The sequence below is a fragment of the Molossus molossus genome, unplaced genomic scaffold (assembly GCF_014108415.1).
Source record: "Molossus molossus isolate mMolMol1 unplaced genomic scaffold, mMolMol1.p scaffold_m16_p_12, whole genome shotgun sequence".
In the NCBI taxonomy this organism is placed as follows: Eukaryota; Metazoa; Chordata; class Mammalia; order Chiroptera; family Molossidae; genus Molossus; species Molossus molossus.
This window is the reverse complement of record NW_023425347.1, coordinates 82,042,200-82,176,322: the sequence shown is the minus strand read 5'-3', so window position 1 is coordinate 82,176,322 and position 134,123 is coordinate 82,042,200. Positions and strand designations below refer to the sequence as shown.

The window sequence follows — 134,123 nt, the reverse complement described above, 5'->3', positions numbered from 1 at the left end:
CCTTAAATGCAAGCAGCTGTGTAGCTGGTGCCCCTCCCCCACCACAGCTGGAAGTCCCTGACTAAGGGCGCCCTCTATGGTGGCCACTTCTGGTTTATTCCTGTCCTCTGGAGCCCCATCCCCTATCACTCCATCCTTTGACTAAATATGTATTGCCCATTACACTGAGCCGGGCTCTATATTTAGTGTTGGAAGCAAAGGATGACTGAGTTCTGTTCATAGGGTCTGGCAAGAATTACACTTAGAATAGTAATTTACATTACTGGAGGACTCATCAATCCATCCAATTCTTTCATTGCTTAAACACTGATGCCTACACTGTGTGAAGTGCCGATTACTAAGAAGAATAAGATTGCCCCGGTCAGTTTTGCCCAGCGGTTAGAGCACTGCCCTGGGACTGAAGAGTCACAGGTTGGATTCCTGACTAAGGGCTTATACCTGGGTTGCAGGTTAGATCCCTGCGCCCCACCCACCCCCCGTGGGTCATGCGGAATGCAACTAGTCCATGTGTCTCACGTCAATGGTTTTCTCTCTCTGCCTCTCTCCCTCCAACTCTGTTTTTTAAAAAGCAATGGAAAAATATCCTCAGGTGAGGATTAAAAACAACAAAATAGTCCTGGCTGGTTTTGTTCAGTGGTTAGAGCATTGGCCCGCAGACCATTGAGTCTTGGGTTCGATTTTGATCAAGATCGCGTACCTCAGTTATGGTTCATCCCCGGCCCTGGTTGGGTTGTGTGGGAGGCAACCAGTCGGTGTATCTCTCTCACATCAATGTTTCTCTCTCCCTCCCTCCCACTCTATCTGAAGATAAATAGAAAAATATCCTTAGGTGAGGATTAAAAAACAACAAAATAATAAGATGGACTCCTGCCTTCAAAGAGCCTTCTGGCCCTGGCCGGTTTGGCTCAGCGGTTAGAGTGTCGGCCTGCGGTCCTGAGAGACCCGGGTTCGGTTCCGCTAAGGGCGCGTACCGGTTGCAGCTTGTCCCCGGCCCTGGTTGGTTGTGCGGGTGGCAGCCACTCGATGTGTTCCTTTCACATCGATGTTTCTCTCTCTCTCTCTGTTCCTCTTGCTCCCTCCCACTCTACCTGAACAAAAAATGGAAAAATGTCCTCGGGTGAGGATAAAAAAAAAAAAAAAAAAAAAATAGCCTTCTGGTCCACTAGGTTCCACTAGCTTGTGTGTGTGCGCCAACACACAAAACCCTTCTTTCAAAAAAAAAAAATCATAGGTGGACCCTCGTAACATAAACATAAAAGTAGAACTACTCTACAAAAGGAATCAGACATAAAAATACAAATTGTAAACTTCCAGACCAGCAGCAGCTGCTGAGATGGAAATTTGTTAGAAATGCAAATTATGCGCTACCCCCCACCTCATACATACTAAATTAGAAACTGGGAGTGGGACTCAGAAGTTTTTTTAACAAATTTTCCAAGTGATTACGACACATGTAAGTTTAAGAACCACTAGAACTTATAAAAAAAAAAAAGGGTTAAATTAATCAGCTTGAATGGCTGGTGGAATACAGTACATTGTTGCTTGATCTGGGTGCTGGTTACGTAAGTGTGTTCCGTTAGGGAGAATTCATCAAGCTGTGTATTTATGATATGTGAATTTTTCTATGTGTGTTATACATTTTCTTAAGGTTAAAAAATGTTTTTTCTTTATTGATTTTAGAGAGAAAGGATGGCAGAGGGAGAGAGTGATACAAACATCGATGAGAAAGAACATCAATTGGCTGCCTCCTGCTTGATCCCCACTGGGGATTGGGCCCACAACCTGGGCATGTGCCCTCACCAGTCAATGCTCAACCAGTGAGCCACACTGGCCAGGCTATTTTTAAGATTTTTAAAATTGATTTTTAGAGAGAGAGGAAAGGAGAGAGAGAGAGAGAAACATCTATGTGAGAGTGTAATATTGATTGGCTGCCTCTTACACGCCCCCTACTGGGGATCAAACCCTGACTAGGAATAGAATTGGCAACCTTTCAGTGCAAGGGACAACACCCAACCAACTAAACCACTCTGGCCAGGAATGTGTGTGTTATATTTCTTTCTCAGTTTTTAAATCCTCACCCGAGGATATTTTTCCCATTGTTTTTTCAGATAGAGTGGAAGGGAGGGAGAAGGAGAGGGAGAGGGAGAGGGAGAGGGAGAGGGAGAGGGAGAGGGAGAGGGAGAGGGAGAGGGAGAGGGAGAGGGAGAGGGAGAGGGAGAGGGAGAGGGAGAGAGATCAATTGGTTGCCTCCCACACGACTTGACTGGGGCAGGGGATCAAACCTGCAATCGAGGTACAAGGTATATGCCCTTGACTGGGACTCGAACCAGTGACTTTTTGGTCCGAGGGCCAGCGCTCTAACTGCTGAGCCAAACTGGCCAGGGCTGTGTGTTATATTTCAATACAAAGGTTACAAAAGGGAACTGCCTGGTTGAAGACCAGGAGAAGCAGGCCTAGGAGCCCATCCACAGCTGTGCCCTTATCCTACATGCAGTCTCTGAGAGATTTTCAAGGGAATCTAAAGCTCCTTAGAGTATAGCTTGAAATTAAAGATCTGTCCCAACAGATTCGGCGACTTGTCCAAGGCCCCACACAGCCAGTGCCAGAATCCAAGTCTTGTGATTCCTGGGCCAGGGCTCTGGACACTTCCTTTGCTGAAGGGCCAGTGCCATGAGTGAGGACAGAGGGCAGCTTGTCAGCCTCCTAATCCTCCCCATTCTCTTACTTGGGTCTTGGGAAGAGGGCCAAGAAGCTGGTGTTGGCGATGCTTTTCTTGTCCTGGAACAACTTCCTTTCTGGGAAACTGGGTGTCTCCTTCTGGGTAAAGACAATAAAATTCATCCTAGGGGCCAAAGGAGCAGGGCTTCTTCTGTCACCAAACGGATGGGCATCACGTGGCTCCAGGGTTAGCAGTCCAGGAAAATCCCAGCCCTTGCACACTCTGCCTCCCACACCCATATACTCACTCACTCACCCTGCCACACTCAGCTCCCTGACCCACCTTGAACATTCACCATTGCACACTCTCTGGCACACTTCTTTCACCCTCAGCTTCTGCCACCTCTCCCTGGGCGATATTGCCAGCCTCTCCCTAATCCTAGAGCTGCAGTCTTGTTCTGTCGCTCACCCCAAACCTACTATGTCCCTGGGGCCACTGAAATTCCAGGCAGTGGGCGAAGAAGATGAGGAAGATGAGGAGGAAGAGAGCCTGGATTCCGTGAAGGCGCTGACGGCTAAGCTGCAGCTGCAAACACGAAGGCCCTCATATCTGGAGTGGAAGGCCCAGGTCCAGAGCCAGGCCTGGCGTAGGGCCCAAGCTGGACCTGGGCCGGGAGAACCTGGGGCCATCTGCGGCTTCGATTCCATGGACTCTGCCCTTCAGTGGCTCCGACGGGAACTGGTGAGTCTGCTGGGGTGGGCATCCTTGTAGAGGGCCTTGGGGACAGTCCTCTAAGACCACAGGTGTGGAGTAGGAATAAGAACGGACCCTACCTCCAGCAACTGCCCATTCCTGTGGCTGTGTCCAGGGGCTGAGGAGCCAGGAATGGATTTGTTCAGTGTTTTATTCAGGAGACTTGCTGAAGGATTCCATTCAGTCTGCTGACCTTGTGCTTCTGTGGCTGAAGGGACATTGCCTACTCTTTGGGCCACCAGTTGTAGACAGGAAGGGCAAGGCCTGCCCTACTCTGGGAATTGCTATGCCCAAAGACATTGTGAAGTGCAGAATGATGCACTCACCACGCTGGAGGCAGAATCTGAGGAGGCGAATGTTAAATAGGTGGCTCTTAACCCAACATGTGTAAATACAAAGAGGTCCAGGCTCCCAATTGGAGAGTCTACTTAGTTATCTGGGATGGGGCCCCAGGCACCTGTATTTCTTTAGCCATGGCTTCTTAGCTTGGATTTAGAACCACGGGTATGGAGCAAGTGCAGAGAGATGGGAAGGGATTAAGCTGGGGTGGAGGACACAGCTTGTGCAAAGAGCCAGGGTGTTAACAGGAAGGGCGAGAGCAGCCCAGGGCGGTGCAGCCGGCTGATGCCCCCTCTTGGCCCCAGCGCGAGATGCAGGCTCAGGACCGGCAGCTGGCAGGGCAGCTGCTTCGCCTGCGGGCCCAGCTGCATCGGCTGAAGGTGGACCAAGCCTGTCATCTGCACCAAGAGCTGCTGGATGAAGCCGAGCTGGAGCTGGAACTGGAGCTGGGGGCTGGCCTGGCCCTGGCCCCGCCGCTGCGGCACCTGGGCCTCACACGCATGAACATCAGCGCCCGACGCTTCACCCTCTGCTGAGGGGAACCTGCATGCCTACTGAGCCCCCCCCCCTGCTACCCTTTTCCCCTGCCCGCCTGGAAAGGGGGAAGCAAGGTGTGCCCCAGAGGCACCAGCACCTGGCAGGAGTGGGGGTTGATGGGTATACTCAGCTCTGGGAGCATAAAGCCCCAGCATCCTGTTCCTGCTGCTGCCCCAGCTGTGTGTGTGACGGGGGCTCACAGACCCCCAGGCTCCTCAATAAATGCCCTCTCTGCTTTCCATCAAGGTGTCTGCAGTCATTTATTTAGTCAAGGTCGCTGAGTGTCTTCTGTTGCTGGGACCAGGGATTCATTTCAGGAGAGAAGGCATGGGTTGGGGTGGACATTAGCTAATGGATCCCCATCTCCCTCACAGCTCTAGCTCTATCTTAGCAAGATCAGAACTGGGAAAGAACTTAAAATCCTAAATGACCTCTATGGAAGGTGACTTGGGTAAATGGGCAGCTGAGAAATGCAGGATCTGATAGATCTGGATTCAAAGCCAGCCCCACCATTTATTTCTATCAGACCTTGAGGAGGTCCCTTAATTTCTGGATCTGTTTCTTTACCTCTAAAATTAAGTGTGCTGATTCTCACTCCACAAGTAGTTAAACATGTCTTAAGTGTGATCATGCACAGTAAGCACTTAATAAATGTGAACCATCCATTGTTAATCATTACTATCACCAGTGTTATTACTATTGGGCTAAGGCCCAGAGACGGCCTGTGAAGGGGAACCGAGGCTGAAGCCCAGACTCTGGGCTATGTGTCACTGTTGGGTGTTTTTGTGTGTGTGTGTTTTTTTTAAACTTTGTATCTCTCAGCCTTTGTTTCTGTGTTACCCTCTTTGTCTGACTTTCCAACTCAGGCTTCCTCTTCCCCCCACCCATTTCCTGTCTCCCCTTCCCTCCGCAGCTGAGGTGCACACAGAATCAGCTTCCACCTCACAAACCCCAACAATGCTCTGTGGGCTCCCCTCCCCCAACCTGCTCAGTCGGTGTAGCTCAGGCTGTGGCGGTGGTGACGCATTTACCTTCCTCTGGGAAGGGTCAAGGCCCTTGGGACTGATGAAGGCCACCTAGCATTTTTCATAACACTGATGACCTGGCTCTCAGCCTATGATGGGTGCCACCCTCAGTGTGGCCCCAGGTTAAAGGGAGATTCTTCACCTGCTTGCTGTTTGAGACAAGGTTCCTGCCTCCTGCCTATAACAGAAAGTGCAGCCAGTGCTGCACCTGAGTGCCCGGGGAAGGGGTGTTTGTTCTGTCTTCACCTATTGCAGGAGATGGTGCCAGGCCCTGCACCTTTAACAGGTTCTATGGCCTTGCCTCTACCTCAATTAGAAGTGTCCAGTACTCTCCAACCATAATTAGTGTTGTCCTGCCTGCTTTCTTAAACAGCTTGTTGTCCAGCCATCTGTCTGTAAGAGGACTGTTAGCTACTCTCTGACTAGAATAAGCTATTGCCCTGTGCCCTGAAATGATATGATTATTATTCTGACTGTAGTAGCCAAGTTAGCCTGACATCGGACTAGAACATGGGTGTTCTGCTCTCAAACTACTGAACAGGGATATTGGGCTCTCCTCTGACCCTGAAGTGATATTACCTTTGCCTCAGACTGTAATAAAAGGGCCGTTCAGCTCTCGGACTGTGAGAACAGTGCTTCTTGCCTCGCACTGACAGCTGAGTGTGTCCCTGCTCACTGGGGTTTAAAGGCTGCCCTTCAGTCTCTTGTCCAGGTGCACTCTGGGGGGAAGGAGGGAGAGTCCATCAAATATCCTTCCTTCTCCTCCAAGTGCCACCCTCAAGGTGAGTAGGGCTGGGGCTGGAGGTGTACAGGATCCTCAGGGACTGAGGCATGGGGGGCTATGGTGACAGGAAGCTTGGGGTGCTGGAGGCTTGTGGTTGGGCTACTGGGGCCCGGTTGGCTGCGGAGCCCTTAGGAGGAGGCAGGAAGTCAGGGTGGGACGTGGGCGCGAAGAGTCAGGTGGTGGCTACAGCAAGTGGAGCTGAAACTGTCTGGGTGCAAGGCCGGGCCAGGAGGACCATGTGAATGGGGCCAGAGGGCTCCTGGGCTGGGCAGGTAAGGAGTACTGGGAACAGGAGTCGAGGGGCTGTGGTGGGGGCCCTGATACAAGGGGGCTGAAGCCAGGCATGGGCCAGGCTGCCTGTATGCAGCAGCTGTGTAGGCTGGGGGACAGAAAAACCTTGCTCGAGGTTAGGGAAGAGGCATGCAGTGCCGCCAGATCACCTCTCTCTTGCGTAGTGGTTGGCTCTTGGTTCTGCCACACTGCCCATCATCGGCCTCCACCTCACTGGGAGGTCTGGCACATGGACTGTCAGGTATTAAAAAGGCCTTCAGAAATCCCCACGTCCAGTGCTCGCTTCGGCAGAACATACAAGCAAAAAAAGAAAAAGACATCCCCAAGTCCAGTCCCTCATCCCATGATGGATGAGCCTCCTGATGCCCAGAGAGGGCCACGTACTCCCTCCCTGCAGTCCCCCAGCGAGGCAGTGGCAGAGCCAGGTCTTGGGAAAAGGGATGGTCTAGGCTGTGACCTCCCATGGAGCAGGGTAATGGGCAGGCTTGAGTCAAGGGACCCGAGCATCTTTCTGGTTGCTGGGGCAGACCCCAGTGACAAGAATCTCCTGCGAGACATCAGAGTCACCCAGAGCATCTGGATGGACATGAGGAAAGTGATCGTAGCTTCAGTGACCAGCATTGCTTGACAGAGGGAGAAGTCTCCCGTTGGGAGTGGATGGATATGGGAGGGCATATTTATCATCTGGGATGGGCCTTCGTCTGACCGGATGCTGGGAAGTTGGCTTGGAGAGAATGAGGAGTGAGAAGGGGGGAGTGGAGGAAGGGCTATTTTTATGCTGGACAGGGGTGCAGTTGGCCCTGAGTCAGGAACGTCTGAACTTCCATCTGAAAAATTGCCATTCCTGCCCCTGCCAAGTGTCACAAGATGTCCCTCCCCCCCCCTCACCTGCCAGCTCCCACTGCAGCCACACACACAGCCACTGCATGTGCAGGACCAATTGATCCTGCGGATTCCTGCTTCAAACCCCAGCAAGTGGGAGGCCCGGGAAGGCATAGTCAGCGAACTGCCCACCCCCTCACCATCTAACTCGCAGCCTTCAGTTTATAGGGGGAGTCCCCACCTGCACCAGACTTTCCAGGTTTCCCCCTGCCATTGGAGTTTTTCTTGACACACAATTTCCATCTAGTCAGCGTGTCCCAACCTTTCTCCCGTCCTTAGCTCCAGGGCCTGCAGACCTTTGTGGGGCTAGTGAACACACTGGTTCTCCCTGCACTTCAGGGGACTCGTCCACACCCTGGACAGACGTAAGCAGTCCCCCTCCCCACCAGTCCAGCCTGTGCTGATAGATGACTCAGGGCTCAGGGTCAGAGGTTCTTCTCAAAGGGAAAAAGGGCCAAGTGATGGGGCCAAGGACGGGCTGAGGGCTCAAAGAATGGGAGAAGCGCCCTGACCGGTTTGGCTGAGCGGTTAGAGCGTCGGCCTGCAGTCCAGAGACCCGGGTTCAGTTCCCGCTAAGGGCACGTACTTCGGTTGGTTTGGCCCTGGCCCTGGTTGGGTCGTGCGGGTGGCAGACACTCAATGTGTCCCTTTCGCATCAATGTTTCTCTCTCTCTCTCTTCCTCTCTCTACCTCCCACTCAATCTGAACAAAAAATGGAAAAAAAATGTCCTTGGGTGAGGATAAAAAGTAAAATAAAAAAAAATTAAAAATGGGAGAAGACGATCCCTTAGGTGATCTGAAAGGCTTGCTGGAAGAATTAAGGCAGTTCTGAGAAGGAACCCATTTTGGAGAGTACCTAAAACATGAAGCCAAGGCCACTCTCCCTGGGTTCTCTTGCTTGGGTACCATGAGACCGCAGAGCAAAACCAAATGCCAGAGAGCTGATGCAAACAAAAAATAATAATAATAAGTTTCAGAAACAGGCAGACCCAGGCACAATTCCGGTTCTGCCATTTTCTTGAATAAGTGGCTTCACCCCTCCGAACTCCAGTTTACTTATCTGTAAAGAGACAATAATGAACCCCTCCTTTACAGAGTGCTTGTGGGTAATCAAAGGGTAAATAACGTCTATGATGTGCCATGGGTAGTACGTGACACGAAGTAGGTGCTCAACGAAGGTTTGGCACTCCCTCTTCTTGTAAGTGTGCACTAAAGGGAGGGCTGTCCACACTCAGAGTGACTCCCACCCAGCACCTTGGCAAACCAGTGAACCACCCATTCCCTCACACTTGTGGTGTGGCTTTGCAAATGAGCTTGTTTCCTGTGTATGGTGGGTGTGAGAATTTTAGATTAAGCTATAGATCTATCATTGGGAAATGTATGTTCAGAAACAGAGGCAGGGACTACACAATCAACACACACTGGACCCTACGAATCCATACACACACCCACAAGCTGAGGGCTTCAAGGCCAAGCATAATTCAGTGAAAGCAGTGCTGAGAGGAACTGGTGTGTGGGTGGCATGGGGACATGCAGACCAAGATACCATCCAGGGAGGTGGCCTCCTCTAACAACCAACTTTAGTGTTGGTTTTAAATTATCTGGAGCTGCATTCCCATCGCTTGTTCTTGACAGCACTAGTTCCATGAGGGGCCTGGATAGAAAAGGGTTGTGGGGCCAAATCAACATGGCCTCAGCTACAAACTGTCTGGTATTAGCTCCACAGTCAATATGAGCTTGTTAAAGCTCTGGAAGTCCCTACAGAGAAGGAGCCAGATTAATTTTGTCAAACCCAGTGTTTCCCAGACTTCCTTGGTCACAGAACCTTTTTTTCCAGTATCATCTCTTTCACACCTATACCTTTTCTTTTTTCTTTATTGATTTTAGAGAGGGAAAGAGAGGAAGGGAGAGAGAGATAGAAACATGGATGAGAGAGAACATCAATTGGCTGCCTCCTGCATGCCCCCCACTGGGGATCAGACCCACAACCTGGGCATGTGCCCTGACCCGGAATCGAACCGGCAACCTCTTGGTATGTGGGTCGATGCTCAACCACTGAGCCACACCGGCTGGGCAACGCCTATATCTTTTGAAACAAGGGAAAGAATGGAAAAGCGGGCTGTAGAGTTGATCCTCCTCAAATGATTGTGTCTCTTAACAGAGTGTCTGCATTGATGGCGGTTTTGTTGTTTTTTTGTTTTTTAAGTACAAAATTAGCACAGGGTTTGAATTTAAAAAATTCAAACAGTATAGAGGCATATAAAGAAATACAAGATCCCTGGCCAGTTTTGCTCAGTGGTTAAAACATCGGCCTGTGGATCAAAGCGCCTTGGGTAGGATTATCCATCAAGGGTACATACCTGAGCCGCGAGTCCAATTCCTGGTCTCAGTCTGATTGCGGGGGGGGGGGGGGGGGGGGAGAGGGGGGCAACCAATCAAGGTGTCTCTCTCACATCCATGTGTGTGTGTGTGTGTCTTTCTCTCCCTCCCTTCCATTCTCTCTAAAAATCAATGGAAAAAATATCCTTAGGTGAGGATTAACGAAAAAAACAAAAGCAGCTCCCTTCAATCTCACTCCTGGGATATGCTGACTGTGGACAATTTGATGTGCATTCTTCTAGAATTTCATGTGTATGGCTACTGAAAAACCTCAAGGTTAAAAGCCTAGTCTCTGGAGGCAAGACAACCCAGGCTCAAATCACCACTCTAATACTTATGTGTTTGTTATGAGGCCTCAGACAAATCACTTTACCCCATTCAGGCCTCAGTTTTTGCATCTATAAAATGAGTATAATAATAGCACTTCATAGATTATTATGAGAATTACATGAAATCATGCAAATAAAGGCTTAACACAGAACCCGGCTTAGAAGAATCCCCTATATATACATATTTAAATGCAAATAGGCGGCTACAGCCATACCACCCTGAACTGGCCCCGATCTCATCTAAATGCAAATAGGCTTATACTGCACATTCTGTTCTGTAACTTCTTACCGTGTTATACCTGGGACATCTTTCCATGTTGATACATGGAGATCTACCCCACCATTTTAAGTTTTAGCTAACTGTCAGTTGTCGTTAACTTGGTAAGTGAGTAATGGTGGTGATTGTGAAATGCTATTTCCTGGCAAGTATTGCTATTTTGTGTAACATTGTTGTTGGGAGTCAAAGACATTACTCATCAGTGAACTGAAGACAGGCCTTTGGGCTTTCTGCGAAAATGAAGTTACCTACCGCCAGAGAGGCACCTACCTCAGTTACAGTGGTCAGGGCCAGGTGGATGGGAACCTGTCTGTTTGCTCACCTCTGTGTCCTCAGCAGTAGATCAGAGCTTGGCACACAAGAAGTGCTTATTAAATATTTGTCAATAGGCTGGTAGATTTAAAAAATTGTGCCTGCCCTACCCGGTATGGGTCAGTTGGATGAGCATCATACTTTGCACCAAAAGGTCACTGGTTCGATTCCTGGTCAGGGCACATGCCCAGGTTGCAGGATTGGTCCCCAATCAGAGTGCTTACAGGAGGTAAGCCGTTAATGTTTCTCTCTCTCACTCTCCCCCTCCCTTTCTTTCTCTCTAAAATCAATAAAAGCATATTTTTTAAAAAGAGATCTAAAAAAAGAAAATTGTGCCACCTCTAACTCACCGACACAAGCTTAAGCTCCAAGCTGTCTCATGGTGCAGCATTTCCAAAAATATGTCCTGTGCCCCATTGATGTGGGTGAGTGATTTTAGGGGGGTAAAGAATGGATGTTTACAAGTGCGAATTAATGTATTATATTATGTGTTCATTTTCATGTACTGATTTCTATTTATGGCTGGTGATACTGGTTTTCCATTTATGGTAGTAAAGTTCACTTTAGATAAATATATTAAAGGAGAAAAAGTGGTCCATGAAAGTACCAAAAATGTCAAAGAAAAATGAAAATGATTCATAATTTTAGTCTGGAAAATGTATAACGCTGGTGTAACGAAATGTTCGTGCTAGCCTCAAATCACTATTATTCTCATTTATTTAGTCCTTACTATGTGCCAAGCACGTTAAACACTTTATTTTATGGCATCATCTATATATCGTATGTAATGCTCATAATAGCCCTAGAAGCAGGTCCTATTTTTATTCTCATTTTGTAGATGAAGTCACTGAGGGAAGCTGGGAAAGATTTAGTAACCTGCCCAAAGACCATCTGTCAGTGAGTGACTGGGAGGCCTTGGGATTGAACTTGGGTCACTATGACATGGACATGGTGAGCTGAGCCTTCAATGACCTCCAGACTCCCAGAAAGTTTAATAAAGCAGCATGGATTGTCAAGCTGTAAGTAAGGCTCCGTCCTGATAAAACCCCATGGTGCAAAATGCACACAGAAGTACTTGAGGGAGGAGATTCACTGCAAGGGATTACTAGGTACATATGAGTTACTAGTTGGAGGGACTCTACCAAAAATATCAGGTTTAGAATAATTGCTCTTTGGCCTTTGTTTATGGTAACATTTAACTAGCAGAATCAGTTCTATGTTCAAGCCACTCCCAGTTTTGAAAATAAACCCACCTTGTTTGGTATTATATCAAAAAGGAACACAAGAGCCCTGGTCAGTTTGATTCAACGGTTAGAGCATCAGCCCACGGTCCAGAGACCTTGGTTCAGTTCCCGCTAAGGGCATGTACCTCGGTTGCAGTTTGTCCCCAGCCCTGGTTGGGGTTGTGTGGGTGTCTCTCTCACGTCGATGTTTCTCTCTCTCTCTCTCTTCCTCCCTCTCCCCTCCCTCTGAAGATAAATACAAAAATGCCCTCAGGTGAAGATAAAAAAAAAAAAAGGAACACATAAAAAAGGAGGCAACTCAGGACACATCCTTGTTGTACCTGGTAGAAAAGATTTACCATGCCTGCCAACCCTGACTACTGTGATGAGGGTTCTGTGTGGGCAGCCATAGGCACGGCTCTTCATTGAACATTTGTAACTTTGTGAATAATTAAATCTTGGCCAAAGAAAAAGAACAAAAAATGTTTGACATTATTCCTGACAGATTTTGCCACAAGGTGGCCCAGCGTGGTCTGCAGTGGAATAACCTGCCTGCTCTTGATGTAAAGGGTTAGCCCTGGAAACCCAGGCAAGAAGCTGGCACACACTTTGGACAAAAAGTTCAATAAATAAATAGGTTTACAATTAAGGGGAGAAAAAGTGTTGCCTTTTTAAGAGGGCAATATACATTCAAGGGCCAGTCAGGCCAGATAATGTCTATGATAATGTCTTAGCAAGAATCAGAACTCATTGTGACATGATTCTTTTTTTTTTTATCCTCACCCGAGGATATTTTTCCTTTTTTTTTGTTTAGATAGAGTGGGAGGGAGAGAGAGGGGAAGAGAGAGAGAGAGAGAAACATCGACATGAAAGGGACACATCGAGTGGCTGCCACCCACACGACCAACCAGAGCCGGGGACAAACTGCAACAGAGGTACGTGCCCTTAGCGGGAACTGAACCCAGGTCTCTCTGGACTGCAGGCCGATGCTCTAAGCACTGAGCCAAACTGGCCAGGGTGTGACATGATTGTTAAGCAAGCCTGGGATCAGAAAATCTAGTCCAGGACTTCCTGGGATTTTTTATCAGTTCTACACAGTGTGAGCAGGGTTACTGTGTGTGGTGGGCACTTCACTGAGAGGCAAGAAGAGGTGGGGACTGAAATCTAGCCCTCACTCCACTCTCCCAATTTTTGTTTGTTGTATTGGAGAGAGAAAGAGGGAGAAACATGGATGTGGGAAATGAGAGAGAAACAAACCAGTTGCCTCTTGTACTCGCCCTTACTGGGGACCAAACCTGCAACTTGGGTATGTGCCCTGACAGGGAATCAAACCCGCCACCTTCTGGTGTACAAGACGACACTCCAACCAACTGAGCCCCATCAGCCAGGGCTTGGTCTCCAAATGTTTTAACCCCGGGGATGATGGCCCTTCTATATCGCACAAAGTGCTCTGTGGATCCTGGGCAGCCTTGAGTTTGACCGAGAACATTCCAGACCCTAATCAGAGGAGGTCTAGAATCTACAAAATTCTTGCTCTTGACCCTGAATTCCTGAGTCGGGAGAAGAGAATGTCCTGTTTCATTCACCCTAGAATCTGCCCTCATTGCTGGTTCTGAGAGCTCTGGGGATTCCTTGGATTTTTTTTTCAGACAATGAGAAATTTATATTAAGCTTTAATTTTGCTTTTCTTTTTACTGACCTCATTTATTAACCTGGTTATATCATGGCTACTCAGCAATCTCTATAAAAACAAAGACCAGAAGAATGGGACCCACATTTTATATAAGTAGATGTGTGCATATAAGATCTCACAATTACACAGGGACAGGCACAAACTATACACACCCTTATTTTGTATATATCCCTCTGCACAAACTGACTCACACACCCCCATGGCTATGCACACGTTAGCACAGTGCTCACTGAATCATATGCCTTCATATGCACAGACTTGCATTCACCAGTCAGGTAAATGTACACTCAGAAACATGCATTCTAGGTAGAGGAAAATAGTCCTGGAGAGATAGGACTTTGTTAACAGCACAATGGTTACATTTTTGACAGAGTGGACCCAATCCTGTCAGACCTGCCTCCCTGACCATTTTTTCCATGACCTCTCAGGATCCCGCACCCTCTTTAGACTCCTTGGGGATAAGGGTAGGGGAGAGGGCCTTGATAAAGGAGGCAGGGGTCTGATTTGAGTTTCGCCTCTGCCAAGAGTCCTCGTGTGCTATTGGAAAATTTTAACTTTTCGGATCCCCTAGCTTCTTCATCTTTTTTTTTTTTTCTATCCTCACCCGAGGACATTTTTCCATTTTTGTTCAGATAGAGTGGGAGAGAGAGAGAGAGAGAGAGAGAGAGAGAGAGAGAGAGAGAGAGAGAGAGAAACATCTATGTGAAAGGAACACATCAAGTGGCTGCCTCTCGCACAACCCCAACCAGGGCAGAGGACAAACTGCAAACTGCAATCGAGGTACGTGCCCTTAACGGGAACCGAACCCAGGTCTCTCTGGACCACGGGCCGACACTCTAACTGCTGAGCCAAACCAGCCAGGGCAACTTCTTCATCTTTAAAATGAGGCTGGTGAATTACGTTAATGTTTCTAAACTCTTCTCTCCCAAGGACTCTTTTGCCCTTCCCCTGTTCTACCTTCTCCCCCACCTCCACACCCATGGATCTTATGATTTGAAGTTTTTGCCATTAAACTACCTCATTTGGGTACTAATTTTCTTGCTTCCTAGTTCAAATTTTAATCAGAAATTAAACTAAATCTGCACTAAAGAAACAATAATACAATTTGTTAAACTAAGAAACAAATCATAACACAATTTCCCTTCAGATTTTTAAAATACTGAAATAACCTGCAGGCCTCCGACATTAACCTGGGACCTCCTAAGACCATGTTGTTCCCAGTGGCTCTAGGCTGGGAGCCACTCACCAAAATAATCTCTGACACTGACAGGTCCAAGGGTCTTCTTACTGCTGCCAGGCCCTACACTCCAAAGCTCACATCTATAGAGAGCAGGATCTGCTACCTGCAGCTGGAGGGCTTCAGACGCACAAAACAAGCCACAGAGGAAACACTAGGGGTCAGATACTGGCAGAGTTACAGAGTTCCCTTCAGCTTAATTTAACACAACTTGACTTTTTCCACTCATGGTCTCAGCCTTTAGGGATGTCAGGTCCTCTCTGGTGGGCCCAGATTCAGTCCAGGATCAGGTCCTGCCAGCATGCTCTCCTGGATCCTAGCCCAAGGCTTTGTGGCTCCTCTTCCCTTCCCAGGGGACCCCAGCCTGGGCCAAGTACCAGCTTCTAGCCCTATGATCTCCAACCTAGATTCCTTCTGCCCTTCTACTAGCCTCTCCTAACTGCGTCACCCCACTTCACCCCAAACCTTTCTCATTTTTCTCTAATCCTTTCCTGAAGCCTCCAAGAATGTCAGGCCTGGAAGAGACCTTACTGATCTCAGCCCACACTCTATCTGATGTTGGCATTCTCACTACAATATAACCAACTTGTGGTTTTCCAAGGCCTGTATCACAAACAACAGGATGCTCACAAACTTACCACGTAGCTTAGCTCATCTTAGGCTGGCTTCAGGTGGTCCCATTAGTCCTTTTCTGGAGGCTTTTGCTACTAACCAGTTCCTGGCCATAATAAAATTAGCAGTCAAAAGCCATTTGCAGCCCTGGCCAGTTTGGCTCAGCGGTTGAGCATCTTTCCACAGACTGAAGGGTCGCAGGTTCAATTTCCTGTCAAGGGCACTTATCTGGGTTGGTTCAATCCCTGGCCCTTGTTGGGGTTGTGCGGGAGGCAACCAATCGATGTGTCTCTCTCACATAGATGTTCCTCTCTCTTTCTTTCTCTTCCCCCCTCCCTTCCACTCTATCTAAAAGTCAAATTTATGCCCTGGCCGGTTTGGCTCAGCGGTTAGAGCGTCGGCCTGCGGTCCTGAGAGACCCGGGTTCGGTTCCCGCTAAGGGCGCATACCTCGGTTGCAGTTTGTCCCCGGCCCTGGTCGGTCGTGCGGGTGGCAGCCACTCGATGTGTTCCTTTCGCATCGATGTTTCTCTCTCTCCGTCTGTTCCTCTCTCTCCCTCCCACTCTACCTGAACAAAAAATGGAAAAATGTCCTCCAGTGAGGATTAAAAAAAAAAAAAATACATAAAAGTCAAATTTAAGCCCTGGTTGGTTTGTCTCAACAGTTAGAGCATTGGCCCATGGACCAGAGAGGCCCAGGTTTGGTTCCTGCTAAGGGCATGTACTTCGGTTGCAGTTTGCCCCTGGCCCCGGTTGTAGTCATGTGGGTGGCAACCACTCGATGTATCTCTCTCACATTGATGTTTCTCTCTCTCTCTTTCTCCCTCTCTCCCTCCTGCTCTATCTGAAGATGAAAGCAAAAATATCCTTGGGTGAGGATTAAAAAATAGATAAATAAATAAATACATTTTAAAAAATTAAACAAAAAGAAGAAGGAAAAGCTATTTGCAGCCACTGAAGGGTGAACTGTGGCTGAGCAGGATTTTTCAAATGTCTACCCCTCACCCTCCAGGACTCCTAACAAGGCAGGAGAAGAGTTAATGTGTTCTCTTTTTCTTGATTTGGCTTAAAGTTCCATATTTAGTTTGCATTTTTCTCTATAATATATCTGGGTTTGTTTAACTATATAAAAGGTCAAGGAAGATGCTCTGGGAAGATGCACACCGGTGACTCTGGTACCCATAGAGGTTATGAGTGTCTCAGATTAAGAAACAGGAACTTAAAGTGAAGAGAATTATTTACCCATACTGTTCTCCCACCCTCCAAAGAATGGGCGCTGTGGAAGTCTTTCTAAGCTCTAAACTAGGCTAACATTTATGTAAGCTTATGAGAAACGGATAATAATCCCCATTTAACAGAAGAGGTAAAGGGAGGCTTAGGAGGAATGATTTCGGCAAAGTCACACTATAAATGTCAGAACCAGAATTTGAACTTAGTTGTCTTTAACTCTAGGGCCTAACCTAGAGTCTTTTTATTTATTTATTTTTAAAATTAAGGTATAGCCCTGGCCTGTGTGGCTCAGTTGGTTGAAGCATCGACCCCTACACCAGAAGGTGGCGAGTTTGATTTCCAGTTAGGGTGCATACCCAGGTTGTGGGCTCGATATCTGGTCAGGGTGTATGCAGGACGCAGCCAATCTGTTTCTCTCACATCAATGTTTCTCTCTCTCTCCCTCTTCCCCTTCCTCTAAGATCAATTTTTTTTTAAACATTTTTTTTCTTTATTGATTGTAGAGAGAGAGGAAGGAGAGGGAGATAGAAATAGAAACATCTGTGAGAGAGAACATTGATTGGCCACCTCCTGCATGCCTCCCACTGGGGATCAAGACCATAGTCTGGGTATGTGTCCTGACCAGGAATCGAACTGGCAACCACTTGGAGCATGGGCTGACGCTCAACCACTGAGCCACATGGGCCAGGCTAAGATCAATTTTTTAAAAATTGATGTACATCCCTGGCCAGCTTTGCTCAGCAGTAGAGTGTCAGCCTGCGGTTCAGAGAGACCCGGGTTCAGTTCCCGCTAAGGGCATGTACCTTAGTTGCAGTTTGTCCTCAGCCTTGGTTGGGTTGTGCGGGTGGCAGCCACTCAATGTGTCCCTTTCATGTCGATGTTTCTCTCTTTCTCTTTCCCTCCCACTCTATCTGAACAAAAAATGGAAAAATGTCCTCAGGTGAGGATAAAAAAATAAATTAAAAAATTGATGTACAATTGCCCTGGCCAGTTTGGCTCAGCGGTTAGAGTGTCAGCCCTTGAACTGAAGGGTCTCGGGTTCAATTCAGGTCAAGGCATATCCCTGAGTTGCAGGTTCAATCCCTGGCCCTGGTCTGGGTCATGCGGGAGGCAACCAATCCATGTGTCTCGCTCATAACAATGTTTCTCTCTCTCTCTTTCCCTCCCTTCCTCTTTTTTACTCTATCTGCATATCAATGGGAAAATATCCTCAAATGAGGATTAATAACAACAACAACAAAAATTTGAGGTATAATTGACATATGTCCTTAAGTCTTTTTTTTTTTTAATTTTTTTTTTTTTTTGCTTTTATTGTCAGAGCAGGAGGGAGAAAGGGAGGAAGAGAGAGAGAAACATCGACGTGAGAGAGACACATCGAGTGGTTGCCAACCACAGGACCCCAACTAGGGCCAGGGACGAACTGCAACCGAGGTACGTGCCCTTAGCAGGAACCAAACCTGGGACTCTCCAGTCCGTGAGCCAACGTTCTAACCGCTGAGCCAAACCAGCCAGGGCGTCCTTAAGTCTTGCTAACTCAAATCTCCACTGCTCCCACTTCCACTTGGGTCCAGCATTAATTAGCAACTCTAGCTTTTTTCTGCCCCAAATAAGTTGTGTGAGTTTATGCATGCCTCTCTAGGCCTTGGTGTGTCCACCTAAAATCAGAGATTAGACTTGGTGGTTACTAAGACCTTTGCAGATGGAAAAAAATCTGCTCATTAAAAAAAATCTTTTAAAAAAGTTTTCATCCAAAGTTTACAGTCAATATTATATTAGTTTCAGGTGTACAGCACAATGGTTAGACATTTATATTACTTACAAAGTGATCTCCCTAATAAGTCTAGTACCTACCTGGTACCATACCTAGTTGTTACAATATTATTAACTATATTCCCTATGTTGTACATTACAACCCAGTAACTTTTATAACTGCCAATCTGAACTTCTTCTTTTTTTTTTTTTTTTTTTTTTTATCCTCACCCGAGGACATTTTTTCTATTTTTTGTTCAGATAGAGTGTGGGAGGGAGAGAGAGAGAGAGAAACATCGACGTGAAAGGGACACGTCGAGTGGTTGCCACCCACACGACCCAACCAGGGCCGGGGACAAACTGCAACCGAGGTACATGCCCTTAGCGGGAACCGAACCCCGGTCTCTCAGGACCGCAAGCCAACGCTTTAACCGCTGAGCCAAACTGGCCAGGGCCAATCTGAACTTCTTAATCCCTTCACCTTTTTCACCCAGTCCGTTCACCCCTCTTTCATCTATACCTATGAGTTTGTTTCTGTTTAATTTTATTTTATTATTTTATTTTAATCCTCACTTGAGAATATTTTTCTATTTATCTTCAGATAGAGTGGAGATAGAGAGACACATCAACATGAGAGGGACACATCGACAGGTTGCCTCCTGCACGATCCTGACCAAGGCCAGGGACAAACCTCAACTGAGGTACGTGCCCTTGACTGACTTCGAACCCGCAACTCATTGGTCCATGAGACAACGCTCTACCGCTGAGCCAAACCGGCCAGGGCTGTTTTTGTTTTATTTATTCTGTTCTTTAGATTCCACACATAAGTGAAATCATATAGTATTTGTCTTTCTCTGTCTGATTTATTTTACTTATCATAATATCCTCCAGGTCTGTCCATGCTGTTACAAATGGTAAGAGTTCATTATTTTTAATGGTAGAGTAATATTCCATTGTATATAATATGTACCACATCTTTATCCAATCGTCTACCAATGGACTTTACGTTGCTTCCAAATTGTGGCTATTGTATGCCCTGGCCGGTTTGGCTCAGCAGTTAGAGCATCAGCCAAAGAGTTGAAGGTTTGATTCCGGTCAAGGGCATGTACCTCGGTTGTGGTTTAGTCCCTGACGCTGGTCAGGGTCATGTGGGAGGCAACCAGTCAATGTTTCTCTCTCTGTCTCTCCCAATCTACCACTCTATCTGAAGATAAATGGAAAAATATCCTCGGGTGAGGATTAAAATCAAATTGTGACTATTGAATATGAAATGTCCTTCTTTGTCTCTTGTTATAGCTTTTGTTTTAAAGTCTGTTTTGTCTGATATAAGCATTGTTACCCCAGCTTTTTTTTTTCCTTTCCATTTGCATGAAATATCTTTTTCCATTCCTTTACTTTCAGTCTGCATATGTCTTTCGATCTGAAATGGGTCTCTTGTTGGCAGCATATGTATGGGTCTTGTTTTCTTATTCATTCAGCCACCCTGTCTTTTTATTAATAAGTTTACATTTAAAGTAATTATTGATAGGTATGTAGTGATTGCCATTTTATTATTCATACATTTTCTTCTTATTATTATTATTTTGCATTTTTATCTTCAGGTAGAGTGGGAGGGAGAGAGGGGGGGAAGAGAGGGAGAAACATCAATGCAAGAGAGACACACCGACCAGCTGCCACCCATACAACCCAAACCAGGGCCGGGGACAAACTGCAACCGAGGCACGCGTACCTAGCGGGAACCGAACCCAGGTCTCTCTGGTCTGCAAACCAACGCTCCAACTGCTGAGCCAAACCGGCCAGGGCTTATTATTATTATTAAAGAAGTCCCTTTAATATTTCTTGTATTATTGGTTTGGTGATGATGAACTTTTCAGCTTTTTCCCATCTGGGAGAGAACCTGTACATTAACCCTCCACATTTGTTGTTAACATTTATTTATTTTTATTTATTTCATTGACTGATTTGAGAGAGAGAGGCAGTGAGAGACAGAGAGAGCAAGAGAGCGAGAGAGAGAAGTTGTTCCACTTACTCATGCATTCATTGGTTGATTCTTTTTTTTTTTTTTTTTTATCCTCACCCGAGGATATTTTTCCATTTTTTGTACGGATAGAGTGGGAGGGAGAGAGAGGAAGAGAGAGAGAGAAAGAGAAAAACTTCATCGCGAAAGGGACACATCGAGTGGCTGCCACCCTCACGACCAACCAGGGCCGGGGACAAACTGCAACCGAAGTACGTGCCCTTAGCGGGAACCGAACCTGGGTCTCTCTGGACCGCAGGCCGACGCTTTAATCTCTGAGCCAAACTGGCCAGGGCCATTGGTTGATTCTTGTATGGACCCTGACCAGGGATCAAACCCTCAACCTTGGTGTATTGAGACGATGCTCTAACCAACTGAGCAACCTGGCCTGGGCCCCAGTCATTTATTAACATCTAGTTCTGGGTGCTGGGGCATTCAAGCAAATAAAGCACAGGTTCTGTTCTTGAGGAATTCCCCCATCTCGTCAAGGGAATGGAACAGGCTGCGGGACTGACACATAAATCAGGCTAATTATGGCACTCAGTGCCTAAATTGATGATTGTGCTCTGAGTAGAATTATAGAAGCAAAGAGCATTGGGAAGTCTCACAGAGTAAATGATATTTGAGCAGAGCCTTGAAGGTTGAGTTCAATAGATGGACAAAAGAGAGCATTCCAAGGCAGGAGAATCACATGTGCAAAGGCATGGAGTAAGAAAATAGTGCCGTGTTTGGGAGAGACGAGAGTAGTTCAAAACAGGTTGTGTGAGTGTGTAGGTGGGGATATTTGTGTGTGTGTGTTTGTAGTAGAGCAAACTGAGGAGGTGGATTTGATGTTGATATTAAAGGGTCTTGAATGCATGCTAAATTAAACTTTATCTGAGGCCTAGTGTTTTCCAAGCAGTTCTGAGGAGCAGCCAAGGGAAGGAGGTGTCTCAGGGACTCCCAGGGGCTTCAGAGAGAGGCCCCACTCTGCTTCAGGCAGAACAGCTGTATTTTTACCTGCTTTATCTATGGGGTTCTGCTTGATTTCATCTGACAAAAAGTTTCCGCTGCTAAAGCAAGCAAACAAATAAAAAAGTTACAACCAATAGGGCCACTGAAGGATTTTCTGCTGGGGAGAAGCAGAAGGAACCCTCTGGAGGAGACTTTGTGTGTGGGAGGGGTGAGGGGGCTGAGGCCTGATGGCTGACTTTTGGGAGCAGGAGTCTTTTACTCAGCTTCCTGGGCTGGAGAGGGGAATTGTACTAGGAGGCGGGGAGCACACACCTCTCAGGTAGGAGCGGATCAAAACTTAGGTCTCCCCCAGTGTCTGGGAGAAGTGTGTAATCTCTAGTGGGTAGTTCCCCAACATGGGGGATGGGCAGAGAGAGAGAAGGTGGGGGAGAGGCAGGAAGCGGGCTTCAGACTAACAAAGTGCCTGTGTCGGTTTGCCCATCCAGGTGGGAAGGCGGGGCCTAGGGCTCAATTGGGGGGTGGAGGGCCTTGTGTGACTTTACTTGTGGCATGGGGGTTCAGAAAGAGCATCATTCTGTAGCTAGGGCCCCATTTCAGCTTTTCTATGGCTGGTGAATAGGGACCTGGGGAGGAGGGCTGACAATTTCAGGTGCTTCTTGGAGTTTTCAGGCCTAGGCCCCAGCATGTCTGATGTTGGGCGAGTAGATCTTGGGGGAGCCCCTTAAGCTCCTCTCCATTCCCCCAGGGACCATGGGCTGTGGCTGCAGCTCAAACCCTGAAGATGACTGGATGGAAAACATCGATGTATGTGAGAACTGCCACTACCCTATAGTCCCACTGGATAGCAAGTCCAAGGTAAGAGGCAAGACACAGGGCTTGGTGAGAGAGCTGGGTGGAGTGCACAACTTCGAAGAACAAAATGGACCGTGCCTGTAGGTTCTTGAAATAACAGAGTAGCCCTCTCCCCTGCAATACAGAAAGAAAAAGAGGCCCAGATAAGGGAAGGGACTCTCCTAAGGTCACACAGCAAGTAGTTGGCACATTCAGGGATAAGACCCAGCTAAGCTGGAGAAGTGAAGGGAGAGCAGGGTGGTGGGGAGGGGAGCCAGGGTCTGACCCAGCCTCCCACTCTCTGACCTCACTCTCATCCCCTACTCCACAGCTTCCCATTCGGAATGGCTCTGAGGTGCGGGATCCCCTGGTCATCTACCAGGACTCCAACCCCCCAGCTTCCCCACTGCAAGGTGACCTCAACCAGCAGGGCCTGGAAAATAAGGCCTGTGAATCTTTGGCTGCTGAACTTCATCTCTTCCCCACCTACTGTCTACTCTGCCCTGCCTCTCTTGCCCTCAGTCTTGTGTTCTACCCTGTAACTCCTGAACTCTGTGCTCCTGGCCTATTTCAGGCTGGTTCTTCCTGATGCCCTCTTGTCTTTATAGACAACCTGGTTATCGCCCTGCACAACTATGAGCCCTCTCACGATGGAGACCTGGGCTTTGAGAAGGGTGAACAGCTCCGTATCCTGGAACAGTGAGTTCCCCCTCTATGCCACCCATCATCTTTGCCCTGTGGTAGTGAGGGAGCAAGAGAGCGGGGATCCCCAGTACCGAAGACCTCCTGCTTGCAGTAGGGGCCCTAGAGACAAAATGAGAGGCTGGAGAGTGAGCTGGAGGGTGGGGTGGCATGTAATAACTGGGGCTTTGGAGGGAGGGTTTCCAGCAGAGTCCAAAGCTGAACAGGCCACGCTGACCACCGCTCTTGCTCAGGAACGGTGAATGGTGGAAGGCGCAGTCCCTGACCACCGGCCAGGAAGGTTTCATCCCCTTCAACTTCGTGGCCAAAGCCAACAGCCTGGAGCCCGAACCGTGAGTAGGGACTCGTGGTGGGGATGGGTGGGAGGAGCAAGCAGGTCTATGGACCCCGGAGTAGAGGAAGGCTGCTAGAGGGATGATAGTGAATGCTTTGAGGGTGATGAAGGAAGAACCTTCCAACCAACGACAGCTTTCGCTTCTGTCTTGCACAGCTGGTTCTTCAAAAACCTGAGCCGCAAGGATGCTGAACGACAGCTCCTGGCTCCCGGGAACACGCACGGCTCCTTCCTGATCCGGGAGAGCGAGAGCACCGCGGGTAAGTGGCTGGGCGGGACCCCGCAGGTGGGGCGGCGGTGGGCGGGGCCGCGGCGGGTGCCTGCGCGCAGCGGTGCGGGCAGGGTGAGCCGGGGGCGGGGGGCGAGGGGGCGAGGGGGCGCGGTGGCGGAGGAGCCACTCGCGGTCGGCCACCCCTCCCCCTCTTTTGCGTTTGTTTACCCATTCTTTTATTCAGGATCGTTTTCCCTGTCGGTTCGGGACTTCGACCAGAACCAGGGAGAGGTGGTGAAACATTACAAGATCCGTAATCTGGACAAAGGAGGCTTCTACATCTCCCCCCGCATCACTTTCCCCGGCCTGCACGAGCTGGTCCGCCATTACACCAGTGAGCGCGGCAGTGTCCCCTCAGACGGGGGCCTGAGGCTCCTTCACCTGTCCCCTCTCAGTGTCTGCCCCTCCCTAGTCCCTCTCGGGATACCCTCTACCCTTCACCAGTTATGCGCCTTCATTCCCAGCAGTGGATGAGGTGCGGTACCCTGTAGCCACCGGTGTCCCACGCCTTCCCTGCCCGGCCATTTCCCCTAGACGGGACTTGGTGAAGTGGGACTGGATGGGCGTACTCGAGTCCCGCCATACTCAACCCCTGTTCCCTCCCTTGTCCTCGCAGAAGCTTCGGACGGGCTATGCACGCGGTTGAGCCGCCCCTGCCAGACCCAGAAGCCCCAGAAGCCATGGTGGGAGGACGAGTGGGAGGTTCCCAGGGAGACGCTGAAGCTGGTGGAGCGGCTGGGGGCTGGCCAGTTCGGGGAGGTGTGGATGGGTGAGTGAGGCCCTCCAAGACCGCGGGGAAGGGGAAGGGGAAAGGGAAGGGGGAGGGGAGGTGTCCGCTGAGGTCGGGAGAGCCCCGCGACAGTCTGGGTGCCCAGCTCTGGGTGCCCGACTCCGAGTGACTTCCTCCCACCCCTACCCACCCAAGGGTACTACAACGGGCACACGAAGGTGGCAGTGAAGAGCCTGAAACAGGGCAGCATGTCCCCCGACGCTTTCCTGGCCGAGGCCAACCTCATGAAGCAGTTGCAACACCAGAGGCTGGTCCGGCTCTACGCGGTGGTCACCCAGGAGCCCATCTACATCATCACGGAATACATGGAGAATGGTGGGTGCCGCCGCCGTACGCGGCCGCTGGGGGGCGCTGCCGTCCTCCGCTGCTCCTGAGGGTGGAGGGAATCTGCATTCTCTTCTGGCTCAGCACTGAAAGTTGCCCCTAAAGACTCACCTCCAGAGGCGAGAAGAGTGTCCTCCGAGCCCATCTGGGAGCCAGCCTAAGGTGGCAGGCTTCACAAGAGCACTCAGCACCGATCTTCCCTGACCTGTAGTCCCGTTTGCCTTCCTCAAAGCCCTACCTTGATCTAAGAATGCTTGTTCTCAGGAAATGAGTGGGTCCCTAGTCCCATTTCTTTCTCTTCTGCCCCTGAACCTTGGGAGGCCAGACCTGCCCCAAAGCCCTCCTTTTCAGTTTTGGGGGAACCCCTCCCCCTCCTTTGATCTGCTATTGGACAGAGTAAGAGCCCTAGGAAGGTAAATAGAAATTTTCAGGCACAGCTTTGCAATTGATTTGCTGTATGACACAGGACAAGTTCCTGACCTGCATCTGGTACTCAGTTTCCCTATGTATAACAGCAGAAACCTAAACGGTTCACCCAGAAATAATATAGAGAAGTCATTAAGGTCTCTAGAGTCTGACTGGTTGGGTTAGAATTCTGGCTTCACAATTGTGTGGCCTTGAGCTGATCACTTCTCTCTGCTATGGTTTCCTCATCTGTAAAATGGCAATTATAATGCAATAGTAACTTTCTTGTAGGTCTTTTTTTTTTTAATCATCCTCACCCGAGGACATTTTTCCATTTTTTGTTCAGGTAGAGTGGGAGGGAGAGAGAGAGGAACAGAGAGAGAGAGAAAGAGAAAAACTTCGTCGCGAAAGGGACACATCGAGTGGTTGCCACCCTCACGACCAACCAGGGCCGGGGACAAACTGCAACTGAGGTATGCGCCCTTAGTGGGAACCGAACCCGGGTCTCTCTGGACTGCAGGCCGTTGCTCCAACCGCTGAGCCAAACCGGCCAGGGCTCTCATAGGTCTTTATGGAGATGAAAGAGTTGGTGCATATAGAGCAGTTAGACAGTGCCTGCCATATATTAACTGCTCAGTAAGTTTGTTGTTATTTGGCTCTGATTCTTTGGGAGTACAAGATCTCTCCCTCTTTCAGGAAGGGAAAAAAGCTGTTGATTGACTAATGGATTCTGGAAATGGCAAATAGGTTTTATCATATTAGCCAACTTTAATTGGTAGTTGCTTGGAGTTCTGTGTTGAGAAGAATTTTGAGGCTCATTGGAAAGTGAGTGCTAGGACTGATTAGCAACATCTGCCATGAATACAATGGAGGAATGACAGTATATGTCACATATTTGCTGTGTCTGGGTGAGGCCTATGGTGACTAATTTAGCACTCATAGTGGGGACACTCAGGTTGCTGTCATCTTCACACAGGGTTTTAATCTCTTGAGAAGAGACAGCAGTGACCAGTTCCAATCCAGCAACTCCCAACCTATCGGGCCCCCAGGCATTTCTTTCCATACTCCTTTTAATGCATTTAGCACACATTTATTGCTGCTTACTTTGGGTTGGGCACTGGGAGCACAGATGGACAAAACAAGGTGCTATTATCAGGGAAATCTCATTTTAGTTATGCACTCTAGGAAAACCTGAGTTTGTGCTGTAAGAAAGTTCCAGCATGCCACAGGGAATATAGATGATGATGTAATTTATTATGTCTGGTAGAAGTTAGAAAGACTTCCTAGAGGAATAGTCTAGTTGGGCCATGAAATAAAAGTAAAATTTTTATCAAGCAGAGATGGGACAAAGAGACTTTGGGGTGAGAACCCAATGTTCTTTGTGAAAAATGTCAAAATTGTCCACTGTGTGTGGAATAAGAGTAGCAGGAGTGAAGGGAAGAGAAGAAACTACAAAGTGGACCATGCAGGGCTTTGGATGCCAGGCTGGGGAGTTTGGGCTCTACCCCACTGGTGACAAAAAGCTTACAGATCCCTTCAAGCATGCCCCATCCTAGTCCTGGGAAAAGACATTCACAAAGCCCAGGAATGCTCACTCTGAATGCACACTCCTCCATTTTCAACCCTTACTCTTCCTTTCCATAGGTCAGACATGGCTTCTAAACCCCCTACACACAGTTAGGGAAGAAGTGTCTGGAAGCTCCCCCTGGGGCAACTTGGATCAGCAACTCTTTTTTTTAATTGATTTTAGAGAGAGATGAAAGGAGAGGGAGAGAGAGATGGGAACATCAATGAGAGAGAACATCGATTGATCACCTCCTGCATGCCCCCTGTTGGGGATTTGGCCCACTACCCGGGCATGTGCCCTGACCAGGAATTGAACTGGCAACTTCTTGGTGCATGGGTTGACACTCAACCACTGAGCCACACCGGCCGGGCTGTCAGCAACTGTTGTTTCTGCCCACAGGGAGCCTGGTGGATTTTCTCAAGACCCCTGCAGGCATCAAGCTCACCATCAACAAACTCTTGGATATGGCAGCTCAAGTAAGGAGTCTTGGGAGGGCTGGGCATGGGCACAGGCCAGTGGGGTATGGATGTCTGGCTCATAATGCTGACCTATAACCGACCTACAGATTGCAGAGGGCATGGCGTTTATTGAAGAGCGCAATTATATCCACCGTGACCTGAGGGCTGCCAACATCCTGGTGTCTGACACCCTGAGCTGCAAGATTGCAGACTTTGGCCTAGCGCGCCTCATTGAGGACAATGAGTACACAGCCAGGGAGGGTAGGTGTGGGATATAAGGGAAGTCTGGGGCCTATAGGGTCTGGCCAAGCAGACCTATATGACATTACTTTGCCTTTCCCCAGGGGCCAAGTTTCCCATTAAGTGGACAGCGCCAGAAGCCATTAACTATGGGACCTTCACTATCAAGTCTGACGTGTGGTCTTTTGGAATCCTGCTGACGGAGATTGTCACCCATGGCCGCATCCCTTACCCAGGTCAGGGCCAAAGGCAGAAACTAAAAAGGGTGATGAGGAAAGGCAGCAAAATTCATGTTTTTCCATTCATTTCTTCCCAGGCTCAATCTGAAGACTTTCTAGCTGCTTCTCCTCCGTCTTCTCAGAGCTGTGACTCTAATATCCCTAGTGAGATACCACACCAACTGTGACTAGCCTCCATCTCTGTCTCTGGATCTCTCTTTCCCTCTTTTCAATAATCCCAGCTCTTCTCTAGTTCTGACACGGCAGCCTAGTATGGGTGAAGAGGATCTGGACGGGGAGACAAGAGGCCTGCCTTTCATTACCAGATCTGCCATGATACTAACTTTCTGTTTGATCAGATTATTCCTTCATTTCTCACCTGTAAAATTTAAGGTTAGAATATTACCTGGCCCATATTAAGTACTTAAGAGTGTTAGGTTTTGTTATTAATCATCACTTTGAGCAAGTAACTTTGGGCAGGTGACTTCACCTCTCTGAGCCTGTTTCCTGATATGAAAAACAAGACTATTTGTGAAAGAGCTTGACTCATAATAGGTGTTCACTAAACACTGACTTCCGTCTGAAGCTTTCTGTCCAAAGAGTGAGACAGATATATAAACAACTAATTCCCACCCTCTCCCACCCCTCCCTTTATCTCCTGGACAAAGTCCTTTACCCCTGAATTCAGCCAAGACAGGGATGGAATTTTTTTGAAAGGAACTTGCTAGGAAACTGGGGAAAGGAAGTGGAACACAAAGACAGGGCACAGAGGTCATGGAGCACAGTGGCCGGATTTGTAGAAGCTTCCCACATCCCGAGAGCAGAGTACACAGAGCTTTGCTCCTAGGAAGGTAAAGGCACCTTAGAATCAGGTGAGACTCTGAAGGACTTCCCTGCCCTGGACTTGCCCCTTTATAGTCCAGGGAGAGTGCTGGTCATCCTGCCAATAACCCTCCACTGTACCCATAGAGGTGAATCCATGGAGAATATCTCTGTTAGAAGAAAAAAAAAAAGACATTTAAAGCATGATGATGTATGGCAACCGATACATGACTATAGGGCCAGGGAGAAAATGGGGAGTAAAAGGGACCTGGGTGAATTTGCATCTGCTCCAGCAGATGGTGGCCGTTAAGACACGGAGGCTCAAAAACCAGATTTTGTTTTTTCAAGAGAAGCCAAAACTGGCAGCTTTAAAAAAAATTGCCCATTCCCAAACATTGGTGATTGATTCAAAATGTTTAAAAACACTACAGAGGCCAGGCCAAAGTATGTCTATAAATTATATTTAGGCTGGATTTAGCCTATGGGTTCACAGCCTTGGCTCTAGACTTGGGTGTTTAGTTCCATGGCCTATGTCCTCCAGTGTACTAATTTTGAAGTGTGTGGGACCCATAGCAGGAGGCCTCCAGGGTCAAGGGTCTGGGGAAGAGGTTGTCTATTGAGCAGGGTCCATTCTCAAGCTTTGCAGGAGCAAAACTTCTTTTTTGCTGGGACCCTATAAGGGTTTAGTCTTTGGGAACTGCCTGTCACAGTTTCCCCTCAGAAAACTGAAGGAGAAGAGGCCTCATGGGAAATTTAGAAACAAACAGCTGTTTCTGCCATGACCATGCAGTTCTCCAGATCAGGTCTTCTCCGGGTCAACATGCTAGGAGCCTGCCAGGTGGGCCAGGACCAGCACAAAGGGAGAGAGAACTGGCCCCAAAATTATTTAATCTGGGTCATGGAGGGCCCTGGTAGATCTCTGCCCCATGCAGAGTTTGCATTGCTGGGGCCCAGAGTCCATCTGGCTTCCTGTTACAGCATCTCCTGTGCCTGGTCCCAGAGCTATAGAAGTCTCAGCACTATTGTGGCTGTGGGCTTCCATCCTGCCCTGGGCCCTGACCACTACATCCTTCCCCACCAAATAATAACAACCACAAGTGTTTTTTTTTTTTTTTTTTTTTTTTTTATTTGGTATGTGCCCCTAGTGGGAACCAAACCCAGGACTTTCTGGTCCACAGGCTGACGCTCCAATCGCTGAGCCAAACTAGTGTTATTTATGCAGTATTTCCTCTCCAGACACTAGGTGCTTTATATGTACTGTTTCATCCAATCCTCATAACAACTCTGTGAGGTAGGAGCTACTATTTGTTCTGTTTTCCAAATTAGAAAACTGAGGCTCTAAGTGTTGAGATGGCTCTCAAGGACTCGCAGCCAACAGGTATGTGTTATTGAGCATCTAAGCCATAGTAGACACTCCAAGGGGCACAACTGACATTTAGCAGGTACCTATAGTGAGGCCTTACCATTGATGACCAAGATCCTTTTGGATTGGTGCTCACACCACAACAGTTAAATATTCTGAACATTGCCCCTGCCTGTGGGCCTCCAAAGCCTAGAATCTTGATGTTCTTTTTCCCATCAACTTCCAGGGATGACCAATCCTGAGGTGATTCAGAACCTGGATCGAGGCTACCGCATGGTGCGACCTGACAACTGTCCAGAGGAGCTGTACCACCTCATGATGCTGTGCTGGAAGGAGCACCCAGAGGACCGGCCCACCTTTGACTACCTGCGCAGTGTGCTGGAGGACTTCTTCACGGCCACAGAGGGCCAGTACCAGCCCCAGCCCTGAGAGCCTGAGCTGGGACCTGGAGCCCTGCAGTCATCTAGTCAACCTGGCTGGGGAGAAGCAGTTCTTGTGCCATACCCACGTGGCCTATGCACATATGGACTCTGCATGCGAATCCTGCCCACGTGGGACACATATACTTCTTGTGTCTTATACACTGGTTCTTTAGTTGTGTGGGCTCTGCACATGTGTCTCGTACATGTGCAGTCTGTGCATATGTGTCTTGGACACTTGTCCAAGCTATCCCTTTCTGGAACCTCCCACTTCCTGAGACCAACTGAGAAAGGAGAGAAGCCTGTGACTGACACCAGCTTTTGCCCACCCCCTTTTCTTTCCCCTGGTCATCAAGAAGCTCCTTGAATGGGGAACCTTATCTAATACCTCTGTATGCTCCTGTTTGGTGCCTGGCACACATCAGGAGTTCAATAAATGTTTGTTTGTTGATGAAGATTGCACATCTCTCTGCTCCTCACTCCCATTTCTTCTTCTTTGGGAGGGGAGAGTGGGGGTTCAGAAGATAATATCCATGAATTGCGATGAAAGATGGGATGAGGTGATGTCTGAACTTTTTCCAGCCCTGCTGATGCTGGGGGCCAAGAGGAGGTCCCTATGCTTTCTTATCAGGGCTCTTTGAACCCCTTTAAAGCTCTGCACCAAAGGATTCAGGGCAATCCCTACCAAGAACCTCCTAGAGAGTAGGTGTGTCCCAGGACCCTCCCCTCCCATTATATAAGGGCAATAGCATTTTTTACATCTATTGATTCAAGGGTTATACTTCTCAGATATATTTTGTTTGTTCTCTTTTTTTTTCTAGATATGTTTTGATTCACCTTCAAGATGTTTTTATTTAAAAAGAAGTGTGTATATATATATATACATACATACATATATATAAAATATATAAAATAATATATTAAAAATATAAAAAAATAATAAAATAAAATAAAAGGGTAAGAGATCTTTCTTTAAAAATACATAAATAAATAAATGTTTTTATTGCCCTGGCTGATTTGGCTTAGTGGTTAGAGCATTGGCCTATGAACTGAAGGGTCTTGGGATCAATTCTCAGTCAAGGACACATACCTGGGTTGCAGGTTCAATCCCTGGCCCCATTTGGGGTCATGGGGAGGCAACCAATCAATGTGTCTCTTTCACATTGATGTTTCTAGCTCTCTCTCTCTCTCTCTCTTCCTCCCTTCTACTCGCTCTAAAAATCAATGGGAAAAATATCCTTAGGTGAGGATTAACAAAAAATAATAATATAAAATTTTAAAAATATATGTTTTTACTAATGTTTTAGAGAAAGAGGAAGGGAGAGAGAGATAAAAACATTGATGTGAGCCCTGGCTGGTTTGGCTCAGCAGTTAAAGCGTCGGCCTGTGGACCAGAGAGTCCTGAGTTCGGTTCCCACTGAGGGCACGTACCTCGGTTGCAGTTTGTACCCTGCCCTGGTTAGGGTTCCATGGGTGCCAACCAGTTGATATGTCTTCTCACATTGATGTTTCTCTCTCTCTCTCTTTCTCCCTCTTCCCTCCTGCTCTATCTGAAGATAAATGCAAAAATGTCCTCAGGTGAGGATAAAAAAACAAACAAACAAAATACATCCATGTGAGAAACATCCGTCGTCGGTTGCCTCCTGCACGCCCCCTACTGGGGATCGAGCCAGGACCTCTCAGTCCACAGGGGCAACGCTTGATCTACTGAGCCACACTGGCCAGGCTCAAGTTGTTCAAATATTGAGCCAGCCCTGGCTGGTTTTGCTCAATGGTTAGAGCACCAGCCCATGGACTGAAGGGTTGTGGGTTTGATTCCTGGTCAAGGGCACTTAGCTGGGTTGTAGGTTCGATCCCTCACCCTAGTTGGTGTTGTGTGGGAGGCAGCCAATTGATGTTTTTCTTTTTCTCTCTCTCCCTCCCTTCCACTCTATCTAAAAATCAATGGAAAAATATCGTTGGGTCAGGATTAACAAAAAAACAAACAGTAAATATTGAACTAATTCACTCACTTAAATATTTATTGAACATCTACTATGTGCCAGGCACAGTTCAGGATTCATACGATACACAGTAGATAAAGTCTCTGCCCTTATGGAGCTTAGTAAGGGAAAACAGAAAATAAACATCATAAAGAAGTAAATGATAGGGTATGCTGCAAGGTGATAAGTGCTAGGGGAAAACAGAGCAAGATAAGGGGATTTAGGGATGTCATATTTGGGGAGCTTAGCTTTTTTGTTGTTGTTGTTGTTAATCATCACCCAAGGATACTTTTCCATTGGTTTTTAAAGATAGAGTGGGAGGAGGGAGGGAGAGAAAGAGAGAGAGAGAAACATCGAAGTGAGAGAGACACATCATCTGGTTGCTTCCTGCCTGACCCTGACTGGGGCTAGGGATTGAACCTGCAACCCAGGTACATGTCCTTGATGGGGAGTCGAACCCACAATCCTTTGGTCTGAGGGCTGATGTTCTGACAGCTGAGACAAACCGGACAGGACGAGCTTGGCATTTTTAAAGAGGGTGGTCTGGGAAGACCTCATTGAGAAGGTGACTGAACAAAGATTTGAAGGAGGCGAGTGAGAGAGCCACTTATGTGGGAGGAGCTGGTTGGGTAGAGGGAACAGCCTGAGGCAGAAGCTTGTCTGGCCAGCTTGGAGACAAATGGCTGCTTGAGGAAAGGGATGGGTCCTCTAGGGCCAGGTGGCTTTTCAGGAGCCACTTTGAGGAGCCTTTACTCAGCCGCGGTTTTCAGCCTGTGGGTCTTGACCCCTTTGGGGGTCGAACGACCCTTTCACAGGGGTCACCTAAGACATAACAGTAGCAAAATTACAGTTATGAAGTAGCAACAAAAATAATTTTATGGTTGGAGGTCACCACAACATGAGGAACTGTATTAAAGGGTTGTGGCACTCGGAAGGTTGCGAACCACTGCTTTACAGGGATTTATGCAGGGCCATCATATGATCTGACTTACATTTTAAAAGGATGGTTCTTATTGCTCTCTTGATAATAGACTGAGTTAACAGTCGATTTATAAAACTGAGGAGATTTTGCCCTGGCCAGGTAGCTCAGTTGGTTAGAGCATAGTCCCAGTACGCCAAAGTTGTAGGTTCGATCTCCAGTCATGGCACATACAAGAAGCAACCAATGCATAACTAAGTGGACCAACAAATCTATATTTCTGTCTCTCTAAAAATAAATAAATAAATAAACAAACAAACAAATAACTAACTAAATAAAGCTGAGGAGAGTTTACATGAAACTCCAGATTTCTGCTTCCCTTAATAAAAAAAAAAAAAGGAAGAATTGGTTCCCTTGGGTTTATCTGTCCTCATGGAGCTCAGTAGTGGCCACCTCTTCAAGTGAGGCATGAGTTCTCCCTTTGCCAGAGTCCCCTCCACTCCCTATTGCTCCCAGACAATAACACTGTTAGTTGCTTTTTGTCATATTTGCACTGTTCTTATAATAAAGAAAAAAACAAAATGTTTTTGCATCCATATTTCCATTAAAAAGTGAGAAAGTTGCCCTGGCCGGTTTGGCTCAGCGGTTGGAGCATCAGCCTGCGGTCCCGAGAGACCCGGGTTCAGTTCCCGCTAAGAGCATGTACCTCGGTTGCAGTTTGTCCCCGGCCCTGGCTGGTCGTGCGGGTGGCAGCCACTCGATGTGTCCCTTTCACATCGATGTTTCTCTCTCTCGCTCTCTTCCTCTCTCTCCCTCCTACTCTACCTGAGCAAAAAAATAGAAAAAGTGTCCTCGAGTGAGGATAAAAAAAAAAAAAAATGAGAAAGTTAAAGACACCTGAAGATGGCAGTGTTTAAAGAAAGATGGGGGAAAGCATTTCTTTAAGAAAGTGAAAAAGAATCAATTTTTAAAATATGCAAACAAAGCACTTGAATCAACTAATATATATAATATAAACCCATTCATTTACATCACCTGCCTGACCTCTGCTGGCATTTGAGTTTGTGATTTCTGGTCTGTATTTTATAAAATGCTGCCACACCCATGGCCTCCTTTGGACACTATGTGCAGCTATAGAGTCAGTGAACTTTGTATTCTTATCCTCTCCATTTTATGAATAGGGAAATGGAGGCTGAGAAAGATTCCTAGGCAAGGAGAAGCAACAACACAGAACTGGTAATAGGGTTTATTCCCTGGCCCTTTGTTGTTTCTATAATAGAACTGCCCAGTCTTAGATCGGTTACCTTTATTTATAATGAATGGCCCAAATGCATTTCCCAAGTGAGAAACAAAAGTGGCCAAGCACCCTTTAAACTGTAAAGAGGCATAAAAATATATCTTATACACTATAGGACCATGAGTGAGAAACTTACTTGGCACATAGTAAGCACCCACTAAATATTAACACTGTTGTTATTTTCGTAGCCCATCACAGTGTTTTATAGTCTTTCAGCTTTCAAGGACCAATTGATCTAGTGCAGCAGTTCTCAAGGGTAGGGTAGGGAGAATTTACATTCCCTCCAGTCCCTTCCCCTCTTCCCTGGACATATGCAATGTCTAAAGACAATTTTGGTTGACAACGGAAGGGGAGTAGAGGCCAAGAATGCTGCTAAACATCCTACAGTGCACAGGACAGCACCTTACCATAAAGAATTATCCAGCCCAGCCCTGGCTAGTGTGGATCAGTTGGTTGGAGCCTGGCCCTGCTCACCAAAAGGTCCTGGGCTTGATCCCAAGTCAGGGCACATACCCAGGCTGAGGTATATCCCTAGTCAGGTACAATAGTACTGGAGGCAACCAATCATTCCGATGTTTCTCTTTCCTCCTCTTCCTTCCTCTCTCTCTAAATCCAATAAAAACATATCCTCAGGTGAGGTTTTAAAAACTCCAAAATGTCAATAGCTTTAATAGCACGAATAACCCTGCACCAGTATAAGGGGACCAGTATAAGTTTCCTCCAGTCTAAAGGCACTCCTCAGTCCTCCTGGGTGACTGCATTAAGAAGGTAGGCATTGGAGTAAGAAAGCCTGGGTTGTGCCACTTTGTTACAGTGTCTCTGGTGCATAGTAGGCATTCAAAATGTATGCATAATTGAAAACTGAATTTAATTACTAATTGTGTAACTCTGAGCAAGTTACTAAGGTCTCAACTTCAATATGTTTATCTGTAAAATGGGAATAAAACACTCTCCTCCAAAACTGTTGTGAGGAATAACTGGAATGATCGAGATAACCTTGGTAAAGGTATTGCACAGTGCTTGGCCTACAGCACTTTCATTTCCTTTGTCAGTTAATTTCTCCCTCCGCTAAACCCGAGTTCTAATCCAGCTAAGTGACCTTGTGCAAGTCACTCCCCCCGCCCGCAGGCCTTGGTGGATTCTCTGTAAAATTACAAAGTTGTCCTCTGATTTCCAAATACGCATCCACCACCGAAATGGGGCTGTGAAGTTTACAGAATGGCTTTCTTCCCCCGAGACTAATGGTACGGTCTCTAAGCAGCTCCCCCACCCCCCTGTCGCGGACCTTGGTACAGGCCCAGGGGGCCCTGGGCTGCCTCTCCGGGCTGCCCTTGCCCCCTACCGAGTTCCGGGCCCGTCCCTGCGCAAGCTGATTGGCTGGAGCAGTGCCCGGGCTGCGCGGCTATAGGTGAGCCTGGGAGGGGCGGGCGGAGCGGGCTGGAGGCCCGCCCCCTCCCCCCTGGGTCGGACGCTGAGCGAAGCCGCGGGCGGGAGGCCTGACGGACCGACGGACGGACGGACGGGAGGGACGGGAGGCGAGCAAGATGGCGCAGACTCAGGGCACCAGGAGGAAAGTCTGTTACTACTACGACGGTGAGCACCGTCCTCGCGGCGGGGGCGGGGCCTGTGCGGGCCGAATCCGGGAGCGGGAGGCTGAGGAGACCTGAGAAGGGAGGCTGGGAGAGGCGAGGCGTTGGGGAAAGGCTGAGGGAGGAGGCTGAGGGGAAAGGAGGTCGCGGCTGAGAGAGGAGGCTGAGAGGAGGGAGGTCGAGGCTGAGGGAGGCGCTGGGAGCTTGGAAGCCTGGGCTGAGGGTGGAGGCTGAGAGGAAGGAGGTCGGGCTGGGGAAGGAGGTCGAGACTTAGGGAAGAGGCTCAAGAGGAAAAGAGACCGAAGCGGAGGGAGGAGGATGGGAGAAGGAGTCGGGCCTGGGGTGGCCGACTCCGAGGATGAAAGGAGGTTGAGCCGAGGGACGAGCCGAGGCTGAGGGGGCGCTTGGGGAAGCCCGAAGCAGTTGGGTGGGAATTCTGAAGTCTAGTGGGAAAGTTTGAGTGGGACCCCTAGAGGGGACGGTGAGCCTGAGGGGGAGGCGGAATACGATGGGGAAGGTTGCAGGGTATGATTTCCTCCTGAGAGTGCAAGGCCTTTCACTGCCCCTTCCTCATCCTTTTTGGGGAGAGCCCTTCAGGAACCACTGTCCCTCCCCCAGTCTCCGAGCAGTCGCCCCTGGGAAATGGAGCCCCTGGGGTTGGAAGGAGAAGGATGCTACTTTTTCATGTAACAAAAATATGTGCAGCAGCTCACTTGGAAATAGGCAGCATTTAGGTGCTGGGGCCATCTCTCATCTCCAGCTCCCTCTGGACAGGGGAGCAGGGGCAGAGGACTGCTCTCCCGTGCTGCCGGGATAAGGGGACCCTGTTCTGGGGGCACCGGGAAGAGGCAGCCAGCCTCAGGACTTAGGGGAGGGGGTGCATCTCGGCCAGGGCCTGAGCAGCAGGAGTTGTTAGCCTGGCACTGGAAGGCACAGATAACAGCACGTTTGGAGAGGAGAGAGCAGACCGCACCTTTGCAAACCAGCAGGCCTGTGTACGGTGTGTCTGAGGCCTAGGTTTGAGGGCAGAGTGTAGAAGGCAGGGGCAGGGAGCAGGGGTAAGGAAAAGGCTGCAAGTGGGGAGGCTGGAGAAGGAGATGGGGACCTGACCATGAAGGGCTGGGCCTACTAACCCAAGGAAGTTCTACTTTATCCCGCGGGCACTTGTGAGTCGTTGACGTTTTATGCAGGTTAGTGGCGTCATCAGATTTATACCTTAGAACCATCACTCTGGGACAGAAATTAAATTCATGAGTGCTAGGGTAAGCACGAAGGCCAGGAGCCCAAGTTTCGGGCTTTGGCAATTTGATGCTGAGTGTTTGGAGGCGATCATGTCAGCTGATGACTTCGGGTGTGTGTGTTTAAGAAATGCTTGTTGAGATGTCTGGGGAACATCCAAGTAGAGGTGTCCAGTAGGCAGCTGGCCATTCTGGTCTGTAGTTTAGAAGGCAGAAAGGAGAAGAGATAGATGTTTGGTAGTCTTCAGCATACAGATGGGAATTTTATTATAGAAGGGGATGCAGTCAGTCACCCAAGAAGTTGTTCAGGGTGAAGAGGAGAGGATCCACAGTGGAGTTCTAAGGAAGTGGACTGAGGGAAAGTCTTGGTGCGTGGGTTGACGCCAACCACTGAGCCACACCACAGGGCAAGAGGGGAAGTCCTGTGTCCCTCATGCTCTGTACTCCCCTGTCGCAGCACTTGTCACTGCGTATTAGAATTGCCCATTTACTTGTTCGTACTTTTTATAGATAGTAAATGCGTATGGAAAAGTGAACACGTCTTACTCCCTCTGACCATGAAGGGCTGGGTGTACTAACCTAAGGAAGTTGTACTTTATCCTGAGGGCACTTGTGAATCATTGACGTTTTATGCAGGTTAGTGGCGTCATCAGATTTATACCTTAGAACTATCACTCTGAGACAGAAATTAAATTCATGAGTGCTAGGGTAAGCACGAAGGCCAGGAGGAGCCTTCTGAATGCTCAACCCTCAAAACAGTGCTAGCTCCTAGTAGGCTCTCAGTAAATACTTGTTGACTAAATGAATAAAGAGAGAGTGAATGGCCCGAGATATAAGTGAACCAGAAAGTGTTGGGTCACAGTAGTAGCCAAAAGAGGGAGGGAGTTGGCAAGAACTGTTTCCTGTGCAGGGTTTGGAACTGAAGAAGTGGGCGAAGAGGAGACATCAGGTTGAACCCTTTTTAACAAAGCTTGTCCAGGGCAGAGTGGAGGGTTGCTGATAAAAGGGAAATATAGCCCTGGCCGGTTTGGCTCAGCGGTTAAAGCATCGGCCTGCGGTCCGGAGAGACCCGGGTTCGGTTCCCGCTAAGGGCATGTACCTCGGTTGCAATTTGTCCCTGGCCCTGGTTGGTCGTGAGGGTGGCAGCCACTCGATGTGTCCCTTTCACATCAATGTTTCTCTCTCTCTCTCTCTCCCTCCTGCTCTATCTGAACAAAGAATGAAAAAGTGTCCTCGGGTGAGGATAAAAAAAAAAAAAAAAAAGGGAAATATAGTGGTTGAGAGTTAAGCATATTTAAATTCTTTTGGAAAATAGCCAGAGAGAAGGAGAGGTTGAAGATACAGGATAGAGTGGCTAGTAATGATGGAGGTTGCTGAGGAGGCCAAAGGTGGGCACCAGAGCACAAGTAAGGACACTAGCCTTCAAGAGGAAGTTCCTTCTTGATGAGGGGGTAAGTGGCAAAAAAAAGTTCAAATGTAGGTAAGTTTGATGGGAGAGTTGAGGCAGTTTTCAAGGTGAATTAGGAGAATATTCCTTTTCCTGAGAGTAGGGGAAGGCAGTTGATAGAGTAGGAATGTTGAAGAGAGGTAGCTGTTATATAGCTGCTGTGAAAGAGGGAGCTAGGAAAATAAATTTGGAAGGATTGTTGGGCAGAGGTGAGAACACATTTGAGGCTGGATCCTATGACTTTGTAGCCATATCAGCTTGCACAGTTTTGTGATCTCCACACTCTTGGTTTAAAAAGAAATAAAGGGCCCTGGCCGGTTTGGCTCAGCGGTTAGAGCGTCGGCCTGCGGTCCTGAGAGACCCGGGTTCGGTTCCCGCTAAGGGCATGTACCTCGGTTGCAGTTTGTCCCCAGCCCTGGTCGGTTGTGCGGGTGGCAGCCACTCGATGTGTTCCTTTCACATCGATGTTTCTCTCCCTCTCTCTTTCTGTTCCTCTCTCTCCCTCCCACTCTACCTGAACAAAAAAATGAAAAAATGTCCTCTGGTGAGGATAAAAATAAATAAATAAATAAATAAATAAATAAAAAGAAATAAAGGGCCCTGGCCAGTTTGGCTCAGCGGTTAGAGCATCGGCCCGCGGACCAGAGAGTCCTGGGTTCTGTTTCTGTTAAGGGCACGTACCTCCATTGCAGTTTGTCCCCAGCCCCTGTTGGGGTCATGTGGGTGGCAACCAGTCGATGTGTATCTCTCACATCGATGTTTCTCTCTCTCTTCCTCCCTCTCTCCCTCCCGCTCTATCTGAAGATAAATGCAAAAATGTCCTGGGTGAGGATTAAAAATAAATAAATAAAACAAGGCCTTTAAAAATCTTTAGAGAAGAGAAACTTCATACTTTTTTTTTTGATCCTCACCCGAGGACAGTTTTACATTAATCTTCAGATAGAGCTGGAGGGAGAGAGAGAGAGAGAGCGAGAAACCTCGACATGAGAGAGACACATTGATTGGTTGCCACTGCACAGCCCCAACCGAGGCCGTGCACGAACTGCAACCAAGGTATGTGCCCTTGGCTGGAATCGAACCCGGGACTCTTCCATCCGCGGCAATGCTTTTACCGCTGAGCCATACCTGCCAGGGCAACTTCATACTTTTTATTTTAATTTAAATTTTTTTAAATTTATTTATTTATTTTTATCCTCACCAGAGGACATTTTTCCATTTTTTGTTCAGGTAGAGTGGGAGGGAGAGAGAGGAACAGAGAGAGAGAGAAACATCGATGTGAAAGGAACACATCGAGTGGCTGCCACCCGCACAACCGACCAGGGCCGGGGACAAACTGCAACCGAGGTACGCGCCCTTAGCGGGAACCGAACCCGGGTCTCTCAGGGCCGCAGGCCGACGCTCTAACCGCTGAACCAAACCGGCCAGGGCTAATTTATTTATTTTTGTTACAGATGTTTCTCCTTTTCCCTCCCACTGATTCCTCACTCCTGGCCCTGTCCCCAGCTTTGTTGTCCATGTCCATTGTTCATGCATACATGCATGTAAGTTCTGTGGTTTATCTCCGCCCCCCCCACTACCCCCTCTTCTGGGGATTGTCAGTCTGTACTCCACTTCCACATCTTTGGGACTACCCCATTCCTCACACTGTTATATAACCATACTTTAAAAAAAAAAATTTTTTTTTCTTTCTACCCCTGGCCAGTTTGGCTCAGTGGTTGGAGTGTCGGCCTGTGGACCAGAGAGTCCACAGGGTTCGGTTCCCGCTAGAGGCACGTACCAAAAAAAAAATTTTTTTTTTCTTTATTGATCTTTAGAGAGAGAAGAAGGGAGCGAGAGAGAGAAAGAAACAGGGAGAGGGGGAGAGAGATAGTGACATTGATGAGAGAGAACATCGATTGGCCACCTCCTGCATGCCCCACACTGGGGATCAGGCCCACAACCTGGGCATGTGCCCTGACCAGGAATTTAACTGGCAACTTCTTGGTGCATGGGTTGATGCTCAACCACTGAGGCACACCACCCGGGCCAACTTCATACTTTTTAAGAAACTGAATTTTTGCATTGAAGTCACTAGCTTGGTATTCAGATTTGGCTCTGCCAGTCAGAAGCTTTGCTGTATTGGGCAAGTCACTTTACCTTTCCAGCCTCAGGTCCCTCTCCTATAAAATTCAAAAACTATCAAAACAGTGAGTAAAGCTTTTTTTTTTTATCCTTACCCAAGGACATTTTTCCATTTTTTGTTCAGGTAGAGTGGGAGGGAGAGAGAGGAACAGAGAGAGAGAGAGAAACATCGACGTGAAAGGGACACATCGAGTGGCTGCCACCCGCACGACCAACCAGGGCCGGGGACAAACTGCAACCAAGGTACGCGCCCTTAGCGGGAACCGAACCTGGGTCTCTTGGGACCACAGGCCAATGCTCTAACTGCTGAGCCAAACCGGCCAGGGCGAGAAAAGCTCTTTTAAAGTTTAAAAGTAGTATCTAAATTTTTAAAAAGTTTTTTTTGTTTTGTTTATCTTCACCCAATGATATTTTTCCATTAAGTTTTAGAGCAGAAGGGAGGGAGAGAGAGATAAACATCATGTGAGACAGACACATCGATTCGTTGCCTCTTGTACAGCACTGACTGTACAAGGGGCTGGAGATTGAACCTGCAATCCAGGTAATGCCCTTGAGCAGGAATTGAATCCATGACCCTTCGGTCCGAGGGCTAATGCTCTAACCGCTGAGCCAAACAGGTCAGGGCCTGGTGTAGCTTTTAGCACACTGAATTCGGAATCAGAAGTGTTGACTTCCAGATCACTCATTGGCTATGGGATCTTATGTAGGCACTTAACTTCTCTGAGTCATAATTCAGTTCTTTGAATCTTTGTTGAGCCCCTGTGATATACATGGCATATTTGTCCTTGCCTTGAAGGAGTACCTAGTCTTGTGGATATAAATAGGTATATCAGTAATTCAGATACAAAACAAAATGAACTAAGTGCTATATATAAATTGCACACAGAGGAAAACACCAGTGTGCTGACCAGGAATATGTCTGGAGCTTGAGTTGGGCTGTGTAGTATAAGGATCATCAGAGAAGGAAGGACATTCCAGGTCAAAGGAACAGTTTGAACTAAGGATATTTGGTGAAGGCACATGTTATGTTTAGGATGCTGATAATCTAGTGTGTTTGTTTGTTTGTTTATTTTTATCCTCACCCGAGGACACTTTTTGATATTTTGTTCAGATAGAGTGGAAGGGGGAGAGAGAGAGAGAGAGAGAGAGAGAAACATCGACGTGAAAGGGACACATCGAGTAGTTGCCACCTGCACATCCCAACCAGGGCCGGGGACAAACTGCAACCGAGGTACCTGCCCTTAGCAGGAACCGAACCCCAGTCTCTCGGGACCGCAGGCCGATGCTCTAACCGCTGAGCCAAACCGGCCAGGGCAATCTAGTGTGTTTAGAGTAGATATTGGCAAACTTTCTGTAAAGGACCTGATAGTGAATATTTTAGGCTTTGCATACCATATAGGTGGGTCTCTGTGGCAATTTTTAACTATTCGACTCTGCTATTATAATGTGAAAACAGCCGTAGGTGATATATAAACTCTTGGGCGTGGCTGTATGCCAATAAAAATTTATTTACATAACACAGCCACTTGTATTTGTCCCGAGGGTTGTAGTAGTTTGCCTACTTCCAGCTAGAGGAGTGAATTGGAGAGAGTTGTGGAGGTGAGTGGTGGTGGTAGGTAACAGGAGATGAAGCTGGAAAGGTATAAAAAAAGTCCTTGAATGCCAGATTACTGAAGTTGTTCTTTATTCTTCATCCTGTAGGAGATGGGGAGCCATTAAGGATTTTTGAGCGGGAGGGTGATGTTACCAAAGATATGTAGTAGGGGAATAACTGGTGACAGTGGGGCAGATAGTTTGAATTGAAGACATAGGGACCAGTTAAAAGGCTATTGCTGTAGATGAAGCAAGAGATGATAAGAGTTTAGTTTTCTATAAAATGGGAATAAAACTCCCTTTCTTAACTATTTTACAGGGTTATTGTGAGGATCCTGTAAGAAAATGACTGAATGTGCTTTGACACCGTAAAGTGTCAATGTGTCAACTGTGGCTTATAATAATTCTGAGTATTGATGGTTATTTTTCTTTTGTGAGAGTGGATTCCTTGGAGATAGACTGTCACCTTCCTGGCTGCTGTTCCCAAGTAGCTTTGGAATGAACCCCTCAAACTCTCTAGTAGTACCTGTGGGTCACAGGGGAAGAAACTGGGCTGGACTGGCATCCATAAGTGCTGACCTCTCCAGGGTCCCTGCTTTCTTTTCTTTTAAATTTTTTTTTATTGATTTTAGAGAAAGAGCAAGGGAGAGGGAGAGAGAGAGAGAAACATCCGTGAGAGAGAACATAGATTGGCTGCCTCCTGTATGACACCCCCCCCCCCCCGGGGATTTGGCCCACAACCTGGGCATGTGCCCTGGCTGGAAATCGAACTGGCAACCTCCTGGTGCATGGGTCAACACTCAGCCACTGAGCCACCCCAGCAGGGCTCTTTTCTTCTCTTATGGAGTTATTCTTCCTTCAGGTGGGTGAGACTCTTAAGAAACTAGAATGAATCAGAAAGAGAGTTTGCCTAGTTTATTGGAAAAATTCCTGGGTTCTCCTGGGAGTGTGTGTCTGTGTCACTGAAACTGTTGCTTTTTCTTCTTCAGGAGATGTTGGAAATTACTATTATGGACAAGGCCACCCAATGAAGCCTCACCGAATCCGCATGACTCACAATTTGCTACTTAACTATGGTCTATACCGAAAAATGGAAATCTATGTGAGTTACCAGGAGCTCTACCCCTCCCTAATCTCATCATTCATTTTCTTATTTTTTTAATTGTTGAAAGTATTATAGAAGTCCCTCTTTTTTCTTCATTGACCCCCTCCTCTTCACTCCCACCCCCCCCTTTTATTTTCTTGAATACCCATTCATCACACATGTGTTGAGTAGCTGTTATGTGTCAGACACCACTGTAAATAATAGAAATTCTGTTTTTAATTTCACTGTAGTGCTGGAGGCTGATATGTACACAAATAAATTGTACTACTGTATATAAATGCAACAATTAAAAAATCTATAAGATGAACCCTGGCTGGTGTGGCTCAGTTGGTTGGACATCGTTCTATGCACTGAGAGGTTGTTGGTTTGATTCCCGGTCAGGGCACATGCCCAGGTTGAGGGCTTGATCTCTAGTAGGGGATATACAGGAGGCAGCTGATCGGTATTATGCTCTCACATTGATGTTTCTCTCTTCTCCCTTCCTCTCTCTCTAAAAAAAATCAATAAACTATTTTTTAAAATGTACAAAATGCAGCTCTAGCTGTTGTTGCTCAGTGGTTAGAGTGTCGGCCTGTGGACCAGAGAGGCCTGGGTTCGGTTCCCGCTAGAGGCACTTACCTTGGTTGCAGTTTATCCCTGGCCCTGTTGAGGTTGTGTGGGTGGCAACCAGTTGATGCGTCTCTCTCACATAGATGTTTCTCTCTCTTCCTCCCCTTCTCCCTCCCAATCTATCTGAAGATAAATGCAAAAATGTCCTTAGGTGAGGATAAAAAAAAAGTACAAAATGCAGAGATAAGGAGGAGAAAGGGAGTCTTGGGATGTTTCCTAGAGGTGATATCTGAGCAGGGTTTTAAATATTGAATAGAATTTAGCCTGGAGTTCAGAAGGGGACTGGCATTCTAGGTCAAGGGAAGAACATATACAAAAAGGCAAGGAGATAAGAACAATATGGTGTGTTTGGAAAAAATGTAAGTAATTCATTGTGCAGGTATTGCTGTATTGTAAAGTTCACAGGTATGAGGGAGGGGGGCTAGAGCTGAAGAGGTCAGCAAGGATTAGATAATGCTGTACTGAAGCAGCTCTGATGGGCCAGGGTAAAAAAATCCAGTGCCTAGAAAGAAAACAGTGATTGGGATTGTTAAACTAGCACTAAGTCTGTAATTACTAGAGAGTATAGACTGTCTAACCTCTTGATTTAGTTCTTGTTAATCTTTGCTCCATCTTCTTTTTTTTAAATTTTTTTATTATTATTATTTTTTAATCCTTACCCAAGGATATTTTGTCATTTATTTTCAGACAGAGTGGGAGGGAGGGAGAGAGAAACATCAGTGTGAGAGAGAGACATCGACTGGCTGCTTCCCGCAGAACCCTCAACCAGGGCCCGGGACAAGCCCTGGCCAGTTTGGCTCAGCGGTTAGAGCGTCAGCCCTTGGACCAAAGAGTCTTGGGTTTGACTCTGGTCAAGGACACGTACCTTAGTTGCGGTTCGGTCCCCAGCCCTGTTCGGGTCATGTGGGAGGCAACCAGTCGATGTGTTTCTCTCTCATGTCTTTGTTTCTCCCTCCCCACTCTATCTGAAGATAAACAGAAAAATATTCTCGAGTGAGGATTTAAAAAATAAAATAAAAAGAAGCTAGAGATCCAGATTATGATGTCAAATCTCCCAACAGAAATCTCCAGCAAAAACTTGTTGGCCCAAGTTATTTTTTTTAACCTGTACAAACAAAAACACATCTGTGGACCAAATTTGGTTCAAAGGTTCCCATTTTGAACCTTTTCTGGAGGCAATGAAGAACAGGTGAAGGATTTTACATGAAAAAGAGAGGAATAGGCATGCATTTTAGAAGCATGGAGGCCAGTTAGGAGGCTGTTGCAAAGGTCCAAATGAGAAAATAAAGAGGATCTGGGGGCCCATGTTGCCTTATGGTTAGAGCATAAGAGTCTGTTGTTAAAGTGTTCGGGCAGCTTCAGTAACCTAGCAACAGCAGTATCCTTCCTCACCATTCCAGAGAATGAAAAGGGATGAGTTTTACTTCCCAGATGGCTGTGTTATGTTTCTAAGAGCCCATAGAGGCAGCTGGGGAAGCCGGAGGGAAGGTAGACAGGAACAGGTCAGACCTTGGGACCAGAGAGGTTTTTTAAGGTGAAAGGCAGCTGGGAATGAAAAATATAAAAGGTAGCAAGGATTTTAGGGACTCTAGAGAGCAGACCAGCATTTAGATAAAGAGGATACCTAAATGTGGAATAGCAAGCACCAAGACCTTCTGGAACTGCCTATACTACACCATACTAATCTGGCCCCAAATTGCCTTCTTTCCTGCCTCTCCCCCCTTAGCCCTCCAAGTCGGCCAGATCAGATTCTGCTTCTTTCCACACCCTAACTGGGAGGATTATTTACTGTGCCTAGTCATTTCTTACTTATCTTCAAGAATCACCTCAAGGCCTCTTTCTTTCGTTCTACATATTTTTTTTGAGTACTATCTTACCCCAGGTTCTACATTAACCTTCATGAGAAATACTGAGAAATTAAAACATGGATTCTAGCCTGGCCGGTTTGGCTCTACAGTTAGAGCGTTGGCCCTCTGACCAAAAAGTCATGGGTTCAATTCTGGCCAAGGGCATGTACCTCAGTTGCGGTTTGGTCCCCGGCCCTGGCCGAGGGTGTGCGAGAGGCAGCCAGTCGATGTGTCTCTCTCATATGGATGCCCCCCCCCCCCCCCACACACACACACATACCACTCTTTCTGAAGACAAATGGAAAAATGTCCTTGGGTGAGGATTGAAAACAAAATGAATTCTATCTTTGAGTAAGAGGAAAACTAAACTAAGATTTATTGATGACTGCTAGGTGCTGAGCCAGGCTACCTGTTTATTTCATGTAATCCTTATAATAATCCTAACTTACAGATCAGAAAACAAGCTAAGAGAGGATAATTAACCTGCCCAAAGTCACATAGCCATTAATGGATGAGCTAAGACTCCAACCCATATCTGATTCCAGTGTCTATATCTGTTCATTTACCCTTTTTTATTTCTTTATTGATTTTAGAGAGAGAGAAACATCAATGAGAGAGAACATTGATTGGCTACCTCTGTCATGCTCCCCATTGGGGACTTGGCCCCTAACCTGGGCATGTGCACTGACTAGGAATTGAACCAGCGACCTCTTGGTGCATGGGTCGACACTCAACCACTGAACCATGTGGGCTGGGCCATTTATCCTTTTTTTCCTTCCTAAACGACCTTTTAACAAGAAGTCTAGAGGTAAAGGATCTCAAGATCTTTTTTGGCTATGTCATCAGCGACCCAGGCTTATTCTATCCTTCTGCTCAGCCATCCTTAGCTTATGTGATTTCATTCTCATGTTTTTGCCTTGAAGTCACATGATGGCTGTCTCCAAGTATCATGTCCTCATATAACAGAATTCAAAGAGGAGCCCGGCTGGTATGGCTCAGTGGTTGAGCATTAACCCATGCACCAGGTGTTTGCCGGTTCAATTCCTGGTCAGGGCACATGCCCAGGTTGTGGGCCAAATCCCCAGTGGGGGGCATGCAGGAGGTGGCCAATCGATGTTCTCCCTCATCGATGTTTCTATTATCTCCCTCTCCCTTCCTCTCTCTAAAATCAATAAGGAAACAAAAATTTTTTTTTAATTAAAAAAAATAAATGTAAAGAGAAAAGGAACAGGAGTAAATGTATCATTGTCCGCTGTCTCCATTCCATACACTTCTTTTTATTAAAGAAGAAAACCCTTTTCAGAAATTTCCCAACAGATTTCCTCTTAGATCTCATTGGATCATTTGCTGTTCTTAGACCATTCACCAGCAATTGGCTTAGACTAATCACATTTGATCCTGGGGTCTGGGCACATTAACATCTAACTAAATTGAGATATATTACCAAGAAAGAAGGGAGAGAATGGCTCTTTGGGAAGCAACTAACTGTGGCTGTCAGAAAATAATAATACTGCCCTGGCCGGTTGGCTCAGCGGTTGGAGCATCGGCCTGCGGACCAGAGTCTCCTAGGTTCGGTTTCCTCTAGGGGCACATACCAAACAAACAAAAAAATAATAATACTTTATTGGAAATTATGTCATATGTGTGTGGTGTTCTTATTTTAAACGTCCTCACTGTTATCTCTCCTTCCGAAACCTCTAGACCTTGTTCTCTTTAATGTGATCTTTTTCTTTCTCTGGCCCTACTTTTCCACTGAGTGTGAATCTTTGGTCCTGTTCCCCCAACATTGTTTCTTTGCATTCATCCTTTCTCTGGGCTGTGATCCTAGCATTCCTTTCCCAAAGCACAGATAGCCAATTTTTATTTATTTATTTATTTTTAATCCTCACCCGAGGACATTTTTCCATTTTTTGTTCAGATAGAGTGGGAGGGAGAGAGAGGAAGAGAGAGAGAGAGAGAAACATTGATGTGAAAGGGACACATCGAGTGGCTGCCACCTGCACGACCAACCAGGGCTGGGGACAAACTGCAACCAAGGTACGCGCCCTTAGTGGGAACCGAACCCGGTGTCTCTGGATCGCAGGCCGACACTCTAACCGCTGAGCCAAACCGGCCAGGGTGGGATAGCCAATTAAAAAAATTTTTTTTTTTTCTGTATTGATATTAGAGAGAGAGAGGAAGGGAGAGGGGGAGAGAGATAGAAATTGATAAGAGAGAACATCAATTGGCCGCCTCCTGCATGCCCCCCACTTGGGATTTGGCCCACAACCTGGGCATGTGCCCTGACCGGGAATCAAACCAGCAACCTGTTGTTGCATGGGTCAGTGCTCAACCACTGACCCACACCAGTTGGGCCCAATTTTTTTTTTAATCCTCCCCTGAGGATATTTTTCTTATTTTATCTTCAGATAGAGTGGGAGAGAGAGAGAGAAACATTGATGTGAGAGAGACACATCTACTGGCTGCCTCCCACAGGACCCCAACCAGGGCCAGGGATAAACTGCACCCGAAATACGTGCCTTTGACCAGAATTGAACCTGCAACTCTTCGGTCCATGGGCTGACGTTCCAAACCAGCTAGGGCACAGATAGCCATTTTAGTATCTATTCTGAAATTGTTGGCTTTTGAGAGTCAGTCCTGCAAGATGCTTCTTATACTTCTTATGGAAGTTGCTGTATTACTTTTGTACTTCTTTCTTTATTTCTGAAGGAAACGTATTGATGTCTTTTTCACACATTTTCACCCTTTTTGGCCCCTTCCCCAATTCTGTCTCCACACATCTAATTAATCTCTCCCAGAATCTACATACCCAAATTTCATCCAGGCACCTTCCTGTTTACATAATCAAAAATCCTGCTCTCTTCCTTGCCTTGGATGCTAATTTTGAATATTCCCAGGCTTCTTATTCATCACCTTCTGTTCTTTTGTTCTTTTTTAAAAAGTGTTTTTATAAAATATAGATATGAAATAACTTTTATAAAATATGTTAGGTATAAAGAATCACATTGCAATTAATACCACCTAGGTTTTTTTTGTTTTTTTGTTTTTTGCATTTATCTTCAGATAGAGCGGGAGGAGAGAGGGAGGAAGAGAGAGAAACATCTATGTGAGAAAGACACATCGAGTGGCTGCCACCCACTCCACCCCAACCGGGGCTGGGCACAAACTGCAACCAAGGTACATGCCCTTAGCGGGAACCAAACCCAGGACTCTCTGGTCTGAGGGCCAGCACTCTAACCACTGAGACAAACTAGCCAGGGCAATACCACCTAGTTTTTAAAAAGGAGCAATATTTTCTTGACTATTAAAGCCCTTGTATTCCCTTTCTTGACTCAGTATTTTTCCCAGAGTTAACCTCTGCCGTGAATTTGGAAGGGTTTATTATTTCCTTGCTTTTCTGTATAGTTTTACCAGTGTGTTCTTAAACAGTACATGTTTTAGTGTTATGTGTTTAAATGTTATGTAAATGAAGCCATATAGTATTTATTATGTGACTTTCCTTTTTTGCTCAACATATTCCTGAGAGTCATATGTTGATGCATGTAGGTGTATTTATTTCACTGTATTTCATTGAAAAAATTTACTACAATTTATCTATCTTATTATTGGTGGGCATTTGGTTTGTTTCTAGTTTGGGGCAATTATTAACAGTGCTGCTGTGAACATTCTTTTTTTTTTTAGTTTTTCTTTTCCATCACCATTTAACCCCCCCGCATATCTTCTTCCACTTACACCCATCTTCCCCAACACAATCACCATACTGTTGTCCGTGTCATTGAGTTCTTGCTCTTTTTTTTCTTTTTGTTTTGCTCAATCCTTCCACTGCTGTAAACATTCTCAAACATGTTTCTATCTTCTTTTTTTTTTAATCCTCACCCGAGGACATTTTTCCATATTTTGTTCAGATAGAATGGGAAAGAGAGAGAAATATCAACATGAAAGGGACATATCGAGTGGCTGCCACCCGCACGACCCAACCAGGGCTGGGGACAAACTGCAACCGAGGTACGTGCCTTTAGAGGGAACCGAACCCGGGTCTCTCTGGACTGCAGGCTGACACTCTAACCGCTGACCCAAACCGGCCAGGGCTCAAACACGTTTCTTGGTGCACATATGTGCGAGTTTCACTAGGGGATTTACCAGGAGTAGAATTGCTGGGTCAGGATGTATGCACATAGTCATTCTTTTTTTTTTTTAATTAATTAATTTTTTAAAATATGTTTTTATTGCCCAGCCGGTGGGCTCAGTGGTTGAGCGTCGACCCATGCACCAAGAGATCGCCAGTTCGATTCCCAGTGAGGACACATGCCCAGGTTGTGGGCCAGATCCCCAGTGGGGGGCTGAAGGATTCAGTTTGAATTTCAGACAGATCACTCTAGCTGTAGGGCTATAGGATTGAGAACGGATTCACAATTCTTAAGGCTGAGATTGGAATTGTGGCCACAATCCAAGCCTAAAAATGTGGTGGCCTGGGGATGGAAGTAGACAGATTTGACAGATACATTGGCAGTAATTTTAAAAGAAGTTGAATGTAGTAGTTGAGGAAAGAGGAATCAAGGGTGATATTTAGGCTTTTGTCTTGAGCAACTGGATGGATGGTGGTTAGAATAGGAAACCTTGGAAAAAGGAGAATAGGAGAAATAAGGTGATAGATGCAGTCAAGATTATAGAGGGATGCCCTGGCCGGTTTGGCCCTGTGGTTAGAGCATCAGCCCCAAGGACTGAGGAGTTGCAGGTTCGATTTCCAGTCAAGGGTATGTATCTCAGTTGCAGCTTCGATCCCTGACCCTGGTTGGGGTCATGCAGGAGGCAACCAGCTGATGTATCTCTCTCACATTGATGTTTCTTTCTCTCTCTTCCTCCCTCCCTTCCTCCCACTCTATCTAAAAGTCAAAAGATTATGGGGGATAATGAAAGGGATTGGCAATGGATTGAAGTGGAAAGCAAGAAAGGATGGAGTTAAATTTGGCACTTAGGTTTTCAACTTGAGTAGATGTTGGCATCATTCACAAAAATATTAAGAGAAGTTCTGGAAGTTAAGTTGTATTTGAAGTGCCTCTAGGATTCATGAGTGGAGCTGGCTGGGAAGTTGTTGGAATTGTGAATCTGAGTGGAGTTTAGAACAGAGATTAAGATGGAGAGTTTAGCCCTGGTCAGTGTGGCTCGGTTGAGTGTCATCCCATGCACCGAAAGGCTGCAGGTTTGATTCCTGGTCAGGGTACATAACCAGGTTGCAGGTTCGATTCTCAGTTGGGGTGTTGGGCAAATGCGGGAGACAACCAATCAATGTTTCTCTTTCACGTCAATATCTCTCTCTCTCTCCCCCCCTTTTTCCTCTCTCACTAAAAATCAATTTTAAAAAAGATGGAGAATTTAGATATTTACCTATCTAGAATGGATAGTCAAAGTGGAATTATTATTTTTTTCAATTATTTTTTTTTTTTTGGTGGTATGTTCCCCTAGCAGGAACCAAACCCAGACTGGTCTGCAGGCCGATGCTCAACCACTGAGCCAAACTGGCCAGGGCCAAAGATTTTTTTATTGATTTTTCAGGGGGAAGAGGAAGAGAAGCATCCATACAAGATTAACATCAATTGTTTGCCTCCCATACCTGCCCCCACCAGGGACCAAACTGACAACCTAGACTTTAGCCCTGATTGGGAATCGAACCTGCACCTTTTGGTGTAAGGGACGATGCTTCAACCAGCCGAGCCACCCTGCCAGGGCCAAATGGACCTTTGATGATATTACCAAGAGACCAAAAAATTTGATACAGTTTTTTTGTTTGTTTTGTTTTATATCCTCACCCAAGGACATTTTTCCATTTTTTGTACAGGTAGAGTGGGAGGGAGAGAGGAAGAGAGAGAGACATCGATGTAAAAGGGACACATCGAGTGGCTGCCACCTGCACGACCAACCAGGGCTGGGGACAAACTGCAACCAAGGTACGCGCCCTTAGTGGGAACCGAATCCGGGTCTCTCTGGACTGCAGGTCGATGCTGCAACCGCTGAGCCGAACTGGCCAGGGCTTGATACAGTTTTTTGATACCGTCTTTTTTTGTTGTTGTTTTTTGTTTTTAAATCGTCTCTGAGAATATTTTTCCGTTTATCTTCAGATAGAGTAGGAGGAAGGAAGGGGAAGGGAAGGAAGTGTAGGAGAGAGAGAGAAACATCGATGTGAGAGAGACACATCGATTGGTTGCCTCCCACATGACCCTGACCTGGGCCGAAACGAACCACAGCTGAGGTATGTGCCCTTGACTGGAATCGAATCCGAGACTCTCTGGTCCGAGGGCCAATGCTCTACCTGCTGAGCCAAACCAGCCAGGGCTTGATACAGTTTTAAAAAACACCACCACCTTAGTGTTTGGAGCCAAGCCTTGCCTCTTTCGTTATGGGTGTTTTTTAATAAAACTATCTGAATATCCATCTTTCAGTATTATATGTCTCATTATATTTTGTGAGAATTAAATGAGAGTCAGGCCCTGGCCGGTTTGGCTCAGCGGTTAGAGCGTCGGCCTGCGGTCCAGAGAGACCCGGGTTCGGTTCCGCTAAGGGCACGTACCTCGGTTGCAGTTTGTCCCCGGCCCTGGTTGGGTCGTGTGGGTGGCAGCCACTCGATGTGTCCCTTTCACGTCGATGTTTCTCTCTCTCTCTCTCCCTCCCACTCTATCTGAACAAAAAATGGAAAAAAATGTCCTCGGGTGAGGATAAAAAATAAATAAATAAAATAAATGAGAGTCAGATTGTACCTGGACCCAGACCTCTAGGTTTCTTAATCCAGTTTACTAGTGTGTGACCTTGGACAAATTTCTTAACCTCTCAGCTGTAGTTTGCGTACTGCAAAGTGAGGATGATAATAGTATGAACTTCAAAAGGTGTTGTAAGGATCATATGAGAAGCATACAAAGTGTTTGAAACAGTGACTGGCACAGAGGAAACACTCAATGTTAGCTGTATATTGAAAATGCTTTATAAACGGTAAGAGTATATTGGTAATTAGAAAAGAAGAGAGTCAACTTTGAAGACCTACCTTGAAGGGATGAGGGGAAGAGAAGAGAGTTTTTAAAAAGAGGGGAGGAGGCCCAGCCAGTGTGGTTCAATGGTTGAGTGTCGACCCATGCACCAAGAGGTTGCCAGTTCGATTCCCGGTCAGGACACATGCCCAGGTTGTGGGCCCAGTCCCCAGTGTGGGGCATGCAGGAAGCAGCCAATCAATGTGCTCTTTCATCAGTGTTACTATCTCTCTCTCCCTCTCCCTGTTTCTTTCTCTCTCTCTCCCTTCCTCTCTCTCTAAAAATCAATAAAGAAAAAAATAAATAAATAAAAGAGGGGAGGTGGAAATCAGAATGTTGGGATAACCAGGAAATTTCCATATCAAGTTTTAATGGGGAGGATGTCATCAGAATTGTTGATGTGATGATGATTTATAAAAGATGTCCTATCTATTTCAATTATTAGTCAGTCACCCCTTCTTCTTGAACTTTTGGAGCCATTTGGCCCCATAATTATATATTGTGTTTTTTTATTTGTTTGTGTTTTTATCCTCACCGAAGGATATTTTTCTATTTATCTTTAGATAGAGTGGGAAGGAGAGAGGGAGAGAAAGGGGGCAGGGGGGAAACATCACTGTAAGAGGGACACATCATCTGGTTGCCTCCCACACAACCCTGACCAGGGCTGGGATGAACCGCAACCTAGGTATGTGCCCTTGGCTGGAATTGAACCCAGGACTCATTGGTCCACGGGCCAACGCTCTACCGCTGAGACAAACTGGCCTGGGCTATATTGTTATACTTTAATATTAAAAGAAGTAATAATTTGTAAAGTGCTTCACAATTTATAAAGAGTTTTAATAAAATCTCATTCAATTTCACAACTTCCCTGTAAGATAGCTGTTGTTATCCCTATATAGTAAATGAAGAAATTCAGGCTCAAGAGGTAGACTTGTTGAAGCAGAGAGGTTGTTGAGTAGCAGTCTGGGTCTTCTGATAAGGAATCTTCTTTGATAATCTTATTTTCCTAATTAGATTGTAAATTTCTTGAGGCCTGAATCTAATCAGTAATTTCTTTTTATCCTTTACAGCATCTAACTCAATGCTGGGCAGATAGAAGTGTTCAAACTGGACTGAGTGAAGACTGGCATGTAGTTAAGAATAACATGCCTTTTCTCCTCTCTGCCCTCTAGCGCCCTCACAAAGCCAATGCTGAGGAGATGACCAAGTATCACAGCGATGACTACATAAAATTCTTGCGCTCTATCCGCCCAGATAACATGTCTGAATACAGCAAGCAGATGCAGAGATGTAAGTCCATTCTGATTGCTCCTACTTTCAAGCCCCCAGTTGGATCTCCCTTTCAATTGGAAGGGCCCACTCTGTTGGTTTTTTTTGTGTTCTTCCCATTCAGTTGACATCTTATTTCCCTTGCCTCCCAACAGTGCCAAAGTGCTTCTTTTTTCTCTTCTGGTTTTCCTTGTTTCTGATTGTAAGGAATAGAGATCGAACCTTGTCCCATTAGGTTCACAACATTTTCCCAAGGAAATTGTAGTTGTAATGGAAAAAAGCACTAATCTGGGAGAGGGGATAGGAGATACAGGTCCCAGCTCTGACTCTTAACTGACTGGGCAAGTCACTTTCCTTCAAATTTTTGTTTTGTAAAATGGACTAGATGTCATCATATACATCTACAACTGCTCCCACTCTGTGAGTATTAATTGAAAATTTAGCAGCCACTTAGGATGTAATCTTTGAGTTGAGGTGATTCTGCCCTTGTCCCTTGGGACTTGAAATTCAGAACAGGTTCCATATCAGAAGGAACACTCAATTTGTAGGAATTATGGGGATTATTTTAGCTGTGGGGGGGAAATATGTTCAAAGTTGGGAAGAACTAGCATACATGAATTTGCCCTTGTGTAATTTTATAAATTCTCTCTTAGCACCTAAGATCTCAGTAAAACAATGTAACAGCATTGTCCAGAAGAGGTTTTGATAGTTTATGACAGTTTATTTTGAAATATCAGGAAATCTGTGGAACTTGTTTGTTGCTACTGGCCACAAGGTAGTCTGAGTCCCAAGGCAGAAAGTTATTTATTCGTTGCAGTAATTGTGCAGGTAATGATTACAGAACCACAGAGACCTTCTTTGAAGCATTAAGTTTCACAGCTCAGGAGCTGTTGCCCCCTCTAGGTGAAGTATTTGCTCTCTGAATTAGCAGGGTCTTATTTCCTTTGGAGGTGAGACAAATTCATTCCTTTGCTCTAGATGGCTTTAGGGATTTCCATTACCTATTTAGACTAGCATTCAGGCTCCACTGTCAGCAGAGAGGGCTCTCATTAGAGAAGCGGCTTGGTGTTGAGGCAAGAAAATGAGCTTTGATGTCTTGGTTTGAATTCTTTAGCTCTGCCACCTAGATATGTGTTCTTGAGTAAGTCGCCTAGCCTCTCTGAGCCTGTTTTTCCTTCTGTAAAAAGAAGACAGTAGTGCCTATCTCCTAGTGGAGGTTGGAGGGCATAGGTGAGGTAATGTAGTCAAAGCACCAACTATCAATGAATAGTAGCTTTTGCTAGCATGACTTTTGTTATTCTCAAATCTGTCAAGGCAGACAAAATATTAGGCCCTCAGGAGTGCACAGGTTGGCTCTGGCTCCCAGGTGCTGTGATTTTTCTGAAACCAGCTCTCTAAACTTGTGCATTCAAAACTTAGGTCTGGGATTTTCTCTCATTGAAGACAAGTAGGAAGGATGAGGCTCTCTAAGGACTTCAAGGAACCTTATTGGCTTGATTCATAGGATTATAGAGAGATGTCAGTACAGTGGTTTATAACCAGGTTTGGCTACAGAGATACCAGGGATATAAGAGCTCTTTTTAAATATTTACCAACACCTAACCTAGGAAGTTATACCTGTAATTCCTGTAATAAGACCAACTAAGTTCTGGTTTCCTTGCTCTTGATTAGAACGCAATAAATGCTTTGTGGTCACTTTGAATCTTTAAAACCTTGATTAGAAGTTAAAATGGGAACATGAATAAATGTAGGTTTCTGGGCAGATGGTTTATCAGAACATGAGGCTCATGGTGAAAATATGACAAAAAGGACTTATGATGGTAAAATTTGGAGCCATTCTTGTCCATTTTATAGATGTACAAACTGAGACCCAGGAAGGTAAAATGTCTTTTCCAGAGTCACACAGCAAGAATGGAAAATGGAATTCTCCAATGGTAGAATGGAGAATGGAATTCTAGTCTCTTGATTCTGGAGTGTTTGTAAATATGTTGCATATAAAATAGTTCAGACACACAAAAGAAGTATAAAAAATATAATGAACATCCATATGCCCACTACCAGCATAAGAATAAAAACATTACCAATACATTTGAGGCCCTGGCCAGTTTTGCTCAGCGGTTAGAGCGTCGGCCTGTGGTCCGGAGAGACCCAGGTTCGGTTCCCACTAAGGGCACATACTTCGGTTGCAGTTTGTCCCCGGCCCTGGTTGGTCGTGCAGGTGGCAGCCACTCGATGTGTCCCTTCACATCGATGTTTCTCTCTCTCTCTCCCTTCCTCTCTCTCCCTCCCATTCTATCTGTACAAAAAATGGAAAAATATCCTCGGGTGAGGATAAAAAAATTTTAAAAAATACATTTGAACCCCCCTGGGAACCTCTCATTGATCATATACCCTTTCTTTGCTGCTCCCATTTGCCCGTTACCACCACCACCAAGGTATAAGCAATGTCCTGAAGTTAGTGTTTAATTCCATGCATCTCTTTTTGCAATATGCTTTTTACTGCTTTTCTACCTACCCCTACTCCCCCATCTCACCAAATATTGCTCACCTTCAATCTAAAGTCAGCCTAATAATGAGAAAAGTATTTATGGTAGGAAGAGGGAAAACCCATAGAAAAGTACTTCCTAGCCTTACAGATTAGTCCAAGTGAAGGTCTGCTTTCCCAACCCCCACCCCCCCCCATACACACACACACTTTCTATCTCTAATCACACAGCTTGGTGAGCTGGGAACACTTGAGCCACATGTTTTGGGGCTTGAAATAAAATATTATTTTGTTGTGTCTAAAATATCCATTTCTGCCCTGGTCAGTTTGGCTCAGTGATTGGAACATTGGCCTGCAGACCAAAGAGTTGTGGGTTCGATTCTGGTCAAGGGCACGTACCTCGGTTACGGTTCAGTCCCCAGCCCTGGTCAGGGTCGTGTAGGAGGCAGCCAGTCGATGTGTCTCTTTCAAATCCATGTTTCTCTCTCTCTCTCCCATTCTGTCTGAAAATAAATGGAAAAATATCTCCAGGTGAGGATTAAGAAAAAAAAAATACCCATTTCCTCTCCTGGAGACTCCACATCCTGAATGGGAATGCAAGCAAAATGTTGGAAACCCAGGCAGGCCAAACCCCACTGCAGGAGGAACCAGCCAGAGGGGGAAATTGGTTGCCAATGGATAAATAGCCTGGCCCCAGGGACCAAAGTTCTTATTGACACAACCTCCCAGTGTTTACCTGGGAAGCTGGGGAGAGAGCCACCCACTGCGCACCCCTTTATGCAGGCCACATTTCCTCTGAGCACTTGTCTTGTCAGGGCATGAGATCAAGGCACCTTTCAAGTTTAGGGCAATGCCAGAGGTGGTAACTCTTGTGATTATTGCAAACCTTGAGTTTCAGCTGTGTCTCAAGAGGATTCTACAATCCAAGCTGTGCTCTCCTGCCCTCCTCATTGGTCTAATTTGGGAACCACTATTGATAACAGTGGATGCATAATGGGAAGGCTAGGGCAAGAGAATAAGGCACTACCCCCACCCCTGCCTCTAACTTCCTGTATATCATTGATGTCTCAGCAGTTTCCTTTTCTGTGAGAGGAGACTTGGAGCCATAAGGTTCCTCTCTCGCTCTGTATGTCTACAACCTTCAGGTGTGCTTTCCTTCCTGTCTTTTTCATTTCATTTACATTATGGTTTGCATGTGTTTCATTATTATGTGTTAGTTTGTACTTTTACCCCTTTAGGCCTGAAATAACTTTACTCCAGTCGTCATTTATGGGTATAGTAGAAAGAGCACTGGACCGTGGGAGTCGAGACATCTGGATTCTGATTCTGGTTCTTGCCATTGCCTGGTTGTATAACCTCGGGCAAGTCACTTAACTTCTCTGTGTCTGTTTTTCCTCTGCTGTGGGGTTGATATCTGTCTTGTCTAGCTCATGGGGTTGTTATGAGGATCAGATGAGATTGTATATGTGAAATTACTAGGGAAAAGCCATAGTATATTTTATAGGCTTTTAGGACAGACAAACTAATACTTGAATATTGCCTCTGCCATGTACTAGTAGTTCACCTGTCTGAGCCTGTGTCCCCATTTATAAAATAGGACCAAATTTTACCTCATATGGTTGTGTGAGGATGAATCATATCAGGTATTGAAAACATTTAGCGCCGTGTCTGGCATGTTTTTAAACGTTCAGCTGGAGTGAAGTCCAGGAACAAACCCAGCCTGGAAGAAGAGGCTAAATTTTTCTCCCTCAAGGAATGAATCAACATTTTCCAAGTAATTTGCTAAATGCTTCCTCATATAAGATTTCTGTGTTAATCTGCTCAACAATGGGATGAGGTGGATATTATTATCACTTGTTATAGATAATGAGCCAAAGCTCAAAGAAGTTAAATGACGTGACCCATTTTACACAGCCAGTAAATAGTAGAGCCTGGACTAGAACTCAGGCCTTATGAATCCAAACTATGTTTTTTTCATCAGCTCATAAATATATAAACAAAACTAAAGGAAATTATGGAAACTAACCTTTCACTTATGTTTTTCAAGTCAACGTTGGTGAAGACTGTCCGGTATTTGATGGCCTGTTTGAGTTCTGTCAGTTATCTACTGGTGGCTCTGTGGGTAAGGAACATACATACCTCCCTCCTTGAGGACTGGGCTGGGTTGTAATAGTGGGGTCTATCTTTTAGGTCACTGTCTCAGTAGGGCTGATCTGTCACTATATGAAGTGGTCCTGTGGGTTTTTCTGTTGTTATTAATCCTCACCCAAGGATATTTTTTCATTGATTTTTAGATAAAGTGGAAGGGAGGGAGGGAGAGAAAGAGAGAGAGAAACATCAGTGTGAGAGAGACACATCGATGGGTTGCTTCCTGCACAACCCTCACCAGGGCTAGGGATTGAACCTGCAACCCACGTATGTGCCCTTACTGAGAATCGAACCCATGACCCCTCAGTCCAAGGGCCTATGCTCTAACCACTGAGCAAAATTGCCAGGGCAAGCCCTGTGGGGTTTCTTTTTTTAATCCTCACCCGAGGACATTTTTGCATTTATATTCAGGTAGAGTGGGAGGGAGAGAGGGAGAAAGAGAGAGAGAAACATCCACACGAGAGAGATAAATTGAGTGGCTGCCACCCACACGACCCCAACGGGGCCAGGGATAAACTGCAACCCAGGTACGTGCTCCCAATGGGAACCGAACCTGGGACTCTCTGGTCTGAGGGCCGACTCTCTAACTGCTGAGCAAAACCGGCCAGGGCAGCCCTGTTGGTTTTTGCCTTAGGTCTTTCAAATGTCCTTCTGGTTCAGTCCCAGCCCAGGTGCAATCTCTGACTTGGTACTGACAAGTGTTCTTGACTGTCCTCTCCCACTAAGAGATCTTATATACAGGAATTCCCTGTTGACTTTATGGGGTTGTTGAGATGCTATACATAAAAGCAATTTGTGAACTGCATAGTGCTATAAAAATGGGAAGTGTCATCATTTGTGTCTTACAGAAGAGCATAGTAATTATCTTTGAGGTCAGAAATATGCCCTAAATATTGCCCACTTCCATTAGTTACTTCTAGATTATCTCTAGAATTACTCTAGACCCTTTTTCTTAACAAATATTTATTTTCTTATACTTGTTGTTTTCTTTCCTCCCCACTCCCTTCCACTATCCAATGTAATCTCAGAAAACAAAGAAGTGCACAGGAAAAAAAAGCCCACAATCACACTGTCCGTGAATAACCATTGTTACCATTTTAAAATTTATACATCCATTTTTTTCCTGTGTGTATATATCTGAACATAACATATACACCTACATTTTACAAAAATGTGTTGCATTATATATATATATATATATATATATATATATATATATATATATTTGTGTCTCTATTTTTTACTTAGTAAATCTTTTAAGTTTCTCTGTCTGTAGTAGATACAGCATGATTTTTAGTGACTACATGATTGATTTTTCCATGTTATGGACCCACTTCAGTTGATATAATTGGTCCCTTCTTGTTGGATCATTTGGATTGTTTCATGTTTTTATTGCTGTTAAAATTATACTTTAACAAATGCACTTGAATACTTGAGTGTGTATTTCTTAACTTCTGGGACCTGTTTGTACTTTGAGCTTCTACCACCTTTGGTATCTTCAAAATTTTTTGACTGTAAGAAATACAATTATATTTATAATCTAGGTTATGCATACACACACATACACACTCAAAAACACTTTCTTACCCTGAAGCCAGTTTTATAGAAGAACAGTTATCTTTACCGTTATACTGATATTTTTATTCTACGCCATTTCATTAAAAATATATATATACTGCCCTGGCCGGTTTGGCTCAGCAGTTAGAGCGTCAGCCTGAGGTCCACAGAGACCCAGGTTCGGTTCCCGCTAAGAGCATGTATCTTGGCTGCAGTTTGTTCCCGGCCCTGGTTGGGTTGTGTGGGTGGTGGCCACTCGATGTGTCCCTTTCACATCGATGTTTCTCTCTCTCTCTCTTCCTCTCACTCCTTCCCGCTCTATCTGAATAAAAAATGGAAAAATGTCCTCGGGTGAGGATAAAAAAATATATATATATTGGTCATGACCCACTAAACCAATTTTAAGGCATACTAAGGGATTACCACCTTCAGTTTAGAAAACAGTTTTTTAAGAGTAATATATTTGTTGCCTGTTGGAATGTGATGGGAGGAAGAAGACTGGCTTATGAATTGTACAATACAGCTGTTGAATAGGCAGGTCCTACCTCTCACTGGGTTCTTTGGGCTTCTTGGGGGGAGGAGGAGAGTGGCCTGGTAATAGGCTTATGTTCTCTCTTCTCACACCCAGCAAGTGCTGTGAAACTTAATAAGCAGCAGACGGACATCGCTGTGAATTGGGCTGGGGGCCTGCACCATGCAAAGAAGTCCGAGGCATCTGGCTTCTGTTACGTCAATGATATCGTCTTGGCCATCCTGGAACTGCTAAAGTATGCCTGCCTGGCCTTGTCTTTTGGAGGAGCACCTTAGGCCAGGTTCCCACTTACCTTTCCCCTGGGCTTGCCTCCCTAGTTTGCTTTTCCTAGCAGTGTGCTGGCTAGGATATGTTCGGTGAGTGTCTCTGGCCATTCTCTCCTTGACGGGGTCTTGATTTGATCTGAGCCCACGGCAAGATCAGGGGCAGGCGCTGCTCAGATCCTGCCTCCAGAGTGTCCCTGTGTGGCCGGAGTTGACCCTGGCTGTAGAGTAGGAAGATCGGACTTGGTCGGCTTGGTCAGGCCTCTGGAGACACCCTGCCGCTCTTCCACCTTCCTTCAGCCAGTTTCCACGTCTCTGGTGCTTAGAGATACCTGAGGGAGGCAGCCAGCTCGGTAAGCTGGGACCTGGCGCCCTTGGCGCGTCCCACTTGGAAAGAGCCCCCAGACCCCTGACCCCTTTTTGATCCTAGGTATCACCAGAGGGTGCTGTATATTGACATTGATATTCACCACGGCGATGGAGTGGAAGAGGCCTTCTATACCACAGACCGGGTCATGACTGTGTCCTTTCATAAATATGGAGAGTACTTCCCAGGAACAGGGGACCTACGGGTGAGAACTTACTTCAGGGGCCAACCAGCTCACCCTCCGCTGCCAGCTCTAACTCTCCTATCTCATGTCACCAAAAACCACTTCCTGCCTGAAGGCAGAAGCTGCCATTCAGAAAACCATTCCAGCCTGGGACACTTGCCCATAGTCTCCTTTCCTCCCTTTTTCTGGAGGAAGGGAATGATGGGACATAAAGGATTGGGAGGGATAGGGATCACCTGACTCATGTAGTTCCCTCTTGGCCACAGCTGAATTGCATTACACTATTCAGATGTCCTATATGCCATGACTTTTAGGCTACAAACGTCAGATTCTTTCCCATGGGCTAGGAATTGTGACCCTTATGAACCATCTCAGGGGTTCTCAACATTTTTAGGTCAATTCCCCTTTGACCATATGACTGAAAGCTATGGACTCTCTTCCCAGAAAAGTACATGAAATTTTGCATCTGATATTGAATAGTTAATAGACATCTCCCCTTAATGAAGTCCAACCATGGACCTCTAGGAATCCTTGGAAGTTAATTTATTGAACTGTTCTGTTATTAGCATGAATATAGTGAAACCAGCCACTTTGTCATGCCAGTAGCCCTTGGGTGAAAAAGTGGCAGTAATAAAATTGTTTGGTATAGTGAGCATTAGAGTGCTCATTTACTATTTTGAAGAACTGTTTTTTCCTTCGTTGCTTCCCTTCCACACCTCCCTAGGGAGGAGAGAAGTGGGTGGGTAGAGGAATGCGCGATAAAGCTCTCTGGAGAGGAAGAGTTGTGGGTAGGTATTCTGTGACCCAGTCACCACTCAGCTCCAACCCAATCCAAAGGTAGAGGGTTTTGTACTGTGGGGTAGGATATTTAATTTCTAGCCCCATAAACAATTCTCAGTTTGGGTACAGGCTTAGGGAGCTAGGTGAGAGCTAGACTTGCCATTGAGGGGAATGGTACTAACCAAGGTGTCCCTGTTCTGTCCCTTAATTTGTCTCTTAGAACCATTGCCTCTTTTTTAGCCTTCCAGCCCCCATCCTTGAACTTCCTCCTCACTTCATTTTTCAGTTTTACTTTAATGTCCCCTTGATTAGGATATTGGGGCTGGCAAAGGCAAGTATTATGCTGTTAACTACCCGCTTCGAGATGGGATTGATGACGAGTCCTATGAGGCCATTTTTAAGCCGGTAAGTTGTTTCTCCACCACCTGGGCTACAAACGGGATGGGTCTGAGGGAGGGGTAGCAGAGCACCCCCACCATATCTCAAGAGTCTTTTCCCACTGAGAGGCTGGTTGGGAGATGTGTTTTAACCCTGGATTGCATGCTGTGTTGTGCTCAGTTCCAGAAACAAAATTCATCCAAATATTTGTTAATACCTTCTGTGAGTCAGGCCCTCTGTTGGACATGAGAATATCTAAGATATGATCGATGGCCTTGAAGACCTCAGTCTAGAGGGTGGGAGGCAGGCATATGCCCAGCAGTGTGTAGTCAGTACTGTTTTTGAGGGATGAGCCAGAGGAGTGAGAGTCAGACTGCTGCCTGGGCTGGGGAGAGTACAGTCAGATGGTTTCACAGAGGTAGTCACATTTGAGCTAGACTTCGAAAAATGATGAGTTACCCATGTGAAGAAGGACATGGGGCTGGATAGGAGGGGTGGCATTCATCAGAAGGAAGAATGGTGCCAATATGTAGCTGTATGTAGGCCAGTGTGATGTGTGGAAGGAGTGTCGAAGGATGTAGGAAATGTATGGTGGGGTCAGTATTTCAGAGGGAGCCTTGAATGTCATGCTGAGGAATTAAATCTTCACTTGTCAGCAGCAGGGAACCATTAATAGAGTAACCTAATAAAGTCAGCACACACTGAATGCCTAATTCGTGCCTTGTATGTAGTAAGGGCAAGAGAAGCCTGAGTTATGGTCTCTGACTTCAGTAACATTAGATTCTAGTTGTGAGAATGAGATACACAAAAGTGAAATGATTCCTCACAATATCAGGCTCAAAGTCTACAGGACCAGAGGAGTAGAGCAGATGTAGCTAAGGCTCAGAAAGACTTCTAGAGGAAGTGGCACTGGAGCTTGAGCAGTGAAAGAAGGGACTCGGAGTTGATAGAGGCCATTCTAGGTTACATGTAAGAGCTAGGAGGCTCTTAGAGATCCTTTCATATTGGAAAACTGAAATCCAAAGTGAGGGGAACCAGAACCTCAGGCTGATACTTCCTTTTATCTACCACCCAGCATGTGGGAGAGTGGAAAGGTTAGAGTGGATGATGACGTTCAGAAGAAAGTGCTACATCCACTCTTTTTAGCCCAGAACATCACATTGCTTTTCTTGAGGCTGGCAATGACCAGGATGTATCCTTTAGGTCATATCCAAAGTAATGGAGATGTTTCAACCCAGTGCGGTCGTCTTACAGTGTGGCTCTGACTCCCTTTCTGGGGATCGGTTAGGTTGCTTCAATCTGACCATCAAAGGTGAGACCAGGTAGTATAAGGCTGGGTGGGCAGGGTCCTGCTGGGTGCTCCTGTAACCCAGTACCACCTTCTTTCACCAAAGGGCACGCCAAGTGTGTAGAATTTGTGAAGAGCTTTAACCTGCCTATGCTGATGCTGGGAGGAGGTGGCTACACCATTCGTAATGTTGCCCGGTGCTGGACATATGAAACAGCTGTGGCCCTGGACACAGAGATTCCCAATGGTAATAGCTCCAGGGCCGGTTTGGGCTGAATGGAGCTCGAGCTCATGTCTCCTCGAGTTCATAACTCCTTTTCCGTTGGCCATATGACCTCTCTTCCTCCAACACTAGTCATTGATTCTCCTGCCTATTCTCTTGTGATTGTCAGACCATAGCCATCAGTTTTCCCTGAGTTCTTTTTGGCCCTGTCCCCTCTCCCTCTTTTGGTCTGAACAAAATTATCAGTGGTTATTTATAGCTTTGGAATTTCTACATAGGGTAATTGCGGTAGTGAGTAAGGGAGTACTCCCAGTGAGCACTGCCTAAATTTTTCTAAACCAGGGGCTTGGCCTTCTCATAGTGAGATACACACACACACACACACACACACACACACACCCCACTGGTGTGGACATTGCAGAATGACATTAAAAAGATTGAAGTACTGCCTGGCCGGTGTGGCTCAGTGGTTGAGCACTGACCCATGCACCAAGAGGTCGCTGGTTCGATTCCCAGTCAGGGGACATGCCCAGGTTGTGGGACCGATCCCCGAGGGGGGCATGCAGGAGGCGGCCAGTCGATGTTCTCTCTCATCGATGTTTCTATCTCTCCCTCTCTCTCTAAAATCAATAAAGAAAAATTATTAAAAAAAAAAAAAGATCGAAGTACTATAGACACCCTTCTTATCCTATCTTAGAGGCATTCTTCTCTTTGATAGTTGAGCTGACAGGTCCAAATAAACGCACAAATGCTTTTCTCAGGATCCCATGGTTTAGCCAGGTCTCATGATTCTTATCTGCTACCCCAATTAGAGCTTCCATACAATGACTACTTTGAATACTTTGGACCAGATTTCAAACTTCACATCAGTCCTTCCAATATGACTAACCAGAACACGAATGAGTACCTAGAGAAGATCAAGTGAGTATATCCCCAGACATCCTTTGATTGAACATTCTAGGCTGTGGTTTGTCCCTAACTAGAGCCCAGCTACCCTCTCTACCATTGGCCATAGACAGCGACTGTTTGAGAACCTGAGAATGCTGCCCCACGCACCTGGGGTCCAAATGCAGGCAATTCCTGAGGATGCCATTCCAGAGGAGAGTGGTGATGAGGACGAAGAAGACCCTGACAAGCGCATCTCGAGTAAGACCCAGACCCAGGGTCCTGTACTTCTCACTGAGTAGGCAGCTCTGACTTCCCTCCACTGTTCCTGGTTCCGCATTTCCCCCCAAGCTACCTATCTGTCGGGAAACCCAAGTTCCAGTGCCTGTAGGAACAAGGAACAAGGAACCCAAGTTCCCTCACCCCTTCTCTTTGTCCTCTTCCCTTGTTGTCTCTTGGAGGACACTCACAGGGAAGCACTGAGCACTCCTCTCAATATTTTCATTGCTTCCCAGTCTGTTCCTCTGACAAACGAATTGCCTGTGAGGAAGAGTTCTCCGACTCTGATGAGGAGGGGGAAGGTGGTCGCAAGAACTCTTCTAACTTCAAAAAAGCCAAGAGAGTCAAAACAGAGGATGAAAAGGAGAAAGATCCAGAAGAGAAGAAAGGTGGGTTTGGTATTTGGGCCAGGACTTAGGTCTTGAGCTCCAGGCCCTGGTGGATGATGAGTCTATGTAGGGCACTGGGAAGAAGGAGCTGACTTGGGCCCTGCCAGCTCCTGTGGGGCTCTTCCTCGGCACCTTGGGCCTTTCAGTGGCTCCCAGAGTGGCAGGGCTTACAAAAGAATGAAACTCAATTCATCATCTCCACTGGCTTATTGAGCCCTGCCAGGCTCCAGAGCCAGGGACATACCTGGGCTCCCTGTGGTCAGGAGTGTGGCCCTCACATACCACCCAAGCCCTTTTCCTGGCACTTCACCCTAGTTTCCCAGGGGGGCTGCCTCCTCCCACCAGGTTCAGGCTCTAGCAGGTTGGGAAACCGGTCAGACCTGTTTGTTCTCAACAGGACTCACTGGTTGGACTTGGGATGGGCTTTTCTCTTTTTTTATGTCTAGTGAGCTATAGTGTAGGGAAGGGGTTTCTGGGCAAGTGGAGATCTCATGGGTCTTTCCAGAGGGGCTGTCCTTGGCCATCCCTGCACTTTTATGTTTCCAGAAGTCACAGAAGAGGAGAAAACCAAGGAGGACAAGCAAGAAGCCAAAGGGTGAGGAAGGAGCTGTCTGTCAGCCATTTCCCTGGCATTGGTGCACCAGCCCCTTTGTCCCACTACACTGAGGGGGAAGGCACGGGGACAGCCAGTCTAGCTTACAAAGGCCTCTTTCAGGGACCAGTCTGTCTCTGCAGCTCTAGGCAGAGCTAGGAAGCCCCAGCTCTCAGCAGTCACCTGGGCAGCTGGGGTCCTGTGAAAGTAAGTCATTGTACCCACACTTCAAGGCCTCTGGGGTGGGTTATCTCATACCAGTCTCTGCTCTCTCCACAGGGTCAAAGAAGAGGTCAAGTTGGCCTGAGCAGACCTCTCCAGTTCTGGCTTCTTGCAAGTGCCCCACCTTTCTCCTGCAACCCCTCAGATTTTATATTTTCTATTTCTGTGTATTTATATAAAAATATAAATATAAATATCCCCAGGGACTAGACAGGAACCAGGGCCCCGAGCCCAGGGCATATGTGCTGGGTGAGCTCTTCTAATAGTTGCCCTGCCACCCCTCCCCAATTCTTAATTTTGAACCATAAAGGGTGCCAGTTCTGAGTGGAAGGAATTCTATTCTCTTAAACATCCATAGGACAAAATTCTGAAATGCCAAATTCCTGCTTAGTAGGTCTGGAAAGGTACCCTTATTGAGCATTCTAGTAGTGGCTGGGTCTTCAGGAACCCGTTCTTTATAGTTTCCTTAAAGTAACACCAGCCATATTTAGACTGATTCTTTTATACCTTCCCACTGACCACAAGTGAGCTAAGAAACTCATGCTGCCCAACCTGTCTCCCCTCCCTCCCCAGTTCTGCAGGTGGAGATTGGTAGTTTCCTTTTTGAGATACTATTTGTGTGTGTGTGTGTGTGTGTGTGTGTGTGTGTGTGAATCTTTGTAATAAAAATGGTACATTTCTATACCCTCCTGAGCGCATCTAGTAGTATCCCTGGGTTGATTTTTTACTCCACTTCCTTGCCCTTCTGGGGTCCATGAGGATCTGAGCAACCCCCAATAAAAGAACCCCACAAACTTACCTGTCTTCATCCCTCCCGCAAGGTTTAAGGTTAACCAGTCTTTTTTAAAATTGATTTTTTTTTTGAGAGAAGGAGAGAGAAACATTGATGGACTACTGCACCCTAACCAGGCATCAAACCCACAACCTTTTGGTGAACGGGACCCAACCAACTGAGCCACACCAGCCAGGGCTGAAGTTGACCAGTCCTCTCACCCTTTCCCCAGAAGACCACTCATTAAGAAGCACCACTAAAGGGACAACATTTATTCCTTTTCCAAATGTTACAGTAAAACCAGGTGAAAGAGAATGGTTTTAAAAGTTAGAAAAAAAAAAAAAGTACAAATCTGGGGTTTGGCCATTAAAAGTTATTTACAACAATGGGAGGGGGAAAAAGACAACAAGAAGTTGTTTTCACATTACAGACCTCCCCCCCACCCAAAGCCTAATACTTGCTTACCAAGTCAAAAAAGAGACACAGTTGATTTCACAAGCTGGAGGTTTGAACTTGAGAGTAAGACATTTATAAAAACCTAGACAGGGGCAGTGTCCTCCCCTAGCCCAGGTGCCACTAGGCACAGCACAAGAGACTAAAAACTCAACAGAGGGAAGGCTGGACACTCAGGGTTTGGGAGTGTAGGCACCCCACATCTGGCTCAGGGATTTGGGGAGTAAACAAAACCTACTTGGAAAAGAATTGGGGGAGAAAACCAGCAATTGCCTTCTGTAGGGATGGGGACAGGGAAAGAGATAGGGCCAGGGGCAGGAGCATTTCACATCACTAACCTAACTTGGGAAACCAAGGGACCATCTTCAACTGGCCTTAAGAGGAAGACCAGGTGGATGATGGGAGAATCCACAGGAGGGTAAGGAGGAGAGGGAACGTTGCTGGGAGGGGCAGCAGCCCCTTCCTTTCTGGGCACAGGAAGGCAGCCAGGGCACCAGGTCCAGGCAGTGACCTCACAAGGACAGCACAGTTTTTGCAGCTTAGAGATCACCCACCTGCCCCAACCCAGCTACTCATTCTGCTCGCTGGCAGGTGTAGGGCCACTTTCCAGCCCCGAGGGAGTGGACAGCTCTGCAGCCTGGGGCCCTGCCTCCTCTTCTGTGTCTCCTCCCTTGGAGGCAGCATTAGCCTCTGCTCCCTTGGCCTGGGGCTCCTGGCTCTCGGGAACGGCAACAGCCTTCCCTTCCTGGGCAGTGCCTTCCTCGCTGCAGGCACCGATCTCCCCCTGCTCCTGCTCTTCCTCTGTGGGTGAGGAGGCAGAGGATTCTCCCCCACCCTCCTTCCGATTTCTCTTGAAGGACAGGCCACTCAATTTGAAAGGCTTCTTGAAAGAGAATTTCTTCTTCTTCTTGGGGGTCTCCTTGGGGGCGACATCCCCCTTGGCCTCAGCTCCCTGGCTAGGGGGTGCTGGCTCAATGGCATCACCAGTGGCCCCGGCTGCCTCCTCTGTGCCGTTCACAGGGGGCGACTCCCCTTCACCTTTGGGGGATAAGTCTCCATTGCTTTTCACGTGGCCATTCTCCTGCGGGGCAGAGGAGACAGCAGTAAGGGTCAGGACTCCACCCCCCACTCCAGTCCACCTCTGACCCCTTCTAGACAACGGGGGCCCGACTCATTCTACTGCAACCCGAGAGTCTGGTTGTAGCCTCACCCTACACCCGGGATCCCGTCAAACATCTCCCTCCTGCCCTTCCAGTCGTGCTGGGGCCAAGAGATGGGGCAGCGGCCGGCAGGAGGCGCTGGGGTCCCGTGGCCCCCCACCCACCTCCCCCGGGGCGCGCGCTCCATTCCGCGCAGACCCGCAGGCGGCCGCGGAGCCCCGGCAGGCGGGCGAGCCGTGCCAGCCGAGATTGGGCGGGAAGCCGCCCCGGGGCGCTGTTCTCTGCACCTGGACGGCCTATTTCCCCGGCTTCCTGCTTTGTGTAAATGATCCCCCACCCAACGTAGGCTCTCCCCTCATCTCGACTACCCCCTGAAAAAAGACGGTGGGCCACTGAGGTCGGGGCTGCGGGTGGAGGGCTCAGAGGGGGAGGGTACCCGCCCCACGGCCCCTGGGCGCCCCCTTGGCGCAGCCCTTTGTTCCCCGCGCGGCACTCGGGGAGGCCCGGGGGCAGCGCTGGGGGCCGGGGCAGCGAACAAAGAAGGCGGCGGGGCCCGACCGGCGCCCCCTCCCCGCCCCTCCCCTCGCTTCGCCCGCGGGGGCTGCGGCGCCGAGAACAAAGGGACCGGGCGGGGGAGGGGGTTGCCGCGTGTCCCGGGCCGGACAAAGCGCGCGGCCCCGGCCCAGGGCCCTAGAGGGGGCGAGGTGAGAGAGGAGGGGGCCGGGGCGGGCCTTGCCCAGCGCACCCACCTGTCCGTTGGCCTTAGCGGGGGAAGCGCCTGCTGCCTCCTCGGCGGTCACGTCGCCCCGGGGAGCCTTGGAGCTCTGGCTACCCATGATGGGGGGATCTGCTGGGGGGCGCCCGGAGCCGCCCCGGGCTCGCGCCGCAGGGGATAATTCGGTGGGGTCGGCCTGGACGGCGAAGGGGTGGGTGGGGCTGGAGCCAGAGGGGGAGGGGTATCGGGGGAAACCAAGCTGCACCCCCTCTCAGCCCAACCCGATAGCTGCACCCGCTGCCGCTCAGCTCCGCGCCAGAATGCCGCCCGCCGCCCGCCGAGCCGCCTATATATATGCGCCCCGAGCTTGGGGCGGGGCCGGGCATTTAAATGAGCGCCCAATCGAGGGGTGGAGGCGGGCTCAGGTCGCGCGCCCCACTTGTGCAGTGGGCGACTGCTGGCGGTCTGGTCCCCGCAGCGCACACGGCAGGTGGGGTCTGGTGTGGGAAGGAGAGAGGCGGATTATTCGGCGAGCTGGGCAGAGGGGCGCTCCTAGAGGAAGGGGGAGCGCAATCATTTTCTCCTCTCACAGCTCACTTCTCAGCGAGACTCCACAGCACTTGGAGTGGCCCCCATTGCCTTGGTCCTGCCCTCGCAGTCCCTGTCAGTCTCCCCTAGAAACCTTCGAAGGGTTCGCATGCCCAGACTCATCCCACGGCTGGTCGGTCCTGAGTTATACTCCAGAGAATGTGGTCATGGAAGCTGCAGGGCCCCTTGCTAGGATCTGCACCTCCTCGGGCCCGGAGACAGGTCAGAGGACCCACCCACTTCCCTGCACGCCTGCCCCAGCCAGCCTGGAGGGTCTGATCCGTCTATGGATCACTCTGGTCAGACCGGTGAGGCCTGTTCCTCATCCCTTCTATCAGTCCTTGGTGGCCAGTCATTGCTGAGCCCCCACAGACAAGCTCACCCTTGGTCCCTCAATCCCTCAGCCTGGATCCCACCTAAATCGGTCCTGTGACCTTGAAGGGCATCTTCATCTCCATTTGAAAGCTGAGGAGCCTGGGGCTCAGAGGCGTTGTCATAATCTGACTTGTCTGGTGCTCTTCCATCCACACCTGCTCCCCTACATCAGGACTCCCCACCAAGAAGGCAGAGGAACCCCAGGAGAGGAATCAAGAAACCTTAAAACACTCCAGTTCCTGAAGAGGAGGGGTGGGATATCACCAAGGCTCCCTCCCAGCCTGGACCGGCCATGGGAACCCCACAGCTCTGGCTAGCCCCAGATGTGTATGTGTCCAGCTGCCTGGGGGGAAGGGGTTGGGTGTGTCTGGCTGTATAGGAGGAAGGGGATGGGGCCCGGAGGAAGCAGTGTTGCAAAAAAGCAAGGCTGTGTCCTGGACAGCTAGCTCAGCATGGTATCCGTCTTCCTTCCAACCTACAATGGGTAAGGCCTCCTGGGAGGACTGAGGCTGTCAGGGGTAGAGATACCCACCTCCACCTGAGAAATCAAGAACTCCCCACAGTTCTAACCGGAGAAGCGGGGTGTGGGGTGGTGGCGAGAGGCAGGCTGAGATGGCTTCTACATTCAGCACTCACACCTGTATCCTCCATTCTCACCCCCACTTGGAGACTACAAAACACTCTCAGCTTCATTAGCTCCCTCCCATTTTACAGACTGGGACACTGAGGTTCAAAAAAGGAAAGTGACATGTCCAAGGGCACACAGCATATACCAGTAGCTGAGGGTGAGAAAGACCCAAGAGATCTGCTAAAATGGGCTAAGGGCTGTAAGGAAACCCCTGGAAGAATTCCGTTGCGATCTGGAGCTGCTTGGTCAGAGCTTTGGGACAGGGGGGCCGCCATGCCCCACTGCAGCTCTGATATGACAGTGGCTTCTCCACCCACTGCCACTAAAGGATGGATGTAGCAACCTGCATCTCCATCTTGGCCACAGTAGGGAACCCACAGTGTTGCCAGGAGCTGCCCGCCCTGGCTAGTAGGGCTTAGATGAAGGGGGTGTGTGAATCCTGGAGAGGCTGAGGTCAGAGGTTAAGAGCAGATCCCAGGGCTCCTGATTTCTAGGCACCGTCCTTCTGGGGTGAGAAGCAAATTGCTTGGATAATCCCAGGAGGAGGGAGGAGCATCAGGGCTAACGGATCCTGAGTCTCCAGAGCCTCAGAAGGAGCTTGGTCCACCCTGCATCCTCCACCAGACATTGCAAGAGGCTGGGGTGGGGGTGGGGGCCTGGGAGCCCAATCCCTCAGCAAATCCAGGTCCCAGCAGAATCTGGCTTCTGGGAAAGGGAAGAGGTTTAGAGGATGCTGCAGGGGTGAAGGGGGGTACAGCAGTCCCCATTGCCTCCTCTGTCCACCCTGCTGCTCCTTCCTCTCCAGCTGCTGCCAGCCCAAACAATGTGCCCATTGTTCTGCATCTCCAGGGGCCTGTGTGCAACTGTGTGTGTCTGTTTCTCTCTGTGTGTGACTGTGTATTGCTCTGTATCTGTCTGTGTGCGAGACTTTGTGACTCTGAATGTGTGTGTGTGACCAGGTGTGTACAGTTATGGTTGTGAGTCTGCACCTTTGTTTGACTATGTGTATTTAGGGTGACTCTTGGTAACTCTGAGACTTTCTGGGTGTGTACTTATTTGTCCTTGAGAATGTGTGTTGCTGACTATTGTCTGACTGTGATTGGGTGTATAACTATGAGTGTGTGTGGCTGTGTGAGAGAATGTCTATGACTGTGTGGACAAAAGAGTGAATACTTTGTGTTTGTGTGTGTGCCCATGGTGGCTGTGTGTGCCTCAGTGGGTCACTGAGGCTGTGGGGGTCGGAACCTTTAGGTGTGAGCTTTGGCCAGGAAGAGTGGCAGGGAAAGGGAAAGACACGGTGACTCGAGGATGGGCAGGAGGAAGGGAGGCTGCAGAGCCTAGAAACCCCAGGTTTTCATCCATCCCCTTCTGTTCCCATCTCCAGTAAGGCTCAGACCCCAGCCCTGGTCTGTGATGCTCCTAGTCCCCATGGACAGAAAGGAATAGCTTTCCCTAGCAGGAAGCCTGGGACCTCAGAGAGACCAGGTGGGGCTGCAGGCGGAGGAGGGCAGCAGAGAACATTGTCACCTAAAGGAGGCTGGAGGGCATTTTGGGATCTTGGAGGGCGGCCCTGTGGTGGGGATCAGATCGGATGCCAGGTGAGGTGTGTGGGCACTGTCTAATCAGAGATGGAGGATAGGCCTTCCTAATGCCAGGAAAGGCCTGGAGATGGGAAAAGACATCAACGAATGGCTAGGTCCCAATGAAGGCCACAGGAATGGTGGCTTGGCGCAGCCCAGTTCCCAGCCCCAGGGTCTCCATCTGCCCATTTCCTTCCGGGAGCATCACCTGCACTCAGAGACCTTAGTTCTAGCCCAGGTCTGCCTCTTCCAGTTCTGTAACTGTGAGCCGGTCCCCTCTCCTCTTGGGCCTCAGTTTGCTCATCTGTACAGTGAGAGGCTGGGCTCTGATGCAGACACACAGACTGGACTTCCGCCTGCTCTCGCGGAGGCCCTGTCAGCTGTGAGTCACACAGGGCCCTGCTCACAGGGGTTTCCCACTGAGGGAAGAGACAGGGGGCACTCCCTAGTGCCTCAAGGGGAGAAGAAAGACCAGACCAGGATTACGGCTGCATGGAGAGGGGCATGTGGGTGGGCCAGAGGACAGAGGAAGAGCTTAGAGCAGGACAGAGTGGGAACAGCAAATGGTTTGTGTGAGGATGTGGATGGAGGGAGAGGCCTAGTCCGGAGTGAAGTCTAGGAGACAGGCTCCCCAGGATTCAGTGACTGGTTGAGTAGTGGGGTTGAATGAGTAGAAGGGAGTGAAGTTGTTGCCCACATTCCTGTGTGGGGTGACAGCTGGCAATGTGGATTGACTGAGACAGGGCATCAGAGGGAAAAACGAATTGGGAGGCGTCTGCTGAATCTATCCGTGTTGAGTGTGAGGTGCCCAGGGAACATTTGGGGAGATGACCAGGAGGCAGCCTGAAGTTTATACACTCAGCTCATAGACATGGGATCACAAAGACCAGGGCCTAGCCTGGCTAGTGATCATACAGGAAGACGAAAGACAGAAGGTTTTAAGTCAGAACTGACCCCACAAAATCTGGGCCTCTGGTCACTGCCTCGAACTGAAGCCACACAGTACATGAAGTCACCCAAGAAGTAGCAGGACAGTGGGGAGCACTGCCAATGGAGGAGCAGACAGCAGGAGGGGACCTCAGGAAGGAGCCTGGGAGGGAGCCACAGAGAGGGGCAGGAAAAACCCCAGAGTACAGAATCATGGAGACCTTGGACTACTGGGGATATATATATTTTTAATTTTTCTTTCCTTTATTGATTTTAGAGAGAAAGGAAGGGAGATGGGGAGAGAGAGACACATTGATGAGAGAGAACATCGACTAGCCACCTCCTGCATGCCCCCCACTGGGGATTTGGCCCACAACCTGGGCATGTGCCCTGACTGGGAATTGAATCAGTGACCTCCTGGTGCATGGGTCGATGCTCAGCCACTGAGCCACACCAGCCAGGCCACTGGGGATATTTTTAACAAGGCAGGGATGACCAACAGTAATAATAATCATAGCTGCTAGCGTTGATTGCATGCTGCTTCCCATACATTATCTCCAATCTGGGAGCCACGTGCCATCTTTGTTCCCATTTACAGGGGGGAAGCCCCGAGGTGGAGAGTTTCTGTGAGCAGAGGAGGAGAAGGTCAGGACTAGCAGAAAGTGGTTTTCAGAAGCTCTATGGAGCATGGCAGTGCTAGGTTCAGTCGGAGGCACCCACAAGGTGTTCTGATGCTTTGGGTTTGGGGGGAGCCATTAGGGATATCAGCAGGGAGAGGCACGGCAATCACAGGGCTGGGGCCCCAGCGACTTGACTCTCTGGCACCCCTGGGTATGTTGGGTTCTGCCAATCACCTGTCTTAGAACCTGGGTCTAAATACTGGGGCCCTTCAGGGGTCCTTCACTGAGACTCACCATTCAACAGTCACCAAATCACAGGGACAAATTCTTTTTTTTTCTTAATTGGATTTATTGGGGTGACATTGGGTAATAGGATCATATAGGTGTCAAGTGTACATTTCTATGGTACAAACTCTTAATATTGCACTGTGTGCCCACCACCCAAAGTCAAACCCTCTTCTGTCATCATATACTAGGTCCCCTCCTTCCCCTACCACCCACCAACCTCTGCTCTCTGGTAACCACCACACTGATGGGCAGGGATTCTGAAAGGAAACTTTCTCTCTGGCCCAGTTTCCCCAACAGCCAGAGCTGTAATCCCAGCTCACCTACATATCTCCCCCAGGCTTGATGAAGTCAAGAGCTGCCCTGAACCTCTCCCTTCCATTTTCCCATCCCTCTTCCCAACTTCCAGTTTCTTTTCAGATCCTGGGTGTCTTTGGGGAAGAGGCAGAATGTGGATTGCTTACAACTTTCCGGCCAAATTTCCCCACTTAGGGGAAGTCCCCTTAAAAGGGAAACTGAAATTCTTTCCTAGTCCAGTCCCTAGTCCCACCCCTTCCTCTCCACATGGCTCATCACCTTTCCATTCAGCCTCCTCCCCCAATGATCTGGACCCCAACTACGGTTACCTTCCAGCTCTGTGACACCAACAAGACTTCCCCTCACCATGCCCACTCTATAAAATGAGGACACTGGGTGCCACTTCGGGTCGTGGCAAGGGTTCAGTGAATTGTTATTGTGTTGAGGCCGTTGTAGTGGTGAAGAGCTGGCTCCATCATGTCCTAGCTGTGTGGCTTTAGGTCCTCTCTGAGCCTCCGTATTCTCATCTGTAAAATGGGAATGATAATAATACCCACTTCTTAGGATTATTGTGAGATAAAGGAGCGAGTGTCAGCCAGTAAGCCCTTAACACCCTGAGGCACGGAGCCCCCGGGGCATTCAACAGTAGGCCTAGGTGCGATTACATGACATGCCCAGCAAAGACCTGACACAAAGGTAGCACCCCACAGTTTGTCCTCTCCCTTTCCTCCCTTCCTTCCTTGCCCTGGAGAGACAGGTGGGAGTCTAGGCCCACCCTGAGATAACCTTCTGGTCCCTCAATCAACATTCTTCTGGGGCAGGTGTAGGAGGGACTGACCAGATGCCGAATTGTTGGAGGAAAATTTATTTGGCTCAATCAATTCTTTAAATGGTAAAGAAATCTGCCTCTCTCCAGAACCCTTAGGATTCTCTCCCTCTTGTCTTGCACCCCAGAGTGGGCCCTGGGACCTTCTTTTAGTGACTTTTCCCAGAAAGACATATTCTGGAGCTCGCACCCCCGCCAGCACACACTTCATCTGTCCCCTCCCAGTCCATCCGCAATTCTCCTTCCCTCCGGTCCGCACAAGGGCCCGACCTTCCAGTGGCCCTCCCCCAGTGCTCCAGGTTATGTTTCCAAGAGACTGAGCTCCTGGTCTCATTTTCCTCCTTTTCTCCTCAATCCACTGAACTTCAGAGTTACTGGATTGTTGAGTTCTTCAGAGTGCTGAGCTTCTCCCACCTCAGGGCCTTTGAACATGCTGTTCTCTCCACCTAGAATGCCCCTCTTCACTTCTCTACTTGCTGAATTTCTACTTTCCTCTTAAAACCCAGATCAAACCACTCCTGAGGACTTTCCAGATTCCCCAGGAGGAAGGAACGGCTCTCCCTCCACATGCTCCCTCCCCTGGGCTTAGTGTTCCCACTCAGCGCTTCCCACACTGCATCTACTCAGTGCTGGGGCACATGAGTGCAGCCTCAGACTTCAAGTTTGAGATGCCGATTAGCATCCCAGCGGAGACATCAGGCTGGCAGCTAATGGATCAGTAAGCCTGGACTTGCCCTGGCCAGTTTTATCAGTGGTTAGAGCGTCAGCCCGTGGACCAAAGAGTCGCGGGTTCGATTCCGGTCAAAGGCACGTATCTCGGTTGTGGTTTGTCCCCGGTCAGGGTCATGCAGGAGGCAACCAGTTGATGTGTCTCTCTCGCCTCAATGTTTCTCTCTCCCTCCCTCCCTCTCACTCTATCTGAAGATAAATAGAAAAATATCCTCGGGTGAGGATTAAGAAAAAATAAAAATAAAAAATAAGCCTGGACTTCAGAGGAGGTTGGGGGGTGTCCCAAATTTGAAGCCAGAGGGCTGGATGGGATCCACTGGAGAGAGGGCGTGGCTCATGAAGACAGCGCTGGGGGCTCGCCAACATTTTGACTCTGGAAGGGGAGCCAGCTGGTGAGTCAGCTGATGGCCGGTAAGAAAGGGGAAAGTCAGGTATCCTGAAGGCTGGGGGAAGAGGTCCAGAAGGAATGAGTGATTCTCCATGTCAAATGCCGCTGAAGGGTGGAGGAAGATAGAGGTAGAGAGGTATGGGAGGTGTTCAGGAGGCAGAAGTGGCAGGATTTAGGAAAGACTGAGGATGTTGGGCGTGAGGAGGAAGAAGGACTGAGGATGGTGCCCAAGGGTCTGGTTTGGGCAAATGGGTGGAAGGAGGTGCCAAGCCACACTCAGAAAGTCTAAACGAGGAGCAATGGGGTACACATGGAAATAGAGAGGTCGGTTTTGGACAGGTTGGGTTGAGATGTCTTTGGAATGGTACTAGGATCACATAATGTTAGCAGGATCAAATGCTGTCTTTGGGTCTGGAGAAAAATCTGTGCTGGAGAGAAAGAGAAAAAAAAAAAGGTATCTCTCCCCCTTCTCTATGTATATGAGAGAATCTATATGCTCGCAACTCTGAAATCACTACCTCCAGCCCAGATCCCTCCAGAACTCCAGCTGCCCTTGGAGGTCACACCGATGTCCCACAGGGACCTACAAGGCACAGACAAACAGGCCCAATTGGACACAGATTAGAGGGGACAGAGTTGGAGGCAAGAAAACCAGGGAAGAGTCAATCAGACTGGTCTAGATAAGGCAATAGTGGCCTGAAGTAGGCAAGGCCTGAGGACAGAAGAGAAGATCAAATCCAGAGACACTCAGAGAGGAGAGAGCATCAGAGAGGGGACTGGGTTCCTTGTGGAGAGAGAGGGAGCTAGAGGAGGAAGGGAGACAGCTCTTGGGGTCCCCTGGGTGTAGGGAGCTGCACAGCTGCCCCAGTTACCTGTTCATGTGTTGGAGACTCCCACAAAGGGTTGGGGATGGGTCATAAATGGGCCTTAGTGGGTGAAGAAGGGGGGTTGCTTTTGGCTGTCAAACGGATGAGTCTGGGTAGCAGTCCGAAGACTCCCTCCTTAGGCAACAGCACCCTCTGCCCGGCGGTTGTAGGGAGGCTTGGGCAGGATCCACTCCTGGCCTCAGTCCTGGGTAGGACCTGGGAGAGTGTGTGTGTGTGTGTGGGGGGGGTAGGACAGGTGGCAGAGGACTTGGACCTAGTTGAGGGCTGGAGACCACTTGTTGCCCACCAGAGTGGATCTGAGACTCCAGGAGGGCTCAAGGCCTAGAGATGCCATGACCGGACCATGTCCCTCCCCTGCTTTAAACCTGTCCATGTCTCCCTACATCCTCCTGGAGAAATGTCAAACTCCCTAGCTTGACCTTCTAAATTCTTTGAAGCTCCAAGCCCAGCTAGTTTCATTATAGATGGAGACGCCCTGGCTACCAGTCTCACCATTCCATTAGTGGGGTGACCATTTCAGCCTGCTAATCATCAAACCTTTCTCCATGATGCCAATTCTGACTGCACTGCTGTGCCATGTGTATGCCTTCCTAGTTCCTGCTCACCCATCAAGATCAGCTCAAGCCCTGGCCGGTTTGGCTCAGTGGTTAGAGCGTCGACACGTGGACCAGAGAGTCCCGGGTTCGGTTCCCACTTAGGGCATGGACCTCGGTTGCAGTTTGTCTCCAGCTCAGGTTGGTGGCGATCAGCCAATGTGTGTCTCTCACATCGATGTTTCTCACTCTCTCTCTCTTCCCCCCTCTCTCCCTCCTACTCTATCTGAAGATAAATGCAAAAATGTCCTCAGGTGAGGATTAAAAAAAAAAGATTCAGCTCAAGGGACTCTTCCTGGAGGCTTTTCTGACCCACCTCACAGAAACAGCGTCACCCCCTGTGGCATTTTACTGAGCTGGAGTATACCTCTGCCTTTCTCTCTTTTTTTTATCCTCACCGGAGGACATTTTTTCCATTTTTTGTTCAGATAGAGTGGGAGGGAGAGAGAGAGAAACATCGACGTGAAAGGGACACATCGAGTGGCTGCCACCTGCACGAGCAACCAGGGCCGGGGACAAACTGCAACCGAGGTACGTGCCCTTAGCGGGAACCGAACACGAGTCTCTCTGGACCGCAGGCCGACGCTCTAACCGCTGAGCCAAACCAACCAGGGCTCTGACTTTCTCTCTTTTTTTTTTTTAATTTGTTTTTTGGTATGTGTCCTTCGCGGGAACCGAACTGGGACTCTCTGGTCCACAGGCCGATGTTCCAACCACTGAGCCAAACTGGCCAGGGCTGACTTTCTCTTTTGATGGCACTGTGAGAGTCTGGAGACCAGGGCCAGGGCCAGTTCATCCAGTCTACCCTAGTGGGGGGGTTTGTGGATGGTAAGGGGTGCAGTGGGAGGATCAGGGATGGCAGCAGGCACCCCCTAGAACTTGTGTGGGAATGGGGAGAACTGAGAGAACCAGAGAGAGGTGAAAGCAGCTTTATTTGGACAATGAAGGGCAGAAACACGGAAAGCCCAGGAGAGAAGTCGTTAGGTCGTCTTCGCCCTCAGGGAGGGGACACAGGATTGTGCAGTGCTCCCAGGCCATCCTTCTGTTCATCCTGGATTGGCACAGGTCAGCCTTGAACCTGAAGTCTGTCTTCCCAAATCTCTGGAAAACAGATATCTGTGACACTCCTTTGGAACCCCAGGGCCTACGGTGTGTAGCTGAGCATGCCAGACTGCCTGGCCTCTTATGCCGCTCTGCCATGAACTAGCTGGTGTCCTGGGGCAAGTCATTTAATGGCTCTGAGCCTCAGTCTCCTCATCTGAGAATAATGGGAATAATGATGGTACGCACCTCGCAGGGTTGTGATGAGCTTAAAAAAGATAGTTGAATGCAAAGTTTAAGCATAGTACCTGGCAGAGAGTCAATGTGCCATAAATATTATTTGTTATGATTATTACTACTTTATCAAGAGAGCTAGGTTCTGGTCCCAGTTCTGCCATGTTTTTTTCTCTGGGCCTGCCTGAGTTTCCCTCTGAAAAATGGGGTGTTGAAGAGTTAAATCAGATAATGGATATGGCAGAGTCTTCTAAGGTGAATGATTCTTTGCCCTTCTGAGGTTCATCTCCCTGGGGCTGCCGGAGAGTTGTCACCCCTACTTTGTCAGATATTTTTTATTTTATATATATTTACTCATTTTTGTTCATCCTCACCTGAGGATATTTTTCCATTGATTTTTTTTTTTTTATCCTCACCCAAGGACATTTTTCCATTTTTTGTTCAGATAGAGTGGGAGGGAGAGAGAGGAAGAGAGAGAGAGAGAAACATCGACATGAAAGGGACACATCGAGTGGGCTGCCACCCGCACGACCAACCAGGGCCGGGGACAAACTGCAACCGAGGTACGTGCCCCTAGCGGGAACTGAACCCAGGTTTCTCTGGACCGCAGGCCGACGCTCTAACCGCTGAGCCAAACCAGCCAGGGCTCCATTGATTTTTAGACTAGAAGGAAGGGAGGGAGAAAGCGAGAGAAGAAAGATATGAGAGAGACACATCCATTGATTGCCTCCCGCACACTCTCCAACTGGGGATTGGTTGCCTCCCACAACCCTGACTGGGGTTTGGGATTGAGCCTGCAACCCAGGTACTGCCTTGACCAGGAATCAAACCAGGGACCCTTTGGTGCATGGGCCAATGCTCTAACCACTGAGTCACACCGGCCAGGGCTGTCAGGGCTTTACTGGGCTCACAGTCCAGGTAGTACCTGCTGCCGAAGGGCTAGCCCATCTCCTTCCCTCTGCCCACAAGGAAGAATGAGAGGAAAGGACTGGCCAGCAGGGATTGTGATTAGACAGGACGAAGGACTTCCTTCCGGGCTGCAGGATACTACCCTGGAAAGGCCAGAGAGGTCTTGGGACTAAGGCTGCTGGGGGGAGGGCTTGCTTTCAGGGAAATGGCCAGGCCAGGTTGATCGGACCAGAATGGACCAGTGGGGTGAATCAGCTCTGCAGTGACCTTACTTCCAGACACCCTGGAGGGTCCGTTTAAACCTGCCCCATGGCTCCCAAGATCCCAAAAACCACAGACAGAAACAAAGACACAACAACAATGGTACTTGAGGACAGGCAGCCAGAGGCAAGACGCCACCCACTAGACACATGCTGTTTCCTCTGCCCAGAACACTCTTTCCAGGGTCTAGAGTGGCTGACCTCCTCATCCTTCACGCCTTGTTTGAGCGTGAACCTCCTCTGCCAGGACTTCCTGACCAACAAATGCATTCATTGAACATTGACCGAGCCCCAGGCATGAGTCAGGCACTCTTCTAGATAGATCTGTGAACAAGACCAAGTGCCTGCCCACTACATATGAAGTAACACCTGGTCCACCTTGTTCTTCTCAAACACAGAACATTTAATCTCTGACCTCCTTTTATTGTCTGTCTCCCCAATCAGAATTTAAGTTCCCTGACAGTAGGAACTTCAATTGCCTGTTTCACTAATGTAAACCCTGTGATTCAGTGTATAAACCTGGCACATACCATGATAATGGGCCCTTGATAAATATTTGTTGAATAAATAAATGGACACAGAGATCAGAGATAGATACACAGAAAGAGAGCCATGCTGAAAGGTAGATGCAGACATTCAGAGGTGCACAAAAATGTAAGCGTGCACAGACAAAGGATGTTCACCAGCAGTGCCTTTCAGGTTGACCCTGAGCCTGCCTTCTCTCCCTTAGGTTATTCAGCTTGGTCACCAGGCCAATAGCTGGAGTCACTCCTGTCCTGGAGCTGACCTAGTTGGTGCCTAGGCAAGTCCTATCCTGGGCAGGACACAAAGTTGATATCATTTGAGGAATCCTGTTTGGTACTCTTATTTTACTTTTTTTTTTTTTTATTAGAGAGAGAAACATCAACGTGAAAGGGACACATCGAATGGCTGCCACCCCCATGACCAACCAGGGCTGGGGACAAACTGCAACCGGGTACGCGCCCCTAGCGGGAACCGAATCTGGGTCTTTCTGGACCGCAGGTCGACTCTCCAACCGCTGAGCCAAACCAGCCAGGGCTTATTTTACTTTTTTAGGTGTCTTCTGATGAACATTTTAATATAGTTAAATGTGCCAATCTTTTTTCCTCTAAAAATGTTTAACCCTAAAAAAAAAACAAATGCCCTGGCCGGTTTGGCTCAGCGGTCAGAGCGTCGGCCTGTGGTACAGAGAAACCCGGGTTCGGTTCCCGCTAAGGGCACGTACCTCGGTTGCAGTTTGTCCCCGGCCCTGGTTGGTCGTGCAGGTGGCAGCCACTCGATGTGTCCCTTTCACGTCGATGTTTCTCTCTCTCTCTCTTCCTCTCTCTCCCTCCCACTCTATCTGAACAAAAAATGGAAAAATGTCCTCGGATGAGGAAAAAACAAAACAAAAACAAAACAAAAATGTTTAACCCTCACCCGAAGACATGCTTAGCGATAGAAAAGAGTGTGTGTGTGTAGCGGGGGGCATCAATTGATTGCCTTCCGCAAGCTTCCTGACTGGGGATCAAACCTAAAACCTAGGTATGGGTCCTTGACCTGGAATCAAACCCGTAACCCTTCAGTCCACGGGCCGGCACTCTAACCACTGAGCAAACCGGTCGGGGCCTAAATATGCCAATCTTTTAAATAACCCGCAGAGACCCCTGTCCAGCCCCTGGAGCTCCTCCTACTTCGGCTCAACTCCTCCAGGTCCTGAAGCTCGCAAGGCTGCAGCTGCCGCACACGACCTCAAGCTCAGGACTTGCTCTTCCCAACCCTCCCCTTACCCCTCCCATAGACCTGCCCCCGTGGTCGCGCCCTATCCGGGCTCCGCCCCTTACCTGTTCTCACGGGCGTAGAGGAACTAGATGTCTCTTCCTCTTGCCCAGGAATTGGTAGTTAATATTCTGCCACCGGTGCTTCCACCTGGAGGCAGGTAAAATTTGGCAGACAAGATGCGAGCAAGGCTCCCCTACTCCCTCCGGGTCTAAGCCCACTCCACCTAGCCCCGCCTCTTACTCGGCTCTCAGTCCCCTCCAGCTCCGCCCTTCCCAGATACGCCCCCTCCTCCCGCTCCCGGGCGCGGTCAAGAGCAGCCTATCCAGCCCTGACTGGCCCTTGGCTCTGGCAACCCGCCCCTTCGCACAAGCCCCGCCCACGGGAATAGGCCCCCGCCCCCTCCCCGCCCTCTTTCTCCCCCCGTTCCCGCGCTCACGTGAGGCGCGGGCGCGCGCCGTAACAGCTGGGCCATCGCGCGGAGGGCACGTCGGCCAAGCCGGTGGCCCCCGGCAGCAGCAGCAAGTTGCGCGCCGGCCAGCGCCAGGCGGCCCCCGGCGGGAGGCGGCGCTGTGGACTTAGCCAGTAGTCGCCCAGGCTTCGGCGGGCGGCGGGAGCCGGCAAGGCAGGGCCCCGGCAGCCCCAGAAACACAACTCCTGGTCCAGGCGGTGTGGCGGCGTGGCCCGGGGTTGCCTGCGGGGACACGGGGCAGCAGTCACCCCAGGAGGGCTCTAGGAGCAGGGAGGAGGGACCGCCTCGAATCGGATGTGGCGAGGCGAAGGCCGGGGTCACCCCTGATCACTTTAGAGAAATTGGAAAGAGGGATAGGAAGCCTCTATCGGGGTCTTCCCAAGGACCTGGGCTGCTCCTCCTCCCAGTTCCAGGCCAGGGCCCTTGATACTGCTGGCGCCTCCCCCAAGCCCCCTCACCGAGACAGAAGAAAATTCACCACGAAGTGGGCAGTCTCGGTGAATAGCATGGTGTCCAGGCCGTCAGGCCCGACTTCGGCCTCTTTAATACCTGCCTGGGCGTGGAGGGGGGGCCTGAAAGCCCATAGTCCCCCCGGGCCCGGCTGTTTTTAGCAGGAGACCTCAGCTGGCAGAGGGGGAGTGGGGGCAGCGGGGTCTAGTCTGTTGTCTGACTTCATCAGCCACTTTAGTGGGAAGAAGCTGGTCACCAGATCTCAATGATCCCCTGAGACACTTCCCCCCAGGACCTAGGACAGAAGGGGAAGGACAGGCAGAGGTAGCAAGAGGGGGCTGAGGGCAGGAAGGTCAGCAGCCAGTTGAATAAACCCTTCTCCTATTCCACCCTTGGCCTCCAGCTTCCACACACACACACACCCTGATGGTGTGCTCAGGTAGAACCCACACCTCAGAAGACCTCCCTGCCCCCAGGGTTTAGGAGCTCCCCATGGCCCTTTAAGAGCCTTTTCCCTTGCTCCAGGGCACTCTTAAATTTCAGAGGCTGAAGGCTTTTCAGCCAGCTCTAGTTAAGGAATTCTTACCTGGAGGCCAAGAATGAGTTTCTGGGAGCTCCAGGACCCCCCTAAACTGTCTGCAAAGTTCTAAACACAAGTATATTTCTGGAAAGAATCTAGAAGGGGTCCTTGGCACCTCCCTCCCCTCCCCCTAGAAAAGTCCATGATCTGCTCTATCCCATTCTTTGAAGAAAGGAAACTGAGGTTCAGAGAGGGGTAGAGAAAAGCCAAAAGTAAAACTCAGGCTTCCTACTACTCTGCTTGCCCTCCTGCAAAAAGGTGAGACAACTCTTCTGTGCCCTCGTCCTGCTCAGAGCATGGGGTTCAGGGCTCATGGCTCAGAGCCCAGGCTGGGCCCTGCTCCTCAACCCCTTGGGATCCTGAGGAACATGCTGGCCCAGCTCCCTTCCCCACACTGCCAGTTTGGGCTATCCCCCCCCCCCCCCCAGTGACTCATACTGGCTGCTAGGGAGAGTGGGCAGCTGTTCTGGGCCCCCAGAGTCCAGTACAGGTCTTGACTTGCCCACCCCAATTGTGCAGCCATATTTGGGGGTTTAACTTTCTCATTTCCCTCCTTTAGGAATCTCCCTCTTCTCATTTCTTCTTTTCTTTCTCTCTAACCTTTCCCTCCCTGATGGCTCCTTCCCAGCAGTAAACAAACAGGCTCTATCTAGTCTTTCCTATCTTTGGAAAAGAAGAAAGCCCTCTTTCAACCCCGTGTCCTTCTCTAGATCCCTTTCACAGCCAACATTCTCGAAAGAGCTGTGTACACAGGCTTTTTCTACTTCCTTACTCTGGACCCTGCAACCGCAACCAGGCTTCCTCCCCCACCATTCCACAGGAACAGCTCATCAAGGTCACCGCTGACCTGCTAAGACCAAAGGATGCTCTGGAGGCTTTATCTGACTTGACCCCTTAGCAGTGGCGGCTTCAGCACAAACACTCCCACCTGTTTGAAGTAGTTTTGTGTCCTTGTTTTTCTGGACACTGCGCACTCTTGATTTTCTTGCTATCTCACCGACTGCCGCCACATGGCAGATTTCTCATCTTTTGCTCGTTTGCTCACTGCCTAAACATGGGTGTTCTGGGACCCTCCGCAGCCTGTCCCAAGGGAATCTCATCGGTTCCCATGTCTTCAGTGTCCACCTTTGTCAGAGACTCACTTCTTTCTTTCAGCCCTGACCTCTCTTCCCTGTCTTGGGCCCCTACCCCTGGATTTCCCACCTCACAGGAAACATGCCCCACACCTGCCCTTCCTCTCATATCCCCCAGTTTGGCCCTTTCTCAGTTGCCTGAACTAGAAATCTGGGCCTGGTTCTAGACTCTTCCCTTTTTCTTCCTTTTCATATTCAAGCAGCCACAAAAGCCTGTCCTCTTTGGGACATATCTAAATCCCACTGCTTCTCTCCATTTCCACTGCTAACACCTCGTCCAAGTCCCCGTCACCTTTCATCTGGGAGGCTACAGCAGCCTCCTGAATTGTCTCCCTGCTGCCACTCTCAATCTCTTTCAAGGTGGAGAAACTTTTTTCTGCCACAGGTCATTTGGATGTTTATAACATAATTCACAGGCTATACAAAATTATCAACTTAAAAATTAGCCTGCTAGCCCTGGCCGGTTTGGCTCAGCGGTTAGAGCGTCGGCCCGCTGACCAGAGTCCCGGGTTCAGTTCCCACTAAGGACACATATCTTGGTTGCAGTTTGTCCCCGGCCCTGGTCAGGGTTGTGCAGGAGGCAACCATTTGATGTGTCCCTCTCATGTCAATGTTTCTCTCTCTTGTTCTTCTCTCCCTCCCTCCCTCCCTCCCACTCTATCTGAAGATAAAACAGAAAAGTATCCTCGGATGAGGATTAAATAATAATAATGATAATGATGATAATAATAATTAGCCTGCTATATTTGATCAGGCTAATTTGGTGAGGCATGTGATGTTAGCTGGTATTGATAAGGCCCTCGAACTGGATGTTCCCCACCCCTGTAGGTGGTCAGTTTCCACAAAGCAACCAGGGTTGTCTTTCCAAAACACGAATATGTCCCTCTGAGTGTCTTCAGCAGAAAGTTCACCCATGGCACACACCAATCCCAGTGCTGGAATATTTCCCACCCCCAGTCTTTGCCTGGGTAACCGCTTCTCACCTCAGTTCCAGTGTCAGTTTCTTAAAGAAGCCCTTCTGGACCCCCAACCTGGTTCTCCTCACAGCACTGTGGCTTCTCCTCTGTGGACTTACCAAGCAGCTATTCACTAACTAGTCTAATCTTCAGACATTTTAGGCCCTGAGGATGTCAGGATGAACATGACACAGCCCCCTGCCCTTAGTGAATCCGTATCAAAATGAGATAGCCATTCAACAGGGATCAAGGAATATAGGTAAGTACATACTAGGACAAGCAGATACTATGGGAGGGCAAAAACAGGTGGTCAGAGGAGACTTCTTTGAGAAATGACAATGGGTGGAGATCTAAAGGGTCAGTGGGATTAGGAGGGATGGATGCTATTCCAAGCAGAAAGACCAGTGTGCTTATAGGTGGGAATAATATTTTGTGAAGAGCTGAGGGGAGCCCTGGCTGGTGTGGCTCAGTTGGTTGAGCATCATTCCTGCACCAAAAGGTTGCTGGTGTGATTCCCAGTCAGGGCACATGCCCAGATTTCAGGCTTGATCCCCGGTAGGGGGCTTGCAGGAGGCAACTGATCGATGTTTCTCCCACCGATGTTTTTCTCTTTCTCCCTTCCTCTCTCTCTAAAATCAATGAAAAAAACAAACAAACATATTTAAAGAAAAATAAATTTTTTAAAAAAGGAGCTGAGGGTGTCCAGTGTGGCTGGACAAGTAATGTAAAGAAGCCACTGATGAGATTTAAACAGGAGAATGACATGGCTGGGTCTGTGGTCTTTATAAAACAAGTCTGGACTGGAAGAATCAAGCAAGGAAGGAGTTAGGGAGACTGGTTAGGAGGCTGCTAGAGTAATCCAGATGAGAAGCAATGGGGGCCTGATTCAGGGGGTTGGCAGTGGAATTGGAATAAAATGGACTGTGGTCATCTGGACTGGGGGTTGGGAAAGAGAAAGGAAATAAAAACAATTCTGGTGCCCTTACCCCAAGGGTGGGTGGGGAGAGGTCGTGGGAGCTGGGACACCCATATCCCTGTGGTGTCAAACTCACTGAACTATCTGGTGTTGGGTTTCCTGATGTCTTTCCAGGGGCCCTCATCCATAATTTTTCCTAGAGGAGCATGTGCAGGCCCAAGAGGTAGAAGGCTGCTAAGACCCAGGGGAGGAGAAAAGGGAAGTTGGGTCAGAGTCCATATGTGATGTAATTTCAGGGAAAGTGTTATTTGGGGTTTTCTCAGAGTATAAAATTCCACTGTCTCTGACTCTACCCTAAAAACCCCAAACTCTGAGATGTTCAGTCTCTGGGTCCCATCATTGGAAGTCTTGGGAGCCTTCTGGGGGCTGTGAGCCTATATCTGAAGGACCACAATATATACCTGACAGGTCCCCAAGACTCAATGTACACTTCCCACAAGTGGGCCCGTTGCCCACTGCCTGCATGATCATCACACTAACTCTGGAGGCCCACAGCTTATGTACCCACATTGTACATGGGAGACTTCCAGGGGTTGAGGAACTTGCTCAAATGCACACAGCTAAGAGGAGGCAGGGGGAGGGTTAGAATCAAGGTTTGACTGACATCAGTCTGTGCTTTTAACTTCTGAACTATATTAAGCCTGTTGACCCCTGGTTGGTTGGCTCAGTAAGGGGAGGAGGCTTTGTGGGGAACTTGCTCGTGGTTGGGGTGGCTGCCTCCATCTTTTATCAAACGTTGGGAAAGGGTAGAGCTGACGTCAATTGTTGCCATGATGATACAGCAACCCTTTCTCTGCCATCTCCATGGTAACCTGGGGGGTCCATCTGTACTTCACCCTCTCCTTCTAAAAGGGAGTCCCTGCCCAGGCGGTGTGGCCTAGTGGATTGAACATCCTTCCATGGACAGAGAGATCCTGGTTCGATTCCTGGTCAGGGCACATGCCCGGGTTGCAGGCTCAATCCCCAGTAGAGGGGGCATGTGGGGGACAGCCAATGATGTTTCTCTCTCCTTTCCTCTCTCTAAAAATTGATTTAAAAAACCCCAAAAAACTAAAAGGGAGTCCATTATGGAAAGAAAAGTCAGGGAAGGCAGTGAGTCAAGCATCCCCTTTTCCCTGGGCCCCTCCTCATTCCTCAGGTTCAGACAAGGCTGGGTGGGATCTGGGGTCCTGCTTAGGGGTCTGGGGACAGCTTTACCCTCTAGGGCAGTGGTTCTCAACCTGTGGGTCGTGACCCCTTTGGAGGTCGAATGACCCTTTCACCGGGGTCACCTAAGACTGTCAGAAACACATATTTCTGATGGTGATTCATAACAGTAGCAAAATTACAGTTATGAAGTAGCAACAAAAATAATTTTATGGTTGGGGGTCACCACAACATGAGGAACTGTATTAAAGGTCCGTGGCATTAGGAAGGTTGAGAACCACTGCTCTAGGGTGAGGGAGGCAGCTTTGCTTTTACCACTTGGGGATTCCCCTGGAGCGCCCCTCCCCCTCCAAGTTCCTAGGCTCCTGAGCAGAACTGCTGAGAAGTTGGCAAAGGGAGGCAAGAGGGATTCCCCAAGCCCCTCTGTCTGGGCATCACCCAGTCCCTGAGGACATGGCTGGCTGGCTCTCTGCTGCCCCTTGAAGCCAAATGTAGGAGTAGCAGCAGCAGCCTCTCTTAATCAGTGCCAGCTGTGTCAGAGATGCCCGCTTGGTGCTGTACTCACATGACTTTACTGAAATCTTTCACCAGGTGTCATTAATCTCATTTTATAGATTTGGAAATGGAGGCTCAGAGAGGCTAAGCAACTAGCCCAAGGTTGCACAGCTTGTAAATGGTAGTCTCAGGACTCAAACCCAGGACTAGAATTTAGGCCAGTGACTTTTCCAATGGGAAAGAAGAAGCAACAGAGAACAGAATGGAAAAGGAGATGAAAAATAGGAGAGAGAAGCGATCCAGATTGGAGCTTGTCATGCTCCCTGTCACTTACAGAACAAAGTTCAAACTCAATGTCTTGATCCAGCTTCTCGCCTGTGAACTCATCCCTGGATCCCCTGAATTCTGATTTTTGCAAGGGCAAGTGATCAGATAGATTCAGGCCTGGTGAAAGTTGATTGCACTGAATTCCTTGAACTTGCCTTCTACTTTCCTGCCTCCAGCTTTTGCTGACAGTGTTCCTTCTACCTGGGATGCCCTTTTCCCTTACTCATGGACATTCTAGACCTAACTAGGCCCAGGGTTTGGCCCATTGGCAAAGCTGTGTGTCTAGAATCTTTGCATCCCTCACTATCCAAGTACATGGGAGGAGGCAATACATTTTTTTTTTTTTTTAAAGAATGAAGGTTTGAGGCCCAGCTGGTGTGGCTCAGTGGTTGAGCATCGGCCCATGGACTAAGAGGTCACCGGTTCGATTCCTGATCAGGGCACATGCCCAGGTTGTGGGCCAAATCCCCAGTGGGGGGCATGCAGGAGGCAGCCAATCAATGTTCTCTCACCGATGTTTCTTTTCCTTTTTATCCTCACCCGAGGACATTTTTCGATATTTTGTTCAGATAGAGTGGGAGGGAGAGAGAGAGAGAGAAACATTGACGTGAAAGGGACACATCGAGGGGTCGCCACCCATACGACCCAACCAGGGCTGGGGACAAACTGCAACTGAGGTACGTGCCCTTAGCGGGAACCGAACCCGGGTCTCTCCAGACCACAGGCCAACACTCTAGCTGCTGAGCCAAACCGGCCAGGGCTCATCGGTGTTTTTATCTCTCTCCCTCTCCCTTCCTCTCTCTCTAAAATCAATAAATAAAAAGAAAAAAAAAGGAAAGGAGGGTTGAGAAGATGGGACAAAGGAAGTAAGAGAGATGGGAGAAAGGAAGATGGGAAGGATTCGGCATTTTGGGGCGGGCAAGGCCCAAAGAGATCAGCTGGTGCCTTTTTTTTTTTTTTTTAAATCAGTGAGGAAGGGGACCCCGAGTGAGGCCTCCCAGTAGGTCATTGCTTGACCATGAATTATTATTATTATTTTTTTTGGTACGTGCCCCTAACAGGAACCGAACCTAGGACTCTCTGGTCCATAGGCCGATGCTCCAACTGCTGAGCCAAACCAGCCAGGGCGAATTCTTTTTTTTTTAATCCTCACCCGAGGATATTTTTCTATTTATCTTCAGACAAAGTGGGAGGGAGAGAGAAGGAGAGAAAGGGAGAGAGAGAGAGAAACATTCATGTGAGAGGGACACATCGACTGGTTGCCTCCGGCACAAGCCCGACCAGGGCCGAGGACTAACTGCAACTTAGGTACATGCCCTTGGTCGGAATCGATCCCAAGATGCATTGGTCTGCGGGCTGACACTCTGCCGCTAAGCCAAATTGGCCAGGGTTCAACCATGAATTCCTTTCTTTTTTTTCTAAATGCTTTTATTGATTTTTTAGAAAGACGAAGGGATAGAGAGAAACATTGATGTGCGAGAGAAACATCGATTGGCTGCCTCCTGCACAACCCTACTGGTGATCAAGCCCACAACCCGGGCATGTGCCCTGACCAGGACCTCTCAGTCCATGGGAAGATGCTCAAGCCACTGAGCCACACCTGCCGGGCAGACCATGAGTTCTATGAAAGCCAAGGCCCATGTCTGTCAAGTTCACCACTGAATTCCCAGTGCCCTGCATAGGCCTGGTGGAACTATACTGTCTGTGCTAGGGACAAAGCCTTGACTAGAACCCAGAGGCCTGACACCTGGTCACAATGTCCAAGGCTTCTCATTGCCATGGAACAGAGTCATCACCCTGGTCCCTGCCACTCTCTACTCCTTTATTTCAGGTTTCTTTTTCTCCCAGGCATACTCAATCTTCCAATCTTTGCATAAGCTGTCTCTCTCTTCCTAGATTGTTTTTTTCTCCATCTTTACCCATTATTTTCTGGTGATGCTATCAATCACCTGGCTGTGTTTACACCTCAAGGGAAGGCTTACTTATGGCCCAGCCTGGTCAATTACAGTCTCCCATCCTCTTGACAATGGTAATTGGCTCAAGGAGTGTACACATAATTTAAGAAGGGCCAATCACTGCCCTTGTATGGGTAGGTATATGGAGACTGTGAGAAAACTGTTCCTTCTTGGGATTTGTAAACTGCTTGCTGCCATGTTGCCTGTCCAGGAGATAATCAGGGGTGAGGGAGAAACAATGGGGCAGTCCTGGTGGGGTTGAATCTTTGGTTCCAGCCCAATAGATAGTCTGGTTCCTACTGTTCTTCCTCTAATCACTAGCTTATATCCTTCCCAGCCACTTGAAACAATCAATTCCATTTTTGCTTACGCTAACTAACTTCATTTACTTTCAATAGACGAGAACCTATCAATACAGAGCCTGATAATTTTTTCTAAAAAGACAATAGTCTAGCCCGGCCAGTGTGGCTCAGTGGTTGAGCGTCAACCCATGCACCAAGAGGTCACCGGTTCGATTCCTGGTCAGGGCACATGCCCAGATTGTGGACCTGATCCCCAGTGCGGGGCATGCAAGAGGTGGCCAGTCAGTGGTCTCCTCAGTTTCTATCTCTCTCTCCCTCCCCTGTCCTCTCTAAAATCAATAAAGAAGCCAGGCCAGTGTGGGTCAGTGGTTGAGCATCGACCCATGCACCAGGAGGTCGCCGGTTCGATTCCCAGTCAGGGCACATGCCCAGGTTGTGGGCCTGATCCCCAGTGGGGGGCATGCAGGAGGCGGCCAACTGATGTTCTCTCTCATTGATGTTTCTATTTCTCTCTCCCTCTCCCTTCTCTCTAAAATCAATAAAGAAAAAAAAAATGACAACACTCTCCTATGAAGGGTGAGTACTGTTTACAAGGAATGAGGTCCTTTTTCTGCAGAGCAGCAGCATGGCTTGCTAGGCAGAATAGGGCCTACATTAAGTTTGGAGGGGATGCAAACAGCTGATTATTCCACTTAATAGAACTGAGAGCTCCTGCAGGGTTCTCCAGGGGTAAGGGTAGAGGAGGAGTGAAGAGGGAGAGAGAAGCCAGCACTGGTGCCTGAAGCCAGGGATTAGTTGGTGAAGGGGAAAGCTAGATGTGGAGAGGTTTCAAGAGCCAGGATGTTTTAAAGGGCCAGGGGCTGAGCGGTCATCTAAATTAAAGTCCTCACTTCGAAGTAGACCTTCTGGCAAACATGTTTTCCTTCAATAACCCTCCTGCATTTGGCACTGCCTGGGAGAGTGTTTTGTGTGGAAGTCAAGAAGTCACCTTTCAGGTGACCATGGGATTCTGAAGTGTTCTAGGGACATCTTGGCCTTCTACTCTATGTGGATTAGGGGAGGGAAATTGAGTCAATTGTACTTAGATCTCAAGGGACAGGAGACTGAACCTGATCTTTGGCTTCGTATATTTTTTTCCCAATATTAAAATAATACAAGTTCATTAAAGCAAAATCGGAAAATACTTGTTCAGCTTAAATATTACACTTCCAGGCAACTTTGTGTCATGGGCTCTTCCTGTGGATGGCTTTTAGAGCATTAAGTCTGAGGACACAGGAGTGTGCTAGTAATACCTATGAGTTGGGAGATCCTGAACAAGGCTCTCAAGGCTCAGTTCCTTCACCTGTATAATAGGAATAAAACCAGTTTTTCAAACAACTTCCCTAATCTTTTTCTGCTCCCACCAGTTCTAGGATAAACCAAAGGTCAAGATGGACAGAGCAGCTCCTAAATTCTTTCAACAAAACTAGAGGTGTCCAGGGTCAAAAAACAGCAGGTAGGAAAACCTAATTCCATCTTGGGAGAATTTAGTGAGCCTGGTGTGGGTGGTCATTCTCTTTATTCTAAATTGTCTGCCGATCCCATCTAATCCCGACCTTCTCTAGGCCCGTGGAGTTCAGCACAATAGCGTACTTTTTACTGGAGACTAAAGAGAAGGATGGGGGAAGAGAGGATGAGGGAAAAGGGTCCAAGAGGAAAGGCTGCCAGAAAAGGGGTCACTGACTAGCAAGAAAAAGGGGAGGGGTGGGCACCAGGCCAGAAGAAAGTGGACCGGGAAGGGTGAGCCCCTGGGGCTGGGAAGATCCAGGAGGAGGAGGCCGCCTAAGGAAAGGTACTATGGGATGGGGCAGAACAGTGTGTGGGCCCCATCCGACGGGACAGACATACACGGCCAGCCCGGAGTGGAAAGAACAGTTTATGCTGTGCTTTATTAAAATGTGCATCATTCTTTTATTTTAAAATGTGCATCATTGTCTCATGCTCGGCGCGCGCGACGTGCTCGGGCGCACTCAGGTGGCGCGGGCCCGGGGGCTCCCGCCCATAGCCAGGTAGACGTCGATGGGCACGTGCAGCAGCGTCAGGCAGTGGCAGCCCGGGCAGCGTCGAAGCGGCCTATGGAAAGCAGTGCGACAGAGGGCGCTGTTGGGGATTCATCTGCGGAGTGCACTTGCGGTCTCCGAGGTTTGGGCGTGGATGTGGGACCCTTACTTGGGCGGGGGTAGGGTAGGGTTGCTGTCTGGGGATGGAAAGTGGGACGCGGGGAGCACGCGAGCGGCCGCAGGGGAGAGCGCGGGCTCACCTGACCGGATTGTGCTCCGTAGCTACCGGCTCTGGGTTGTCCTGGGACTCGGGGGTGGCGGCAAGACCAGGGGAGTCTCCGGCCTCAATGGGGAATCGCCGACCCTGAGGGGGCTCCTGGGCACTCATGTCCAGGCCCCGGGTCGCTCTGCGCAGGGAGGGGCAGTCAGGCCGCTCCCGGACCGCCCAGGGACCGCCGGGCACTCCCTCCCCGCGTCTGCCCCCTGGGCAGTTGCTCACCTGCTGGAGGCCGTGGCCGGTCCCAGGCTGGAAGCAGCTGCCTGAGCCCTGGCCGCTGGAGGACGCTCCGGTCCAAGCGGAGCCGGGCAGGTGTCTGCAGCGCGTGCAGACCCGGGAGTCAAAGGGGAGGGCTGCATTGTGACCCGAGCCCCAGCGTGCTGACCTCACAGAACCCGTTCCTCCCACCGGGGAACCCTCCCACCACCACCCGCCGCCGTGAGAAGGAAGCCGGTGGGCTCCTGCCTTGGAGCCTTGAGACTGGATGGCACAGCCCCCCAGCAGCCCAATGGGGGCGCAGGAGGTGACAGCAACCAGTAGGGAGGCAGCGTCCACGAAAAGGAGCCTGGCATTCTGGGCAGCGGAAAGCCCCTCCACACCAGGCTGAACTGCAACTCACTGCCTGGCTCCGAGTGTGGGGGTGCAGCGAGGATTAACCGGTGCTGGGTTTGGTGGTGGTGCTGGTGAGGGCAGGTAGGGACACTACCCATTTTGGCCATGGGTCACACAACATTTACATCACAATTGGGCTGAAGTTTTAAAATGTCTGGCCCTCTCCCTCCCCACCACCTGCGGCTGAATGTTCTAGCGCTGGGGGCTGCTGTGGATGAAGTCCTTGGGGAGAAAAGGACCCGGCCAAGGGCTATGGTGGAGTAGAGCTGCCTCACAGAGGCAGCATGAGCTGAGAGGGTGATAGGAAGGAGACGCTAGACAGCATGGAAGACTTTCTGCTCTCCAATGGGTACCAGCTGGGCAAGACCATTGGGGAAGGGACCTACTCAAAAGTCAAAGAAGCTTTTTCCAAAAAACACCAAAGAAAGGTGGCAATTAAAATTATAGACAAGATGGGAGGGCCAGAAGGTGAGCTGGGAACCCTTTGGAGGAAGAGAGGGCTGGCTGAGGTGGGTGGGGCCTTCCTCCAGTCCAAAGGAGCATTCCTCCTCCTCTTTAGTCTAAAACCAAGGAAAACAAGAAATTGTGGTTCTGGAGTAGGTCAGTGGGGAACAGAGATGCTGGGAGTCCAGGAACATCACACCCTCCAATATCCAAGATTAAAGTGGCAGGTGGTGAAGGGTCCTCAGGGCAGAACCCAAGTCCATCAGGGGAACAGAGATTGGCAGACAGGCCACAATCAGGCTACGAGAGGGCAGGAGCTGGTGTGGAGGCAGGCAGTGATGGGGAAAAGACTGGGTTCATAGAAAGAACTGTGGGTCAGGAGGCAGGGGTGAGAAGAACTGGTTCACCACACCGTAGGCAAATCAGGCCTCATAATGAGATTCAGTGGCTTTGTCTAACAGTTCTCCAAGCACTTGGATATCCATGATCTCACAGGCTGCTCACAAGTCCCTGAGGTTGGCAGGGAGTAGTTCCTTTGAATAGTATATTGACTACAATAATAAGATGAATGTTCTTTGCACTGTTCAAGCATCTAGACATTTAAGACTGTCAAAGGAAACTTGACATTGTGATTAGAAGGCACCGGCCCCAGACACGGGTAGGCAGGCAGACACATGTTGGAAGGTAGGAGACAGGAGGAAGGGAGTTAGGCCCTTCTGGATTGATACCCTATCTCCTTTCCCCTTGTTTCCTCAGAATTTATCCAGAGATTCCTGCCTCGGGAGCTCCAGATTGTCCGTACGCTGGACCACAAGAACATCATCCAGGTGTATGAGATGCTGGAGTCTGCTGATGGTAAAATCTACCTGGTGATGGAGCTGGCTGAGGGAGGGGATGTCTTTGACTGCGTGCTGAATGGAGGACCACTACCTGAGAGCCGAGCGAAGGCTCTCTTCCGTCAGATGGTTGAGGCCATCTGCTACTGCCATGGCTGTGGCGTGGCCCACCGGGATCTCAAGTGTGAGAACGCCTTGTTGCAGGGCTTCAACCTGAAGCTGACTGACTTTGGCTTTGCCAAAGTGTTGCCCAAGTCACGCCGGGAGCTGAGCCAAACGTTCTGTGGCAGCACGGCCTATGCCGCCCCCGAGGTGCTGCAGGGTATTCCCCATGACAGCAAGAAGGGTGACGTCTGGAGCATGGGTGTCGTCCTCTACGTCATGCTCTGTGCCAGCCTACCTTTTGATGATACAGACATTCCCAAGATGCTGTGGCAGCAGCAGAAGGGGGTGTCCTTCCCCACTCACCTGGGCATCTCGGCTGAATGCCAGGACTTGCTCAAGCAGCTCCTGGAACCAGACATGATCCTCCGGCCTTCAATCGAAGAAGTTAGTTGGCATCCATGGCTAGCAAGCACTTCATAAAAGCAATGGCAAGTCCTCCCCAATAAAGCAGGGGGAGAAAGCAAACCCAAAAACCTGCTTCTAAAATGGTGATATATATTTTACACTTTAAGTTTACTTATCCTAAAACTTACCTACACCCTCCCCAGCCTTACTTCTTTCCCTTTAAAGATCTTCATGGAACCAGAGGGCCTCATTCAGACTTCCCTTTTATTATGACTGACAAGTGATTTTCATACGGGTATTTAAGGAAAGTTAATTAAATTAGACCCCAGAATCATACATATACAGGGGGAGGAGAGGAGAACAAAAACCAAGAGCAATTGGAGCCACTGTTGTCGCAACTTCCTTTCCAAATAAAAGCAGAAGCACTGGGAATACAGAATCGGTCTCTTGACTTCTAGTCTTGGTGAGAAGCTTCGTGGGGGCCCTGTCCCTTCCTCATCCCAAAGGCCAAGCTGAGTCTGGGATGAGGACAAGGGACTTCCTCAGGACACAGGCTACCCCCCACCCTTCCCCACTCCTTGGCTCCAAGCAGGAAGCCACTCTGCACATTGTGTGTGTCCTGCCCCAGCTGCTGTGGGGGACAAGAATGGACCCCCAGACACCTTCCAGATTCTGTTGAATCTCTTTAATGCTGTTAACGGCAAGTCTGGAAAAGGTTCAGGACAAAATTCTTTTTTCCTTCTTTTTTAATTACAAAACTAACAGCTGTTAGAATCTCCCCCCCCTTCCCCTTTTTTTTCTTTTCCCGGCTACAAAATACTCTGGGGAGATGCATTATAATTTAAAATATATAATATTGCACAAACAACCAAAAGATTAAACTAAAGAAATAATTACAAAGAGAAAACTCCCATCCCATCAAAAAGATTCAGCATTCTCTCCATCCCACCCCCTCATTGAAGGTTTGAAGTAGAAGTGATCACCACTCTCTTGGCATCCCTGCCACAATCCCATTAAATCACTGGTGAACATACCAGACTATGTACTAGAATACCAGAGCAGCATCAGGCAGCACCAGGGTCTCCAGGGATTCCTGCAGCCCCTCATTCCCCCAAGAGAGGTGGAACTTTACTAGGGTGGATGGAGGGTAAGAGCCACAAAGACTGGGCCTGCCTTCAGGAAGAGCTATTTCAGAAGCCTGATAAGAGTCTCAAGAATTCAACCCAGCATATCCCTTCAAGAAGCAGAAGGGTTGAGGCAGAGAAATTGGGCTTACCAGAGTTGTAAGTACTCAGCTTTGATCACTGCTCTGTACCGCTGTGAGCTGGCTTGTGTCCTAAGATCCAAGTGAGTCGAGGTGGGTAGCTGGCTGGACAGGGTACCCCGCCAGGCAATGCACAGAAGGGCCTGAAGTGGCCCCTCCCTTCTTGGGGAGGGGAAGAAAAGCAAGAGCAGAGTCTTGCAGGTGGCACAGCTGGGCTAAGGACTTGGGTGCATCCGACAAGAAGCCCTGGGAAAGGCATTGGGGTCATACCAGCCTGGGCTGGATGAAAGGAGGTGGGAACTCAGGGTTTGGTCTCTAGATTCTGAACCACAGGAACCTTTCCAGGAACGGAAAATGCCCAGGAAAGGGAGACTCCCAAGAGAGGCTAATTTCCCAGAGTCAAATGTCTCTTACCCACTGGAATAGGAATATGTGTTTGCCATCCCTGTCTGGCCAAGGGCAGGTGGCACAGCCTTCCTTGCCTGCTTATGGGTGGACAGTGTGTTAACTTGGCTTCTTCCAAGAGACTGGTGGTTTAACTTCTGTCCACACAGGCAGAAGGAATGGAGCTATCCCTTGGGAATTCCCAGCAAGAATCCCCAGGAACAGTGGGTATTCAGCAGAGAAATGTAGGCTCTTCTGGTGAGGGGATAGGTTTCCTCCCCTGTAGGTCATCCTATGGTTGGCACAAGTCAGAGTTCTTGGATTGGATTTTGTAAGCCCCTTCCCAGATGTGAGCAGAGGCCCACAGGGCCAACAAGGAGCAACCAGAATCTATGCCTAGAGCTCTGGTTGAAAGAGGCCATTCAGGGGACATTCTTGGTCAGTATCTTCCAGGGCTGGGCTGAGACGATCGAGGGAAATGGGAGGTGCTGTGGGAGGGGGAGCTGCTTGCTCCGGCTCCCCTCATTCCCAGTCCTCCCACTCTACATCTTCCAGCTGCAAATGGGAGGGGATAATGGAGAGCACAAACACCAATTTACTCCTGTAAGTCAAGCCCAGACCCAAGCTCCCCTTGCTGCCTTCCTTTTCAGATAGTCCTCCACCAACCCCCACCACCACCCTGGGTCATATACACTGCCCATGAGAGTGAACCACTAGTCTTTTTTTTTTTGGTACGTGCCCCTAATGGGAATCGAACTCGGGACTCTCTGGTCCACAGGCTGACGCTCCCAACCACTGAGCCAAACTAGCCAGGGCTGAACCACTAGTCTTAAGGAATGTGTCCTGGGAGCAGAGTTGCCCTCTGCCTAAGGGGTGGGTCTGCTGCTCTGATCATTCCAGACTCAAGGGAAATGCTTCCACCAACCAACACTGGACTCCATAAGGGGGACGCCCTGCCCACAAGAACCAAGTCACCCAATTCCTTAAGGAAAACTTGTCTCCTGCTGAGCAGCTAAGAAGGTGGCTCAGAGAGGCCGAGAGCTTGAGAGTGGCACTATAATTAGAAGCAGCGTGGCCCTGGACTACAGGTGCTCACAGGGTCTTCACTAGGGGCTCTAGCACCCTAGTCCCCAGCTGAAGTCTTCCTAGGTAACTTGCCCTTGGCCTGCTGCCTGCTGATCCCTACGACGGGTTACAGAACAACTCTGCTCAGGGAGACTATATGCCAGGTTTTAAAAGAGGCTGCAAAGACACAAAAGCTACAAAGCTCCCGTAGCATGACAGGGCACCAGGGCCTTCTCTGCCTTAGGTATAATGAGGTCACAGGTGCAAAATGCTCTTGCACAGGTCACTACCTCCTCTCAGGCTTCAGTTTCCTAATATGAAAAATGAGGCCCTCCCTGTGCCCTAATCTGTTCACTTCTTTAGCAGGTGCATGAGCTACATGATGGACCGTGGAAGTAACACTGACTTGACTCATATGTCTGAGCTGGAACCTCAGTCCTATCACTTATTAGCTATGAGAGCTTTCCCCCCAGCCTCTCATTCAAAATGACCTATTTTTTTTTTTGAGAGGTAGTGAAGAGAGTATTAGGCCTCTGAGCTCATAACTGGACTGGGTCTTGTGATGGTTTTGGTAACATCTACTAGTGCTCCCATGTCCCAGGTACTATGCCTACTGTAGCATCATGCATTGTCTATCACAGCTTATAAGCTTATAAGAATCAATTCCATATTTTAGGTTAAGTGATTAGCCCTAGATCACATTGTCTTTGTCCAAGGCTAGAAATCTGCTCAGGTTCCACAATGGGGACGAGTCAGGAGATCTGGGTTTAGCATCTGTATTTTTTAATAGCTCCTTGGTAATTTTGGCACAGTGCTAATGTCATGAACCCTCACACTCATCCATCCTGGAACTAAGGGAAAGCAGAGCCTGCCAATGACAACTGCTTAAGGCCTAAGAGGGAGATCTAGCTCTTTCCTGCAGCCTGTCACCTCAGATAGGCACAGGGATCCACCCTGAGGGGACAGTTGGGCTTGGCGGGGAGAGGCCTCAGACACTGGGATCACTGGGCTTGCTTCCCTGTGGCCAACCAGGTCCACTTACCTCACCCGAGGCATCCACTTTGGAAAGTGCCATCTGCACTTCTTCTTCAGTCATGTCCAAGTCAAAGTCCTTCTCCCAGTCCTCACTGATGTCCGTGCTCGAGCCTAGAACCATAATCCACAGTGTCAAAGTCAGGAAGGGGTATATGAGGAAGTCATAGCTGAGGATAATGCACTCTTTAAAAGGACCTGACAAATATACACCAAAGGTCTTTGTCTTCTGAAGTCATTCTAACTCACTTCTCGCTTTTAGGAACCTAAGGAAAAATCCTAGATTCAGTAAAAATTTTAGCAAAAAAATGTTCACTGTAATGCTGCTATAGAGATGAAAACTTAAAAAAACACCTGAAAATCCACAGAAAAGGGAATTACAAACATAAATAAATGGTGTAGTGACGTGATGGAACATTATATATGGCTTTTAAAGGTTAGGCTGTAGAACATTTATATACATGACAAATAGTATTAAACTATGTTATTAAGTGAGAAAAAGCAAGTTACTGAATAGTGGAGAAGCATTTTGATTCAGAGGTTCCCTGGAAGCCACAAAAGATCTTCCAGAAGAAATAAACAATGAACCTTTTCCTCTTTACTCACTCTGTTCTACCTACACTGTTCTTGCCACTCCTGAAACACACCAGGCATAGTCCCACCTTAGGGCCTTTGCAGACTGTTCCCTGTATCTGGAACTCTCAGATATCCATAGACCAACCTCCTTACTTCCTACACACCTTTGCTCAAATCTCACCATCTAAGTATGGCCTATCCTAACCATCCTTTTAAACTTCAACCTATCCCCTCACTCTGTTCTAGTTGTTCTTTTTTCCATTGTTTTATCGCTTTCAGCATTATCATCAGATTTAATATGCTTACTGTCTAATAATACAGGAACTAGAATGACAATAGGCAGGATATTTGTTTTCTTTTCCTTCTTTCTTTTTTTTTAAATTCTCACCCGAGGACATTTTTGCATTTATCTTCAGATAGAGCGGGAGGGAGTGTGGAGAGAGAGAGAGAGAGAGAGAGAGAGAGAGAGAGAGAGAGAGAGAGGAACATCGATGTGAGAGAGACACATCAACTGGTTGCCACTCGCACAACCCCAACCGGGGCCAGGGACGAACTGCAACCGAGGTATATGTCTTTAGCGGAAACCGAACCCAGGGCTCTCTGGTCCGTGGGCCCACACTCTAACTGCTGAGCCAAATTGGCCAGGGCTTGTTTTTTCTTATACATGCCAAGTGACTGGAACACAGAGCTTGTACTCATAAATAGTCATGGATTCTTTCTAAACCAGGGACTGGCAAACCATGGCCCATGGACCAAATCCACCCTATCACTTGTTTTGAAAATAAAATTTTGGCACATGGCCACGGCCATTTGTCCCCAGTGTGAAAGGGACACATTGCCTATGGATGCTTTGAGGCTACCACAGCAAAGCTGAGTAGCCGGAACAGAGACTGTGGGTGCCAAAAAGTCTAAAATATTTGTGATCTGGCTCTACACAAAAAAAGTTTACCCATCCCTGTTCTAGGTGATTCTGTTGCCTGCTAAAGTTTAACAACCATTGCTCTAAAAATTCACATTTGGTTATGACTTCTTACAGGCAAATATTTTTAAAATGTACATTGAAAATTATTACTAAGAAGAAAACTACAAAAATAGTTCCTGTAAAAAAAAAAAGTCTATGCAATAAGATTCCATTTTACAAATATGCTCACAGGTGCATGAATGCATACAGAAAAGATGAGCAAGCTATCCATAAAAACACTAACAGTAGCTATCTCTAGGTGATGAGGTCATGGGGTAATTTTTCTCTTTTTTTTTTTTTTTGTCTAAAAGGAACATATAATACCTTGTAATCTTTTTTTTTTTTTTAAAGCACTTTTAAAAGGTGTAGAGCCCTGGCTGGTTTGGCTCAGCAATTAGAGCGTCGGCCCGCGGACCAGAGAGTCCCGGGTTCGATTCCCACTGAGGGCACATACCTTGGTTGTAGTGTCCCTGGCCCCAGTTGGGGTTGTGTGGGTGGCAGCCAGTTGATGTGTCTCTCTTATGTCAATGTCTCTCTCTCTCTTCCTCTCTCCCTCCCGCTCTATCTGAAGATAAATGCAAAAATGTCCTGAGGATTAAAAAAAAAAGTATAGACCCCCCGATTCCAATAACATGACTCATAAATATGCAGCAATTTTTTTTTCCATTTTTTGTTCAGATAGCGTGGGAGGGAGGGAGGGGGGAGAGGGAGAGAGAGCAAGAGAGAGAGAGAGAGAGAGAGAGAGAGAGAGAGAGAGAGAAACATCAATATAAAAGGGACACATCAAGTGGTTGCCACCCGCATGACCCAACCAGGGCCCAGGGCCGGGGAAAAACTGCAACCGAGGTACATGCCCTTAGCGGGAACCAAACCCGCGTCTTTCTGGGCTGCAGGCCAACGCTCTAACTGCTGAGCCAAACCGGCCAGGGCTGCAGTATTTTTTTTATTTGTTCAGCTTGCTCCTCACCAGGTGCCTAGACTCTAAGACTCCCCCTGCATTCATTATAAGAGGTCTCACACTGTTCTCTCTTCCTAGCCACCTAGCTAACTATAAGCACTGTAGTAAGAGTGTGGTCTCTGGAACCAAGCAGACCTGGGTGGAATCCCTACTCTTTTATCTGTCTTGGGCAAGTTATTCTGAGCTTTAGTCTATCTGTAAAATAAGAACAAAACCAACCTCTTTGCAAAGAACCACTGGAGGAGCTTATTAGAACGCAGACTCCTGCTTTCCCCTCCCCCTCATTCAGACTCAGCAGATCTAGGTGATGGCCAAGAATTCTGCAGGTACCTGGATGAATCTGTGTAGACCAGAGCCTGCAGTCTGATACACAACAGTATTAACATTAGAGATATCAATGTAGAGTGTCTGTAATGTATGCACATAGTGGATATTTAACAAACGCAGTCCTTAAAGGTCTCTTCTCAAAGTTAAGTGATATTGCACATGGTTCCACGGCTAGTCACGGGCAGATCTGCAACCAAGACCCAGTTCTTCTGACTGCACATCTAAGTCTCCCTGTGCTTTCAGGACACTTTGGTGGCACACACCTGGCTATCTGACAGTGCAGGCTTCCTGTGGGGTAAAAGCCAGACTCCTGGAAGATTCAGAGCTGTCCCTGTGGCCATGACAGCTTTCCCTAACTGCAGGTTGCTCTTTAGGGATTTGAAACTCACTTCTTCAGGCTTAAATGCTAGGGCAGATCCTTCCAGGGGGTAGAAAACAAAATATCAGCTGAACTTTTAGGAGCACTTCACATCCACCTTCTAAGGTAGGTATTTACATTCCTGATTTACAGATGAGGAAATGAAGGCTTTGAGTGGCAGAGATGTGAACCTGGGCTCTGCCATCTGCTTCATCCCACCATCCGGTCCAGTCAAACAAGGAGAGTACTAAGATCTCCCTCTATTACACTGTGCACGTGGCAGAAAACTCATCTATGCAACACCCATTTTAGACTTCATAATGGAGTTTGTGTTTTTTGATTACTAACCTAAGGTGGGAAGCGGCTCTGCAATGATGGGCATTGCTCTGGGACCTGAGAGATCCTGTGGCTACACCCCAAGAGAGACTGCTGCATCCAGAGACCAAGCTTCCCTCATGTCATCTTAGGAACTGAATGTAAGAGGGAAAGGAGTCTCCATTTTTCCTTTTAAGATTTACTCCCTCTACTCTGTTCCCACTGTCCCACCCTAGTCTAAGACTCTGGCTTCCCCTCACTGACTACAACTATTTCTGGTGGGTCTCCTGCACCAATCCCCAGCCCCTCCTTTCGTGAATCCTCAAGTGCATCACAGTCAGTAGAACAAAGTGGTTAAGAGCTCTTGCTGTACCTTCTCCATAATCTCATTTTGTCCAGTCTCTTCTACCCACCACTCATTTTTTCTGATAACGCTCTCTATTCCGATTCCAAATGGAACCTATAATTCTTTAACCTTCTAACTGTTTCACTGTTATTCCCTCCCTTGTCCAGCTCAGATTCCATTAGCCATCATTCTGATCACTTCTTACACATACTTGGACTCTCTTCTTTTTCTCCACTGATTTCACCTGGCTAAACTTGAACCCTAGTTAAATCCAACTCCCCACCTTCTCTGTGCCTGCACCCAAGAAAACTGAATGTGGGCTGGACAAAAGTGCAATACTGCTGACTCTCAAAATTCATTACCACTACTTAGTACCACCCAGCCAGCAACCACACTCTACTTGTTGGGTCCATCACCTACTCATCCATTCTCCTAAAGGGTTGGTTCATACTTTTCTAAATACTTATTGGGTAGGTGATTGATCTGTTTCCTACCAGTAAAAAATGGGGGAAATTGCACAGATCTCACAGGCTTTTGTGAAGATTGAGTGATTATGCATATCAAGTGCTTAGCACAGAGCTATATAAACATACAGACAGTGCCCAGAGAACAGCAGCTCTTATTATCATTTCTTCAAAGCAGAGCTCTACTCAAATTTGTGCCCTGACTAAGCACCTGTTTTGTAACAATAACACCCCCCCTCCCAGTTTATAAGAGTGAATGGAGGCTTAGAGATCAGTAACTTTTCAGAAATGACATGGCTTATGAGCAAAGTTGGGATTTGAACCCCAAACTTGTGCATGTAAGGCTCTTAGTACAGGTTGGGCATATAATATAAGCAGCATGACCTGCTGCTTTGTGGCACTAAGTCCAACCTTCTAAATTCAGCTTAAGTTTCTTAAGTTCTACTTCTATTCCATTCATCCTTCTTGTTCCTCCCTGTCCTAGGAGACAATACAGAAAAGTGGGCTTTGGTTACACCTTCAATGTACCCCATGCCCTGTGCTATAATGTAGGCCCACTCTGCCTGGACTACTTCCCCGCACCTGCCCCAAACTCTTGAACTCTCCTATACAACGCCTGTCTTCTCAGTGGAACACTCGCTGATGCCGAGAGGTTCCTTCTTTCTTTGACCTTCTCCAATACCAAGTCTGTCCCATACTGCTTCATGCTTCGTCATAAAGACTGCAGCTTTTGCCCCTCCCTCCTTAGTGTCTCATAAAGAACAGGTAGGAGCTCAATGGATGACCTCACTGAACCAGAGTCAGAAGGAAAGCACTGTGTTAGAAACTGGAAACCGTGCGGTTTCCATCAGGGAGCAGGGTAGGGTGTGGTGGGGCCCATTTCCCACCCACTGCAGCAAACTAGTCACTCACTGTGCCAGCAGGCCAGCACTCACCAGAGATGGGCAAGCTGTGGCTGACTGGTAATGAGTGTTGGCAAAGACAGGATGCATGTGTGTGTGAGGAGTAGAGGGAAAGTTTTGCAATCAGCTACCTCTGGAGAGGTATTTTGAATGTGGCAAAAAAAATCGACAACAGAGCCCTGGCCAGTTTGGCTCAGCGGTTAGAGCGTCGGCCTGCGGTCCAGAGAGACCCGGGTTCGGTTCCCGCTAAGGGCACGTACCTCGGTTGCAGTTTGTCCCCGGCCTTGGTTGGTCGTGCGGGTGGCAGCCACTCGATGTGTCCCTTCACATCGATGTTTCTCTCTCTGTCTCTTCCTCTCTCTCCCTCCTGCTCTATCTGAACAAAAAATGGAAAAATGTCCTCGGGTGAGGATAAAAAAAAAAAAATCGACAACAGAGCTATGATTGTCCTTTAATTCCAGGAGTTAAAGAGTTATGTCAAGTTAAATCCTCTTGACATAATGTTAAAGAGTCTCCAGACTCAAATTCCATTATATAGATAAGAAGCTAAAGCTTACTATTTAAGCTGGCTCAAAGAAAGCTCATGAGTGTTAACTTTATTCTTCTTTAAACTGTACATGTAAGCTTTGTTTGTATATTTCGTAATAATAACTAATGAAGGCTTAGGGAAGCTAAAAGACGAAAGGGTCACCCAGGAGAGAAGACCCTTGACATCAATCAGTGTCACAGGAATACCCACCTCAGGTAGGGTTAATTATCCAAAAGGACAGAAATCTGTACAGTGTATTAAGTAGTTAAGGGCATGGACTTCAAGTCAGACAGTCCTAGGTTTGAATCTGGGCTTGCCACTTCTGGCCATGTGAATTTGAGCAAGTTACTTAACATTTCTGAGCCTTACTTTCTTCTTCTGTAAAATGAGGATAGTAAGAGACTTCAGTCGGTTGTAAGATGTGAGAAATTAAAGGCAATGTTACAAACCCAGCACAGGACCTGACATAAACCTTATTTCATTGACTCGAAGATCCCAACAATTATAAGGTGCATCCTTATTTCTAAGAATCAGTGTATATTAGAATTGATGGAATAGGGTAATAAATAATATACAGCAGCAGTCATCATCATCAGTATTACAAATGAAGGATATCTGCTCCTAGGAGCCTCACAAGGAACAAGAAGACAAGCCTGCTTTGTGAGGTGTTGACCCTCACTTGCCCTGTCCCACCTCACACTCCCTCGGCTTTGGCCTTGACTTACCTTTCTTTCCATTGTTGGAGGGTGTAGACTTCCCGCTGTCCGAGTTCAGCTCAAACACCCGTAAGTCTGTGAGCACCTCCTCCCTAAGAGTCTCTACTCTGGCTGGAGGCCTGGGCTCTGGACCACTGGGGCGGCCAGCAGGGGTGTGGGGCTTGGACTGAGCTGGGGGCGGGGGTCCAGTCTCGCCCACATCCACAGCCAGGTTCTGATCCTCCAAAGATGCCTCTAGAAGCTTTTGGGACAGGTCCTTGGGTAGCACTGATGCCTCAGGTGTGGTGGCAGGATTGGCAATCTGTGTTACGAGGGAGATACTCTCGCTGCTCTCTGATGGGGTCACCTCTGTTGGAGGCTCGACTGGGATCACCAGATTCTCTTCACAGGGGCTCTGGGGGCCAGGTCCTGCTGGAAGGGATGAGCAAGTTTTGGCTACAGGAACCTTTGCCTCTTTTTGAGATGTGGGTGAAATGCCAACAAGGTCCTCTGTTGAGAGAAAAAAGTAGGGAAAGTGGGCAATGTGCCCGGGTCAGCCCCATGACAATCTGAAGACAGGCCTCAGGTTCCCACCAAACTTCACTTTGATCAAGACTAAAGGGTACCAGTTTCCTCACCCCTCTCCATCAAGTTCTTCTGCAGACACTCCGTCAGTCTCCCCTACCACTGAGGCCAAGCACGCATCTGGTGGGCACTTGGCTTCCAGAAACACAGCCCAAAATGGTATAGATTAGAAAACCAAAACTTGTAAACTTTATTTTTCCTTTCTTTCTTTGTCAGTCATTTTGAGTTCAGGTCAGGCTCTGCTATATCCTAGGTGTATGATCTTGGGCAAGGCACTTAGCTTTCTTTAACTCACCTGTCTCATTCATAAACGAGGGATAATGGAGTTGTGGTAATGACCACACATATACATATAAGCACTTAATAATGTGTTAATATTATACTATGAAGCTGGCTCCAACACACAGAGGATGCTTAGCTCCCTCCCTAAGCCAGTGGTTTCCAAGTCTGGATAGGCATTAACATTACCAGAGAAGCTTTTTAAATACAAGATTTGCCCTGGTCAGTGTGGTCCAGTTGGTTGGATGTTATCCCGGGCACCGAATGGTTGCAGGTTTGATCCCTGGTTGGGGCTGTGTGGAAGGCAGCCAATCGTTTTTATTTCACAGGAATGTTTCTCCCTCTCTCTTTCTTCCCCTTTCTCTCTCTAAAAATCAATTAAAAAACAAAACAAAACCAAAAAACAAGTTTGGCCATAGAATCTTACAAGAGGGGATTAAGGGGCTCTGGGATGTCAATAAGCATCCCAGGTGACTCTGAAATAGCTGGTCCATGGTTGGTAGGGGAATCTGCTGTAACTGACACATGTGCTTTCTGTATCTAAGCCTAGGATCCCATCAGCCTTGGGAAACATCTCCTTATCAGCTCAACCTATCCTCAGCAGACACACACACTGTACTCATTCCTTACTGTTCCCCTGGGGTGCCACGTCTCTCCAGGCTTCAGAGAACAGCCTACAGTTCCCCACAGACAGGACCTGTTACCTACCCATCACTTCTCAATAGTTCTTACCTTCTTCCTCTTCCCATCCAGGCTCCTCAGAGATGCTTTGTTCTGCCCGCTGCTTCAGGGCATCCCTCCGGGCCTGCTCCTGAATGTGGTGGGGGAGCAGATGGCCAGGAGCAGTCAGAGCACCCTCTTCCCAGACCCTGGTCCTGACCCCAGAATTCTTGGTATCCTATATCCCCTTCTTCCCTCAACAAAATCCAGCCCACTTCCCCCATGGCTGAGTAAAGTATTTCCCCAGGCTAGGCCAGCATACCTGCTCTAGTTGATGAACTTTATAAAAATATCGATGCCAGAATTCTGAATGGGAAACAGCTGCTGGCACCTAGAGGGGGGGGACAGCAGAGATGAGACTTTTGGAGTGGTTGCGTGGGGTCTGCATCCCCAGCCTTATCAGCCAGCTCCTAGCCACTCTGGATTTCACAGTAAGAGGTTGAGGAGTAAATCTGAGCACTTCCACTCCACACCCCACTCTTAATACCTTCCTGGCCTAGCTTGGCCCAGAAGGGAGAAAAGAAATCCCACCAGGCTTTGCCAGCCCTTCCATTTCTCACCATGATGACCAGAAACCTGGCAAATCAGTTTCCCCCATGCAGATTCTTGGCTCAGAAACTGGCCTGTTTGGCTCTCTAGTGTCTTCCACTGCTCTGTAAGCCAAATGACTCTGAAATGACTAGGGATATGTCCCTCTCTCCTCCCGAAATCTCAAGCTGGGAGCTGGCTGAGGTCCTGCCAGCTGGGCACTAACCATCTTGGTGTAGAGGGCCCGGATGGAGGGGCTGCCTACAAGGAGCTCTGAGATCTCTCCCTTCTTCTCCTCCAAGCAGAACTGGGAAAGCCAGGCGTCAAACAATTCCGGGGGCCCTGTAGAGGGAGACACTAGTGGTCAGTTCTCTAGGTCTAGGGAAAGAACACTGGGCCTACAGAAAACACATCTAAGCCTGGACATGGAAAACGAGGAGAGCTTAAGGTTTTTTTAAAAGCAATTTGGTCCAAGGTGGGGGGTAAGGCAGGGTGAAGGAGTGGGTGACCCTTACTGACATCAGGGCGTAGCACCTGAGTGATCTCCAGGAGGGGCTGCAGACTCCATTCTCTGCCATGCCTGCTTGCTTTTTATCCCATAGCACTTGGCCACTGAATATTCTCACCAAAACAGCTGTTCTCAGGTCACCAGTGACCTGTCCACCCTCATGTGACCAATCCAAAGTTTTTGACACTGGGAGCCATTGCTTTCCTCTTGAAGCCCTCCAGATCCAGGGGTCCAAGTATCCACTGGGCACATCCACTTGCACAGATGTTGCAAACCCAATTCATTTTCTTTCCTGCCAAACCTGACCCATCCAGGGATCAAATGGAAATCTGGGGACCCTCCTAGACATGCACTTTCCTCTTCATTCCTTCTGCCAATTCCCAGGTTCTGGCCCTACCGCTGACATAAGGACTGCTACCAAGCCTCCTAACTGGTCTTCCTGTCTCTGTCTCTCCCTCTATTTCATCCTTCACAATACTACCCAGGGCTCTTCTATAAAATATAAAATCTGATCACCCCAGGCTTCAAAACCTTCAACAGTGCTCTACAAAAGGCTTTTAAAGCTAGGGTCCAAAGATGGGCCTCAAAGGGTCAAAGAATCCCTATTTTGCATATAAAATTTTGTGGAGAGAGGGCTTATCATTTCTAACAGATTTTTAAAGGCCTTGTTTTATTTATTTATTTTTAATCCTCACCCGAGGACATTTTTGCATTTATCTTCAGATAGAGCGGGAGGGAGAGAGGGGGAAAGTGAGAGAGAGAGGAACATCGATGTGAGAAAGACACATCAACTGGTTGCCACCCACATGACCCCAACTGGGGCCGGGGACAAACTGCAACTGAGGTACGTGCCCTTAGTGGGAACTGAGCCTGGGACTCTCTGGTCCACGGGCCGATGCTTTAACCACTAAGCCAAATCAGCCAGGACATTAAAGGCTTTTTGACTAAAAAAAAAAAAAAAGTTAAGAAACACTACCTTGAGCATGTTAGGACAAACTTCAAACTGCTTAGTCTGACACCCAAAGCATTCTAACTTGGCTCCTTCTGCGGCTCTCACTGCTTCCATTCCCTCACAGGCACCCTTTACTCAGCCTTCCCAATGCCTAGCTACTCCCTATTTTTTTTTAACCTTCTGCTTGAATACCCACCCCCCACTTCTAAAGGTAAAATTAGTTTACTGCTAATTCATCCTTAAAACCTCAATTCAAGCTTTCTTTCTTCCCTCCTTTATTCCTTTTCTCCTTCTCTCTCTCTCTACAGAAAAAAACAAAACACACAAAAAAAACCTCAATTCAAGGGTCACATCCTAGATTCCCAGGCTAGGTTGGGTGCCATCCCTCTAGGCTCCCACTGCCCCCATCATTCTACAGAAGCAGTCACTCCAAATCTGTGCTTTATTCACTGTTTCCCTCTCTTAACAGCAGATTCCTGGAGATCTGGACCAAGGTGAGAGTTTGAATCATTTCCGACCTCCAGTTCCCAGTTTGGAGCTTGCTGCACCACAGGTGTTTAGCAAGCAGGCAGGGCAGCAGGGCTGGGAGGGAGCCTGAGTTGAGGATGAGGGAGGGGGTCAAAGCCTTTGCAGACAGAGATGAAGATAGCCATAATTCAGGGAGGAAAAGCAACCATCAATCCATCCCACCAGATCTAAGGTACACACTGGCCCTACTCTGGTCCCTCTACACAGGGGGTACCTGGCCATTGCTACCGGAGACAAACAGGGAGCACAGCCCAAATGCCCTTGGTCTCCCTGCCCTGTATGCCCGACCCCTCACCATCTGGTTCATTGCAGTAGGTTGCTGGGTCTGACTGCAGGCTATAGAGACGAGCCTATAAAAAAACAGAGAAGACACTTGAATGACTTGGCAGAGCAGCCTCCTCAGCAGACGCAGAGATGCAGATATTTGTGAAGACTCTGACTGGCAAGACCATCATCCTTGAGGTTGAGCCCAGTGACACCATTGAGAAAGCTAAAATCCAAGATGAGGAGGACATTCCGCCTGACCAACAGCATCTGGTTTTTGCAGGCAAACAGCCGGAGGATGGCTGCATATGGAAATCAGAGTCCACCTTGCACTTGGTGCTTCATCTGCAGGGTGGTATCATGGAGCCCTCCTCCCTCCGCCAGCTCACCTAGAAGTACAAATGCGACAAGATGATTTGCCGCACATGTTATACCTGCCTGCACCCCTGCACTGCCACACCAACAACCTGCACCCCAAGAGGAAGGTTAAATTAGGACCTTCCATCTCCTTGAGCCTACAAGACTGCCTTCTGCCTGAACCCTGTGGCCCTGGGGCCTCAATAAAATTTCTCTTGATTGGTGGGATGGGGGGGGGGGTAGGGTCAAAAAAATAAATAAATGAAATAAAAAAATAAAATTTCTCTTTCACTGATTGGAAGAGTAAAAAAAAAAAAATAGAACCAAGAACATAAATTCTGGGAGGCTGGACAAAGAAAGGGTCCCCCTCTCTACCAGAGTACCCAATCAACCACAGCCCAGCTCCTCCCTTGTTGGCTACCATACCCATAAAGTACTTGTCAATTAATATTGTGGCTAGGAAGTGAAGTGCTGGGCCAGGAGTCCAAAACTGGGACTCTGAGAAAAATGATCTTTCACCCAGTATTCCACCCCTGGGAACTAAGAAAATATATGTAAACAAACTACAAAATTATATGTAAAAAATGCTTTTGAATTATGTGAAATCTGAAAAATGCTAATGCAAAATTATTAATAAAGTCCAAATTTATGGGCAAGTTTTGAAATAATGTAACTTCCCCAAATTAAAACCATTCATCAAGAACCTCTTAATTTCACAGCTGTCTTCCAAGTGAACTATAAGCTCTGTTCCAATTAGGGCCACAGAAGTGGCAAACTTAAGCTGGTAAACAGAAAGCCCCATCTTCCTTTCTCAGTATTACATGAGGCATATGCTGGCTGACTGCATCAGAACTTCAATAAGTGGTTTTGGTGATTCACTGTTACAATTTAAAATCCTGTAATTTAAAAATTTTCACAATTCGCCTGGCCTGTTTGGCTCAGTGGTTGAGCATCGATCCATGCACCAAGAGGTCGCCAGTTCGATTCCTGGTCAGGGCACATGCCCAGGTTGTGGGTGCAATCCCCAGTGGGGGGCATGCAGGAGGCAGCCAATCGATGTTCTCTCTCAATTGATGTTTCTATCTCTCTCTCCCTCTCCCTTACTTTCTCTCTAAAATCAATAAAGGAAAAAAAATTTTTTTAAATTTTTTCACAGTTCCACTCAAATTTCACTAAGTGGTAGTGTCCCCAATTCTAGTGCTAAAACACGCTTGAAAAATCAGTACATTTGGAATAGAAATTCAATGTGGTAAAATGCTATGAAGGAGGCCAAATTGTTATGACATCATGTGAATTTAGGAGAAAACACTACATGAAATCCAGGAAGTACTGAGAGAAAATAAAATGCAGCAGAAATATAGACATTCTCTTCCCCGTACATGTATTATTATTATTATTTTTTTATCCTCACCTGAGGACATTTTTCCATTTTTTGTTCAGATAGAGTGGGAGGGGGAGAGAGAGAGAGAAACATCGACATAAAAGAAATACATCAAGTGGTTGCCACCCACACGACCCAACCAGGGCCAGGGACAAACTGCAACCGAGGTACCCGCCCTTAGCGGGAACCAAACCTGGGTCTCTCTGGACCGCAGGCCGACGCGCTAACTGCTGAGCCAAACTGGCCAGGGCCTGTATATGTATTCTTTATTTAAAAAAATATTTTTTTTTATCCTCACCCGAGGACATTTTTCCATTTTTTGTTCAGATAGAGTGGGAGGGAGAGAGAGGAAGAGAGAGAGAGAAACATCAATATGAAAGGGACACATTGAGTGGTTGCTACCCGCATGACCCACCCAGGGCCGGGGACAAACTGCAACCAAGGTACATGCCCTTAGCAGGAACCGAACTTGGATCTCTCCGGACCGCAGGCCAATGCTCTAACCACTGAGAAAAACTGGCCAGGGCCGTATGCGTATTCTTATTAGAAATTAGTCTTAGCCGAACCGGTGTGGCTCAGTGATTCAGTGTCAATCCATGCACCAAGAGGTCACCAGTTCGATTCCCAGTCAGGACACATGCCCAGGTTGTAGGTCCAATCCCCAGTGAAGGGCATGCAGGAGGTGGCCTATCAATGTTCTCTCTTTGATGTTTCTATCTCTCTCTCCCTCTCCCTTCCTCTCTAAAATCAATAAAGAAAAAAAAAAGAAAAGCAATGGCAGGCTACACATCAACAATAAATCAGTGGCTCTTTTTGAATAATTGGATTATGAGTTTAGAGGCAATTATCTTCTTGCTTATTGGTATTCTCGGATTTAGTTATATACACATATTTATATTTTAGGCTGAACACTTATTGCCTTTGTTAGTACATGTGGGAAGCTAGAGGCCAGTGCTGTCAGGCAACTGCAAGGGAGGCCGATAGTGAATACCTTGGTGCCATCATAGGGCTCAGCTGTGCCAGAGGGGGTGCCCATTAGAGTGATGACATCGCAGTCAATGGTTTTGTCTGGTGAGGGAGCAAAGGTGTCGGAGATCACCCCAAGGAAGTCAGACAAACCCTTCTTCATTTTCTCCGTCGCCCCCGAGGAGCCTTCAGTCTGAAAAGAGAAGCCAGCAGAGGAAGCAAGTGGCCTAGGAGCAGGCTACAATCTGGGGTATGGGGTATGGAGGAGTGAAGTGTCAGGAGCAAAAGTGTACTGTGTATGTGGAGACCAGAGAAGTGCTCATGACCTCTTACCCCATCTCTGAATCTGGAGAAGGAGAGAGGCAGCCAGGGTTTCCATCCCCCAGATGGGAGTACAAAATAGGGCTGCGGTAGGCCTCTATAGGTTAGAGCAGAGCTCCTTGATTGGCTGTTTCATCAAAATCTTAAGGCCAGCTGGATTGAGCAAAAATTGACAGAAGAGGAGCCATACCATAGACATTCATTGGGGAAGACTTATGTGATGAGAAAGGTACTAGTGGTAGAGTCAAACTTGAATTTGAATCCACGCTGTACCAGTTGTGGATTATGAGACCTAAATCCTCCTTGAGTTTGTTTCCTTATCTGTAAAATGCAGATAAATATATTTCCTTCACAGGGCTACTGTAAAGATTAAAAGAGATACGGCATGCCAGTTTCCACACCAAAAAAAAAAGAGAGAGAGATGAGGCAGGTACAATGCCTGGCACATAGCAAACATTTAATAAATAGCAATATTGCAATATCATAATCTCATCGTCATGACTGCTCAGGAAGTAGAATATTTTCTATGAAGGCTGAGAAAATATGGGCAGAACCAGAACAGATAGTCTTGCCTAGAGGCAAGCCTAGGATCACCTGAGGGCCAATGTATGGACCTGACAGAAGGGCAAGAGGGACCCAAGCTTGAACCACAGTGATCAGAATGCCCTCAAGCAAGCAGGGATAAGATGCTGAGAGACAGGATCAGGTTCTAAAGACTTCAGGGAAACCTATAATATTTATTCCTAACTAGACTGCCCAGGCATTTTAAACCTAGAACCCATTACAGTGCTTGGCACATGTTAGCACAAGTGTACAATCAAATTTGTTGAATGAAAAAAAGGAATAAACAAATGAAAGAAACAAGTGCTGTCTCTGCTACTAGCTGGACTTATCGTAGCTCAGCAGGATTACCACTTGTCATTCATGCTCATCAGTAGCTGTGGTTACAGGCAGACAGTGTTGAATTTTACAACATTCAACATAAAAGCTTGGCTAAAAAACACCAAAACACATTTTTTATAACATGCCCTCTAGTCACAAGGCAGTTGATTCAGCTGGTGAGCAAATGAAAAAAACTGCAATCTGTCCCAATACTAATGGAAAAATTGTAATATATCAGTATACTGTACTTCATCAGAAACTTGAAACTTGCAGGGATATCTTTGACTATACACAACTTTCACTTTCACACTGACTTCAGAATCAAACTTCTGTCTAACAAGAGGATTCCACTGCACATCTCTGATTAATAAAAACAGGGCCAGTAAATATGTAAGTTGGAATACTTTTTTGGAGGGTAGTTTTGCTACAGATTTTAAAAGGCCTAAAACTGTATTCACCCTATAATCCCTTCCAATATTTTATTATAAAGAAAATGTTAAGGGCAAAGATTTAGCAATCAGATCATTCACTGTAGCTTCATTTACAATACAGGGAAAAATGAAATAGTAAACTAGGAACTGGTTAAATACACATAATAGAATACTATGACATTAATGATGTTGCAGAATGAGGTCTGCAATGATTAAGTAAAAAAGTAGATGACAGCCCTGGCTGGTGTGGCTTAGTTTGTTGGAGTGTCCTTTCATGGACCTAAAGGTAGCGGGTTCGATTCCTGGTCAGGGCACATACCCAGGTCACGGGTTCAATCTCTGGTTGGTATGCATGTGGGAGGCAACCCATCTATGTTTCTCTTACTCTCGCTCTCTCTGAATCAACTTAAAAAAAAAAAAGGTAGCTTACAAAACATGGTATTCACTTGATTCCACTTCTGAAAAAGAAAGTGTACCTAAGGATATACTCCTCACATAATAACAGTAGTTATCTCTGAGAGAAGGAATTATGGGTGTCTCTAGGCCTTTCTTTCTCTTTTCTGTATTTTATAAATTATCTACAATGAATGAATGATAATAGGAAAGTATCTGCTAAGACAACTGTTAAGTGGGGAAGCTTATTGATACTTAGTACAAATATGTAGCTTGTTTGCTTGACAGAAACAATTCTTTCAAAATGGAAGTCTATGGGGAAAACAATCACAAAAGAAAAATGGGAGAAAGATTGGGAGCCCCCACCCTTGTCTCAAAGCAGGTCAGGCTGTGAGGGACTGTCACTTAGAAGATATAGGTTGTACTCACAGTCAGCTTCTCCTTGACCACACTGGCTGTGGCAGCAATGGTGCAGGCCGTGTCATGCTGCACCACCTGGGTGAACTCTGTCAGATCCCGCTTCATGAACTCCAAGGCTTCAGAGGACTATGGGAAGACAGAGAGGGATGACAGAGCTAGCTGGCTGCAGTACCCTTTGTTCCTATTCCCTGTGCTTCTTCGGTACCAGACAGATACCTGAAAAACTCAAGTGACACGGGAAGCCTAGGCTCAGAAACAATGCTCATTCGTCCCAATTCCATGACTTGGAATCTGATAAGAGAGCAAAGAACTTCCTGATATTCTGAGAATAGGAACTGAGTGTCAGCCAAGACACTTACAAGCTATGTAGCCATAAGTAACTCTCATCTAGTCCTCAGTTGTCTCCTATGAAATGAAGGAGGGGGACTAGATCAGTGGTTCTCAAGAGCAGACTGGGGAAGAAAAACAAAACAGACTCTGTTGCATTGCTTTGATATGCTTTAAGACATGACATTTGTTTCAAATAACATGAAGAAAATGTATGTGATTTTTTTTTATAAAAGGAAAAGTGTTTCTATTTTTACTTTTTTTTTTTATACAGAAACTCAGTTGAAATGAGGCAGTATGTGAAATTATTTGTCTGAAAGGTTTAAAAAACATGTTGCGTTAATAACAATAGTTTAGAAAGCTTTTATGAGTAATTCTTCACAATTTAATACCAATAAAAAGTTGTGCAATTTTTACATTAACAAAGGGGGTGTTAACAAATATATTTGATTGAATTCTCTTTGAGGCTTTCTTGGTCCCAAACATTCATTCATAGAGCTCCTCTAGGCAGAAGCGATATCTGCTTCTGTTAGACCAATCTGCTTCCTACCCTGTACTCAGAACCAGCTTGAGACAGCAGGCTCTCAGCTGTTGGCTAAGTCTCGCCTTATCTTGCTTCATCCTTACACCTTCCTGGACTACCTCTGTACTCATTTGCAAGCCCTCTCATTTTACACAACAATAACCACCTGCAATATTTTAGCATGTTTTTGAGTATCCTAGTGGTGTTAATTTTTTAAAACAATTTCATTGATTTTTTCTTTTGAGAGAGGAAGGGAGAGAGATATGAGATAGAAACATTGATATGAGAGAGAACCATCAATTGGCTGCCTCCTGCACGCCCCTTACTGGGAATCGAGCCCGCAAACCAGGCATGTGCCCTGACCAGGAATGGAACTGGGACCTCTCAGTCCATGGGATAATGCTTAATCCACTGAGCCACACCAGCTGGGCTGGTGGTGTTTCTTTAGGGAAAGGCCTACTCATTTTTCATCAGCTTTGGAAATTTCTGAGTGGGACAGTCTCATCTTTCAGCCAGAGGCTTCCCTGGGGGTGGGCATTATGCCTCCATATCAGACTCAGAACTACTTAATTGTGGTAGAGGGGTCATTTATTCTTTCTCTCCATCCACACTGCCACCACCTTAATCCAGACCAACCTGGACTTCTCCCAGGCTGCATCAGATACTTCTATTACATTCTCTTCCTGACATCAGTGGGAGCTTTGTAAGTAGGAGCAGATCATGTAAGTTCTTTGATGGTTACATAGTATCTTATGAGAAAGTACAAAATCTTTACCCTCACTTGCAAGGCCCATATAATCTTGCCTCTGGCAGACTCTCATCCCCTACCATTGTGCCCCTCACTGACCTCCAGCTGGCCTTCCTCAAATTTCTCAAATGCTCTAGCACCTTCCCTACCTCAGGGTACCTGAACACATTCTGCCTCTCTTTGCAACATATTCTAACTCTTCAAAGCAAAGCAGAGAACAAACACAATGAGTGGCCTTCTCACCTGGCCAACTGCTTTTCCTCCTTCAGGTCTACATTAAATGTCACTTCCTTGAAGAAGCTTCCCTGATGCCCCCATACTAGATTGACTCCTCTGCTTCTTGTTCAAAGGGGCCTGCACATTCTCTTCAACATTTCTCATACTTTAGACTTATGACTACCCATTCAACGTCTATTTTCCTGTATAAACTTTGAGTTCCATGAACACAGAGCCCACATCTTTTGTTCCCTGATGCTTCCCCAGTGTCTGACATAGAGTTGAGTATGGAGTAGGTACTCCAAAAATGTTTGCTTGTTAAATTTACATGTACCAGGGCAATTTTAATTATATAATCATCTGCATGATTACTTGATGAATGGCCATCTCCCTCACTAGACTTCGGGCCGAGAGAGGACAAATATGAATAAACATTGTGCTTGCCCTTAAGAAGGTCACAGTCTACTGGGGAAAATACTCACATGACAGTGCTGACAGGCAAGGACAGACAGATCACTGACCAGTGTATTATGTACAGGGAGCTTGGAAACACTTGGTGAAGGGAAGTATGAACTGCACCCTAAAAAATGAGTAGGAGTCAGCTAAGAAAGGCTGGACATGGTGCAGCATGGGGTTTACTGAGACCTGCAAGCATTTTATTTTTATTTATTTTTTCCTTTATTGATTTTAGAGAGAGAGGAAGAGAGAGAGAGAGACATCGATGAGAGAGAACATCAATTGGCCATCTCCTGCATGCCCTCCACTGGGGATCAGGGCTACAACCTGAGCATGTGTCCTGACTGGGACAACCTCTTGGTGCATGGGTCGATGCTCAACCACTGAGCCACACCGGCTGGACTCAACAAGCATTTTAGTCCTAATGAACATAAAAGGTAAAGCAGAACTGGTGAAGAATAAAGCTGAAGAGGTTGCCAAGGGCAACCATGGGGTGCCTGGTCAGCCTTGTGGGTGATGGGGGGCCACTAAAGGTTTGACAAAATTTGCATTTTTTTTTTTTTTTTTTTATCCTCATCCGAGGATATTTTTCCATTTTTTGTACAGACAGAGTGGGAGGGAGAGAGAGGAAGGAGAAAGAGAGAGAAACATCGACGTGAAGGGACACATCGAGTGGCTGCCACTCGCACGACCAACCAGGGCCGGGGACAAACTGCAACTGAAGTACGTGCCCTTAGCGGGAACCGAACCCGGGTCTCTCCGGACCGCAGGCCGACGCTCTAACCGCTGAGCCAAACCGGCCAGGGCCAAAATTTGCATTTTTATAGGTCGTTTCAGGGACTGATACAGTCCAAGGGTGACAAGATTAGAAGAGGGAAGTAGACCAGTCAGGAGGCTGTTGCAATAGTCCAGGAAAGAAAACAGAATATGAATAAGGACAGTGCTGGTAAGGATGGAGAGGATGGAACTGGTTCAAGAAATGTCAGGCAGCCCTGGCCAGTTTGGCTCAGCGGTTAGAGCGCTGGCCTGCGATCCAGAGAGACCAGGTTCAGTTCTCGCTAAGGGCACATACCTTGGTTGCAGTTTGTCCCCGACCCTGGTTGGGTTGTGTGGGTGGCAGCCACTCGATGTGTCCCTTTCATGTCGATGTTTCTCTCTCTCCCTTCTATTCTGTCTGAATAAAAAATGGGAAAATGCCAAGTGAGGATTAAAAAAGAAAAAAACGCCAGGCACCTCAGGCCAGTGTGGCTCAGTTGGTTGAGTGTTGACCCATCCACCAAGAGGTCACTGGTTGATTCCCAATCAGGGCGCATGCCCCAGATTGCAGGCTAGATCCCTAGTAGAGTGCCTGCAGGTGGCAGGTGATAGATGGTCCCTTCTCCTCCGTGTTTCTCTCTTCTTTTCTCTCTAAAATCAATAAAAACATATTAAAAAAAAAAAGTACCAGGCAAAAAAGGGGGCATTTGGTGATTAAATAGGTGCATTGATGAGAACAAGATAGAATCGAGAAGAGCCACTGGCTGCTAAACTAGGTGACTAGAGTAGATGTAGTGCTGCCAACAGAGAGCAAATGCTGAAGAGGGGGCAGGTTTAGGGAGAAGATGATAACAATAACTCTGGTCATGTAGAATCAGCAGTGACTATGGAATATCTGGAATAGTTATCCAGAAGGAGCTATTCTCAAACACTAAAGCTCAGAGAAAAGGATTGAGTCACCCTAATATGAAAATGGAGATCACCTAGGAAGAGTTTATAAACAGAGCAGTGGGCCAAGGACAAGGCCCCTCAAACACACCTTTAAGAGGCAGGCAGAGAAAGAACAACTCCTGAAAATAGTCAGGAAAGGAAAGATGAGGAAGCATGTGGAGAACTGAGAGAGAATCATGTCACAAAAGCCAAGAGAGTAGAGTTTCAAGAAAGAGGGTGTGATTACTAGTGTCAAATGCAGCAGAAAGGTGCAGGAAGATAAGGGCTGAAAACATCCACTGGATTTGGCAAGTGGTACGTAAAGCTGAGTGTGTATATAGATAAGTTTATATGTGGTGGCTTCAGGGTGTGGAGGGAGTTAGGGAGATCATGCTGTTGACCTCAAATTTTAAAAAATAAGAGCTAAGGTTGTCTCCTTGAAGTAAAAGAGGAAGTGGTTGAACAGGAAACTTGAGGGAAGAGTTAGGTTTGGGGAAAGTTTCTGAAGGCAAAGGGAGAAGAAGCAAATTAGAGACAGATAAAGTTTGCTGGGGGGTGCTCAGGCCCAGATGAGGTTTGGAAATCTGTGGTAGGGCCAAAAAGCAATGCAACTTTCTCTACCAGTGTCTGTGGGCAAGCTCACACACACACTATAGGAAGTAAGGAGCAGATGAAGGCAGATTATAGCACCATCTCAGAGGTCTAGTCTTTGAGGTAATGTATGTTACGGGATACAAGAAAATAGAGGGTGCTGGGAATTGGGTGGTCCAAATAGAGCCAGGATAGAAAGGAAGGAAGCAAGGCCAGGAAAGCACTGAAAGACTAAGGGAAAAATGGGAGGAAAAATAGTCTGATGGTATTTAAAAGGGTTCCCCATCACTCTCAGCACAATAAAAATAGCCAATACTTAGCCCTGGCCAGGTTGGCTCAGCAGTTAGAGTGTTGGCCTGTGGACCAATGAGTTGTGGGTTCGATTTCAGTCAAGAGCACATACCTCGGTTGCAGTTCATTCCCTGCCCTGGTCAAGGTCCTACAGGAAGCAATCCGTCAATGTGTCTCTCTCACGTTGATGATTCTCTCTCTTTCCCTCTTTCTCCCTCCCTCCCACTCTATCTGAAAATAGATGGAGAAATATCTTTGGGTCAGGATTTAAAAAAAAAAAGCCAATACTTATACCATACTCATAGTGTGCTAGGTATTACTCTTAGTGCTTTACATATATTATCATTCAATCCTCACATGAACCCTATCAGGAAAGTTTCAATATTCCCATTTTAAAATAAGGAACTGAGGCCTAGAGAGGTTAAATAACTTGCCCAGGTTCATATAAGAGTAAGTAGCTAAGAGAGGGAAATTACGCCTTCTCTTTAAGAATGGGGAATTGTTAAAGGTAGAAACAACACTCACCTCCCCTCAGCCCCTGCTTTTAAATGAGTTCTCCAAGAACAAAGATGGGAGGCTAATCAACTACCTGTGTTTCATGACTTATAGACGACCAATCTTGAGGGAAACACAGAGAAAGCCTTCAAACTCATTTGCTAAATGAATGTTGGACTCTTAGGAGATTGATCAACAGGAATCAAGCTACTTGGAGGTCTCTTCTATTCAATCTCAGTGTAAAATTCTCTTTCTTGGTCCTCATCAAAACACAGACAGCTCAGGGCATTCTCAGATCTGCTGGACTGGAGCTGCGAGAAGTACACAGGTCAGGGAGCATAAAAATGCTCCCACAGCAGAGGACTCATTTAACTGAGGCCAGAAGCCTCATGGAGTCTGCTCTGGAGCAGACTCATCCCAGTTGCTTGAGATAAATAAGTAATTAGCTTTTTCCAGAATTCTTTTGGGTTGGTTTTCACAGACTAGCATGGAATGAAACAGAAACACACAATGACATTTTTCACTGGCTGAGCTAAGTCTCACTCATCCCACAGGGATTTGTCTCCCCACTACACTGAGCGCTTCCTGGGGGCCCAGGATTGCATTTGTTTGGTTAACATAGGTATCCTCGGGACCTGTCATAGAATGCTGGCTGTGGTATAACGCTAATACTTAAATGACTACAGAGTTAAGTTTCCATTGCTAAAACCCTTTACCTTCAAGACCTACATTAAATGTTCTCTCTACTACGAAGTTGTGAATTTCCCGAGTTCTTTCCTATGGATTTCCTACGAAAGGGTCGCTCCAGCCTTTAAAACAGCCATTATTTCACAGTGGCTGGTGTCACACTGGTCTGAATCGGGGTCTGTCCTTCAGTAGACCGAAAGGAGCTAAAAGTAGGGACAGAGTCGTTCTCATCCCTGAGGGCCGGCACCCACACAGGTCGGGCGGGGTCGCTCGGACCAAGTTGCAATGAAGCGTCGCAGGGCCCTGGGGAAGGAAGGGCGCCGGTCAGGCTTACCTTGTCCTTAACTGCCTGGTAGCTCTGCTGCAGCCAGCTCCGCCACCACCCCACGTCCTCCCTGTGGAAGACAGACACATCTGGAAGCCCCGCAGTGCGACTCTTGCCCGCGCAATGATGGGGTCTCGGTTTCCCCCTCAAGAGGTGGGTGGCCCCGCGGACTGAGGCTTCGCAGATCGCTTCCCCACCCCCTCACATTGCGACTCCACCCCGCCTTGTTAGCTGCGTCCACAGCCGCGCTCCCCCCCTGTTACCCACGGGGATCCTGGCCCAGCACCCCAGCCCTGGGAGAATTCAGGCCCCAACGCCCGAGAGCTGGATGACGGGCTCACCCTTCCGCCATCTTGCCTGCGTGACATCACCACTATTTACTGACCTTTGACTTCCGACACGGCACCTCCCCCTTAAGCACCGCCCCGAGCACTCGACCCAATCCTCGCGCGGACACCGCCCTCAGTCCAATCTCCGCCTCGCTTTATAATTTGGCTCCGCCTCCTTGAGTTTGGTCCATTCTCTGTCCAGAGTTCTCCCTTCAACTCCTCCCCTGAATGCTTGGTCCAATCCTCAGTTTTGTCTTAAGGCCCTCCCCAAGGGTTAGCCCCTCCCTCACCAACCTCGACTCTTTGTGGGTGTCAGCCATCGTCCCCTACGGTGGCCGCTGTGGGTCTCGGGGGGCCCTCTTCGTGGGTGGTGGGAAACTGGGAGTAGAGGGGTGGAAGAGAGGGATCCCGGGTGGAGTGCGCCTGGCCGGAGCTCGAACGTGTGGATCCCAGAGCGCAGGGCTAGGACCGCCCCCCTTTATGAAACCAGCTGCGTAGTAGGTGTTTGGGGTTTCTTCGGGCTAATTCAACGAGCGCAGACTGCGGGGCTCGGCCAGGGTTTGGTGTGTGGAGAAAAAGTCAGAGATGACTTAAGTGCAGCCTCTAGAGGGGCTCTCTCAAGATATCGGGAGACACACACATTCAGTTACCTCAACTCTTGGCAGCCCAGCTCAGAATAACTTCAACCCCAGGTGGATGTGGTTAGGAAAAATGCAGAGACAGCCTAGAGGAGGGGGGCTGAGGGGGTGTGTGTTAAGAGAGAATGGGGAGGGGACTACATACACTGCTCCAGATCCCATCCTTCTTGTCCGTTTAAGGGCGTAGCTTTAGTTGTTAGGTGCCACTCCATTCCCTTCTCCCTCATTATTGGATTATTCCTGACATCATATGTGTTACTTCTCTCTTTTTTTTATCCTTACCCGAGGACATTTTTCCATTTTTGTTCAGGTAGAGTGGGAGGGAGAGAGAAGAAGAGAGAGAGAGAGAAACATGGACGTGAAAGGGACACATCCAGTGGCCACCTCCCACATGACCCCAACCGGAGCAGGGACACACTGCAACCGAGGTAGGTGCCCTTAGAGGGAACCGAACCTGGGTCTCTCTGGACCGCAGGCCTGCGCTCTAGCTCTAACCGCTGAGCCAAACCGGTGTTATTTCTCTTGAGCCTAGCCCATTTCCCTACTCCCCTTTACAGCAAAACGCCTGAAAGACTTCCCTGTGCTCACTGCCTCCAATTCCCCTCCGCTCCGGTTCTCTCTTGAACTCGCTTCAGCCAGGTTTTTCCCTCCCCACAATCTTTTGAAATAACTTTTGTTAGGGTGCCAGGAGCAGTGATCAATTGTCAATTCTTATCTTAGTTGAACAATCATCTTATTTAACACAGTTGATCACCTTCCTTCTCCTTCAAACACTTTCTTCACTCCTCCTCCAGGACACCGTGCCCTCCTGACTTTCCTCCTGCCTCACTGGCATCTCCTCCTCCGTGTTCTTTGCTGTTTACTTTTCTCATCAACCTCTGTTGCTGGAATGTCCCAGGTCTCAGTCCTTGACCCTCTCCTTTTCGATGTCTATAATCATTCCTCAGGTCTCATGATTTTTTTTTTTAAATATCATTTATACACTGGCCTCTCTCAACTTTTCTCTCCACCCCACATGTCTTCTCTGAACCCCAGGATCTTGATCTCTATTTGGATGTATATTAAACTTAACATGTCCCCAAACTCCTGATGTATCCACCTCAGCTTACTGCACACTTCCCCAAAGCTGTAAATGGCAACCTCGCTCCTCCAGTTATTCAAGCCCTAAACCTGGGAGACATTTCTTTCATACTCAAAAGCTAATTTCTCACCCTGGCCAGTTTGGCTCAGTGGTTAAAGTGCTGGCCCACGGATCAGAGAGTCCTGGGTTCGGTTCCCACTAAGGACACGTACCTCAGCTACAGTTCAACCCCAGCGCTGGTTGGGGTTGTGTGGGGGGCAACCATTCGATGTGTCTCTCTCACAAAGTTTCTGTCTCTCTCTTCTACCCTCTCTCCCTCTCCCTCTCTCTGAAGATGAATGTAAAAATGTCCTTGGGTGAGAAATTAAAAAAATAAAAAATTGCCAAAAAAAAAACAAAAAAAACTAGCCCTGGCCGTTTTGGCTCAGCGGTAGAGCCTGCGGTCCAGGGAGGCCCGGGTTCGGTTCCCACTAAGGGCATGTACCTCGGTTGCAGTTTGTCCCTGGCCCTGGTTGGGTCGTGCGGGTGGCAGCCACTTGATGTGTCCCTTTCACGTCGATGTTTTTTTTCTTTCTCTCCCCCTCCCCACTCTATCTGAACAAAAAATGGAAAAGTGTCCTTGGTGAGAATAAAAAAAAAAAGCAAAAAAGAAACTAATTTCTCAGCAAATGTGGCTGGCTCTGCCATTAAAACAAAACCAGAATCCAGTCACTTCTCACCACCTCCACTGCTACTATGTAGGTCCAAGCCACCATCATCTCACTTGGATAAAGCAAGAGCCTCTTAACTGGTATCTCTGTGTCTATTCTTGCCTTCCTATAGTCTAGTCTTAATTTGTTCTGAAAGTAATCTTTTGGAAAACTTAAGACAGTGGGAATGTAAAATGGTGTAGCTGCTGTGGAAAACAGTATGGTGATAGTTCAAAAAAATTAAACACAATTACCATATGATCTAGAAATTCTACTTGTAGGTATATACTCAAAAGAATTGAAAGCAGGAACTAAAGCAAATATTTGTACACCCACGCTCATGGCTGCATTATTCACAGTGCCCAAGCGGCGGAAGCTATCTATATGTCCATTTGACAGTGAATGGATAAACAAAATATGGTATATAATACAACGGAATATTATTCAGTCTTAAAGAGAAAGGAAATTCTGTCCTGGCCAGTTTGGCTCAGCGGTTAGAGCATCAGCCTGCGGTCCAGAGAGACCCGGGTTCGGTTCCCGCTAAGGGCGCATACCTCAGTTGCAGTTTGTCCTCGACCCTGTTTGGTCGTGCGGGTGGCAGCCACTCGATGTGTCCCTTTCACGTCGATGTTTCTCTCTCTCTCTCTTCCTCTCTCTCCCTCCCACTCTATCTGTACAAAAAATGGAAAAATGTCCTCGGGTGAGGATAAAAAATTAAAAAAAATTAAAAAAAATAAAAATATCCTCAGGTGAGGGGCGGGGGGAGGGTTAAAAAAATATATCCTCAGTGAGGATTAAAAAAAAAAAAAGAAATGACTTGTGCTAGGAAGGTGACATGACCAAGTGACCATGTACTACTATGGTTAATAGGTCTAATGGGGCCACTTATTAAACAGGTGAGCATTTTATACAATGTACTTTGTGTGATCTTCCCAATAGCCCTATGAAGCAGAAGCAATTTTTTTTTTATCCTCACCTGAGGACATTTTTCCATTTTTTTATTCAGATAGAGTGGGAGGGAGAGAGGAAGAGAGAGAGAGAGAAATATCGACATGAAAGGTACACATCGAGTGGCTGCCACCCACATGACCCAACCAGGGCCGGGGACAAACTGCAACCAAGGTATGTGCCCTTAACAGGATCTGAACCTGGGTCTCTCTGGACCGCAGGCCGATGCTCTAACCGCTGAGCCAAACTGGCCAGGGCAGAAGCAATTATTTTTTACGATGTACACATACTTTATTTACTTGATGGAAAGACTTTTTATGGTACATACAATGTTTTACATAATTGATTTCAACTTGGTTCACACTGATGTCCGTGAGTTGTATTTGGGTTTCTATGTTTGACTCTGTTCAGTTGCTGCTATTGCTGTTGGTGTGTTTTCTTTCAGGATCAAGGTGGGTACTTTCATATAAAAACTTATTTTTAATTTCTTCTCTGGCTATTCTTTCCTGGATTCTTAGCTTTGCATAATTGCACCTACAATGCAAGCAACATCCTAAAGTCACCACGATAAACCTTCCTACTCCAACATCACATGATCTTTTGATTCTACTAGTTAACAAAAAATGTTCAAGGCCAGTAGCAACAGATCCTAATGAACCATATAATACCGAGTCTCGTGCACAGGGAATAGGGAATGTTCTCCTAGGAGCTTAAAGGGCTTCCCCTTCCTGGGCTCCCGGTCCTGCTGCCATGGGGACGAGTGGGCACCTCTGTAGAAGCTGTTTTTAATCTCCATCCTATAGTTGAAAAAGCTAAGATCCAGAGAGATGGAGTGCCTTTCCCAAGGTCACACAGCTAAGAAATGACAGAACTCTGATTTGAATTCAGTGCTGTCTATTGAAATCAATTTTCTACACATATATCTTAACTTCATCCTGCCTCATGCCCTGCCTCCCCAACCAGATAATAAGCCACAGAAAGGCAAGGACTGTATCCTATCATTTGATATATTCACCTTATTTATTCTCCCACCCTTAGGCGTAGCATAGTGCTTGCCCATGAGGTCGTCAGTGTGTGAGTGAGACCCTCTGCTTGTATCTTTTTTGTCCTCCCCACCTTGACTCTTGGCTCCCTTCATTGTCATCAAGCAGATCTGGATTCAAATCCCAGCTCAGCCCTGGCCGGTTTGGCTCAGCGGTTAGAGCGTTGGCCTGCGGTCCGGAGAGACCCGGGTTCGGTTCCCGCTAAGGGCATGTACCTTGGTTGCAATTTGTCCCCAGCCCTGGTTGGGTCCTGTGGGTGGCAACCACTCGATGTGTCGCTCAAATCCCAGCTCAGCCACTTCCCAGCAATGTGACCTTGAGCAAGTTAACTTCCCCTGGCTTTAGCGTCTTCATCATTAAAATGGGAATAGGATTCCTGGTTGTTATAAGGATTAAGTAAAATAAGTAGAGCACCCAGCACATTATATGGCAAAGTCCTTGATGAAGTAATTATTATTTTCTTAGCCTCTTACCCCTGTCCTTCGAGCCTAACACAATGTTGGACACTGGTAGAGGGTTAATAAGCATCTTTTTAATTAAATAGTATGCTGAAAGAAGACTGGACTGGGAGTTAGCAGAGGTAGGTTTTCATTCTGGGCTGTAGATATTGGTCCCTTTTTCTCTCTAGAACTGTTTTTTCACTGTCCTCAGGACTGCTACACTCTCTTTTAGCTCTTAGGTGAAGTATGAATGCATAATTTACCAGGTCCCTGACCCTCAGGCCCCTTCTGTACTTCTGAACCCCTCTTGGCTGATGATTTCTATCCCAGGATTCTCCTTGTTTTGACTCCCAGGAAGCCCTGATACCCAGAAGCCACCAGGTGGTGCTGTGGACTCATTCAGGTGAAGCTGCCTCACAGACTTCTGGTAGGGCTTACAGGAGTGGCCCTCGGATGCCTTTCTGGCTCCTCTGTAGAGGCTGGACTTCCTCAGTGGAAGGCAGCTAGGATGATCCTGGGAGGTAACGTTCCCAAAGGCCGCCCTATTTCTGCTGTGGAGATTCCAGCAAAGACTTGGCAGCAGGACCAGCTACATAATTTGTAAAAGAAATTAGAAAAAGAAAATGCCTCAGTTGCCGGTAGAGACAGCACAGGACATGCCTAAAAGCCATCTAGAACTGACTGTTAAAAATTTCAAGAATTTGCCCTGGCCAGTTTGGCTCAGCGGTTAGAGTGTCGGCCTGCGGTCCGGAGAGACCCGGGTTCGGTTCCCGCTAAGGGCACGTACTTCGGTTGCAGTTTGTCCCCGGCCCTGGTTGGTCGTGCGGGTGGCAGCCACTCGATGTGTCCCTTCACGTCGATGTTTCTCTCTCTCTCTCCCTTCCTCTCTCTCCCTCCCACTGTACAAAAAATGGAAAAATATCCTCGGGTGAGGATAAAAATAAATAAATAAATAAAAATTTCAAGAATTTTATGAGCAGGTGTTTAGTCTGTGTTTAACACAGCCATTATTTTTTTAAATGATATAAACTTACAACTGAATAAATTATATAAAAATAAAGGCAATAAATATCCCAAATTCACGCTATGTAATTATTTTTATACATTTCACTATCATCTACATTTTTGAAGCGACAAATTTATTGTATCTATATCATGGAAATACTATATAATACTGTGCCTCTTACTGTACATCTCTTCCCAACTTTGCATTCAGTGATGTCACATTGATAGTTTAAAATCTATGAAGGTGGGAGTGCTTACATCGCCAAAATCTACGAACACTACACATCATGCCCCACCACCTCTTGTTGAATTTTTACCAGTACTCTCCCCTGGTCCTGTTGTACTCCTAATGTGCTATGCTGTGTGATATTTTTTTTATTTTAATTTTTATTGATTGGATACTTTTAGAGACAGGAAGAAGGAGATAAAGAGAAAATCTATTTATTATTTATGCGTTCATTGGTTGATTTAAAAAAAAAACCTTTTCCACCCTGGCCAGTTTGGCTCAGCGGTTAGAGTGTCCACCTGTGGTCCGGAGAGACCCGGGTTCGGTTCCCGCTAAGGGCATGTACCTCGGTTGCAGTATAAAAAAACAACAACAACAAAGAAAAACCTTTTCCTTATTGATTTTAGAGAGAGAGGAAGTTAGAGGGAGAGAGAGATAGAAACATTGATGAGAGAGAACATTGATTGGCTGCCTCCTGCATGCCCCCACTGGGGATCGGGCCCACAACCTGGGCATGTGCACTGACCGGGAATCGAACCAGTGACCCCTTGGTGCATGGGTGGACGTTCAACCACTGAGCCACACCGGCGGGGCTGATTCTTTGTATTTTTATTTTCTTTCTCTCTTTCTCTCCCTCTCTCTCTCCCACATTGGTTGATTCTTGTATGTGACCTGTCCTTGCAACCTTGGTGTATCAGGAGGACACTCTAACCAACTGAGCAACCTGACCAGGGCCTATGCTGTGTGATCTTGAGCAAAGTCCTATTCCTTCCAGCCTCTCATATGTATTATTTTATAATTTACAAAAAGGGGAGCATCCTTTGTGTGCTGGCCACTGTCGTCTCGTGCAACTCTTAGAACCACCCAGGAGGTGGATTACTGTGGTCCAAAGAGCAAAGGATGTTGCTGAAAAGAGCTGATGACCTGGCTCCCTCAAGGTGTCTGTCACCAAGGCTCCCAGAAGGTGGCGCTGTGGACTGGCTCAGGGAAGGAAGCCACGTTACCCTTCAGAGCCTCTTTCACTGCATTGATTAGATCAGTGATTTTCAACCAATGTGAGGCAAAATTTTTATTAATTTATTTTTGTTACAGATGTTTCTCCTTTCCCCCCTAAACACCCTCCTCCCCATCATGCTCCTGACCCCCCAGCTGCAGCAAGATTTTTTTAAACACTCAATACATGACGATTTAGTCAGGGGCACTGACCACTTTTCCTTTAGATTGTCAAAAAAAAAAAAAAAAAAAGACAACAGCAAATACAACAATAGCCGATCAGTGTGAATGAATAAAAATTACGAAAGACCCAGTCCCCGGCGCCGCCAAAAAAAAAAAAATTATACCTATTTCATTTTGCCAGATCAGCAAAACATATATATATATTTTGGTGTGCTGCAGAGTTTTAGTCATTAGTTCATGTATGCCATGAAATGAAAAAGATTGAAAATCACTGGGTTAGATGATGATGATGATATAATAATAATAATAATAATAGTCTTCCCAATGCCTCCAGTATTATTCTTAGGACTCATGCATCCTAAACCTGCTTCTTGGCTGTATCTGAGAGTAGGAATAGGAAAGATCTAGCCTCCTCTGCTTCTGCAGACGGACATAGCAGTGGGAAATGAGAACTGGTATTTCCTTTTTACTGTAACCACAGACAATGAAGGTTTTTCCCAAAAGGGAGACTGGGGTTGGATGCTTTAGTTCAAGAAATGCCAACCCTAAATATGCTGCTTTGGCATATTGATTATTTTGAGTTGAAGACGCTTGAAAAACAGCAAATTCAGGGAGAGAAACTCATTTGTCATAAATTCCCTCCCTTGGAGTTTCATCAGCCTGGGAAGACTGACTTATCACAGGAGAAGAGACTAAACACCACACCCAGACAAATTTTGACAAAAACTATCATATCTCCCATATATTTTTCTTCTTTTTAAAAAATATCTTTTAAATTGATTTTTTAGAGAGAGAGGAAGGGAGAGAGAGATAGAAACATCGATTGGCTGCCTCCTGCATGCCCCTATTAGGGATCAAGCCCGCAACCTGGGCATGTGCCCTGACTGGGAATTGAACTGGGACCTCTCAGTCCATGGGATGACACTCAATCCACTGAGCCACACTGGGCAGGCTCCAATCTATTTTTCTACAGGTCCATTCATCTTTCCTAAAAATCATTTACTCTGTCCCTTAAGTGGCCTACCTCTCCCCACCCATTCCCTTAATCAGATGCTATATAAGCTTTCAAATCCCATTACCTATTTCTCTTTCTGATGTCCACATGCACATAATATTTAAAATGAATAGATTTACCTTGGCCGGGTAGCTCAGTTGTTGTCCCATACGCCAAGGTTGTGGTTTTGATCCTCAGGGCACATACAAGAAGCACCCAGTGAATGCATTAATAAATGGATAACAAATCGATGTTTCTCTCTCTCTCTCTCTTTTCCCTTCCCTCTCCTCAAATCAATCAATTTTTAAAATGAATAAATCTGGCCCTGGCCAATTTGGCTCAGCGGTTAGAGAGTCGGCCCTTGGACCAGAGAGTCCTGGGTTCGGTTTCCGCTAAAGGCACGTACCTCAGTTGCAGTTTGTCCCCTGTCCCAGTTGGGGTTGTGTTTGGCAACCACTCAATGTGTCTCTCTCGCACTGATGTTTCTCTCTCCCTCTGTCTTCCTCCCTCTCTCCCTCCGGCTCTATCTGAAAATAAGTGCAAAAATGTCCTCAGGTGAGGAAATATTTTTAAAAAATGAATAAATTTGTATACCTTTTCTCCTGTTAATCTGCTTATTGTCCGTTTATTTCATAGACTCAACTATTGAACCTGGAAGGGTAGTGCTGGAAAGTTTTTGCTTCCTTACAATGTGGATGGTCCAAACATTAATTGTCCTATGTATCCCACTTCCTGTCAAACTCATATACCCTGTGTCCCAAATTAGATTTGCTTCCCACTTAGCAGAAAGAAGCTATCACTCCTATATTAGGGGAAAAAAACAGAAAACAAAAACCTTAATTCCCAAGGAAAGCCTGAATATTCCTCCTCTAGCTTTCTTTTTCTTCTTTTTATTTTTATTTTATTTATTATTATTATTTTTTTTATCCTCACCTGAGGACATTTTTCCTTTTTTTTTTGTTCAGGTAGACTGGGAGGGGGAGAGAGGAAGAGAGAGAGAAACATCGACGTGAAAGGGACACATCGAGTGGCTGCCACCCGCACGACCAACCAGGGCTGGGGACAAACTGCAACCGAGGTACATGCCCTTAGCGGGAACCGAACCCGGGTCTCTCCGGACCGCAGGCCGACGCTCTAACTGCTGAGCCAAACCGGCCAGGGCTCCTCTAGCTTTCTTGCAATTCTTTCTCAAAAATCTGTACTTTATGACTAAATGTAGAAGTTAATCTCCCAAGACAACCACCTAGATACAATAGTAGGGGAAAAGGAGAAGAAAGAGAAGGAAAAGTATTTAAAATATGTAAATATATATTTCGAGGAAAGAAGTTCAAATAGAGATGGTCATCCTCACCTCCGTAACCCATTCTAATGCTGATCTTGTATTTATGACTTTTTTCCTTCACTATCGTTTTAAAAAATTGTTTTTTTCTTCATTGATTTTAGAGTGAGAGGGAAAGGGAGAGAGAAACATCGATGACAGAGAACATCAATTGGCCACCTCCTGCATGCCCCTCACTGGGGATCAGGCCTACAACCTGGGCATGTGCCCTGACCAGGAATTGAACTGGTGACCTCTTGGTGCATGACTCGATGCTCAACCAGTGAGCCACACCTGCCAGGCTCTTTCACTATCTTTTCCAGGTTTCTTCTGCTGTCAGTCAGCAACAGATGGTCAAGTTCTTGGCCCAGGGAAGAGACCCGACCCTTCATTCCTGAGACAGAGCTGTGCCCTGGGAGGTTCTCTCATATAGAATTGCAGTAACTTTGATCACAGGATTTGTAGTAGGTACAGGATCCTTAGGGATATGGTTGAGTCTATCACTAAGCTTCCCTATCTCTATGGTATGGTAACAGATTATTTCCCCTTGATAGACAGAGTTTTTAACCCCGATGATACCATGATTTCTTTTTTCACTTTCTGTTCAGTGGCATGAAGTATTTAAAATGGTTGAGTGGTAGTTTCAACATTCAGTTTAGTAGAAAAATTGTGTCACTTATAAAAAAAAAGAAAAGAGGTCCTGGCCGGTTTGGCTCAGCTGTTAGAGCATTGGCCTGCGGTCCAGGGAGACCGGGGTTCGGTTCCCACTAGGGGCATGTACCTCGGTTGCAGTTTGTCCCCGTCCCTGGTTGGGTCGTGTGGGTGGCAGCCACTTGATGTGTCCCTTTTACGTCGGTGTTTCTCTCTCTCTCTCTCTCTCTCTCCCTCCCACTTTATCTGAACATAAAATGGAAAAATGTCCTCGGGTGAGGATAAAAAAAAAAAAAGAAAAAAATTGTGTCACTGGGTGGAGGCATTCCTCTCTTAGACACTGAAAGCTTTAACATTCCTCCCCTCCCTGCAGTCATGGAACAAATGCTTTTTTTTTTAATCCTCACCTGAGGACATTTTTCCATTTACCATCATATAGAGCAAGAGAGAGAGAGGAACATCAACTTGAGACACATCAAGTGGCTGCGACCCACACGACACCAATCGAGGCCGGGGACAAACTACAACCGAGGTACATGCCCTTAGAGGGAATTGAACCCTGGATTCTCTGGTCCGCGGGCCGATGCTCCAACCACTGAGCCAAACTGGCCAGGATGCAAATACTTTTTTAAGTGAATCAAAAAGTTATTGTGAGAGCAACCACTCTCCTAGCCCCTTGGTTCTTGAACTATGTGGTATCCAGCTAAAGGAGAAACAGCACACTGGTTCAGAGCATTACTGCATCCTGTAGATGGCCCTCTGTCTCACCTAGTGTTTAACAGAGAGTACCTTATCTGGGCCTTCAAAAGGCCTTTCCACATGGTAAGACCAGTGAATCCTGTGGTGACAGTTCAGTGTCTCACTTCTTTATTGTGAAGTGACTTCCATGATCAGAAACAATATTGTGTGGGATACCAAGCCTGTTTATTAAGTCCACACATGGAGATTCTGGCGAGGCATGTGAAGCAAGGAAAGCAAATACAACTCCAGAGTAAGTGCCTCTTCTAGTGAGACAAATTCCTGCCTCCACCACAAGAGACACGGTCTTTTAATTTTTTAAAAATACTTTATTTACTAATTTTTTTTTATTACAAATGTCCCTCCTTTTCCCCCTTTGACACCCTTGTTGCCACTTCCGCCCCTTCTTCTTCACTGTACTGTTGTCTGTGTCTATTGGTTATGCATATATGCATATAAGTTCTTTGGTTTATCTCTTTCTGGTGTCCCCCCAACCCCCCGCAAGGGACACGGTCTTATGTAATCAATCTGCCACCAAATAGTTGGCTGGTGCCCTCAAAGTATGATATCAAATCAAGGTTTCAGAGCTGGTAGCTGCTGTGGGCAAACTGGGTATCAGTAGTGGT

At 47.6% G+C, this 134,123-nt stretch overlaps 7 protein-coding genes and 1 pseudogene across 11 annotated transcripts; 5 read left to right on the top strand and 3 right to left on the bottom strand.

Moving 5' to 3' along the window:
• The first annotated feature begins 2,971 nt into the window (after positions 1-2,971).
• On the top strand, positions 2,972-4,506 carry FAM167B (family with sequence similarity 167 member B). Its single transcript, XM_036257204.1, has 2 exons — positions 2,972-3,400; positions 4,057-4,506. The coding sequence occupies exons 1-2, from the start codon at positions 3,140-3,142 to the stop codon at positions 4,285-4,287; spliced, it is 492 nt and encodes a 163-aa protein (XP_036113097.1). The 5' UTR covers positions 2,972-3,139; the 3' UTR covers positions 4,288-4,506.
• A 1,755-nt stretch (positions 4,507-6,261) lies between these two features.
• Positions 6,262-30,494, top strand: LCK (LCK proto-oncogene, Src family tyrosine kinase). The gene is made up of 13 exons (XM_036256172.1): positions 6,262-6,369; positions 22,027-22,136; positions 22,444-22,525; positions 22,721-22,811; positions 23,048-23,146; positions 23,305-23,408; positions 23,604-23,753; positions 24,036-24,188; positions 24,345-24,524; positions 26,905-26,981; positions 27,071-27,224; positions 27,308-27,439; positions 29,833-30,494. Exons 2-13 carry the CDS (start codon positions 22,032-22,034, stop codon positions 30,033-30,035), a joined length of 1,530 nt encoding a protein of 509 aa, XP_036112065.1. The 5' UTR covers positions 6,262-6,369; positions 22,027-22,031; the 3' UTR covers positions 30,036-30,494.
• Positions 30,495-35,611: 5,117 nt separating this feature from the next.
• On the top strand, positions 35,612-67,393 carry HDAC1 (histone deacetylase 1). Of its 2 annotated transcripts, none has more exons than XM_036256606.1 (14): positions 35,612-35,631; positions 43,201-43,313; positions 53,961-54,078; positions 58,590-58,664; positions 60,876-61,014; positions 61,473-61,614; positions 62,686-62,778; positions 63,955-64,063; positions 64,146-64,286; positions 65,075-65,183; positions 65,278-65,408; positions 65,663-65,815; positions 66,362-66,410; positions 66,687-67,393. In XM_036256606.1, exons 2-14 carry the CDS (start codon positions 43,239-43,241, stop codon positions 66,712-66,714), a joined length of 1,362 nt encoding a protein of 453 aa, XP_036112499.1. In that variant the 5' UTR covers positions 35,612-35,631; positions 43,201-43,238; the 3' UTR covers positions 66,715-67,393. The 2 variants fall into 2 exon arrangements, with proteins under 2 accessions (XP_036112499.1, XP_036112498.1); XM_036256605.1 differs by lacking the exon at positions 35,612-35,631 and adding an exon at positions 35,673-35,816 and having other exon boundaries at positions 66,687-67,313.
• A 265-nt stretch (positions 67,394-67,658) lies between these two features.
• Positions 67,659-70,054, bottom strand: MARCKSL1 (MARCKS like 1). The gene is made up of 2 exons (XM_036256421.1): positions 69,764-70,054; positions 67,659-68,935 (listed from the first exon to the last, which is right to left on the bottom strand). The coding sequence occupies exons 1-2, from the start codon at positions 69,848-69,850 to the stop codon at positions 68,423-68,425; spliced, it is 600 nt and encodes a 199-aa protein (XP_036112314.1). The 5' UTR covers positions 69,851-70,054; the 3' UTR covers positions 67,659-68,422.
• A 23,417-nt stretch (positions 70,055-93,471) lies between these two features.
• On the bottom strand, positions 93,472-94,185 carry FAM229A (family with sequence similarity 229 member A). Its single transcript, XM_036257494.1, has 3 exons — positions 94,006-94,185; positions 93,767-93,913; positions 93,472-93,579 (listed from the first exon to the last, which is right to left on the bottom strand). Exons 1-3 carry the CDS (start codon positions 94,140-94,142, stop codon positions 93,477-93,479), a joined length of 387 nt encoding a protein of 128 aa, XP_036113387.1. The 5' UTR covers positions 94,143-94,185; the 3' UTR covers positions 93,472-93,476.
• A 54-nt stretch (positions 94,186-94,239) lies between these two features.
• On the top strand, positions 94,240-96,260 carry TSSK3 (testis specific serine kinase 3). Its single transcript, XM_036257495.1, has 2 exons — positions 94,240-94,863; positions 95,596-96,260. The coding sequence occupies exons 1-2, from the start codon at positions 94,719-94,721 to the stop codon at positions 96,258-96,260; spliced, it is 810 nt and encodes a 269-aa protein (XP_036113388.1). The 5' UTR covers positions 94,240-94,718.
• A 591-nt stretch (positions 96,261-96,851) lies between these two features.
• On the bottom strand, positions 96,852-122,602 carry BSDC1 (BSD domain containing 1). Of its 4 annotated transcripts, none has more exons than XM_036257490.1 (11): positions 122,563-122,602; positions 122,231-122,291; positions 115,886-116,002; positions 113,455-113,622; positions 110,757-110,811; positions 108,700-108,815; positions 108,208-108,276; positions 107,958-108,036; positions 106,392-106,871; positions 99,941-100,044; positions 96,852-98,388 (listed from the first exon to the last, which is right to left on the bottom strand). In XM_036257490.1, the coding sequence occupies exons 1-11, from the start codon at positions 122,571-122,573 to the stop codon at positions 98,356-98,358; spliced, it is 1,293 nt and encodes a 430-aa protein (XP_036113383.1). In that variant the 5' UTR covers positions 122,574-122,602; the 3' UTR covers positions 96,852-98,355. The 4 variants fall into 4 exon arrangements, with proteins under 4 accessions (XP_036113383.1, XP_036113385.1, XP_036113384.1 ...); XM_036257492.1 differs by having other exon boundaries at positions 96,976-98,388; positions 106,392-106,793; XM_036257491.1 differs by lacking the exon at positions 108,208-108,276 and having other exon boundaries at positions 96,976-98,388.
• On the top strand, positions 110,870-111,816 carry LOC118626146 (annotated as a pseudogene).
• Positions 122,603-134,123: the final 11,521 nt, after the last annotated feature.

Coding starts and splice junctions, on each gene's coding strand:
- FAM229A (XM_036257494.1), bottom strand. CDS start 94,142: ATGCAGCCCTCCCCTTTGACTCCCGGGTCTGCACGCGCTGCAGACACC. Junction 93,914..94,005: donor CCGGCCACGGCCTCCAGCAG/GTGAGCAACTGC, acceptor CTCCCTGCGCAG/AGCGACCCGGGGCCTGGACA. Junction 93,580..93,766: donor ACGGAGCACAATCCGGTCAG/GTGAGCCCGCGC, acceptor TGCTTTCCATAG/GCCGCTTCGACGCTGCCCGG.
- MARCKSL1 (XM_036256421.1), bottom strand. CDS start 69,850: ATGGGTAGCCAGAGCTCCAAGGCTCCCCGGGGCGACGTGACCGCCGAG. Junction 68,936..69,763: donor CCGCTAAGGCCAACGGACAG/GTGGGTGCGCTG, acceptor TCTGCCCCGCAG/GAGAATGGCCACGTGAAAAG.
- TSSK3 (XM_036257495.1), top strand. CDS start 94,719: ATGGAAGACTTTCTGCTCTCCAATGGGTACCAGCTGGGCAAGACCATT. Junction 94,864..95,595: donor CAAGATGGGAGGGCCAGAAG/GTGAGCTGGGAA, acceptor TTGTTTCCTCAG/AATTTATCCAGAGATTCCTG.
- HDAC1 (XM_036256605.1), top strand. CDS start 35,768: ATGGCGCAGACTCAGGGCACCAGGAGGAAAGTCTGTTACTACTACGAC. Junction 35,817..43,200: donor AGTCTGTTACTACTACGACG/GTGAGCACCGTC, acceptor TTTCTTCTTCAG/GAGATGTTGGAAATTACTAT. Junction 54,079..58,589: donor CAGCAAGCAGATGCAGAGAT/GTAAGTCCATTC, acceptor ATGTTTTTCAAG/TCAACGTTGGTGAAGACTGT.
- FAM167B (XM_036257204.1), top strand. CDS start 3,140: ATGTCCCTGGGGCCACTGAAATTCCAGGCAGTGGGCGAAGAAGATGAG. Junction 3,401..4,056: donor AGTGGCTCCGACGGGAACTG/GTGAGTCTGCTG, acceptor TCTTGGCCCCAG/CGCGAGATGCAGGCTCAGGA.
- LCK (XM_036256172.1), top strand. CDS start 22,032: ATGGGCTGTGGCTGCAGCTCAAACCCTGAAGATGACTGGATGGAAAAC. Junction 22,137..22,443: donor CACTGGATAGCAAGTCCAAG/GTAAGAGGCAAG, acceptor CCTACTCCACAG/CTTCCCATTCGGAATGGCTC. Junction 27,225..27,307: donor TGAGTACACAGCCAGGGAGG/GTAGGTGTGGGA, acceptor GCCTTTCCCCAG/GGGCCAAGTTTCCCATTAAG.
- BSDC1 (XM_036257490.1), bottom strand. Junction 108,277..108,699: donor GGGCCCTCTACACCAAGATG/GTTAGTGCCCAG, acceptor CCCCCCCTCTAG/GTGCCAGCAGCTGTTTCCCA. Junction 100,045..106,391: donor CTCCAACAATGGAAAGAAAG/GTAAGTCAAGGC, acceptor TTATGGTTCTAG/GCTCGAGCACGGACATCAGT.